The sequence below is a fragment of the Xenopus laevis genome, chromosome 5S (genome assembly GCF_017654675.1).
Source record: "Xenopus laevis strain J_2021 chromosome 5S, Xenopus_laevis_v10.1, whole genome shotgun sequence".
Classification (NCBI taxonomy): domain Eukaryota; kingdom Metazoa; phylum Chordata; class Amphibia; order Anura; family Pipidae; genus Xenopus; species Xenopus laevis.
The window spans coordinates 30,502,267-30,645,000 of NC_054380.1; the positions used below are offsets into that span (position 1 = coordinate 30,502,267).

General features: G+C 40.6%; 3 protein-coding genes across 4 annotated transcripts in view; 1 reads left to right on the top strand and 2 right to left on the bottom strand.

Annotated features, from left to right (window-relative positions):
- Positions 1-6,341: 6,341 nt before the first annotated feature.
- On the top strand, positions 6,342-57,765 carry abhd12.S (abhydrolase domain containing 12 S homeolog). Of its 2 annotated transcripts, XM_018265127.2 has the most exons (13): positions 6,346-6,603; positions 28,077-28,201; positions 30,462-30,567; positions 33,384-33,503; positions 35,853-35,883; positions 36,611-36,656; positions 40,503-40,632; positions 41,798-41,835; positions 44,368-44,447; positions 44,717-44,799; positions 45,284-45,362; positions 47,149-47,276; positions 52,514-57,765. In XM_018265127.2, exons 1-13 carry the CDS (start codon positions 6,440-6,442, stop codon positions 52,542-52,544), a joined length of 1,161 nt encoding a protein of 386 aa, XP_018120616.1. In that variant the 5' UTR covers positions 6,346-6,439; the 3' UTR covers positions 52,545-57,765. The 2 variants fall into 2 exon arrangements, with proteins under 2 accessions (XP_041420294.1, XP_018120616.1); XM_041564360.1 differs by lacking the exon at positions 47,149-47,276 and having other exon boundaries at positions 6,342-6,603; positions 52,514-57,038.
- A 2,610-nt stretch (positions 57,766-60,375) lies between these two features.
- pygm.S (phosphorylase, glycogen, muscle S homeolog) lies at positions 60,376-95,439 on the bottom strand. Its single transcript, NM_001091595.1, is given in 20 exon segments — positions 60,376-63,048; positions 63,588-63,654; positions 65,365-65,499; positions 66,426-66,633; positions 67,837-67,978; positions 68,932-68,990; positions 69,530-69,677; positions 70,599-70,700; positions 72,204-72,318; positions 73,483-73,646; positions 73,811-73,957; positions 75,032-75,124; positions 75,654-75,797; positions 75,995-76,077; positions 79,084-79,195; positions 80,957-81,088; positions 81,874-81,977; positions 82,614-82,692; positions 87,665-87,766; positions 95,068-95,439. Coding segments are annotated over 20 exon segments (2,532 nt in total). The 5' UTR covers positions 95,311-95,439; the 3' UTR covers positions 60,376-62,895.
- Positions 95,440-129,148: 33,709 nt separating this feature from the next.
- acss1.S (acyl-CoA synthetase short chain family member 1 S homeolog) overlaps positions 129,149-142,734 on the bottom strand; it is a 51,656-nt gene continuing 38,070 nt past the window's right edge. The window contains exons 9-14 of the mRNA XM_018265128.2: positions 141,888-142,000; positions 140,964-141,090; positions 139,869-139,996; positions 139,321-139,384; positions 132,419-132,540; positions 129,149-129,808 (exon numbers count right to left, since the gene is read on the bottom strand). Of these exons, the coding sequence (XP_018120617.1) occupies positions 129,650-129,808; positions 132,419-132,540; positions 139,321-139,384; positions 139,869-139,996; positions 140,964-141,090; positions 141,888-142,000 (713 nt within the window). The 3' untranslated portion in view covers positions 129,149-129,649. The remainder of the gene's footprint in view (positions 129,809-132,418; positions 132,541-139,320; positions 139,385-139,868; positions 139,997-140,963; positions 141,091-141,887; positions 142,001-142,734) is intronic.

Here is a 142,734-nt window from a genome sequence, read left to right on the forward strand (position 1 = left end):
AAATTCATTTAAACATTAAATAAACCCAATAGGCTGGTTTTGCTTACAGTAAGGATTCATTATATCTTAGTTGGGATCAAGTACAAGCTACTGTTTTATTATTACAGAGAAAAAGGAAATCATTTTTAAAAATTTGGATTATATGGATAAAATGGAGTCTATGGAAGACAGCCATTCCGTAATTAGGAGCTTTTTGGATATCGGGTTTCCGGATAAGGGATCCCATACCTGTACTGTTTTATTACTATAGAGAAAAAGGAGATGATTTAAAAAAAAAATTGGATTATTTTATTATAATGGAGTCTATGGGAGATGGCCTTTCCGTAATTCGGAACTTTCTGGATAATGGGTTTCCGGGTTAAGGGATCCCATACCTGTACTATTTTATTACTATAGAGAAAAAGGAGATGATTTAAAAAAAAAAATTGGATTATTTTATTATAATGGAGTCTATGGGAGATGGCCTTTCCGTAATTCGGAACTTTCTGGATAATGGATTTCCGAATTACGGATCCCATACCTGTATATAGAAATAAAGTAGCGAGAAAACATTTGTTTTATATTTGTGCCGTAGGAAATAAGCTTGTATTTTTTTGAACTGTCAGATGTCAGTTTACGTTTATCTAGAAAGCACACGACAGTTGGAGTAAGCAACATTTGGGGGCAGATTTTTCAAGGGTCGAATTCAAAGTTCGAATTTGAAATTCCAATTTTTTGAGTTTTTTTAATGTCAAAACTGTCAAATCTGACTAGGGAGTTATTAAAATTCGATTTCAGTTAATTCGATTTTTCAGATTTATCATACTCTGGCCTCAATTTCGACTATTCGCCACCTAAAACCTGCCAAATTGCTAATTAAGTTAATAGGAGACGCCCAGGGATCAATTTGGAGTTGTTTGCAGACTTCCTGACATTTGAGTTTTTTTGGAGAAAAAACTCAAATCGAATGTTAAACTTGATTCGAGTTTTCGGGTCGATTCTATTCATCTGACTTTTAAAAATTCGATTTTATTAATAAATTTCGATTGGTCGAATTTCGAGTTCATGGGAGTTTTAAAAAAAAAATCAACCCTTGATAAATGTGCCTCTTGGTGTTTCAGTGCCCACTAACTGGCAGCTCTGTGTTTGTATGAAATGTGTTTCCAGGGTGTAACTGTGCCTGTGAAATATATACATCCACACTGGCACTTGGTGATATGGGATGTGGGCATTGAGTTACTTCAGGTAATTTCAGACTAGTGAAGGACAAACTCTTGGTGGTTTGATGTTTTCTTTTATTTGGATATCCCTAGGACTATAGCAGGGCATCACCATGTTGTGTGCGAAGGCCTAAGGAGGTAGGTAGGCCTAGAAAAGGTTGCCCCACAGAGGGATGTCTGAACATAAAAGGGGTTATTTACATTTCCTCTTGGCAGAAGTAGGCTGCAAAAAAAAAAACAACTTTCTTGCTCCAAGTTAAAAAATCCATGGTGAGAGTTGCACACTGCAGTACTATAGGGTACAGACCAGTCCTGTCATCCTGCCATGGCACAGCATAAGCCCCCCCCGTGGCCTCTACCACTCTCTAACTATCTGAATAAACCTGTATAGAAAAGGGGAGGACAGGTATAGGTACAACAACATTAAGGGGCAGATTTTTCAAGGGTCGAAGTGAATTCGAGGGAATTTTCGAAGTTAAAAAATTCAAAATTCAAAGTACTTTTTTTTGGATACTTCAACCATCGAGTAGGATACTACGACTTCGAATTTGTTTTGAAGTAAAATCGTTCGAATATTCGACCATTTGATAATCGAAGTACTGTGTCTTTAAAAAAACTTCGACTTCAATACTTCGGCAAATGAAACCTTGCCGAAGTGCTATGTTAGCCTATGGGGACCTTCTAGAGCATTTTTCTATGTTTTTGGAAGTCGAAGTAAAATCGTTTGATCGATCGCTGAAATCCTTCGAAGCGTGGATTTAATTTTACTTTGACCGCAGGATACCCAAATTCGATGAAAAAAACTTCGATTTCAATATTCAAAGTCAAAGTATTTCAATTCAATGGTTGAATTTCGAAGTATGTTTAACTTCGAAATTCGACCCTTCATAAATCTGCCCCCAAGTGCATGCAGACCCAGATATGGAGAGGATCCATCCGTATGTTAGCCGTGCCAATGGAATCATAATTGGGGTTCCCTGATAGCAGCCCTGGTAGGAATATGACTCAATACACCCATAGGCAGGCACGTTTATTATTGCATATCATTTATTTATATGGTAATTGTAGAATATGGAGCACCAGTGGAGGCCAGAAGTAGTTCGTTAAAAAAATAGATATTTATTAGGCATATTTAAAATCCAAATGAAGCGTGCCCAGACATGATAGGGGCCATGCGCTCAACGCGTTTCGTGGCTTCACGCCACTTCCTCAGGAGCTCCTGGCTCCCACTACCTTTTTGTTTATTTATATGGTGCATTGCATGAATGTATACGACAAATTTAACAAGCAGGAGTTACAGAGTAAAATGTGAGGAGAGGGTCACGCTCATGATAGATAACAATATTGCTGTGCTTGTTCATGCAGTAGCAGAGTCATGTGCTGGAGTACCCCTCTGTTCACTTGAATTGCCACTTTCATTCACTAATAGCCACCTGAAGGAAAAAGGGGAAAACACATCCACTTAACATCCAGTGCAAGCACGGGGTGATATTCTACATTGCAAACGTATTGCGCTATGTTTGTTTTTTATTTCTGTTGCCACAGGCGCTGATTGCTCCTTATACGTATTCCCTCTTTTGGGGGTTTATATATTCGATTTTGGATTTGTGTACAGTTGAGAGACTGTGAAGGGGTCGGCAAGAAATAATCTAAGAGACTGACATTTTTTCATTGGGCTGCATTTTGTAAGCTTTATTGTTTTTATGTGCTGGAGTATGATTGCAACTTGCTCCCACTGCAGCATATCTAGCTTCCCTAAAAGACAGTTTTTGTGACATGCTGCTATAGAACTCTAAAGGCAAGGAGTGATTATGTCTAATACAGTAGAACCCCCATTTTACATCCCCTGATTTTAAGTTTCCCCTCATTTTACATTGTTGTTTTGTCCCACCTATATATTATGCATAATACATTTCCCTGATTTTACATTTTCCTGGATTTTACACCATTTTTTTTGGTCCCTTGAAAAACTTAAAATGGGGGTTCTACTGTAGTATATTTAACATTACTTGTGTGTAATGCAGCCTAATTGGAAAATGTTGTCCTGTTTTCATGAAAATTTTAATTTTTGCCAGAGCAATCTCCTCTGATGTACAGACCCAGGACCGGTGCCCTCAGGTTCCTATATTAAAAAATTTATTTTTTTAAAGAAAAAATGTCCCAGCCAGGAGCGTAACTACAGAGGAAGAAGACCCTGTGGCTGCAGGGGGGCCCAGTCAGTATAGGGGCCAGTGAAGCCCTAATCCATATAAAATTTCAATTAATATTTATAAAACAGGTCAACCTCTAGACATTTTGGGGGCCTGAAAAATGACTTGCTGTGGGGCCCAGTAGTATCTAGTTACACCACTGGTCCCAGCTGCTGCCAGAGACCTTACAAGTTACTATCTAAATCTGGTGGCACAGCTGTGGGGGTGCCTGGGGTTTCAGGAGGAAATTATGTGTGCACCTGCGCAGTTTGCAGCATTGGGGGCACTCGTGGGTAGGTTTAACACCTGGTTGGTAAAAATGATGGATGATTCCAATGTTATTAATAGGGAAAAAAGATAAATATAAATTTTCCAGAAAAGGTGGCAATCCTACTTGTAGGTCCTAAATACAGCCCTGCTGCCGGCAGCAGGACCTGCAAAGAATCAGCAGTGCTCAGACGCGTTTTGGATTGCAGGGTAGCATGTGAAACAAACACACATGACTCTTTGAGACCATTTGCAATGGTTTTTTTATTATAATAAATTATTATTTGTGGTTTTTGAGTTGGTTTTTATTTAGCAGTTTTCTAACTTACCGTATATACCCGAGTATTAGCCGATCCGAGTATAAGCCGAGGTACCTAATTTTAACTTATTGACTCTAGTATAAGCTTAGACACAACTACAGCCCTGTCTCCCAGCAGCGCACATTCCGCCAAACAGACCCCCCCAGTGATCAACCGGACTTCTTTGCAAAGTTGATGGTGACCGAGAATTGCCAAACGGATTACTGTGTGCATTGTCCCACTGTCCCACTACCATGTGCAGAGGGTGCTGTTTGATATTGCCATCACTGTTAATCCTTCATACAACCAACAGACGGCGCTGTGTGATATTGCAGTCACTGTTATTCTTTCATATAACCAACAGAGGGCACTGTGTGATATTGCAGTTACTGTTATTCTTTCATATAACCAACAGAGGGTGCTGTGTGATATTGCAGTCACTTTTATTCTTTCATATAACCAACAGAGGGTGCACTGTTATTCTTTGATATAACCAACAGAGGGTGCTGTGTGATATTGCAGTCACTGTTATTCTTTGATTTAACCAACAGAGGGCGCTGTGTGATATTGCAGTCTCTCCCCAAGTGAACTGTTGGTGTAGGAATGATTAAAAGTGACTGCAATCTCAGCTACTGCCCGCTGACCCGAGTATAAGCCCAGGTAGACTTTTTCAGCATATTTTGGATGCTGAAAAACTCGGCTTATACTCGAGTATATACGGTACATTGTCTGCAATCTGGTTGCTAGGGTCCAAATTACCCTAGCAGCCATGCATTTATTTAAGTTAGAGGAACATGAATAGAAGAGGGCCTAAATAAAAAGACAAGTGATTAAAAGTAGCAATAACAATACTACAATATTACTATGAACAGTAGCAGTACATATACAGGGGAACATGCACTGATTTCAGGATTGTACTCAAGTTGAATATGTCACGTGATTATAAAGGAGGAACTCCGCGATGCGACGGGTGCCGACACGTTGACATGCGACGAAACGCATGCGACGTGTCGGATGTTTTGAAGAAACAGGAAGTGAAGGAGAATCGCATGTAAGAACTACATTTACCAATTTGCGTATTGGAAATCCCCTGTGTTTTTTGCCTGCATAAGTTAATTGTATTGTTGAAACCGAATTAAACTTGACTTGAACAAACTGCATTTATGTCGGATAAAAATTCTCCTTCACTTCCTGTTTCTTTAAAACATCCAATACGTCGGCACCTGTCGCATCGTTGAGTTCCTCCCTTAGGGTAAGGCACATGCTAAGATTCGGGTGACTAATCTCCCCGAAAAGCCTTCCTGCCAGCTAGAATCTAAGGGCAGAGACACTCATATTCGGGGAGATTAGTCATCCGGCGACAAATCTCCTCTTCTTCGGGCGACTAATCTCCCTGATAAGCGTTCCTGCTAGCTAGAATCTAAGGGCAGAGACAAACGCTCAGATTCGGGGAGATTAGTCCCTTAGGGTAAGGCACACGCTAAGATTCGGGGAGATTTAGTCACTTGTTGACCTCTTCTTCGGGTGACTAATCTCCCCGAAAAGCCTTCCTGCCAGCTACAATCTAAGGGCAGAGACACGCTCAGATTCGGGGAGATTAATCATCCGGCGACAAATCTCTTCTTCATCGGGCGACTAACCTCCCCGAACTGCCTCCCCGCCGGCTAGAATGTAAATCGCTGGCGGGGTGGCAATTGGAGTGCTTCTTTTTCCCATGAGGAAACTTCGGGCGAATTAGGAAAATGAAGCAATCCGAGTGCAATCCCGCCGTGAAATTGATTCTAGCTGGCGGGGAGGCAGTTCAGGGAGATTAGTCGCCCAAAGAAGAAGCGGTTTGTTGCTGGGTAACTAATCTCCCCCAGTAGCTTCTAGTGCCCCTGCCCTAAAAGGGATTTTTTACATATGCAAATAGAGTGACACATTAAAGTTTGCTACGTGACTACCAACCCATAGCAACCAATGAGCCAATGAGCAGTTGGCAAGTACCATTCAGCTGTTTGAAAACGAATATCTGGTTGCTATGGGGAACTAGATGTGGGAAAACTTCTTTATTAAATTATTATTTTTGTTTTACATAAACGTAATCGTTTATATTTGACATTAGGGCATTATTCCGATTGTGGACTGGCCGCCAAAAAAACAAGGCTGCAGCACTTTTAAGGTTTCCAGGTAGTACTGAACTACAACTCCCTCAATTCCTAGTTGTAGAGGCGGCGAGTCTTTTCCGTGACTATTTATTCAGCGATGAATTCGTCGGGACAGCGGTCCTGGATGGTGCAAGTCTCATAGCGGTAGCCAGTGCTCCAGTTCCTGTGCATCTTTGTTCCCCGCCTCTCTCACGCGATTGGTCGCTGCCGGCGGGAGGTCACAGTGTAGGGGGCGGTCCTTGGTACTCAGCTGTGTTGGGAGGGGGAGCGGTGAAAGAGCAGTTTGGTGCCTGAAGCTGCCGCAGCCTGTCAGCCGTGCCCCCTTTACCTGCCCAGGGATGAGAAAGAGAGCCGAGCCGGGGGCCCCGGAAAATGAGAACTTTGTCAGGGCCCCGCTGGACAGGGAGTGCAGTCTAAAGCAGAAGCTGAGAATCGCTGGCGCAAAGGGCCATTATCCACACGACTCCGACTGCGACAGCAAGGAAATGAAGAGGTTCGGCAGGTACTGAATGACCAAGAGCTGTCACACACTCAGGGCTGGGCTACACGGGCATCTGTAATGGCAAGAGCAGGGGGTTTGTATAGGGGGTATATGGATTCCTAAACAGATACACTGCATCCAGCCTGTGCCCTCCAAACCTTCACCTTCCCCTCTCCTGCCTGGCACTCTGTCACTCTGGCACTCATTGTCTGCTCATTGGCAGCCTAGCAACAGTCTCATAGTCAGGGGCTGATACACAGACTCCAGGCCCTTCACTAGTCCCATGTCTCCCTGTGCTGCTGTGAGGATGCTGCTACAGCTTGTAGTTCCATAGACCCCCAGCTGGTGTAACACTATCATCCTGCTGAGCTGCCCCTGTCATCTGAATGCTCTGCATATGCACCTGTGTATTCCTCTTCATCTTCTTAGGCTCTGTGCCTTCCCTTTCTCATAGTTACTTCGGGTTGAAAAAAGACAAAGTCCATCAAGCTCAACCCCTCCAAATGAAAACCCAGCATCCATAAACACACCCCTCCATACTTTCACATAAATTATATATAGCCATACCTATACTAACTATAGAATTTATTATCACAATAGCTTTTGATATTATGTCTGTCCAAAAAATCATCCAAGCCATTCTTAAAGGCATTAACTGAATCAGCATCACAACATAACCCAGCAGTGCATTCCACAACCTCACTGTCCTGACTGTGAAGAACCCCCTACGTTGCTTCAAATAAAAGTTCTTTTCTTCTAGTCTGAAGGGGTGGCCTCTGGTACGGTGATCCTCTTTATGGGTAAAAAGGTACCCTGCTATTTGTCTATAATGTCCTATAAAGTGTATTTATAAAGTGTAATCATGTCCCCTCGCAAGCACCTTTTTTTCAGAGAAAACAACCCCAACCCTGACAGTCTACCCTCATAATTTAATTCTTCCATCCCTTTAACCAGTTTAGTTGCACTTAGTCTCTGCACTCTCTCCAGCTCATTTATATCCCTCTTAAGGACTGGAGTCCAAAACTGTACTGCATACTCCAGATGAGGCCTCACCAGGGACCTATAAAGAGGCATAATTATGTTCTGTCCCTTGAGTTAATGCCATTTTTTATGCCAGACAGAACTTTATTTGCTTTAGTAGCCACAGCTCAAATAACTGCAAACTTTGCTCTCATAACAGTTCTGCTTAATGTAGAACGGCAACATATGAAAATGGATTGTTCTGTATGTAGTACCTAACAGAACAGCAGTGTGTGCAGTATGCTTTTCTCAGGCCACAGGCGACACCAATATAACGACACCAATATAACAACTGCATTTTCATATTTCCTCCAGGGTGCACACTCTACATGTCGACTGTTTCCACCTGTGTATCAGACATGTCGGCCTTTGGGGGCTTCATCCCCTTCCAGACTGTTGGGGAGTTAATAGGGACAGTAAAACACACAAAAGCATTTTTAAATGCAATTAAAGGGACTGTTCACATTTCAATTAGCTTTTAGTATGATGTAGAGAGTGATATGCTGAGACAATTTGCAATTGGGGTTAATTTTTTTATTAGTTGTGGTTTTTGACTTATGCAGGTTTTTTTATTCAGCAGCTCTCCGGTTTGTAATTTCAGTAGTCAGGTTCCTAAGGTCCAAATTACCTTAGCAACCATGCATTGATTTGAAAAAGAGGCTGAAATATGAATAGGAGAGGGTTTGAATAGAAACACGAGGGCATCTGTTTAAAGATGGGGTCAGTAACCCCAGTTTGAAAGCTAGAATGATTTAGAAGAAGAAGGCAAATAATTCAAAAACTGTAACAAAATACATAATGAAGACCAATTAAAATGTTGATTAATCTTTAACATACTAAAAGATAACTTACAGCTAACCCACCCCTTTAATATATAATGTGCTGTCGATCTGCACTGATAAAATTTGTGTGTTTGCTTTCAAAGCTCTAATATAATGTCATTTTGTTTACATAATGTACAGTTGCTGTTTATCCACCTGGACTTCTATAAATGTTTCGTCTAAATGAAGACAGACAGGTTAGCTGGTATTCCAGGCTATTTAGACTACTATAGGATGAACACTTTTCCATTTAAAAATAGTACTGCCGCTGCCATGCAATATGTTATCTGTGGGTGTTGAACAAACACAGCCATTAAATATAAACCATTTTTTCTTTATGGTGTTTCTGTTTTTTGAAGAGCAATTTCAGGATGAAGCTTAGACTATCTGGTGTGTGTATTTTGTATTATGAGTAGTCAATTGTCAGTTCTGTCCATTACTTGTAAAAGGCAGTGGCAGAAGCTTGTGTGCTTTGCTGATAAGATCCATTGGGAATGTATGCAGTACAATCCGTATCTACACTTGTAGGAATTGCAAGGCAGAGAATCACAGATTCCAATTTTCTTTCAATATCATTACTGTCTAACTTAAAGAGCTGAAATGCAGAAAGTTGGATTCTGGCTATTATATTAGACATCCAGTCACTCCAGCCTTTATACATTACATTTTTGCCTAACTAACTATATTAGAATTTTTTTTATTTTGCACAGCCTATCTATTTATCCAGTTTTTATTTTGACACTGAACTGTTCCTTTAAAGAGGCTGTTCGCCATTCAATTAACTTTTAGTATGATGTAGAGAGTGATATTCTGAGACAATTTGAAATTGGTTTTCATTTTTTATTATATGTCGTTTTTTAAATTATTTAGCTTTTTATTCAGCAGCTCTCCGGTTTGTAGTTTCTGCAGTCTGGTTGCTAGGGTCCAAATTACCTTAGAAACTGTGCGTCGATTTGAATAAGAGACTGGAAGATGATTAGGAGAGGCCTGAATTGAAAGATGAGTAATAAAAAGTAGCAATATCAATACATTTGTAGCCTTACAGAGCATTTGTTTTTAGATGGGGTACAGTGACCCCCTTTTGAAGGGTCAGAAGAAAAAGGCAAGTATTTAAAAAACTACAATAAATATATTATGAAGACCAATTGAAAAGTTGCTTAGAATTTGTTATTCTGTAACATACTAAGGGGCCCATTTACTTAGCTCGAGTGAAGGAATAGAATAAAAAAAACTTTATTATTATTAATTGAATAATTATTAATTATTTTTTTGGCTACTTCGACCATCGAATTGGCTACTTCGACCTTCGACTAGGACTTCGAATTGAACGATTCGAACTAAAAATCATTCCACTATTCGACCATTCGATATTCAAAGTACTGTCTCTTTAAAAAAAAATTCGACCCCCTAGTTCGCCACCTAAAACCTACCGAGGTGCCATGTTAGCCTATGGGGAAGGTCTCCATAGGCTTTGTAACAATTTTTAAGTCAAAGAAAAATCGTTCGATCGATGGCTTAAAATCCTTCGAATCGAACGATTCGAAGGATTTAATCGTTCGATCGAACGATTTTTCGTTTGATCGAACTATTTGCGGTAAATCCTTCAACTTCGATATTCAAAGTCTAAGGATTTACATTCGACAGTTGAATATCGAGGGTAAATTAACCCTCGATATTCGACCCTAGGTAAATCTACCCCTCAGAGTTAACTTAAAGTTGAACACCCCTTTAAACTCACATGAATAGGCCATGGGACCATAGAAGCTAGTGATGCATGGTTAGACCTGAAACCACTATAAACTGCAGGTTCAGGCCAACATCCTAGGTATTGGGGTGATTTACAGCTCTAATCTTTTTCACTGTTCCCCTTCCACCCCAGTCCTCTCTTTTTTTGGTAAAACCACTAGAAATCCGATTTATCTATGATATAAACTGTGATCAGAGGTAGCAGACATGACTTGGGTTCTGAGGCTCATTCTCAACCTCAGGCTGGGTGAGTTCCAGTGTGGGTTGGAAAATACCAAGAATCTGGTCCATAGTACTTAAGTTTGGACAGTCCTGTGCTATTTCATCATGTAGTATCATCTCTAGGAGCCTGTTGTTAAATGCAATGATAGTTTTATACAGTACATAAAAAAAAAAGAATAACACCAATTGCATAGTTACAAATATTGAAACAGCAATGTTTTTTTTTTTATCAAAGTACTCAGGTTTCCATTTCCTGTAAATTCCTGATATAACATTTCCAATTGTCTTGTTTATAAAAGTTTTGTATGTCAAAATAACGTGTGTTTATGATATTGTTCTGCCCATTATAGACATCATAAAGTCTGTTAAAATAAGTGGAACCAATGCCACAGAGAAAAGCATAATACAGGTTTTTAAAAAAAAAAAATATATCAATTTTCAGCCTTTTCTGGAAGTCTTTACTCATGGCATTCTTCGCAGTAGTGTGGCCAAGCTATTACACAGTGGACCACAGTATCAGATGCAGCAAGGTCAACTGTAATTTTGCACCATTTATCGACACAGCTTTATAAATAGGCCCTTTAGAGATACATGGTATCATTTAATACTCTGTGTATTTTATATAGCATGCACTGTTTTTCATTCATTGGCTAGATTTAAAGGGGTTGTTTACCTTTGAGCTGACTTTTAGTATGATGTAGAGAGTGATATTCTGAGACATTTTGTAATAGGTTTTAATTTTTTATTTTGTGTTGTTGTTGATATATTTTGATTCAGCAGCTCTCCAGTTAGCAGTTTCATCAATCTGGTTGCTAGGGTCCAAATCCTCCTAGCAACTATGCATCACTTTGATTGAGAGACTGGAACATGAATAGGGGAGGGTATAAGAGAGAGGGATAGATTTAAAGCCTCTGTCTTATTATGATTAATCTTAAACCCCGATAAGGTCCCAAATATGTCCATTAATCTATACAGGTTAGGAAGAGATGTTAGGGGTTTGGAGAGGATAAGAGTCAAATCATCTGCAAAAAGGCTCACTTTATGATGGGTACCGGCAACAGCTATCCCATAAATATCGGAATTGGATCGAATTGCTAGAGCTAATGGTTCAATTGCCAAATTAAACAAGATAGGGGATAATGGGCACCCCTGTCTGGTGCCCCTATGAATTGAAAATGTGTGAGAGGAGAAACCAAACATACCAACTATCGCAGTGGGATTACGGTAAAGTGAGTGGATCCATTGTAGAAACCCCCTAACAAAACCCACTTACCCAAAGCATAATACAGATAATTCCAGTTTAGGGAGTCAAACGCTTTACAAATGTCCAACTTCAATAACATAGCTTTAAGTTTACAGTTTTTAGAGTGTTCCATTAACAACAAAAGATGTCTAATGGCGTCTGAGGCTTTGAGGGAACAAACCCGACCTGATCTTTGTGTATCAATTGAGGGAAAAAGGAGTTAAAGCGTTGAGCAAGAATTTTCCCCAACAACTTCACATCCGTGTTTAACAGTGATATGGGCCGATAGTTCTTACATTCAGATAGATCAGTGTCAGGTTTAGCGATAGCTGAAATCTTAGCTTTGAGCGTTTCAGGGTGTAATGACTCTCCATTTTTCAATGCGATCAACATAGAGGTGAGGTGGGGGCCCAATTGTTCAGCAAATTTCTTATAATATAAATTCGATGTACACTTGTTTTTTAATGCAAATAAAACTTGCCTCCAAACCAGGAATTCAAAAATAAGCACCTGCTTTGAGGCTACTGGGAGCAACACCCAAGGGGTTGGAGAGCAACATATTGCTCAAGAGCTACTGGTTGGGGATTACTGATATAGAGATACCAACTACTTCCTAAAGCTTTTGTGTTGCTTTAGGAAGTAGTTGATCCCTCTAATTCCTCTATGAGGAGGCTGCCATATTTGTGCTGCAGTAATCTAACGGACAGGCTGCGAAAGTCAGGTTTAGGAACTTCAAGTAACAATTACTTTACAAAAGCCAACCTATCAGTGAAAAATTAACTTATAAGTAACTTTTAATTAATAATTTGAAAAAGTTTTTTGTGTCACTAGCATTTTAAGTTATTTTTTTTTAAATATATTCTTTTTGCTTCACTAGTTTATCCTACTTATTTCTTTTATATATAAGGGCTTTAGCACACTAGCAGATTCGGGGAGATTTAGTCGCCTGGTGACTAATCGTCTCTTCTGCGGGGCGACAATCTCCCTGAACTGTCTTCCGCCTGCTATAATGAGAAAACGGCAGCGCCAATGCACTCGCGGCGCTTCGATTTCCGAAGTCGCCCGAAGTTTCCTCGTGAGGCAACTTCGGGCAACTTTGGAAATCTTGGACTCTCCCCGAATCTGCCCATGTGCTAAAGCCCTAAAGCTGTTTGTTTAGAGGATGTATTTTGCTTCCTGGTTCAAGCAAATTTAATGGGAAATGTTGCAATTTCTTAAAAAAGAACCAAAAACAGTAATTTAGTGTTATTACTTTTTTGTTTTCAAGGGCGCCTGTCACGCTGAAATTGTTGCCTCCAACGGAGATGTGAGCTAATAATTTTTTTTTTTAATGTCCCTGTGAGTGTTATGCAGCCTGTACCAGAAGGGAGCTCCTGGCAAAGGTGGAAATTTGTGGCACTGAGGATTTGGCACAGCTTTCACGGTTGCATTGTGTGTATAACAAGCTTGCTGGGAGAAGAGATCATTATGCAAATGCGTGCCACAAAACTCCTTACTGGTGTGGGCCACATAGCGCTTGTGTGGGAGGAGGACATATTTAAAAAATATATATATATGTAGTCTTTGGGAGTGGCAGGTGTTGTTTAACTATTTGGGAGTTGCTCAGCCTAACCTTTTATTTTTCTGCAGCTGAGGCAGCTGATTTCACCTGCTGTTACAGGCTGATTCCAGCTTTAGGTAGCCAATTGCAATGCACCACTGACATTCTTTATGGTCAAGATATTTGTATTGAGAACAAATTTTATGTTGAGGTTGCAAACTAATAAACACTACTGTGTAAAAAAAAAATGTAAATAGCACTCACGGCACAGAAATTTTCATAAAAACGTGAAAAACGTTTATTCAATCTCCATATCTACGCATTTTCGGTCAACATGGGACAGTCATCAGGATAGTGAACAGGAAGTAAAACACACTTTTTAAATCCCTGACAACCAATCAGTGCATTGTATCCATTATTACATATATGGTGCCAATGTTATTAGCATACTATTACTTAGCATTACTATTAAAGTGCACATATAACCTCTAATATCACAAACATAACTAGTTAAAATAAATATTTTCCAAAGCTGCTAAAAATCTGAATCTGAATAATACTCCAGCTAAAAGTCCTGTCCCTTTACAATTGGAAGCTGGTTTTTGCTTTCATGATTTTCAAGTGTTTTAAAGGGCACCTGTTTTAATATTCTAAAAATTTGTGGTTTCCAGCGACAATTTGTATAAGTAGCATGATTCAAGTTGTTGCACAATTTTGTCACAACGTTTTCTGTGCGTGCAATTTTCGTTCAGATTTTTTAATAAATGAAGCCAACTCGTGGTGGGAGTTAGGTGGAATTTTTATTTTTAAAATAATGAGAAAAAATTGAGTTTTAATTAATACCCACCATGTGTAGAGAAAATTGATCGCCCAGGTTTAAAAATCTTTATTGGTCCCAGTGCAATCTATCTATGTTTGCAGGGCAAAGCAGGCAGCTACTCTTCAGTTTTGCTGGCAATATCACCTGAAATGGTCTTTTTAGTTGATGGACACATCGTACATTTAAATAATCGTGGTCTCACGATAACGATTGGACTGTTTTAAAATCTTTACATCTATGGCCAGCTTAAGGATGCACTGAATCTACAATTTTTGTTTCTTATCGATTTTGGTTTTTGAGTAATCTAGCACTTTATAGTCACACGATAGTGTTTTTAGCTGAGGCTGACTAGCGTTTGCAAAGATAAGCAGGGTAATGGCCCCTTTAAATTATTAATCACTCAATTCTATATCAGAACTAGCTGTTTAGAAGACTGCAGAAATGGGTTTTTTATATATATATCGATATCTATCTATATATAGTTTCTCTTGCCTAGAAATTGAGACCAAATAAATATACTTTTAGGGTGGATCATAAATATGGCTAATTACAAATAAATAAAACAACAGTTCTCTATCCTGCTCCTTGTAGGCCCTTTATGTTTTTTCAGCTGCAGGAGATAAAGGCATGTAGTTATAATGCAGCTCTTGTTATCAGTTATCATAAAAATGAGCAGTATTGTGTTTTTGGCATTTGAACACCGTTTTAAAAAAAGAAAGTTTGCATGTTTTTTTTCCATCCCCCATGTAAGATACAGAAAGGGTAGTATAATTATAATGCAGACTGACAGCATCAAACCTCAGACAGGTTGGAAATTGAATACATGACAGATCTCCAGTAACTGTAACGTGAGCTGCCCACTGTGATAAACCCGCTTGATGTACTGCGCTTGATTTTCACCAGATCTGATGTGTAAGTTTAAGTTTAGGATCAAATTATGAAACGTACAGCACTCTGATGCACAGGGAATGCAAAGTATAGATGTAATTTCCTTGAATGCAAAAGGGAGGTGTTCTTTATCATTTCAGCAAAGTGTCAGTTGTCTTAATTATATAAAGGACCATCATTTTTTAAATTTTCCCATTGTTCTTGTCTAATGGACATATTAACAAGTAAATATATATAAAATTATCTGATTGCTTTCCCTTGATGTCTCTTAAATAGCCATAGGCATAGCTAGTGATTTTAGGGTGATGGCAGACGGTGAGATTAGTTGCCCAGCGACAAATCTTCTCTACTGCAGGCAACTAATCTCCCCAAATGCCTTCCTGCTGGCAAGAATACGAATTGCCTGCGGGATGGCATACGAATGGCTTTGGATTTTTTAAGTCGCCTGAAGTTCCATCGATTCGTGTTCTTGCCGTCTGGAAGGCATTTCGGGGAGATTAGGTGCAGAGGAGAAATAAATAATTTAAAAGTGGACCTGTCACCCAGACACAAAAATCTGTATAATAAAAGTCCTTTTCAAATTAAACATGAAATCCAATTTCTATTTTTTTATTAAAGCATTCATAGCTGTTGTAAGATCATTTAAAAATCTCAGCTGTCAATCAAATATTGTCTGCCCCTCCTCTATGCCTTAGGCATAGAGGCGGGGCAGACAATTACTTTCACTTTCCATTCAGCACTTCCTAGATGTCACCGCTCTCCACCATTTAATTGTGTAACCAGTGCATGGGATGGACATCAGGTCCCCCATTCTGGTGCACAAACAAGATTTTGAGATGATGTAAGGCTTGCCTTAATAACAGTGTCCACAAAATGGCTCCTGCCTGCTTGCTATAATTATGAGTTCCCAGACTGAAGTAAACAAGATTCAAATAATTTATATTGTGTAATTAAAGTTAATTTTGCTTGACTTATGTGATAAATTGGTTTTTGAATATTTTTTTGGGTGAGAGGTCCCCTTTAAGCAAAGAAAACTGGCCCACGGATGTTGCCAGGGGCATGATGTTGGCCAACAACTCCCGAACCGAATCCGAACATATGCAAATTAGGCAAAGGATAAAAGAAAAGAAAATCTGTGCCCATGAAAACAAATTTTTAAATGATTTTATAGGGTTCAGATTTGGTAAAGCCAGGCACTTGAATTTGGCCGAATACTGTTGAAAATGGCTTGGATTTGGCCAAATCCCAAACCAAATCCAGTATCATACCCTAAAATGATCAAGAAGAAAAATGTGTAGGTAAACATTACATTATAATGTTTGTGATTTAAAAACAGATACAAGAATGTTTGCCAAAAAGATGGGGATAACATGAGGGAAATGAATGCAGGGTTTCCTAAACAAACACTCTGCAGTGCAAACTCCAAGGGGCTTGAAATGACCCTGATTGTATTCGCTTTAGTTAATAGCAGCAATAGAAAATCACTTTATGTAGGTGTAACACTAGCCAGTCAAAGGATTTCAAATAAAAAAAAAAAATAGCCATTTAGTGAGAAAAGGAAGAGATGTTTAATAGTGACTATGTAAACTGAACTTACATAAAGCAGGACTACTTTACCTCCAGCTGTTGCTGAACTTACTGACGGGATCTGTCCCAGAAAAGTAAGAATGATTAAACAGAAAAAGAGAAAAATAATTACTTCTACTTATCCCTTTGTTGACCTACTTATAGCAATGCTATTAAAGGGAATGTAAACCCAAATTGCAATTTTGCTTAATGATAGAAAATGTAATTCTAAGCTACTTTGAAAGTCCCTTTCTGCAGTCTTGGTTCTGTCTCTCAATACAATGTAGTAGCAGTCAGCCTTGCATATTGAACTTCTTTCAGATTACAATTTTCTACTCTCCTGCTTTTTAGTACTCTGTGATTGACATCCAGCTTACAAAAGCATATAGCGCAGGGGTGCCCAAAAGGTAGATTGGGATCTACTAGTAGACCTTTAGATGGTGATCAGTAGATCTCAAGACACGTCAACAAACAGCTTGTCTAGATCACCCTCCTATTTCATGCTTTTCATTCAGATATTTATAACCGTATATACCCGAGTATAAGCCGAGTTTTTCAGCATCCAAAATGTGCTGAAAAAGTCTACCTCGGCTTATACTCGGGTCAGCGGTACCCGACCCGAGTAGCTGAGATTGCAGTCACTTTTAATCATTCCTATATCAACAGTTCACTTGGGGAGAGACTGCAATATCCCACAATGCCCTCTGTTGGTTATATGAAAGAATAACAGTGCGCCGTCTGTTGGTTATATGAAAGTGACTGCAATATCACACAGCGCCATCTGTTGGTTATATGAAAGAATAACAGTGACTGCAATATCACACAGCGCCATCTGTTGGTTATATGAAAGAATAACAGTGACTGCAAAATCACACAGCGCCATCTGTTGGTTGTATGAAAGAATAACAGTGCGCCCTCTGTTGGTTATATGAAAGATTAACAGTGACTGCAATATCACACAGCGCCCTCTGTTGGTTATATGAAAGATTAACAGTGACTGCAATATCACACAGCGCCCTCTGTTGGTTATATTAAAGAATAACAGTGACTGCAATATCACACAGCGCCTTCTGTTGGTTATACGAAAGATTAACAGTGATGGCAATATCAAACAGCACCCTCTGCACATGGTAGTGGGACAGTGGGACAATGCACACAGTAATCCGTTTGGCAATTCTCTGTCACCATCAACTTTGCAAAGAAGTCCGGTTGATCGCTGGGGGGGTCGCTTTGGCAGAATGTGCGCTGCTGGGAGACAGGGCTGTAGTTGTGTCTAGGCTTATACTAGAGTCAATAAGTTTTCCCAGTTTTCGTAGGTAAAATTAGGTACCTCGGCTTATACTCGGGTCGGCTTATACTCGAGTATATACGGTATGTTATGGTTACATAGCAATATATAGCCATATACATTTTCTTGCAAATCATTATTTATGCAATATTTACCATGGAACAGAATCCTAACAATGCTTTTATGGATGTAGATCATAATGGGGCAACATCACTGAAAGTAGACCTCGCATTAGTAGAGTATGGTGCTCCTGATATAGTGCATAGCAAGTGGATGAGATCAGGTGCATATCCTAGACCAGTGCAGGTCTCTAGCAGGGATTAGACAACATACGTTGGACAAGCTATAAAAGCTATACATATATATATATATATATATATTTGTGATGAAGCCAAGAGTAGGGATGCTGAGTTTGGTGAAAGCCATACAAGTTAATCTTTAGGGTAGTGGCATACAGGGTGATTTTGAGCATTTTGTGGATAACCTTCGTATAAAACTGCATCGGGCAATTTTAATTTCAGAACTAACTGCAGGGCCATTTGGAGTGTTTGCCCTCCCTCCATGTGTACCATTACTTTAACTTTTGCATGGCTGGGACTCTACATTGCATTGCTAAATGACGCAGCTTAAATGATCAAATAGCATAGCTGTAATGTGGTATATTTTTTTCAGTCCTTTCAATACCTTAACCAGCAGGGCTCTAACATACTCTGTAACTCAATAACATTGATTGTTTATTTCTGGAGGAAAAAAACTGTTCTGTCTTCAGTAAATTCCACTGACTTAAATCATTCAGCAAATCTCCTTATACTTTAAGCAGCAAAATGTGGAACCAGTTTAAAAGGAAGATCATTTTTATGTGTGTAGATGCTACATGCTTACAGTGCAAGAGAAGCTAGCAAGTTGATTGGTACTGCTATTGCAAATTCTGACTAAATATTATGAGACAGGTACATTTTCAAGCTCGAGGACTGTTGATAGTTTTAAAGGAAAACTATACCCCCAAAATGAACACTTAAGCAACAGATAGTTCATATCATATTAAGTGGCATATTAAAGAATCTTACCAAACTGGAATATATATTTAAGTAAATATTGCCCTTTTACATCTCTTGCCTTGAGCCACCATTTCATGATGGTCTGTGTGCTGCCTCAGAGATCACCTGACCAGAAATACTACAACTCTAACTGTAACAGGAAGAAGTGTGGAAGCAAAAGACACAACTCTGTCTGTTAATTGGCTCATGTGACCTAACATGTATGGTTTGTTGGTATATTTGTGAGTACAGTGAATCCTACGATCCCAGGGGGCGGCCCTTATTTTTTAAAGTGGCAATTTTCTATTTATGATTACCCAATGGCACATACTACTAGAAAAGTATATTATTATGAAAATGGTTTATTTAAGTGAAGCAGGATTTTACATATGAGCTGTTTTATGCAATATCTTTTTTATAGAGACCTACATTGTTTGGTGGGTATAATTTTCCTTTAAGATATGTAAACAGAGTATTTGATCCAGAAACTCACCCCGATGTGGGCATATTGGGGAGAGACCCGCTCGTTTGGCGACATCACCAAAGGAGCGGATCTCTCAGTGTATGGCTACCGTAATTTAGGATTAAGTATAAGATACTGTTTTATTATTACAGAGAAATAATAAACATTTTTTAAAAATTTGGATTATTTGATTATAATGAAGTCTATGGGAGACGGCCCTTTATAATGTTCTTGATAATCTTTTTCTTTCAATACGTCTTATTAAAACACATTTCCAGCTGACAGTCAATAGAAGTGGTTGTCTCCGTGCTGCTTAGAGCATGATTCTAAATCAAATTGACTTTGGAAAACTACTGGCAACATTGACTGAAACCTATTAGATAAAAGCTTGACAAAAATCACGTGCTTAAGAAATCAGGCGGACAAACACATCATTTTCTTCCTCTTGTTATAATTGGTATCTAGGTCAGCAGTAAAATTGCTCTGTTTGGCTAATTTGGTAATGTGTCAGCAGAATGGTCTATGGAAGTAATAGTTTCACCCCCCCTGTTTTATTGTGTAGTGTCTATTGACCTGTGTCCTGCACTGATAACATAATTAATGGCAATACATGCAATGGCTGGACATAAATTAAAGGGCCGTAACATCAATTTAAAAAAAAAAAAAAACTGTTAGTATACATCGAAGAAAAACCCACAAAGACAAATTAAACTTTAAAATCGAAAAGTTTTTATTAAAGGAGAAGGAAAGGAAAACTAAGTAAGCCTTATCAGAAAGGTCCATCTAAATATACCAGTAAACCCCCAAAGTAATGCTGCTCTGAGTCCCCTGTCAAAAGAAACACTGCATTTCTTTCCTTCTATTGTGTACACATGGGCTTCTGTATCAGACTTCCTGCCTTCAGCTTAAACCTCATTGCCCTGGGCAAGAGCATGCTCAGTTTGCTCCTCCCCCCCCCTCCCTTCTCTACTGTAATCTGAGCCCAGAGCAGGGAGAGACTCAGGCAGGAAGTGATGTCACACCACATTAATACAGCAGCTCCTATCCTAAACAAACAGAGAGTTTCTAGAGCCGTTTACTCAGGTATGGTAAAACATTCTACAGAATAAATATAGCATTCTAGCTTGCACTATTGCAGCTAATCTATTGGCAATAAAATGCCTCCGTAGCTTTCCTTCTCCTTTAAGAAATAACCGAAACTCAGCTTGCGCTCCTCTTCAGAAAAGGCAACACGGCGATGATCCATTGTCTGGCGCTCGATTTCTCCTCCCTGGCTATCTCCTATAAGGAAGGCAGGGAGGAGAAATTGAGCTCCGCACGATGTAACGCCCGATCGTTTTCTGAAGAGGAGCGTATACTGAGTTTCGGTAAGCTATGTCTTAATAAAGACTTTCCGATTTTAAAGTTTAGTTTGTCGTTGTGGTTTTTTTTTTTTTGATGTATGCTAACAAATTCTTTTTAATTATTTTTGATGTTACTGGTCCTTTAAAGGGGTTATTTATCAAGTTATTTTAAACAAGTCCGACCAAACTAGAATGTGCGATTTGCCCTTATTTATCAATAAAAAAACTCCAAAAAATTTGGATCGGGAAAAATCCGAATTTTTCATGTTTGACGCCGAAAACCAAAAGAACTTTGACTTGTAGCGGTAAACCCCCAAAAATTTTACAGGAATTTGGCAGGTTTTAGATGGCGTATTTTCGGATTCGGACTTGGAACAGCTTCGGGGCATAATAAATTGTGCAATAAATCACGTAATTTTTTTACCGCAACTTTTTTGGGTTTTCTGCGTCAAAACAGACGATGTGAAAAAATCGCACCTTAATAAACAACCCCCTGAATCCCTCAATAATTATTAGTTAGAGTGCATATATACAGTAAGGGAGAAGAAATCCTGGGCATATCTGTGTGTAGCTAAATAATGTTAAAAATAAAAAAAAATTACAAAAAAAAATAAATGGGCCAATTGGCAGTTTCTGGAGCTACAGACAAGTACTTACTTGCTGGGTAGCGTATGGGGCTGCATGGTAAGTGCAGTAATGAACTAGTTTTATAGCCACAGTGTCATAACATGCTGCAGATACTTGTACCCTCGTTGTGCTCCTGTAGGGTTACATTTTAAAAGAACTTTGTATACAGGCATAGAATACTTGGGGTTTTCTGGATAAGGGATGTTCACCTTTGGAAAAGTCATAGGAAATAGAGCTTTGCAAAAAAATGCACTTTTCCAAATCCTTTTATTAAGCAGAAATATGCTGTTTTTATTTTAATTATAAACAAAGGCAGCACTTTTACGAATTTTCGTACAATATTCGGTGCGTGTATGGTTGGAAAAGAGCCAACCGATATCGCCAGAAGACTTAAATATCGGTCGGCTTGTCGATCGGGCTGGAAGGAAAATTTTGATTGGGTGCCTTTGAAGGGACCCAAACATCGGCCATTATAAGTGCTGAACCGTCAGATACAGGTAGATTTCTATTGTTACTACCTGTATATCTACCTGTATATCTGACGATTCAGCTCTACACGTGTGTATTGAAAGAACGATCTTTCTTGGAAAGATCTTTTCCAAGATAGATCATAATTGTTACGTCTATGGCCACCTTTCCTCACACTTCTTTTGGAGAATGGGTTCAATGACCCCCTCTTCCATTATAAAAGCAGAGATTGACAGCAGGGACGACTAGGACCAATATTGATTCATGCAGCTTAGTTACCATCAAGTACTAACTAATGGTTTATTATTACCGAGTTAGAGCAAATCTGTAAAAACAATGGATTATTTGCTTCAAATGGAAAATATCATTATTGTATTTCAGTGCTTTCTGGATAATGGGCTTTCCCATCATAGATGTTGCAGGACCAGTATCAAGCTAATGTACATTTTTTTCTACGAGTAATTATTAGAGTAATTTGTCAATAAAGCACAGGCCCAGCGTGGGGCTAACTAGAATCACTGTATCATATTTTCTAACACCTTTCTTGGCCACTGACTAAAACGTGTCAGTTTTTTTCAAACAATAACTAAACTGATCCAATTTATTTTGATGATACAATTCAAAGAAGTGCAGTGCTCAGCAATTAGATTGTTGTGTTCCTGTTCAGAGCTAGATGATAATAGCGCTACACAGCAAAATGACTGTTACAGTTCTTGTCCTCACTTCCCCATACCCAGTATTTTATAAGATGTCTCGTATTAGTCAGTCGTGACCACATTCCCTGTGTTGAAATCAGAGAATTTCACTGAAAGATTTACTAACCATTCCAGCCCAAATGTTTCAAAATTAGAATGCTGACAGATGCAGGCTGCAGGCCAGGTGCTATTTGACATGTAGAAAAGAGTATAGAAAGAACCAAACCACGTCTGCTCAGCCATTATGTAACATGTAGCAGGAAAATAATCACAGTTAATCAGAGTTAATAGACCTCATTTACAATACAGCCTGCAAAGTGCTTAAAAGGGCCACAAATGGCCATTTTTCTGGCACTTTGTAGGCTGCGTCTCACATTGTGTAACTTGACACAGGTTTCTGTGCCCCTTTTCAGAGTGAAAAGACCTACAACATGACATAGAGGCAGATAATTGCCAATAGATTAGCCACAATATTGCAAGCTAGAACACTATATTTATTCTGTAGGTTGCTTTACCATACCTGAGTAAACAGCTTTAGAAGATCTATCTGGTTGTTTAGGATAGCAGCTGCCATATTAGTTTGGTGTGACTTCACTTCCTGCCTGAGTCTCTCCTTGCTCAATCATAGCTCTGGGCTCAGATTACAGCAGGGAGAGGAGGAGGGAGAGCAGCAAACTGAGCATGCTCATGTCATACCCTAGAGGTTTAAGCTGAAAGAAGGAAGTATAAGACAGAAGCCCATTTGTACACAATAGAAGGAAAGAAATGCAATGTTTCTTTTGACAGAGAACTCAGAGCAACACTACTTTGAGGGTTTATATAGACCTTTCTGATAAAGCTTACTTAGTTTTAACCTATCCTTCTCCTTTAAAGGAGAAGGAAACCCCCAGGGCGCTAAACCCCTCCCCCCCTCCCCTGTGCTGCCCCCCCTCCCTCCTCCCCCCTGGCCTACCTGTCCCCCTGGGCAAATGCCCCTAACTTTTTACTCACCCCTCTGCGCAGGTCCTGTCCACGGAGTACGCAGTCGCCATCTTCTCCCACGCGCGTCTTCTTCCTGCTCTGATCGGCGTTTTCTGGCGCATGCGCAGTAGGAACAGGTACGGTACGGCTCTACTGCGCATGCGCCGAATGTCACGAAGTTTTCCGATTTCACTTCGTGACATTCGGCGCATGCGCAGTAGAGCCGTACCGGTACCTGTTCCTACTGCGCATGCGCCAGAAAACGCCGATCAGAGCAGGAAGAAGACGCGCGTGGGAGAAGATGGCGACTGCGTACTCCGTGGACAGGACCTGCGCAGAGGGGTGAGTAAAAAGTTAGGGGCATTTGCCCAGGGGGACAGGTAGGCCAGGGGGGAGGAGGGAGGGGGGGCAGCACAGGGGAGGGGGGGAGGGGTTTAGCGCCCTGGGGGTTTCCTTCTCCTTTAAGCTTGCCATAGACGTTAAGATTATTCTCTCCTTAACAACCAATTTTAGTGCAATCAGACAAATCCTTCAAATTATCTTGAGGTTAGTGGGCACCATACGATCGCGCTTTTAGCAATTTTTCGTCCGACATCGGTCAGAAAATTGATTGGGCAGGTTAGAAGATTTTCATCAGTCACATAGAATTCAAGCCATTTTCCAATTGTTTGCAAGGCCAAGCAGGCAGCTGCCCACAGTTTTCCTGTCTTCAACTAGAATATATTGCATGCGTTTACGAATGCCTATGAATAAGAACCAGTGGGTATGAAACGCGTAAGGCGGGACATTCATTGGTCTGTATGCCTATTCTTTTAAAATGTTAAATAAAGGTTACTTTTTAACTTAAATGTAGAGTGTTTTGGGATATATATTTTTTGTATTTAACAAATATGCCCTGTGAACTGGGGGCTATATTCCAACAACTTAGGCCCTGTAGACAGGCCTTATAGATTGCAGCAGTTAAGTGCTATTATAACTTTTGAAATCGTACGATTAAACAATCATTTCAGGAAAAGCTTGGTCTTACGATAACGAAAATATCTTTTAAAAATCTTAACATCTATGGCCACCTTTAGTCAGCTTTTGATCTAAGGGGGGTCACTGCCACATGAAGCTGTCGGGTGGCAAAAGCTATCCTTATAGCTCACTGCTGTATGAACTGTCAGCTGGCAAAATCTATTGCCAAATGAGCTATCACCAGGCTTTAACCAGCTAACTGATCATAAAAAACACAGTTTTCCTTCATTATCTTTGTGGCCTGAAGCCTGATTTTTTTCATTTCAGATGGTGTATATTAGTGAACCTCCTTGACATGATTTTTTGGGTAAATATGGACAACATGGCGGCCATCCAAGCTGTTTATGTTATCGACCCAGAGAAAGCTGCAGCATCATCAGGGCATTTCTCTATTCCAGTAGATACCTGGAGCCCAAAGGAGTTTAATGTCTGTTTCCATCCTGTTTATAGATATTAATATTAAACACAATCAGTTTGTATCCTGCTTGCTCTGTGCTTTATGCATTGTGTATGTGAGAACTTAGATCCCCACAGTTTTACTGCTTTAGAGCAACTGTTAGCTTTATGCTGCTGGCACACACACACACTGGGTGCCCCCCCACCACCAAAAAAGTACCCTGCTGCATTCCATTGAGTTAAATAGCAAAGTGTGCCATTTGGATTTACTAGAAATAAGTACTATTGACCTCTGGTTGCACATTCAGAATTGCTGGACACTACAGACAACTTCACTCATGCAATTTAGCACCTATGTTTGTAAATCGACCCCGGAGATGTTTATTACATTGTTCCCTAAGGAGAAGTAGTGACAGTTACCTAAAAGATGCACCTGAGCTTTAGATGGGCTGAGCTCTGACTTGCTTATTGCCATTATTATCATGTTTATTATTGCTGGGCTATTAGTCCACAGGCTGCCCCGCTGTTTATTGCTAGCATTCAGTTCCATGATAATAAAACTCATTTCAGTATTTAAAGCATTGATTCTGGAAAGGATTTCTCTCTGCCTTTCTATGCAAATTGTTTATTTGGGGACAAAAAGTGAGTTCTGTTTCAAATGTGTCTGTAGCTTTCCTTCGGTGTGGAGAAATCCAGAGGTTTGCATATGCACACAGCAATCCCAATCATATTACCCTTAGCAATAATGTGTGACACGAGTCAACAGTTCACATATCTTAAGAGCTGTTGGCTCCTACCTCCCCTGCTACTGCGCCTTATCATGTTTACAAACCTTACAGCATATCTCAATTATGGCATTAGAGCTCAATGAGTGTGCAAATCCAGTTTCCCACAAGTAAATATTGCATCCATGTCCAATGCAAGAAGTGGGAAGGAAGGTTTCTGCTTAAAGGGATACTGTCATGGGAAAACAGTTTTTTTCAAAACGCATCAGTTAATAGTGCTGCTCCAGCAGAATTCTGCACTGAAATTCAATTTCTCTAAAGAGCAAACAGATTTTTATATATATATATATATATATATATATATATATATATATATATATATATATATATATATATTGTAATTTTGAACTCTGACATGGGGCTAGAAATATTGTCAGTTTCCTAGCTGCCCCCAGTCAGGTGACTTGTGCTCTGATAAACTTCAGTCACTCTTTACTGCTGTACTGCAAGTTGGAGTGATATTACCCCCCCAGCAGCCTAGCAACAGAACAATGGGAAAGTAACCAGATAACAGCTCCCTAACACAAGATAACAGCTGCCTGGTAGATATAAGAACAGCACTCAATAGTAAAATCCAGGTCCCGCTGAGACACATTCAGTTATATTGAGTAGGAGAAACAACAGCCTGTCAGAAAGCAGTTCCATCCTAAAATGCTTGCTCTTTCTGAAAGCACATGACCAGGCAAAATGACCCGAGATGGCTGCAAGAGGGTGATTAGTTTGCCTAAAGCCAGTTTTGAAGACTTTTTAGTTTTAGTTGACCCTTAAAGTACATTTTAGAGCTTACAATTTTTAATACGCTAGCAGAGTAGGACGAGGATGTGAAATACTGATGGCTGTAGCAGGCTTCGTTACACAATTGCGCCTTAGGCACTTCTATCCAGGTAGGATATTTATAGCACAGTTCTTTTCCTGTGCAAGCATTATTTTCTGTGTAATAAGGTAGTATAATAAAGAAAGCAAATAGAGGAGGGTTGCTGGAGGCTGCCGAAGGGGGTCCCTGTCTTGATGTTGGCTGATGAGGCTGGTTGGGGGGTGGGTGGTAGGTGGCCCGGTAGGGTTGCCACCTTTTCTGGAAAAAAATACCGGCCTTCCTATATATTTTTCTTTTTACTCTATTAATAAATTGGGATCAGTCATAATTTTTACCGACCGGGCCGTTAAAATACCGCCCAAGTGACAACCCTAGGGTCCGGAGTGGGTGCGTGCGATGTGGCAGCTCCAGTGATCCCTGACCCCCCAGTCTGACACTGACCTCCGACTGAAAGGGTTTTTCTGCCATTAAATTAGCGTTTAGTATGATGTAGAGAGTGGTATTCTGAGACAATTTGCAATTGTTGTTCATTTTTTATTTGTGGTTTTTTAGCTATTTAGCGTTTTTAATTCAGCAGCTCTCCAGCTCGCAATATCAGCAATCCGGTTGCTAGGTCCAAATTACCCTAGCAACTATGCACTAATTTGAGTAAGAGACTGGAATAGAATGAGGCACAAATAGACACATACATAATAAAAAATAGAAATAACAATACAGTTTTACAGCATTTGTTTTTAGATGAGGTCAGTGACCCCCATTTGAAAGCTGGAAAGAGTCAGAAGAAGATGGCAAATAATTAAACACTATAAAAAATAAATTATGAAGACCAATTGAAAAGTTGCTTAGAAATGGCCATTCTATAACACACAGGTTTAAACTTCTCTATCTTAAAATGTGAAATATATTTCTTGCATTATAAAATAAGAGCAGTGATTTTCTTCTTTCCTTCTCTCTCTCAGTTAAAATCTCTATTGGTTATTTGGTTTTAATTTGAGTTTGTATATTTTGGGTCACCTCCCTTTGCTTATGATATTGTGATTGTGATTAGCACAAGGGAGTTCCTTCTGGGCTAAAGTGCAGGAGCTTTGCTCTAGTTCTGTGTTTTTTTCCATTCCTTGTTTTTTTTTACTTCTGTGAACCCTCCCCATTGCCTTTGTTACCATTACAGTCTTATCCTGGACAAAGTGTTTAATTTTGTTGGAGTTTAACAAATTTGATTTTATCGCTACATTTTGAATAGTTGAATTTTGAATTTATGGGAGTTTAGGGGAGTCTAAAAAAACTCACATGAATTCGAAATTCGACCATTGACAAATGTGCCTCTAAGAATCGCACTTCCATTAATATGAATGAGAAGTTTGTGGACCCTGCAGATCACTAACATGCAAACAACTTTTGGGATTACGGGGCTGTTGCACATTTACAGCACAACAGACAATTTCTGCACACATGTGCACTTTGTTTACCATTTTTATAAAAACACTAATCAAAGAGTGTAGCTTTTGTGATTGTTGCTTTTGTTATATTCTTAACGATTCAGTGTTGTATTTATTTGCATAAAAAAGGCATTTTTTATCAATGCTTTGTGTTTGGTATAGAAACATATTTACTCATAGTCACTGAATGGGTTAAAGGAAATGTTAATGTTAGATACAGTTTTCTCAGTGGTATATGTTCCATCATTGCATTTTAAGTCATTTTCTTAATGTTCTGGTTTTTGTTTTTGACTTTATAGGCGTTATGGTTTGTGGTCCCGGCTCCGAATGTTTCTAATCTTTCTAGTCGGACTGTATATAGCAATTCCATTCCTTGTAAAGGTCTGCCCTGCTATTCAAACTCAGCTGGTGTTTTTAAATTTAGGTAAGTGTTGCAGTTGCTTTTATTTTCTTTTCTTTTTGCTTATTAAGAAATAATGCATATCACATAAGCACACAATAAACTTGGAAAAAGCTGTGCGCTGATAAAAACACTATTTCTCTTAGCGTGAATAAGGTACTATTCGTAAGTAAACATAAAGTTGAGGTGTTATTTATTGGAAGCATAATATATATATGTCTTTATATCATATATTTTAGCTAGAGTGATAACAATAAAGTGTTCTGTACATGTGCACTCTTCATACACCCAGAAGTTTATTTTATATATGTATATGCACTTGGGGGCACAGGACTGGGACTGCAGCTTCAGAGACAACTATTTTTTACCCCCAAGATATACATTAAATCCAGCAGTGGAGTCTAAAGGTGGCCATACACGGGCCGATAAAAGCTGCCGACAGACCGTGTCGGCAGCTTAATGGCCCGTGTATGGGGCCCCCCGACGGGCTTCACCGATCGAGATCTGGCCGAAAGTCGGCCAGATCTCGATCGGATGGGACAGAAAATCCCGTCGGATCGCGGCCGCATCTATTCGTTGATGCGGTCCCGCCATTCGACTGCCCATTTGGGCATCGTTAGGATCTGATCGTTGGACCCTAGGGCCCACGATCGGATCAGCCTGATATTGCCCATATCGGAGGGAGATCCGCTTGTTTGGCGACATCGCCAAACGAGCGGATCTCTCCATGTATAGCCACGTTTAGTCTAGAGTTTATATGAATTTTCATTTTTGTTTTTATTTCTGTAGTTTATTTTTCTATTCAGATCCCATGCCATTTATCTCTACTTTTGTCACTCAAACCAGTGCCCATATTGCTAGGGTTAGTTTCTGAGGCTTTTCTTCCACATTTGTGGACTACCTAAATACTGTAAGTGCCAGAAACAGCCTTATGTAACATTACCTATAGTTAATGGAACATGGGATAGTCCCTTTGTAGGCTCATTTCTGCCTCCATTTGACATGAATGGAAAAGGCTGGCACCTCTGGTACTGGAAAACACACATTAGAACAAATTTAAGCCTGTAACTGACTATACTAGATGGCTCCCATGGGAATCAGTGGAAAGTGACAATTGCTATTTTGGGCATTTCTCTGCTGCTTGAAATACACAGGTAAAGAAACTGATGCACATGCCAGTATGTTTAAACTGCTGTGTCCACCATATTCTGAAAAGGAAGCTTTTCTCCAGCTGTACCAAGAAAATATACTGTATTGCTTATAATAATTGTCTTGTGCATTTTATTCATCAAACTGAGCTAAATGCAAGAGTGTATATAGTAATGAACTGTAACTACAAACACAAATTGGAAAAATGCAGCAGGATCTCAAAAACACTGAAATGAGTCATCCACCAAAAACTGGAAGGAAAATTAGCCAACAAAAACTAAAAGCAACATTAATGGTTTCAGAGCCAACAACTGATCAGTATAATATCACCCTTGTGCCTCGATGCAAGAATACTAGGACCAAGAGAACTTTCTATTGCAGATCTCCTACCAATATTGCCACCCTGTCCACACTAGCTAAACAAAATATTGAAGGAGCTGCACACACTCTATATAACACACAGATGAGGAGTTTAGCCCTTTTATTATGATAACCTGTTTGTCGTTGCAATGTATAACGAGTTCCTACCATCATAGAAAACCTTTATGCCTATTGGGTTCATTTCAGCTGTGATTAAGTCTCAATAGTCATAGTTTCTAGCAATTCATTGACTGTACTGATATTCAGTAAGCATAGATGGGCTTGTAAATCTGATTCAGGTGGATTGTTGTTGAAATCAAACAATGGAGGTTTAGATGCTTTAATCAGGAACTTAAGAAGGCCATACACGGGCCAATAAAAGCTGCCGATCGATATCTGGGGAAAGTCAGCCAGTTGTCGATCGGGCAGGATTAAAAATCCCTTCGGATTGTGGCCGCATCTGTGTGTTGATGTGGTCCCACAATTAGGCCTCGATATCGCCCACTTCAAGATGGGCATATCGGGGAGAGATCTGCTCATTTGGCTACATCGCAAAACGAAGCGGATCTCTCAGTGTATGGCCACCTTTAGTGCTGTAATTTATGAGAAACAGATCAATCCACCAATTGAATCCCATTTGCTTCATATGCCCTTCAATAAAATTTTGTTACAATACTCATTGGATCTTTGTTTTTTATACTTACCTATAGACTTCCTTTTAGACTACTAAAAATATATAAATAACCCTGTGTTTGTGTGTTCTTCTGTCTTTCAGTAAGGTTTCCATATTTTATTGACTTGAAGAGGCCTCAGGATCAAGGCTTAAACCACACATGCAATTTTTACTTACAGCCAGAGGAGGATGTGTCCATTGGAGTTTGGTAAGTTACTTGGCCTTTCTGCCATCTTGATGCTCAGGCTGATGCATTACAAGCCAGAAAGGTGTGGTCTGAAGGGCAGCAGAGGCTTTTCGTATGATAATTTTTGTATCATCTAGGAATACAGGATGGCCCAGACTGACCAGAGTGTGGAGTCTGCCAGAGGAGCTTCTGTAATATGCCTTAGACCAGGGGTCTCCAACATTTTTTACTTGTGTAAAGAAATTATGAAAAAGTTCCTGGGGGGTTAGCATATAAGGGTTGTCATTGGCTATTTGGTAGCCCCAATATGGATTGACAGCCTTCAGGAAGCTCTGTGTAGCAGTACATCTGTTTTTATGCAGCCAAAACTTGCCTCCAAGCCAGGAATTGACAAGGTGGCATCTAACTCAGAGGAGTTTAGTTACTTCAATTCTGAGTATGTGCCCCCTGCTTCAGATAGTGACTCTATACCACCGGGTGGTAGTAGTAGCACTGTTACTGCTTTCTAGGAGCCCATGGAGGTGGAAGAGGATGTCCAAAATGAGGAAGAGGGCAATAGGTCTGATGTTGCAGCTGGAGGAGAGCCTGTGTGGGGGCCTCCTAGTAATTTTCCCCTTGAAAGCCCACCCATTTACTGCAGTCTCTGGCATAAAGATGGACACCAGGAATTTTGAACCAATTGATTTTTTTTTTCATTTATTTATGACTGAGGCCATCCTACAGGATATGGTCCTCTATACCAATTTGTATGCCGAGCAATATCTTGGCCAAAATCCCATATCCAGATATGCTCAAGCACATGTGGCATCCCACTGATATTAACGAAATGAAGAGGTTTGTGGGCCTCACTTTAGCTATGGGTCTCATAAAGGCCAATTCTTTGGAGTCCTACTGGGATACCACTACAGTGTTGTCTATCCCTGTTTTTTCTGCCACGATGCCTAGAAACTGGTATCAGCTACTGCTCTGGTTTCTTAATTTTAACAATAATGTCATGGCTGTACCCCCTAATGAGCCCAACCATGACACGTTGCATAAGTTAGATAGCCTGTCATAGTGATTTGGAGAAGTACACACCCCCTCAAAAAACATATGTATAGACCAGCGATCCGAAAACTTTTTTACCCATGAACCACAATCAAATAAAATCAAATGAAGAAAAAGTGGGAAAGCATGCAAAAAGTTCATGGGGTGACAAACAAGTGCTGTGATTGGCTTTTGGTAGCCCCTGTGTGGACAGGCAGCCTACAGGAGACTTTGGTGGGCAGTACACCTGGTTTTTATGCAACCAAAGCTTAACTCCATGCCAGAAATTAAAAAATAAGCACCTACGTTGAGGCCACTAGGAGCAACATCCAATGGGTTGGTGAGCAACATGCCTTAGACCATTACTATATACTGGGCCTGTAGGAGGCTGCTTGGGCCTATTTTGAATTCCAGTCCAGCTTATAATGGGATTGCTTATCTGAAATGCTTGGTTCCTGGAGTTTTCTGCGTAATGGTTCCTTCCATAATGTTGGAGTATCATATCTTAAGCCACTAAAACATGGTGGTTCAGTGGGTAGCACCTCTACCTTGTAGTTCAGGGTTCCTGAGTTCAATTTTTGCATGGGTAATATCAAGAATATTGCAGATTCTTTTCATGGCTGTGTAAATGCTTATAAAGTTGTGTGTGCTAAAGCTGACGCTGCACGGCCAATCTGGTTGTTTGTTAACTTTCTGTGACCCATTGATGGGTCAGATCACACTGATTTGATTATTTAGCCAAGGGTTGAATCAGATATGGGACTGTGAAATTCTTTGGTAGAGGAACATATTTACAGCCTTGCACTGCGTTCATATGATCAATATCTGAGTGAATCCCAATGAGACTTTTTTCAGTTAGGCCACTGTTTTTGACTCTAACCCAACCAGTCGGTTTCAAGACACACCAAGTTAACATTAAGTGTTAATGAATGTTTGACTGTTTTAGTCACTTTTTAGACAGGCCATAACCTGATGCTACCAACAAGGCTAGTAATTGGCACTAGATATTGTGCCTAACATATATTAAACTGCCAGTGGCTTTAACCCAAAATGACTTTCAACCAAAGATAAACAGATTCACTGTCTTATAACATGTGCTGTGTATTGCAGCTTGTAGCATCTTCCTATAGTAGGCATGGCTCTGAGCACTGTTTGTATGGTGCAGAGACCTTGCTGATATTAACCTTGCTAAAGATTTTGGCTATCTGTCTTTAGAGTAGCTTGCTTTGTTACTCCTAAAGGATCCAGAGTTCTCACAGTAATTGCATGTTGTGAGCACATCAAGTCATCATTCATTTAACAACTAATTTATTAAGGCAGTTTCATTTTACCTTCAAAACATGTCAGTTGATATAGAGATCTCTCAGCTGATTAAAACATGATTGCAAAATAGGGTAAAAGAATATTAGTTGCTAATGAGAAATTGCGGAGGAATAATTCTGATCTAAGAGATTACTCCGACTCACTTCATGGTTACATGTTAAACTGATATTCCCTCCCTTCTGATGAAATTGTTAGATTATTTGCTCTCTCTCTTTTCAACTCATTTCTTTCCTAAGGATAAAGTGCAAGTAAAATATGTAAGCAGGTCCTCTTGTTTCGCTTACTGATTTTTGTTGTATGTCATCTGTATGTTCAGTGTATGCACCCATTAATTGTACAGTGCTGCTGGATATGTTGGCACTTTAGAACTGTGTTACTACTACTACTAATAATAATAAGTAATCATTTTGATTTAAAAAAAGCCGAATGCCGCCTTGAAACAAAAGTAAAGTCCCACCTGTCTAAAATATCTACATGATCATTTGTAGGCATACCATTCCTGCAGTTTTATGGAAAGAAGCTCAAGGAAAAGACCTAGAGTGGTACGAGGAGGTTTTATCTACAAATTACCCTGTGATCCTCTATCTGCATGGAAATGCCGGCACACGGTAAGCGGTTATATTGGGAGCCATGGCTGTAACTAAAAACAAATGTGTTTGGGCAATGTATGGTGGTATAGGGGTGGTTTGGATTAAGTGAATTTGATGACTCTCACACACACAAGTAGCACCTATTGTCAGCTGTTTATATAGATGCTTTTAGGGGCTTGTATTTTAGTACTGTCAACAAAGAGGCTGCTACCCAGGCCCAGACTGGCAATCTGTGGGTTCTGGCAAATGCCAGAGGGGCTGCTATAAGGTGCCATAGAAAGTCAGTATTTAGTGGGCTGGTGGGGGCTGTTTGGGCCTCTGTGTGGGCTGATTGGGCCTCTGTGTACCTGAAATGCCAGGGCCTATTTTAATTCTCAGTCCGGACCTGCTGCTACCAATATATCAATGGAATCTCTTACACAGTCTATATCCACCCCCAGAAATCCATGGAACCACTCCAGGGTTGGACTGGTCGATCAAGTGCCCTGAAAACGGCTTGTAGCTTTCCAAAAATGTAATAAATTGGTTTCACTGCCTGTACCAAGGCCATGTCTTTTTCTCTCCAAGAGAAGCATTTAATAGATGGGAATTAGCAGAGAGAGCCAGATGACAGGAAGCAGAGCCATTCTGTGGAGAAGAGAGCATGTAGTGATGGGTATACAGGCTAAGAACGAAGATGAATGGAGAAGGGTATTTTGGAGAGTGGGCCCATTTATAGGTCCTTAACACGTAGTCATACACTAGATATTAGGGATGCACCGAACCCTGGATTCGGTTAAGGATTCGGCCTTTTTCAGCAGGATTAGGATTCGTCCGAATCCTTCTGCCAGGCCAAACCGAATTCAAATCCTAATTTGCATATGCAAATTAGTAGCAGGGAGGTAAATCTCGTAACTTTTTTTCACAAAAAAAGGAAGTAAAAAATGTTTCCCCTTCCCTTCGGATTTGGTTCGGTATTCGGCCGAATATTTCATGAATGATTCTGGGGTTCGGCCAAATCCAAAATAGTGGCTTGAGTGCATCCCTACTAGATATTGGAATCATTTGATGACGTTTGATCCAGTACCCAAAAAAACATGGATCTAAATATGCTCACTAAATTAGTGATTCCTGTACAACTACTTAAAACCAAATATCAGTCTGTTCAAAGAGCAATGCATCATCTAATTCCCATAGTGCAGTGGATTATCTGGATAGCTTGTTCCTGGAGTTTCTGTGGCACATGATCACACAGCACCTCCCTTCAACAGTGCTTTTTATGGTGGGTACGCAGCATGGCAGAATAAGGGGAGAAGAATTGGTGCAGTTTCCAGCAGTTTCAATTTACCAAATTATCTAAACATTTGCCTCCTGACAGTCAGGGAAGAGTTCAGTAAATTGACACATTTATCATTGAAGATCAGTGTGGTTTTTTTTTGCTAGTTTGGGTGATCGAGTTCAGCAGAAGCACTGTGCTTAAAGGGGAACCATCACGAAAATGAAAATTTAATATAAGATTCAGCATACTGAAATAAGAGGTTTTCTAAATATAATCAATTAAGAATTCTGTACTGTTTCTGAAATATTTAAGTTTATCTTCATTCTGTCGTCATGCAGGAGTTGGGTGTCAGATATTCATTGACAGTTAGATTCAATATATCTTATAGGGGGGCTCATTTTGCCTAGAAGATGTATTAGAGCTCACTCTATTAAAATCACCAGAAACCCTGTCTCTCTAAATGCAGGATTTGTGCAAAAGGGAGTTATTTTGTTAGATTTTGTTTGTACTGGATTCAGTTATTTGAGTGAGATCTCAAACATCTGCTAGGAAAGGAAGCCCCCCATAAGATATATTGGATCTAACTTTCAATGATTATCTGACACCCAACTGCTGCAAGAAGACAGAATGAAGAGAAACAGATGCTGAGGGAGGAAAAGTGAACATAAACTTGATTATTTCAGAAATGTACCACATTTTTAATTGATTATATTTAGAAAACTTCTTATTTCAGTATGCTGAAGCTTATATTAAATTTTGATTTTCGCAGTAGTTCCCCTTTAAACACACTATTAAACCGACAGCACTTGCAGTGTTTTACTGAGTGGTAAATAAAAAGTCATGTCTTCTGCCATTCTAGCCACCTCATTCATTATTTACTTATATTTATTTGTAGTTTTTTATGGTATAAGAACAGGTTGACACTTATTTGACATGATTCTGTAATTTGTGGATATTCTAGTGTGTTTAGAACATGTAGATGTAGCTAATTATCATGCATTGCTGATACATAGGAATTCCGCTACTCAGTTTGATTCATTTAATAAGATGCATTTTACAGAATATTCTAAAATAACTTAAAATGCTTTTCACTTATGTTTCCCCCACAGAGGAGGTGATCACAGAGTGCAGCTTTATAAGGTATGGTTTGTCTTGCTTCCCACACTTTCTCTGTGCAATGTTTTACTCATCCCACATACTTGTCACTGGGTAGATTATCTGTACACAATGTGCTGATTCACTCCATGTGGGTGAGTTTGCCAACGGTGGGGGACAGGGGTACTCCAGTCATGGGGTTAAGTGACAGAATGGTCTCCAGGAGACTCAAATGGGATTTCATGGGTCACAAGGAAGCAGTGGTTGCCGTGGAGTAGGGCTGTGTTTTGTGTTTGAGAGCATCATGGCCAGGACTTTGTCATAAAGGGGTGTAGCTTGATGGATCACTGTGTGGGGAGTTTTAATTGAGGCCCCATTCTATTTGTTGGCAGGGCCCACCTAGGGTTGCCATCTGGCTGGTATTTTACAGGCCTGACTGGTAAAAATGATGGTTGATCCCAATGTTATTAATAGGGAAAAAAGATAAATATATAGGAAGGACAATATTTTTTTCCAGAAAAGGTGGCAACCCTATCCTCCGTGCAGGACATGGTGAAAACTGCAAACGTGAAAAATCATATCTGTTTGAGCCCATTGCTTGCACTTTGCAGCAATCCCTGCATTTTGTAAATGAGCCCCCCAGATCTTTTTGTGTATGCCCCACATTAGTTGGGTAGAAGCCAATGGCAGATCTTTCTCAAAGTGCACTCTGCAGTTTCTGTAGATGATGATAAGGAATTTCTGTAATAACAATACTGCATTCTGGTTGTAGGTGCTCAGTTCCATGGGATACCACGTAATTTCCTTTGACTACAGAGGTGAGCCTTTCTAAAGTGTGTTTTGTTGGTTTCAAGAGAACCTGCTGAGTATGTTTATGTACAACTATTAAAAGCATAATACAATGGAAAGGTCTTGTGATCATCTAGAGATCGGCCTTCCTTCCGTCACTCAGTCTTTCTACTCACTGCCCGTATTGTGTTTCCAGTGCACAAAATGAACAGCCTTTAAGAATTGACTAAAATATTAGACCCCCAGAGCATTTTCATTATGTACAAGTGAGCCCAATAGCTACTGAACTGTTGTCTCTATATATAATTATTCATGATGTGCAGTCTTTTCTCCATTTCAGACTTTATTTACAATTCATCCCTGTAGCCATGTAGAGTGAGCTTTCCAGCAGACTGATTGGTTGGATTGGCAGGTAGAAGTACACTCAGGCATCTTACTTATAATAATAATTTACAGGTATTAATAACCTATTATAATTCTACCAGATTGTGACTGCCATATATTTGTTGTGGCTGTGTCATGCCCTTCTTGCCTTGTATAGTCTATTCCTTAGACTAGTGATGTGCGGGCCGGCCCGAAACCGCGGTTCGGGCCGACTCCTGCATATAATCTTTGGGTCACTGGCAGGTCCTGGTCGAGCTCTTCTCATGCTCTTCCCGCCTGCGACTAGGGTTGCCACCTGGCCGGTATTTTACCAGCCTGGCCGGTAAAAATGATACCTGATACCAATGTTATTAATAGAAAAAAACAGCAAAAATATAGAAAGGCCGGTATTTTTTTCCAGAAAAAGTGGCAACCCTACCTGCGACCTAGCACTTCCAACGCCGACATTTTTAGACAATGAAGACAAAGTCATTAGTGGCTTTGCATCGTACATTTATTTTACATTTTCAGTGGTTCAACAGTAATCTTAAATTCAATTTCTATTGAAAACTTTGTGGTATTTGTCTGGCTATTTATATTGTGTGCACTACGGATCTGATTCATGAAACAATGTAACAGAAGCTAGCAGATTAACAGACCAAGGGGAGAACTGACCTGCTATTGTATTCTTTCAAGAGTCCAAGCCAAAAGCGGTAAACAAATACTGCTTTCAGTAGCAATTGCATTTATAGATAACTACAAAACCACTGAAAATTTGCAGTACAGGTATCTGGACGCCTGTTATGCAGAAAGCTCTGAATTACGGAAAGGCTGTCTCCCATAGACTCCATTATAATCAAATAATCATAAATGATTTCCTTTTTTTCCGTAATAATAAAATAGTACCTTGCAATTGATCCAAATTAAGATATAATTAATCCTAATTGGAGGCAAAACCAGCCTATTGTGTTTATTTAATGTTTACTTGATTTTCTATTAAACCTAAGGTATGAAGATCCAAATTAAGGAAGGATCCGTTATCCAGAAAACATCAGGTCCCCGAGCATTCTGGATAACAGGTCCCATACCTGTAATTGTATAATGCATAGTTGCTTAGAATTACTTTTTTTTTCCAATATGCTGAAAAACTGTTTTTGGGGGAAAATTCCCTCATGTGCAGCCCAGCCTGTTCCATGGCTAAACGCCCTCATTCATTGCATGTGTCAGCACTGCCTCATCTAATGGTTGCGTAGAATTCTGCTTTGATCACAGAGCTGATTCAGCAAGGGCTCTTCAGTACAGAACATTTCTGAGTGGATACAAATAACCTGCTGTACGTGATATTTCTCTGCAGTTTTCACAGGAAATTAAAGTAACATTTCAGTCCTAAAATCCAACCTGCTTCCAATGGTGTATTAGCTGAAACCCTTTATCCAAGGTCTTGGAGTAACGTGAAACATATGATATGAGTGTTGTGTAATGACTGATTTGGTGATTGGATCAACTCTCGCTCCAGAATAAGGCGAAAGGTAGACTGGGGAAATCAAACTGCCAGTTTGATGATTTGGTGATAGGATCAACTCTCGCTCCAGGATAAGGCAAAAGATAGACTGGGGTAATCAAAGCGCCAGTTCAAACTGAGCAGGAATTCACCTTATCCCATGATAGATAACACACGGGGGTGTAATAAAAGGTGCACGTTTTACTACTGGCTTGCTAACCAATCAGATTTGTGTTTTGTTATGTATAGAGGATAGAATGAAATAAAAGAAAGGAACCAGCTGGCCAGTGTAACTTGCCCAGTACTATGAATATAGAGATTTTAATGGAGTGTGTTATTTTTGCCTGTGTGTGGGTGTGCAGGATCAGCAGCAACAAGGCTTGGAAACTATCTGATGAGCTTTTAATCTGTTATATTCAATGAGAAACATATTCTCTTATTAGCTCTGTGAGGCTGTCCCTGCTGGATTCAGTACCGCTGGGCTCAATTAGCCTGTGCTGGAACACATCCTCCGCTGCTATTTATTTTAATCCCCATAATCTTTCCTAAACTTTTATTTATTTTTCACTCTATTTTTTATGTGGAGGCAGTATTATAATAATCTGTATGGCAGAGGGGATGTTTTGTCACCAACGACTGTTGTAAGAGTTTAAACACGGCAACAAAATGTCTCATCTTCCATTGCCCTAAATTATTCTTAGTTAGCATTCTAGCTGAGCTGCAACAACTTTTTCCTTTGCATTTGGTAAGCTGAAAAAATATATTCTCAGGCAGACAAATATAGTATAAAGTTATAATGTGGCCAGGTCTGACAACTGATTTCCAGGTACATTTGGAAGGATCACACTAAAGATGCTCATCCAAAATAGCAAATCAGGTCACAAATGACCCCGGTTGGGACGTGTATGGATTAATGGCCATCCCAGAATAGCATAGGGCCACATCTGCACAGTGATACCATTAACTGACCCAGTACCATGCACATGGCCAAATTGCACAATTTGTGATAAATTAGTCCCTGGGCCAGTTGGTCTGAAACCATGGCTATGTGCACCATGGAAACAATATCTGTGTTAATTATTGACGAAAAAGGGCATCTGCTGAGTAAATCTTGAAAGTGATTCATGTTTGTATGAGGCAGAATAGAATCAATCAATATAACTATCAAGCACTAAGTCACAAAGCATTTGCTTACATAGAAAACTAGTTTATTAGAGCAGTTTAGTTTGTGTTTGTGCTTAAAGGAACAGTAACAACAAAAAAAGTGTTTTAAAGTAATGGCAATATAATGTAGTGTAGCCCTGCACTGGTAAAACGGGTGTGTTTGCTACAGAAACACAACTATAGTTTAGGTAAACAAGCTGCTGTGTAGCTATGAGGGCAGCCATTCAAGCACAGGATACACAGTAGATAACAGAGAAGCTCTGAAGAATCCCATTGTATACTACAGAGCTTATCCTGCGCTTTTTCTCCTTTTTCCAGCTACCCCCATGGCTATATAACAGCTTGTTTATATAAACTATTGTAAAGTTTCTGTAGCAAACCCATCAGTTGTACCAGTGCAGTTCAATCGGTATATTATAATTTTTTGATATTACTGTTCCTTAGATTGGGCTTTGCAAAGAACTTTCCTGCCTGTTTGAGTTTATACGCCAGTGCCAACTGCTGGATTATTAAACGGCCCCAAATCTTCCTTCCTGTAGAAATAGATAGGAAATTATTTGCCCATGGCAGTCTTTGCAGCAATAAGTGGACCATCACTCAAATGTTAAATGTCTTCATAGACAGGGTGTTTCCTATACAACTGTACAGGAAGTGGTTACAGGCAGTTACCAGTATTTTGACCACCACTGTTCTGTGCTTGAACGAAGCAGTATGGTATTATTTTTTTTTTTAAACAAGATTATTGATATCATGTTTACCTTCTCTCAGTTTAACATCTGTTTGAACTATGTAACCTGACAGAGTGAAATACCGTAAGACCAAATCTAACCGAAAATCTTTATGTTAGGATGGGGCGATTCTGCAGGTTCTCCGTCAGAGAGCGGAATGACCTATGATGCTCTGCACGCTTTTGATTGGATAAAGGCACGGAGCGGAGACAATCCAGTTTACATATGGGGGCACTCATTAGGCACAGGGTAAGCCACCAACAATGAACCCAAAAGGTATACTAATGTTTGAATGAGGAGGAAAAATAACATACATCTCAGAAGCTCCAGTACACATGACCCAAAGTCCAAACTTCGTGCAGATATCACACTAAAGTGCATATTTCTGGCCCTATATATTACTAGTATGTATACATTTTAGGCACAACATTTCCTTCATGCAAGTGTGGTGGCTTAGCAAAAATGTCCAAAGTTTTTCAGCCCCCTTCAGTGCTGTAAGCTTCCTCCTTAGGTTCTGCAATTCAGACTACAAGGGGAAAACGTAACTGCATCTCTCCAAAGAGAGAGAACGGCTGCTCCAAGATTAGCATTGGGTGACACCTTCAAACCCACTAAATCTCATCCTTAAAATTAATATAAATTCAACCCACCAACTAATAACCCTTAAGCCCCTCACTGGGCTGATGTTTTGCCTGCATCAAACCTTTTTATATGTCTGCACCTGGACTCACTGTGTCGGCCTAGGTGCAGGCACACAAAGCAGATTTTGGCAACAAAATTCATACTTCACATTTTAGCACCAACATTCTCTGCACTGCACTGCAGGGATCAACTGTCTTCCCCAGCTCCATTTATCTATAGTGAAAAGTACTGCTTTCATTCTAGTACAGGTACACAGAATGGAGATTGGTTAGACCGACGCTCTGTGTACTTGCAGTAAAGCAAATCTGTACTTTTTAGTGTAGATCAATGGAGCTGAAGATTGGAGCGGATCTACTTCTCTCAGCCTTCAAAAAAGAGCCAGTGCTTTGTGTGCCCTCAGCCTTAGCCTAACAGACAAGTTAAGTTAAACTTCTGTCAGACAAGAGAGGAATAATAGGCCGAACTGAATGTTACCGAGATGTTGTTTGTAGCCCATCACCAGTGGATACATAAAATCCCACTCCCCAATTTAGGGTGACAGCACACATAAAGCTTCCTCCCCTTCTGTAAACTAGAACTAATCTCCTGCAAATGCTTTCTCCACTGGCAATAATCAAGAGATAACTTAAGGCTACTTCACAACGTGGGAGCGGTGTGTACTTTTTCCCACCAGTGATTATGGTCAGTAAAGCATTTGCAGGTGCCATATTTGCCTGAATGGTGTAACTCATTGCAACTCCATGATGATCTGACTGACTGTTTGCTCTTCCAGGGTTGCAACCAATCTAGTAAGAAGACTTTGTGAAAGAGGTAAAGCTCCAATATTGTCTCCATTTGTTACTGACAGATGTATAGCATACTGGTGCTCGATTACAGTGGCTGCTAGAGTCTAAACTTTTTGTGTTTGTAGTTTTATTTTGGATACATGGATGTCAAACTTGTGGACGTAACCACAGCACTTGCTATCCAAAGTCTTTGCAATGCGTCCATGTGCACCCTTCTTGTGGGGCGACTTCGGAAAAACCGAAGCAATACGTATGCCATCCCGCCAGCGATGCACATTCTTGCCAGGAGGAAGGCAGTTTGGGGGAGATTGGTCACCCACAGTAGAGAAGATTTGTTGCCACCACTCTTAGAAAACCATGGCATTCTAAGCTCTACTCATATCTACACAGGCAGAATAGTTAACTTATCCATTTGCGGAATAGAATGTGTAGCTATGTCTGTAAAACTTTAAAACTAAACCAATCTTTGAGCTGCTAAGCTGATTACCAGAATTAGTGTAAATTAAGTGCAGTGTGTTAAAGGTTACAAACCATTGCACATGTCAGCAGGTGGAGAATGATAATGCCTCCCGAACTTGATGAATAATAAAGGAAATGTCACCTCTGAGTAGATTCAAGATAAAAAAAAATAATAAAAGATTGAATCTCTTCATTGTGCATAATTTGTTCATTTCTAAGGGCAACACCTTGACTCCATGTTATTTTTTGTCCAAGAAGTTGGCCACCAATAAGCTTGTTCATATTTCTCTTCTCAGGAGTCAGACATGTGCATTGTTTTTAAATATCTCCCTACCACTGAATAGTTGGTTTCTCAGTAGGCAAAGTTCTTCTGCCGGAATGCATGAACCACTCCCAGATTTAACTGAACTCGGACTGGAATCTTTAAAAACACATTCTGAGTACCAAAGGTGCGACTGGCTGGTGTGAATCAATTCTCCTGATACAAATATGTAACCTTCTGCACCCTCTGATAAACAGTAAAGATAATTACACAATATTTATTTTCTTTATTGATTCACTTTTAGGATGGTGGCAGCTGGGGGAGATTAGTTGCCCAGTGACAAATGTTCTCTACTTCTCCCCGAAATGCCTTCCTGCCGGCAAAGATACGAATTGCCGGCGGGATGGCATACAAATCGATTCGGATGTCCGAAGTGGCTTTGATAAGGCTCTACAAGGCAATTCTCAGTATTGTCTGTGGCAGGGCATTTGGTAGCCACAAAAAGTAGCTGCTATTAGTAACTCTGTGTGTCTTCACCATAAAGGAGAACTAAAGCTTAACTAAAGAAGTAGGTAGAAATGTTGTACATTATGTTTTGGGTTTCTGTACCAGCCCAAGACAACCACAGCCCTTTAGCAGGGAAGATCTGTGTCTCCAAATTTGCCCCAGTAGCTCCCCATCTTGTCACTGCACATGCTCTGTGCTGCTGTCACTTACTGAGCTTAGGGACCCACTCACAATATACAGTACACATAGAATAGAAATGTCACAAAATAAGGCTGATTAATAAATAATTCAGATTATTGGTACATGACGGCACAGAAACCAGCACAGTTAACATTAGAATGTAAACATCAGCCTTGTAACATCAACTTATATGACAGGCTTGATGATTTGCAATGACCCCTAAGCTTAGCTTCTCAGCTGCTCAGAGCCCACTGATCATGTGTGTGTTGCAGACACTCCTCCAAAATCCAAGAAGAGAAACTCCTGTGATAACTTTGAAGACCTGCATCATTACTAATATAGAAATGCTGAACCCTTAGGTTCACAATATAAAATATGGCATTTTTTAGCAGGTTCACAATATAAAATATGGCATTTTTTAGCCATATTTATTTTTAGTGATTAGTTCTCCTTTAAGCATTAAACATACATGCCTCTTTAAAAAGCCCCCTGTATCCCCCACATATTATTTTTCTTACCTGAGCTTAGGAATCACCTTATAAAATATACTGTATATATATAGCCTATAAAGTTCAGAATCAAAATCAGCCTTTCAACGTATATCTAAACTTAGATCCTCAACAGCTTCCCTCTGAGCATGTGCAGTGCCACTGGCACACTTTATATTCATGGATCATTACTGCTATAGGGCTGCTGAACCTCTGGGCTGGGAAAGTTAGTTATGTATCTAAAATACAGAATTTTTAGGCATAATCTTCTCTATGCTTACCTTAATCTTAGCATTTTTTACTCACAAATGTAACATAACATAAAGTCATTCAGTATTGCTGCAGAGGATCGGACTGGAGCCTTCGAGGCCCACTGGGCTGCACAACGAAGCTCCAACCACTAAATTTCCGACGTGCACAAAAAAACGTACCGACAAGCATGTGTGAAAAACCACAGTCACGCGCATGAAACCGCATGCACAAAAAATGCCAATGCGCGGAAAATCACAAATGCAGGCCAGGGCCCATCGGGTTTTTTCCCGGTGTCCAGCCGGCCCAGTTCAAATCTTTTGCTGCATCACAAATAATAGGCTTGTATACCTATATTTGTAGGTACTTTGTCTATAATAGATAAGCTGGTAATGTGTTTTTATATTTGCAGAAACTCCTCCTGATGCCCTGATGCTTGAATCTCCATTTACCAATATTCGGGAGGAGGCCAAGAGCCATCCATTTTCTGTGGCAAGTATAACTTGTGCTGATACAACTACAGGTATTATAAGACCCTGCCCACCAAAGAAACCTACATAATAGTCTTTATGGGGCAGAGTTCATCAAGTTTAGCATTAAATTGTCCATACCCTTTCATAAGCAGCAGTAAAAGGTGTGTGTTGAGTAGTTTATAATAATTAGCCTTTGAATAGAGCATGCGGAGAGGTCTTGTGTCATTACAATAGTAATGAAGTGTCTGTCTGATGGGATCTATAATGTTACTTTTTTGTCTCTTTCAGATATATAGATATTTCCCAGGCTTTGACTGGTTTTTCTTAGACACCATCACAGCAAGTGGCATTAAGTTTGCTAACGATGATAAGTAAGTGACAGCGATGCTTCCACCTGAGAAGGTCCTTCTGCCTCTGTTACCTGACACTGTACTGAGTGCTTGCCATGGATAGTCAGTAGAGAACTGAATATGATGACTTACCAGTAACAGAGAACAGTGTTCCTCTGGAAGCAAGCTTTCTTTTAATTCTAGATAACAAGGGCATCAAACTTTCAGCACATTAGCAGTAATTGAGCTACAGCCCTCAGCGTTTTTGCAGCTGTCTTGTGTTTTTGGCAGTTGTTGTAGTTCATCAGCTGCAATTTGAAATAAAAACTCTACAAGTTGTACAGGTAAAAAACAGGCCACCCTCTACTGTACGGCAGCACTGCTGAGGAAGTAATGTTTCTCTCCCCTGTTTTAAACTCTTTGATTTAAATAATTAAAATGTGCTCTGGCTTTCTCTGTCTGCTTTATAGATTCCAGACTTTTATTGCAGAGTAACAAATGCCTCTTGTCTCTTTTTTTTTTTTAGTGTGAAATATATTTCCTGTCCCCTGCTCATATTACACGCAGAAGACGACCCTGTTATTCCATTCCATCTTGGAAAAAAGGTAATTCATAGAAATGTTTTGGTTAATAAGATGTTACGGTTTACAAAATAGTACTGTATTTTAGGGATGCACCGAATCCACTATTTTGGATTCGGCCGAACTCCCGAATCCTTTGCGAAAGATTCGGCTGAATAGCGAACCGAATTCAAATCCTAATTTGCATATGCATATGGGGTGGGAAAGGGAAAACATTTTTTACTTCCTTGGTTTGTGACAAAAAGTCCCAATATTTTCCTCCCGTCCCTAATTTGCATATGCTGAAAAAGGCCGAACCCAAACCGAATCCTGGATTCGGTGCATCCCTACTGTATTTAAAGCATAATTAAAGAACACACCTTTCGCTGATGCTTTCCCTTATGCAGACACAGTTTTTTTATATTTTTACCTTTACATTTTTGCAGTTTTGTTGTCCAAAAAAGATTCCTAGTATATTGTAGTAGTTCTGGCCTCATTGCTGCCTAAGAATTAATTTTTCAGCATTTTTTACTTTTTGTCATTTATATTCCTTTATTCACTGTTCCATCTTATAAATCTTCCCCCATATAGTTTCTACTATTTTTTGGTCTGTGTTAAAGGACACCTTATCTGAATTTCTTTCCCCCATCAGAGGTGCGGGCTGATAGAGACTGCACTCTGTATGGGGGAAAACAATAGTTTTTTCTTTTAATAATAGCCCTGCCAGAACTATGTTGTTTGTAGAGCAGACACTGAAAGATCAGTCCTTCCAGCAGTTACAGTGAAAAAGTACAAACATAGATTACAGCCATACGCATTTTGTGTTCTCACAACACATAGGGGTTTATTTATCAAAGAGTTAATAGTGAATTTCCGCCACTAGAGTGAAATTCTGCCACTCTCCATTCATTTCTATGGGATTTTTATAGGCGTATTTATCAAAGGGTGAACTTTCACTTCACCCATTGATAAATATGCCTTTCAAAATCCCATAGAAATGATTTGAGAGCTGCGGAATTTCACTCTAGTGGGGGAACTTCACTCTTTGATAAATTTACCCCTTAATCATAGGCCCACCAGAACTAGGCTGTCTGCACCAGGAGGGAACTACCAGTTCAGGCAACCATGTTGTATAGTACGCATGCACATAAAGAGCGAATCTCGCTCTTTGCTTATTATCGTGTGTTTGATGTAGCCTCAGAAGCTTACATCACACGTATGCAGATAATGAGCTAATTGTGGTACTCACTGATTATGCTCATATACATGTAGTCGTGTCATCAGCTGAACCTTTGAAATGATTGGGTGAGCGCATATAAATATTAAGGAGACACGAAAACTGACCGCATGAATGTGAATTATAGCAATTATGGTGTATGGTGGGAAAAGAGCCGACTGATATCTGCAGAAGACTTGGATATCGGTCGGCTCGTCGATCAGGCTGGACGGAAAATTTTGTTCGAAGGCACCTGAACATCGGCCATTGTTAGTGCTGAATCTTCAGATACAGGTAGATTTCTATTGTTTCTATCTGTATATCTGACAGTTCAGCTCTACACATGTGTATTGAAGCGAACAATCTTTCTTGGAAAGATCTTTCCCAAGAAAGATTGTAATTGTTTACGTCTATGGCCACCTTTAATGATTTGTAATTATTACAGCATATGGCACTTGTTTATGTCCTGGTTATCAGGGAATAGTGAGAATGATAACAAGGTTTGAGCAGTACTCCTGATGAGTGAATATGTCCCTCAAAGGGCATCTATCTTCCTAAATGTATCCCACAGTGGGTGTATGTCTCACTCATGGCTGTGTTCTTAAACCTTTGCAGCTTTACAACATCGCAGCTCCGGCACGAAGTCTACGTGACTACAAAGTTCAGTTTGTTCCATTCCACAAAGATCTGGGATACAGGCACAAGTACATATACCGAAGCCCAGAGTTGCACCAGATACTGAGGTAAAGCAGTTTTGCTGGTCTTGGGGAGAAAAAAGTCTGTAAACTGCTCTGGTTTCTCCAACGTAGAATGTGACCCCCAGCGCATGGGCACCAGAAAAGTTTGAATTTTGTGAAGTGAACTACAGCAGCTGTTGCCTTTATTTTTGACTTCTTAGCATACAAAGGGATTAGGGTGAGGGGGGCCAAAAGAGCTCCAAAAGCCTTTTCCATTATGCAATAAATATAATGCAAGCTTTCTTATAACAGAAAATATCCACATGGCCCATGTGATACATGTAGCATTCCATTATAGGAGAATTCAACCCTAAAGTTAAAAACCCCTACCCTACATAGACCTCCTCCTGCCCAGCCTAAGTGTTACCCTGGGCAAATGCCCCAACGTTTGACTTACTCCTCGGTGCAGATTCAGGCATCGGAGTTCACACCGCCATCTTCAACTGCTTCAGTAGTCTTCATAACGAGACCGGCGATTTGGCAATTTCCGCGAGTTTCGGCAGTTCAAGGAATTTTCTGTTTCGACAACTTTGCATGCGGCAAAACACACGAAAATTGCCGAAGCGCCGGTCTCATTACGAAGATTTCCAAATAGAAGAAGATGGCGCCCGTTCAATCCGAGGCCTTCATCTGCACCGAGGAGTAAGTAAAACGTTAGGGTCATTTGCCTGGGGTAACACTTAGGCTGGGGGGTGGGGAGTGGGGGCCTATGTCGGGTAGGAGGTAGGAGTTTTTTAACTTTAGGGTTGAATTCTCCTTTAACAACCACATAGAGGGACCAGTTGTTTTTAAGGAAATGCACTTTATGTAGCATGGGGGATGTGAATGCCTTTATGCAGGCTTTAATTATGTATAATACTTCTCAGCAAAGCACAGTGGAACTAAAAAAAAAAAAATAAGTCTCCAAACCTGCCCTTCAAGGGCTGTACTGTAGCCAGTAAGTATCAGCTAAGAAACATAATGGGGATGTGGCAAGAAGAATTGCCAGATCATCACTTTCTTTAGCCTTAATGAAAAACTATACCCCCAGAACAATGTAGGTCTCTATTGCATAAAACAGCTCTGTAAAACCCTGCATCATATAAAGAAACCATTTTCATAATAATATACTTTTTTAGTAGTATGGGACACTCGGTAATCCTAACTAGAAAATTGCCATTTTAAAAAATAAGAGCCATCCCCTGGGATCATAGGATTTACGGTGCACCAAACATGTTAGGTCATATGAGCCAACTAAGAGAGTTGTGTCTTTTGCTTCCACACTTCTTCCTGTTACAGTTAGAGTTCTAGTATTTCTGGTCAGGTGATCTCTGAGGCAGCACACAGACCATCAAAAATGATGGGTCAAGGCAAGAGATGTAAGAGGGCAATATTTACGTAAATATAATTTCCAGTTTGGCGACAGTCTTTAATATCCCACTTAATTTGATATAAATCTATTGCACATCAGTTAATAGTGCTGCTCCTTCAGAATTCTGCACTGAAATCCATTTCTCAAAAGAACAAACAGATTTTTTTATATTCTATTTTGAAATTTGACATGGGGCTAGACAGTTGTCAGTGCTGTTCTTAGATCTTCCAGGGAGCTGTTATCTTGTGTTAGGGAGCTGCTATCTGGTTCCTTCCCATTGTTCTGTTGTTAGGCTTCTGGGCAGGGGGGGGGTGATATCACTCCAACTTGCAGTACAGCAGTAACGAATGATTGAAGTTTATCAGCGCACAAGTCACAGAACTGGGGGCAGCTGGGAAACTGACAATATGTCTAGCCCCATGTCAGATTTCATAATTGAATAAAACAAAATCTGTTTGCTCTTTTGAAAAAATGGATTTCAGTGCAGAATTCTGCTGGAGTAGCACTATTAATTGATGCGTTTTGAAAAAAACATGTTTTCCCATGACAGTATCCCTTTAAGTATTCATATTGGGGGGTATAGTTTTCCTTTAGGGCAGAGACACACGGTCAGATTCAGAGATATTAGTCACACGATGACAAATCTCCTCTTCTTCGGGGCTACTAATCTCCCCGAATTGCCTTCCCGTCGGCTAGAATGAAAATCCCCCGGGGTGATGGCACTCGGATCGATTCGTTTTCTGAAGTCGCTCGAAGTTTCCTCGTGAGGCAACTTCAACGACTTCGGAAAACGAAGCGCTCCGAATGCCATCCCGCCAGCGATTTTATTATTGAGATTTATAGCTGGGAAAAGGTGCCAGTGGTCCTTGTGCATTGTGTAACAATCAGACCTTGCACAGAAGCTTGCACTCACTCATAACAGGCAAGAATGGAAGGAAATTGCAGGTCTGTAACAGATCAAGAAAAACAGGAATAGACTCACAAGCATTATGCAAAGCAAGACTCATTTACAATACTATAGTGGACACAAAGTTAGAGAGCATCTGTGCTCTGTTTGCCCTTTGCCAGTTTTGCTTTTAATGGCATATCTGTTTCAGATAGCAGAGATAATTACAGACAATGGAGAGATTTTTTCATCCCTGGTGCATGGTGTGCTATGAGTGATACACAAGGAGCCTGGGCTCCTATGCACCTATTTTTTGCACCTTACCTGTGCCTTATTATAACTGAATGCTTATATTCTAGAAATCATTGGTTTTTAGTGTGCACCCTTGTAATGTTGTGAACTACATGCAACACCTCCCCACAACATTTTTTGTTTCCTGCCTCTTAAATGGAAAAATAAATGGCTAGGGGTACATAATGGTGCCATAAATATTACTGCAGGCACATGTGCAGAGAGAGAGTCTGGGACTTTGAGTCCCTCTGCTTTCTATTACGGCAGTACTAGCATTTTCTTTCCCCCTATACTAGACTGTCCAACCAAATACTATTAGTGTCTGCAGTCCAGCTAGATCTATCAGGTTGGTGGGGCAAGGACTGCTTTAGGTCATGGGTGTGGACCTCTCTAATATGGTCTGCATAGGCCCCAATTGCTATCCTTAGGGTGGCCACATGATTTTTGGGTTTCCCACAAGTTTTATATAGCTCTCAGTAGTTTTTCTGTAGACCAGATATAGGTAGTGGTGGATGTCCTTTTGGCTCTATACATTCTGAATAAGCTGCAGAGTTGCTCATATGTGGCAGACATTAATGGTCTTTGAATGGGCAGTTTAGCACAATCCAGTAGTATCGTCCATTCTACCCCCACTCACGTCTCTATTCGGTGGGTTACTTACATAGGCTAGTTTATTACTTCCTCTTCTGCAAAAATCTTTGTACAACAGCACAAACAACCACTGGACGACCAAAATCCTAATAAACTAATACAATGCACACTACTCCACATGTATATTACATTTCAGCACAAAAGTCTCTTTGTGCCACGGCTACTTGTTATCTTTCAGCTGTAACACAAAGGCTGCTATTGATTTAGAGACACTTGTAGAAATAACAAGAAGTGCTGTGTACATAAGCTGGCTGTGGAGAGCCCAGGAAAGGTCAGAGCCGTGCTTAGTAGAAGTACTATAAACTGGACCTGTGCAGAGATTAGAGATTTGGCTGTATTGTTCATTGTTGTATAACCTAGAAATAAAATACAACCCTCCAATGTGGGGGACATTCAAGCTTGAGGGCCGTCCCTACGGTCTCCCTTTAACTTAAATGGGACATGCCCATAGCACCAATACTTCACTTCTCAGCTCCAAAATCTTCTACTTAATGTTTCCGGAATGTCAGGCATCAGGCCCGGACTGGAAATCTGTGGGTTCTGGCAAATGCCAGAGGGGCTGCTATAAGGTGCCATAGGGCTGTTTGGGCCTCTTTGTGGGCTGATTGGGCCTCTGTGTACCTGAAATGCCAGGGCCTATTTTAATTTGCAGTCTGGACCTGTCAGGCATTTCCAATTTCAGCAAAATGGTAAGTGCAGGTGCCTAGTCGGAGTCAAAACTGGCCCTGTCATCTCACATACACACAGATTCAAATTGTTCACCAGAAATAAAGACTTTTTCCAATTGCTTTCTGTTTTGTGACTGTTTTTCTAGTTTCAAAATTTCATTTTCCCCTTCTTTTGTCTTTCTAAAGGTGCTCAGGAGGGGGGTCACCAACTATGTATACTGCTCTAAACTGGTACATTTAGTTGATACGTTTCTAAAGGCAGCTATTAAGGCAGACACACGCTGCAATTCAGGGAGATTAATGGCCCGGAGACAAATTACCTCTTCTTCAGTACGACTAATCTCTCCGAACTGCCTCCCATGCCTTTCCGCCGGCTACAATGATAATTGCCAGCGGGATGGCACTCGGAACGCTTCGTTTTCCGAAGTCACCTGAAGTTTCCTCGTTAGGCAACTTTGGAAACAAATCGCTCTGAGTGCCATCCAGCCGGCGATTTTCATTCTAGCCGGCGGGAAGGCAGGGGAGGTAGTTCGGGGAGATTAGTTGCCCCAAAGAAGAGGAGATTTGTCACTGGGCGACTAATCTCCCCGAATTACAGCGTGTCTCTGCCCTTAGAATTGACAAAGTAGCTGCTAATAATCACAGGTGGCGCTTTAATTTCCGAAGTCGCCCGAAGTTTCCTCATGAGGCAACTTCAGTAACAAAGCGTTCTGAGTCCCATCCCGCCGTCGATTTTCTTTCTAGCCGGCGGGAAGGCAGTTTAGGGAGATTAGTTGCCCCAAAGAAGAGGAGATTTGTCACGGGGCGACTAATCTCCCCGAGTTACAGCGTGTCTTTGCCCTTAGAATTGACAAAGTAGCTGCTAATAATCTCAGATGGCGCTTCAATTTCCGAAGTCACCCGAAGTTTCCTCGTGAGGCAACTTCGGAAATCGAAGAGCTGCGAGTGCATTGGTGCTGGCGTTTTCTCATTATAGCAGGCGGAAGGCAGTTCAAGGAGATTGTTCACCCGCAGAAGAGGCGATTAGTCGCCAGGCGACTAAATCTCCCCAAAGTCTTTCAACTTTAAACTTAGATTTTGGAAAAATGGTAAAGATGGAAAACAATTGAATTCAGATTTATTTCTGGTGAACAATCTGAAAACTACTGAACTGAAAAAAAGTGTTTGGAAAAGGAAAGGAAAAAAGCAGGAGAAATTAGTCAACTGGGAGGAGTTACAATGTGGGTTTATTAGACTGGGGATACATACATTGCAGAAAGGAAGCGGGTTACTGAGGGATATGTTCTAAAATTCATAGCATTAAAGCCATTTTGATTTTTGTTTATGGTGACACATAGCAATGCCATGATGAGCCTGTAATATGTCAGTTATTCACCCACTACACCCTTTTTTTCAGGGATTTCCTGGGAAACAATGAGCAACAATAAACCCACCAAATCCAGACAACCCAGCTGTCCCTTAGCATGAAGACTTGTGGACCGGCAGCCAATGAAACTTCTGCCGTCAGCGAACAAACCCCAGAGCTTTGGAGTCACCACTGCTGCTGTACGTTCCCCATCTACACATTAGGCTATGGGGTAAAAACTATTTCACTGGGGCCACTGCAGGATGAGTGTGTCTTTCTTATTATTTAGCCCAAAACCTTTCAACATACATGGCCACACTGTGATGGAACAACGCTCTATGGGACATCTGAGTTTGTGTCTTTCTTATTGTTTATCCATAAGCCTTGCAACATACATGGCTGGACTCTAATGGAACCAAGCTCTATGGGACATCTGCTGTCATTGGGGCATCTGTTGTCATTGAGAATTGGTCACTATGTCATGGAATTATCCTTGGATACTTTGGATACACATTTGTGGTGTCCCTTTGTCAGGGCTTGGATAGGTGCAGTGTGACATCATAAGTAAAGTACAGGTACATGGGATATTACATTTTAGGAGGCTGTGCAAGATTTTTACCCAGAATACAACAGCCATGTTCTGCTGGTCAAATAGCACACTTATTTCAACGTTTCCATCCCCAAGGCACCCAAAATGTCAAGAATATATACACATATTTTTAGGGATGATCCGAATCCAGTATTTTGGATTCGACCGAACCCCCAAACCCTTAGCGAAAGATTCGGCCGAATACTGAACCGAATCTTAATCCTAATTTGCATCTGCAAATTAGGGGTGGGAAGGGGAAAACATTTTTTACTTCCTTGTTTTGTGACAAAAGGTCATGTGATTTCCCTCCCTGCCCATAATTTGCATATGCAAATTAGGATTCGGATTCGGTTCGGCCGAAATCAAATCCTGCTGAAAATGGCCGAATCCCAAACGGAATCCTGGATTCTGTGACTCCCTAATATTTTTTTCATAATGACACTTAAGTTGAAACCTCCCTCCGTTGCAACTTATTGGTGTACATTTGAACCTCAATTTTACATCCCCTGGTTTTCAGTTTTCCCTCATTTTACATTGTTGTTTTGTGGTCCCATCTATATATTATACATAATACATTTCCCTTATTTTACGTTATCCTGGATTTTCACCATTTTTTTCTGGTCCCCTGGAAAACGTAAAATGGGGGTTCAACTGGATACCAAACGTTATTTTGACCACCAAGTTTTTATTTTGTAAAAGATCCTCTAATCTAATAATACATGTGCAATAAGGCTGGAATATGAGCTTGTATTTGCATTAAAGTCATACTATGAAGCTTTAGTGCCTGGGACATTATCCCAGCTGCTTATAACAGCACATCTAGTGGTAAACGCATGCCCTGCATTTTGACTTTAGTGAATTTACCAGGTTAAAATCCAAGAGTACCTGGAGTGGATTCTCAGTAGAGTTGGTGGGAGGCCCTGCTGTGGTGGTGCTCTACTTGCAGGTCTGGACTGGGAGTCTAAATAGGCCCTGGCATTCCAAGTACACAGAGGCCCAAATGGTCCTTCACCAGCCCACTAAATAATGACTGTCTATGGGACTTTACAGCAGCCCCTCTGGTATTTGCCAGAACTCACAGATTGCTAGTCCAGGCTTGGACCAGTTTCTACTGACTGTACTTGGAAGCTACTTCCCTATGTTAACAACTGTATTGGGTGCAAATTCACCATTTTGGATGTTGAATTGGCTTGTGCTTTTGGTGTCAGTACAGACTGGGTGTCAGTCTATAGCTCTGTGCAGAGGACTTTACCGTCTCGATACAGACAGTATGGCTTCTTGTCTGGGTGCCTAGAGACTCCCCACAGCCCTGGCTCTTTGCTGTGACTAACACTGAGCTTTTTCATGTACAGATATTTTTTGTTTGAATCCTGCATTTTAGTCTTGCATTGCGTTCCTTAGGTTTGTGTTGTGTTCCGGTGAAGCATATCTCTTCCCTTGTGCCTCTGTAACTGGACTTATATATATATATATATAGAGGTATATTTGTGTTTCTCAGCAATGATACTAAAGTAAAATTACAGGGACAGGGAACAATGTGGACAAAGGACATAGAGGTGATTTCAGGGTGTGTTAAACTGGAGAAGGAAAGGTATAGAATAAGTGCCCTGACTATTGACTATTGCTTTTCTCACCCACTGGATATTTTCCCTTAATCTGTCTCTAACTTTGGCACATACAATAATCCCCATTCTTACTACTTAGCGGCTTCCATTTTAAATCGTGATGATGTCATATGTTTGTGAAGATTCTCATCCATCCAAGTCATGGTATATCTGTAGAAGTAAGTCTGGATGATTTGACTTATTTCTACAAATATATGTGATGATGTCACTTCCACGCTTGAGCTGGTTTGACATGGTTAGCCATGACACCTGGCCTGGTCATGTGACCCACGTGTCATCATTCTGTCCAAGAAAAGGAAGGAAATTGCTGAGGCAAAGGGTTTAGTGTTCCCGTGCTCCAGCCCATGACGGTTGAAGGGTTCTAGAAGACTTCAGGTGGCATCATCTAAGTCAAAGAGATTGAGTAGCGTTGGGAAAAGATTACAAAGTAGGATCAAACCATTAATCTACTCAGTAAGTCTTTAATGTTCCATTAATATAGCCCATGATGCTAAGCTCAGGATGATTGATACCGTTTCTTAATAATATTAATATCACCCAGCATTGCCAGCCCCATGCAGGGTCCTCACCTAAAGCTGCTGCTTGTGTTTGTTAAGAGTTTGGGAATGTTACATTTTAGAAGATCCAGGAATGAAATGTTGAACTATTACACTGAGTTTCTTGTAGTGCACTTTGTAGTGAATGTGCTGATCCAGCAGAGACAATGCATTGGTGGTTTGTGTATGTCTCCCAGTATTCGTTGCATCTCACAGACAGGGGGAACAAAGTGTTGGAGGTCCCTGGTGCAAAGCAGAGAAGGAGGCCCCCTCATACTATGTCTGGAAACCAGTTATCCGCAAAAGCAGCTGTGTCCAGTTGACTCCACATAGAGCAGTTCCAAAAATTTCACACATGAGTCAATTCCCTTGCAACACAACCACACACTTTCTGTCCAACAGCCGTGGAGTGAATGGCCAAATTCCACATCTGTGTCAGCTGGTGGCCTCATGCACTCCTCCGTGGCCAACACCAGCCAAGCAGATCCAAATTCCTCAATCAAAGCCGATCGTACTGGATTATAGCTAGGGTTGCCACCTGGCCGGTATTTTACCGGCCTGGCCGGTAAAAATAATGGCTGATCTCAATGTTATTAATAGGGAAAAAAGATAAATCTATAGGAAGGCCGGTATTTTTTTTCAGAAAATGTGGCAACCCTGATTATAACCCAACTGCAATGTTTCAGTTGTATAGAAGGTCTCTATATATATTAGGCAACCTGCGGCATGTGCCATGTTCATTTAGCCACATACAAGCCAATAATTGGCTACCCAACTTTTGGCCTAGTTGGCAGCTTATTGGCTTGTGTATGGGGACAAATGATGGCTTCTTGCAGTGATATCTGACTGGGTGGGAGGAAGCAAGTAGGGGACGGTGAAATAACTGCCTGCCAGAGAACCTCAGGAAACTTCCGAGTTTTAATATCTGAGCGCTAGATTTGGCTGTCACAAGGGGTTTCGTCATATCATCAGAAATAATGTTTTGTATCTTTTGGGTGGATTTTGTGGGCATTTAGTACAATGGGAAAACAATCCAGCATTAGAATTTTGTCATTGCCACTTTTCCTAAGAAAATCTGCAGCAACAGAACCACACACACACGTACAAGTGTCCAGGTTGCATCTGATTGGCTCAATTTGCGCAGAGCTTCGAATTTGTATGTTCTCCCTGTGCTTGTGGTGGTTTCTTCCTATACTACAAAAAATATACAGGCAGGTTATATGGCTCCTTATCAGTACCATGGTGTCTGTGCATAGGATAAGGATCTTAGATTGTAAGCTCCACTGGGGCAGGGATTTAGTGATGTACAGTGTTTGTTTGAGTAGAGACAGATCTGCTTTCTGCCTGTTACTACATACACTGACTATATTATGGTTTCTATGCAGGCGAAGAAAACACCTTATTCTTTACTTTGCAACAGTTGCTGATAGGGATGCACCACTATTTTGGATTCGGCTGAACTCCGGAATCCGTCGTGAAAGATTCCGAATTCAGAAAACCCGAATCCTGCATATTTGCATATGCAAATTAGGAATGGGAAGGGGAAAACATTTTTCACTTCCTTGTTTTTGACAACAAGTCACGTGATTTCCTTCCCTGCCCCTAATTTGCATATGCAAATTAGAATTCGTCGAATCCAAATCCTGCTAAAAAAGGCAGAATCCTTGCCGAATCCCAAACCGAATCGTGGATTCGGTGCATCTCTAGTAGCTGACCCCTATACATCATGTCAGAAGAAGGGATAGCCCCAAGTAAATTGATGTTTTTCAGCCTTACTGGCATTTTATTATAATTATCATACTTTCCTATCTTAGCGGAACTTGCAATCTATTCTAAGTAGGGATGCACCGAATCCAGGATTCGGTTTGGGATTCTGCCAGGATTCGGCCTTTTTCAGCAGGATTCGGATCCTTCTACCTGGCCGAACCAAATCCGAATCCTAATTTGCATATGTAAATTAGGGATGGGGAGGGAAATTGCGTGACTTTTTGACAGAAAACAAGGAAGTAAAAATGTTTTCCCCTTCCCATATGCAAATTAGGGTTCGGATTCGGTTCGGCCGAATCTTTCACGAAGGACTTGGGGGTTCGGGCGAATCCAAAAAAGTGGATTTGGTGCATCCCTAATTCTAAGGTATCACAAGAACTGATTTGTGACTGGTGATCACGGTATAATACCTACCCCCCCAACTACTGTCTGATCACCTGCTTTTCCCCTCTGTTGAAAGGTTCAGAACTATTAGTTTGCAATCCTACAGTAAATACACACAAGCAATTCCTACAGAATCCTAAACGCTCTGCAGAACTATATTCTGTGCTTATTTTGTATATATTTTTTGTACAAACTGTTCTATTCCTGACATTCCATGTCTCGCTGCTGCTGCTGATAACCCTACTAACGGTACAGATCAAATTGCCATTATTATTTGTTTGGTTATGAAACGCATGGACACATTCTGTTATTTATTCTCACTTAGTTGGGCAGGGGTGCAGAGAAGTCGGCCATGTCGTATGCTCAAATGTAGTTCCAAATAAAAGACCAACATCTGCCCAATCCACGTTGCATTTCTTTTTCTTTAAATTTTCAATGTAGAGAGTGGTGAGTTTTGGTTGTACATTGGGATGGAGGCCAAACTAGGCTGGACCCAGCATTAAACTATAGGGCCAACAATCAAGTCAGTGTCGCTGGTAGTTAAATTCATTCTCAGCCCAATGCCGTCATAGGTCACATCATTGGTCACAGAAGGCAATGGGTTTCTGCTTATTCAGCAACCAATGGAATGTTGGCTCAGTTAAAAACGTTAGTAACTGTGCACCTTACAGTATTTACATCCCGGATCTCTGTTCTTCCTGCTTCCAGGATTCTTTAAAACGGTCGTGTAGTCGTGGAAATCAATTGATTTTTAATGGTCAAATTGTAAACCTGCTACAATCAATATGGAAGATGATAATGTAAGACACTAGCGTTAAAGGGGGTTGTTCACCTTAGTTTACTTTTATTATGACATTGATATTCTGAGACAATATGCAATTGTTTTTTATTATTTGTTGATTTTGTTATTTAGCAGCTCTTCAGTTGCATTTTCAGCAATCTGGTTGCTAGGGTCCAAATTCCCCTAGCAACCATTCATTGATTTGGATAAGAGACTGGAATATGAATAGGAGAGTGTCTGCATAGAAAGATGATTAATAAAAAAGTAACAATAAGGGGCAGATTTATCAAGGGTCGAATTTCGAAGTTAAATTCGCAAGTTAAACCATCGAATTAAAATACTTCGAATATCGAATTCGAACTTCTTTTCATCTAAGTTGGGTATTCTGCGGTCGAAGTAAAATCGAACAATTGAACGATTAAATCCTTTGAATCGAATGATTTTATCGTACAACGATCGAACGATTTTTACTTCGACTTCAAAAACGTAGAAAAATGCTCTAGAAGGTCCCCATAGGCTAACAATAAGTATTGAAGTCGAAGTTTTTTTTAAAGAGACAGTACTTCAATTTTCGAATAGTCGAACGATTTTTACTTTGAATCGAAGTCGAAGTAAATTAAAAGTCGTAGTATCCTTTTCGATGGTCGAAGTATCCAAAAAATTACTTTGAATTTCACATTTTTTTACTTCGAAAATTCCCTCAAATTCACTTCGACCCTTGATAAAGCTGCCCCTAAATGTGTAGCTTTACAGAACATCTATTTTTAGACGGGGTCAGTGACCCCCATTTAAAAGCTGGAAAGAATCTGAAGTTGAAGGCAAATTAGAAAAAAAAACTATACATAAAAAAAAAACGATAAAAAATGAAGACCAATTGTAAATTTGCTGAGAATTGGCCTTACTAAAGGACAACTTAAATGTGAACCACTCTTTTAAAGGGGTTGTTCACATTCCAAAACACTTTTTTCAGTTTAGTTGTTTCCAGATTGTCTGCCAGAAATAAAGACTTTTTTCAATTACTTTCCATTATTTATTTTTTTACCGTTTATCCAAAATTAGAGTTTAACGTTTGTGTCTCTAGTGTTTGAGTCTGGCAGCTCAGTGATCCAGGAGCAGATTCTCAACTGTTACAATTTGCTCCATTTAGTTGATACATTTCTCAGCAGCATCTGTGGAGTATTAGCAACTATTGTATCAATTCTAACAGCTGCTTTTAATGAAACTCAGGGATTCTGCTCAAATCAGAGACAAAGATAAGAAATGTATCAAGTAATGTATCAGCGACCCCCCCTCCCAGAGCTGTTTTAGATGGTGAAAATGTAACTTTACACTTCAATATTGCAGAAAAGGTCACAAATAGAAAGTCATTGGAACAAAAAGTCTTTATTCTGGTGAACCATAAAATGTTTTGATGGTGAATAACCCATTTAATATACAATTACCCCACACAAATATGCAAGAGCGATAAGGGTGGTGCATAAGGCTCCATTGTGCAGTGCAAATACTTGGCTATGAGTGCAACCCACAGGGCAGGGTGCAAAGTACAAAAACATGGCACCTTGTTCACATTCATTTGCACTTTTTACCCTGTCCTGTGCCTCTTAAGGGTAAGGGCACACGCTAAGATTCGGGGAAATTTAGTCGCCCGGCGACAAATCGCCTCTTCGTCCGATGACATCTTCCATAAAAGCCTTCCCGCTGGCTGGAATCTAAATCACTGACGGGATGGCACTCGGTTTTCCGAAGTTGCCTCACTGTGCGATTTCAATTGTAGCCGTCGGGAAGGCTTTTCATGGAGATCAGTCACCCAGAAGAAGAGGCGATTTGTCGCAGGGTGACTAAATCTCCCCGAATCTTAGCGTGTGCCCTTACCCTAAACGAGACCTCTGTCTTTAGGTGTAAGACCATTGCTATGTCTCTGTAGGTAAGTATTATATAGCAGATACAGTTCAGTGGAAATGCCCTCACATATTGACTGACCCTATTGGCATCAGCCTGTCAGTGGGCAGCTAAAGCTTTATCTTCCGTTATCTTTTGCTAAGAAATCGAGGAGCTTTGCCTTGCAGGAAATTAACCTTTCATTTAAAGGATGTAAAATTCATGTTTTTTGGTAAGAGGCAAATTAAGAAATAAGAGCCATTTAGAATGTAAATGAGTCAGTCGGTATCCATACACCTTTAAGTGGCCCCGGCAATCACATGTACTGAACCCAAAGAAGCGAGACGGAAGGATTTCATTGGATGAATGTTTATTACACGTCGGAAGCTCAGGACAATGCGTGACACACTGTGGATCTGCTGTGCATACATTACACTTCCATTATACATTCTTATTTACAAGTAGTCTGTATCCATCAGACTCAATACACTCGCTCAGCAGTATGGCCACTCCACCGTTATGGTTAAGTCATTGCTCACAAATATTTCATTTCTTCTTTTAATGCCCAGAATAAGAATCAGTTTTCATAAATATTACTTACTAATATTATAGCTTCTCTTCTCATTCATACCTGCCACGTGGGAGCAATGACCTCTCCCCGCTGCAATGATCTATATGGACAAAGCTTTGTGCTCAGGCCACTCAGCGATTACATTACACACTCCTTTGTTATAGAAGAAAGAATGTACTGATTGGTCAAATGGGGGGAAGGGGCGATTGGGTATCGGTAGTACAGAAAGACACGCACAGGTTCAGTTCTGAATGGCTAATGGAGCATCATACAACGTGGTCCATTGCTGCCCTACTCATTATATTTTCTTAAAATGATCCATTAATAAAACCATAGGTTAAAAGGGATACTGTCATGCTTTTTTCAAAATGAATCAGTTAATAGTGCTGCTCCAGCAGAATTCTGCACTGAAATCCATTTCTCAAAAGAGCAAACTGATTTTTTTATGTTTAATATTGAAATCTGACATGGGGCTAGACATATTGTCTGTTTCCCAGCTGCCCCCAATCATGTGACTTGTGTTCTGATAAACTTCAGTCACTCTTTACTGCTGTACTGCAAGTTGGAGTGATATCACCAGCAGGCTAACAACAGAACAATGGGAAGGTAACCAGCTAGCAGCTCCCTAACACAAGATAACAGCTACCGATCTAAGAACAGCACTCAATAGTAAAATCCAGGTCCCACTGAGACACATTCAGTTACATTGAGTAGGAGAAACAACATCTTGCCAGAAAGCAGTTCCATCCTAAAGTGCTGGCTCTTTCTGAAAGCACATGACCAGGCAAAATCACCTGACGCCTACACACCAATATTACAACTAAAAAAATACACTTGCTGGTTCAGGAATTAAAATGTATATTGTAGAGTGAATTATCTGCAGTGTAAACAGTGTAATTTAGAAATAATCATAAAAAGCATGACAGAATCCCCTTAAATATATATATATAATGTTCCTCAAATATAAAATGCAGTGAAACAGGAGAAGCGAGTACTAGAGCTGTCCTATGCCCTATCTAGAGAGATGCCAAGCAGAACAGTATCAGTTTCCCAGGGTAAGTCTCAGTGGGGCATATAATGCATCTCATACAGACAATAAAACAGCAGCTCCTCCCATCCCCCCGTGTGCCTGGGTCCCATGCAAATAATAACTCGCTGTTTACAACCGGCAGTATTGGGTTTATTGCCCACAAATGTGAAGGTTATGGTGCAAAGCCCTGAGTGGTTGAGAGCAGTAAAGATGTCACTCGTGTTTGTTATTCCCACATGGGACACTTTCCCTTGTTATTTTTAGTACCAGAAATTAGAATTTGCCCCACAGTAAAGTATAATGGTTAGAACTTTTATTCTCAATATATTTGCTTAATTCTCTACTGCTTCCATATGAGCAAAATACAGGGACTCCCCCTCCTATAAATGGGGATTATTGCCACTAATCTACAGACACTTCCCGCTGCTTATCATCAACTAGTAGCCTCCTATGTCCAAAATGGTTAACGGTATGAAATAACAGAAGTGAATTCAGCAGCTTCTGTGCAAGACACACATTAAAATAATGGTCAACTAAAAGCAGGGATAGCTGAACTGCGTCTCTCTCAACTCCCAGCATCCAGGGATGTAGCCCAGCCAGAGAGACGCGGCTCTGTTATCAATGCTGAGAGCACATGCAAATGTTCCATAAGGAATACAGTACTTTAAATAAATCCCCCACACTAAAGTGTCACAAAGCCATGAAAACTACAGACACAGACGCTTGTTCTCTTTCTTCCTCAGGACAGAAGTGGTACAGAGCTGTATGGGTAGAAAACACAACATTCTGGGAAATTCTTACTCCGGATTAGTAAGTCTCGGTTCCTCAGCACCTTGTAGTAGACTGTATCTACAGCACCATGTTCCCTGCTAAACCTTCCCCTCCGTTACAGTATTCAGGATTCTGATTGGGTAGCACTGCCCTATCCTTACAATAACCAATCAAGGGAACTCATTGCTAAGACATTCAGCACTGCTGAACTACAACAACCAGCTCATAGACGTTGAGAGTTGTAGGTCAACAAGCGCAGAAGAACAAGATATATAAAAGCAAGCTTATAGGGGGAGAATTTATAATACGCTTCAGTTGAGCAGTGAGCTATGTGAGGCTTTCTACCTGCGGAGAGCCCTAATAAAAACAACACAAGTGTTTCCCAGAGGCTTAAGCTTTGATAGGGAAAATGGTGCTAAGTCACAAGTGGTGGACAATATACTAATCCTGTAGCAACACAACTGTCAGCAGAGGACAGCGAGAACATGCACCCTCTGGGCTTTACTCCCTTGGTATGTTGGGTGGTGGGATCTTCACTGTCGATGGCTCCACTCCCCAGATTTCTGTTGCATATTCACTGATGGTCCTGTCGCTGGAGAACTTCCCGGAGCAGGCAATGTTTCTGATCACCGTCTTTGTCCATTCTCTGGGGTTCTGAAGAGAAGAAGAAGGGAGTTTATATGCAGTGTTTCATCAGTTCCACAAAGCCACTCAATTGCCTGTTGTACTAAATAAACATTTGCCTATAAACTGTTTTAGTGTCTAATTTTGGCACATTTTTACGTTTGCTTGCTTTAATAGGTAAGATGTTTAAACTGGCAAAAATGTCTTCCAAAAAATGTGGAAAATAGCTGAGTGAAGGTCAGTTATGGGCTGAGGGGAGTATTAAGGTGGCAATCGCGTTCTCTAAACTAGCGACGTGGACCACCCCCGACCCCTCCGGTGCAACGTGGACCAACCCCCTCAGGCACTGAAGAGGTGAGTGCCATGGAGAGGGGTGGGGGCAGCAAAAGGAAGGAAGATTACCAGGATCGCCCCTGACTACAGGAAATAGATATAGATTGGTCGATCAATAAATGATAGATAATTGGATAGATAAGATTGATAGAGACTGTTTGTTGACCTTCCTAACCACATGGTACATAGAAAGTAATTCTGGGAATCCCCAAATGTTGGACAGGGTCAGCGCTTACCATGTATAACTGGTCCACTTTCTTTTGGCATTTGATATAATCTTCATAGTCAGCAAAAACCTTAAACCTGCAAAAAAAAAACACGACACTGTTTGAACACAGACATTTCCTTAGCATTATGGCACACTGGTAAAAACCTGTAACCACTGCTAGTGGTGATGAATATGAAGAGATTTATCAGTTAGATTCTGCTAACAATGCTCCAATAAAGTGCAACATGCATGGTGCATCACGGAAAAAGAAGCGTGAACTTGAATGTCGCTTTAGAAGTTCATATTTTATTCATTCATTAAAACAGGCACTCCATCACATAAAGGAACCATAGCTTAACGCGTTTAGTGGCTATTCAGCCACATTCTCAAAAGCAAATCCTGCTACCTTGATAAAGGGTATCGAACCAAAACATGTTGTGGAATAAAAGTTTTGCAGAGAGTCTGCTGGAGTTACTATTTTGATTTACAGACATCCTGCTACCTGGCTTCCACCAACAGCTGAACTAAATGTATAGTTATCAGATTCAAATGCAATTTACAATCCAAGCTGAATGTCATGGGAACTAGTTATGTGTAAACAATGGGTATCAGCATTAGAACAAGACAATTAAGGGGCCCTACTGCTTTTTTTTTTTCTTTAAAAGGTTTTTATTTAAAGGGGAACTATTGCGAAAATGAAAATTTAATATGTCTTATTGCAGGAGTTGGGTGTCAGATATTCATTGACAGTTAGAGCCAATATATCTTATAGGGGGGCTAGAAGATGTATTAGAGCTCAGGGCCGGACTGGCAATCTGTGGGTTCTGGCAAATGCCAGAGGGGCTGCTATAAGATCCAATAGAAAGTCACTATTTAGTGGGCTGGTGGGGGCTGTTTGGGCCTCTGTGTACCTGGAATGCCAGGGCCTATTTTAATTATCAGTCCAGACCCGTATAGAGTTCACTCTATTAAAATAACCAGACATCATGTCTCTCTACATGCAGAATTTGTGTAAAGGGCAGTTATTTTGTTCGATTTTGTTTGTACTGGAATCAGTTATTTGAGTGAGCTCTGCTATTTCTGCTAGGAAAAGTATATATTGGATCTAACTGTCAATGAATATCTGACACCCAACTGCTGCATGAAGACAGAATGAAGAGAAACAGATGCTGAGAGAGGGATAGTGAAGAGAAACTTGATTATTTCAGAAATGATGCAGAATATTTAATGGATTGTATTTAGAAAATGTCCTATTTCAGTATGCTAAAGCTTATATTAAATGTTCATTTTCACAATAGTTCATCTTTAACATTTTCAATTAAACATTACATGAAAAACAAAATAATCAAGAAAGAGAAAGGAAGAAAAACAAAGAGAGGGAAAGAGCCCAGTTAGCTTTTTTAAGCCCCATCTCTAGAGGTCTAGCTAGGTGTGGGTATTTGAAGTATTGTTGCTTTTTTGCTTTTTTGCAGGAAGAGCTGCAGGTAACAGAGTTTGGTATAGTTATTCATAGGTAGCGTGTCTATGACTCACAGGAGACACAAGCTGGGGGAAAGGATATTGGGGAGATCAAGTGTATGTTCTATGTATGCCAATGCTTCCCTCCAACATTCCCTGAAGGAATCGGTCCTACTGCTTTTTAATAGGCTTAGCAGCACCTAGTGAAAAATGCACCCAGTATTTATATTTACAGCAACGAATGATTGTGAGGCCCAGTCCTGCAGAACCAGCACCAATGGTGACTCCCATGTGACTGCCATGTTTTCACCAGAGAGAGGAGTCATTCTTGAGAGATGGAAACCTACCTGTCATGGTTCATTAGCATATTGACAACATCCTTGAACAGATCGGTTTCTCTGGGGGAGAAATGTCCATCTCTGATCTGATCCATCGCCTGCCGCAGCTCTGGGATTCTATCATAGTAGTCTCTAGCATTGTACCTGAAAGAGACAAGATGGGAAAGGTCAGTATTTTGTTGTTGGGCTGACTGTGCCTTTGCTAATTTTGCACCTCCTTAGTCTTCAGGTCATGACCTTGCTGGCTTTGTTTTTATAAAAATGACAAAGACCTTACAGGTATTTTATTGATGTTCATTTTGCTATTTTTCACACACACTGTCGGTGCCTGTGGGACATTCTGGAGTGCAAGGAACTGCATACGGCCCTATGAATACAGTGATATGTCATTTTGCAGCAGTTATAATTGAGGGTTGGGCTGGGGGAGGCATGTATACCCCTTCTGCTCTCTGCCTGACCCCTAATTCGTGCCATTTTCTCATTCATTGAGACAATGGATGCTTAAAAGAACGGTAACATCAAAAAAAGTGTTAAAATAATACAAATATAATGTAGTGTTGCCCTGCACTGGTAAAACAGCCGTGTTTGCTTCAGAAACACTACTATTGTTTATATAAATAAGCTACTGTGTAGCAATAGAGGCAGACATTCAAAAGAGAAAAGGCTCAGTTTGCACAGCAGATAAAAGATAAACTCTGTAGAACACAATGGTGTTATCTGTGATCCACTATTAAGCTTAGTCTTTTTTCAATTTCCGCCATTGCTACACAGCAGCTTGTTTATATGAACTATAGTAGTGTTTCTGAAGCAAACACATCAGTTTTACCAGTGCAGGGCAACACTACATGATATGTTCATTACTTTAAAACACTTTAATTTTTTTTTTTGGAGTTACTGTTCCTTTAAGGCAAGGTTGAAACTGCAGGCTGAGCCAGTCGTGTCTTCTCACAATCTTTAGCGAAATAAAGCAAATGGAAACTATATATTCAGCTTTTAATATTTCCATTAGGCAACCCCATAGGAGAAATCAAATTTGAAACTATATTGGTCATTTAAAATGTAGTACACACCCCTTCCTGTCCAGAGCATCAACGTCATCCACTCTCATGCCAAAGATGAACAAGTTTTCTTCTCCCGCCTCTTCTGCCATCTCCACATTGGCTCCGTCCATGGTTCCTATAGTCAAGGCTCCATTCAACATAAACTTCATGTTTCCTGTTCCAGAAGCCTCGGTGCCGGCAGTAGAGATCTGCTGAGACAAGTCGGCTGCGGGAATCACTGAGAACAGAAGAAAAGTTTTGCAGTGAGTCATACAAATGATGGAACGCTTTTTATAATAAATGAGTGTATTGTGTCTGTGACACCGACGATTTTATTATCTTTATTATTATCTCTAAACCTTTAGGGAAGAGACACACACTTAGATTCGGGGAGATTAGTCACCCAGCGACAAATCTCCTTTTCTTCGGGGCGACTAATCTCCTGCCGGCTAGAATCGAAATCACTGCGGGATGGCGATTGGTGCACTTCGTTTTCCGAAGTCTCCTCACGAGTAAACTTCAGATGACTTCAGAAAACAAAGCACTCCAAGTGCCATCCGGCCGGAGATTTCGATTCTAGCAGGCGGGAAGCAGTTTGGGGATATTAGAGGCGATTTATAGCAGGGCGACTAAATCTCCACGAATCTTAGGGGCAAATTTACATAAGGTCGAATATCGAGGGTTAATTAACCCTCGATATTCGACTGTCAAAGTTAAATCCTTCGACTTCGAATATCGAAGTTGAAGGATTTAGCGCTATTCGTTCGATCGATTCGAAAGGATTTTAACCCATCGATCGAACGATTTTTGTTCGACAAAAAAAAGATTGCTAAGCCTATGGGGACCTTCCCCATAGGCTAACATTGACTTCGGTAGGTTTTAGGTGGCGAACTAGGGGGTCAAAGTTTTTTCTTAAAGAGGCAGTACTTCGACTATCGAATGGTCGAATAGTCGAATGATTTTTAGTTTGAATCGTTCGATTCAAAGTCGTAGTCGAAGGTCGAAGTAGCCCATTCAATGGTCGAAGTAGCCAAAAAAACCATTTGAAAATTCCACGTTTTTTGCCCTCTATTCCTCCACTCGAGCTAAGTAAATGGGCCCCTTAGTGTGCGTCTCTGCCCTTAAATGACATTCCCACCATGGACTGCAATTTGTATCATGTAATGGCTGGCTCCTCCTCTCCAATCAATCATAAAAGCATCAGTGAATGGTAAACTATGTGTAGTGTAAGAATAACAGATTGGCTGGTAAGTACATACTGCACTGCACTGTGGTGGCTGTAGGGTTGTAAGGTAAGTCAATAAACAAGGCAACCTGATTTATGTTAGTTATCATCCATTATCAGTAACACTGCAAAGCCCCTAACTGACATTTGTACATGATACACAATGTGTTGCTTGTATTTATATAAATAATAAAACTGTCCTATTGGTTCTCCAACCTTTTTCTGCCATTGACACTCGATAGTTTTCCAAGAAAATGACCTTCAGTCTGTCACCGATAACTGGATCGTTATTTACAATACTTGCAATGGCGTTGATTAACTTGATGATCATTTTAGCCATATGGTAACCAGGAGCCGCCTGCAGAGCAACAGAGATAAAGGAAGTTACATAGAAAGTGTACAGTAGTTCTAAGGGAAACTACACTGCAGATAAATTGAGTTCATTTTCCCCTTTATTGTATTTCCTTTATAATAAATATTAAAATGGAAGAGTAAAGCTCACAGAAAATGACTGTCTGCTTTCATATATATTAGTGGGAGCTGCTGCGTTGTTCCTCTAATGAAACATTGTTTGATTTACCAAAACAGACACAAGCAATAGGGCTCCTCCCACTCATGTGTATAAATACATATATATAGGAGTGTTCTGTCTATTTAAGATATATTAAAGATATACACAAACTATACGCAGTATATATTTGGCTTTAAAAGAGAAGGAAATGTGTAACAACTTGGCACCTCCATGATATAGGGGGTTATTTACTAAACTCCGAAAGCAAAAATCACGAAAGATTTGTCATTTTTTTTAAAATAAAATCGGACTTTTTGGAATTTATTAAACCTCGTGGATGGAAAAGTCAGAATCAGAAAATTTGGCATCTCAGACCTGTCGAGGTTGCACATAAGTCAATGGGAGAAGTCCCAGTGATTTTTTGATGTGTGCTGGGTTTCATGCAATACCCTGAAGTTTTCTGAGGTTTCGGGCAAAAATCTGAGATTTCAGGTGAAAAATCCGAAATAAACGGATGAAAAATCTTTAAAAAAATCGTGAAAATTGGACGAAAAATCAGAAAAAATCCTGAAAATCAGATTTTTTCTTTTCCCGCAAAGCAAATTTTCGGGAAAATGCAATAATAAATAAGCGTAAAAAACCAGAGCGGATTTGATCGGAGTTTGAAGCAGAAAATATTGAGATAAATTCAAACTTTGATAAATAACCCCCGTAAATGTTTCATTCCTTCTGTTAATAAGCTCTTTGATGACTGAATTGATATAAATGCACAAACAATGTAATAGTTGTTAATACAATACCTTTCCTCCAATCATAACAGTCCTTGGAACAAAAACCTTGGATGGGTCTTTCTTGATTCCTAAAAAAATGAATTAACCTGGTTTTAAACAAAACATGATAATAATTGTAAATTCTAAGACACTCATTTTTCCCATGTTCCTGTCCCATGCGTGACATAAATCTACATGGGATTATTTCTTATTCTTTAAATTGTAAACCTTAGGATGTGGGCTGGCAGGAGTCATCACAAGAATGTTGCTATAAATGCTTTTAGCTCCCTTATGGGTGTTTGCAGCCATAACAGCCAGTGCACCAGAGCTGGTAGGTGTAAGGGCAGCACTTTCCCAGTGATTTTTGCTTGATGACTAGGGCCATGTTTAGGGGGTATTAGGAAGAAATGATGCCACTTTAAGCTGCATTACTTTTTCTTAATTCACACTTCTTTAAAAATAACTATTAGGGCTCAAGATGGCATATTTGACTGCATTTCTGGCCTTTGCTTATATTGGGGGACACTTTTGGTGGTGTCTATGAGGAGTCAGTATCCCATAAACTAGCCTACAAAAGCGAAAGCGTGTTTGGAATGACTTTTATTACGGCCAACTGTAGGATACTTACTATTGTACAGAGTAATAATGTGTAAACAATTGAGCAGCTGCCTCTTGTATTCATGGATTCTCTTGACTTGCACATCAAACACAGAGGAAGGGTTTATCTTGACTTTGTATTCCTGCTCCAAGTAAGCTGCGAACTTTAGTTTGTTCTCCTGAAATTCAGATGGAACTGGATTATTATTTTCAATCAATACAAGATTTTTATTTCTGGAATATTCTTATAGACTCCTACCTATATGTCTCAAGTGTCAAGTGAGCTCTTGTTGAACAAATCCCTTCAACCCTGTACCTCAATGGTCCTTGCCAAATTCTGCAGTCGGGGTTGCAATGTGGCCCCTCGTGATATAATGCCTGTGCTGCAAGCTGAAGCAGCACAATAAGCAATACTGGGATGCAACAATGTCCTTACTAATTTGCTTTGAAAACATGGGAGAGCTCGACAGAACTCCTTGTCTGATTTGTGGATTGTTGCAGAAAAACTGTCACTTGCAGGGACATAATCCAGGCTAGAAACCTTGTGGCATTACTAAAGGGTGAAAGTTACAACTTGGTGTACTCTTGGCAAAAAGTACATTTCATAAATTGCAAGTTTTGACATTAAACTTGTACTGGAGCATTGGTACTGGTGCACATTCACACCTTTTAGCCAGATAACATTTTGCCAATGTAGAACTTGAAATATTACAAATTAAAATATTATAACAAATTTATCACGAACACAAGGACTAATTTTCTCCAAGAGTAATTTTGCCAAGTTTTGGCTGGAACTACCATTATAAAGACAGAGCAGCCTCTTTTGCATCTCATTATCTATTCTACATTATCCTCCACGTTAATATCCCACATACATGTTTTCTTTATTGTGTATATTCTCCAGCAAATTTTCCCCATGACAACTTCATTGTAAAAATATGCTGTTTAATTTTTACAGAGAATTTCACAAATTATGCTTGCTTACAGTTTATTTCTGATAGTAATTAAATATGTTAAGTTGTGAAAATACACCCGACGTGTTGAGGCAAACATTGTTTAGCAGTCTAGGAGTGTCTCACACACAAAGCCTCTTCCCTTACCTGCTTGACCTTCGCTACATCATGCACAAAACTTTCATCATCAACAAACTCCAGTAACTTGCGTAACTGGCTCAAGTCTGTCACAAAATCCTCTCCAATTTTCTGCAAATGAAAAACAAATGTGTGTTTCACAGTTATCCAGTGGAAGTGGGTTACATTTCAATATTGACTGAATATGAACTTAAGCCCACCTCATAATTGATGAAATCACATTTACTCTCTATGTATTACAGGCAGCAAGTAAAACAAGGCATATAAAAAGGACACTTCCTTAAGTGCTTCATTTACTCCAAAAGGGGGAGCTCTTGCTCTGTGACTGAGCAGGTTATTTATCAAGCAATGTAAAATGAGAAGTTGAGAACAATAGGGTAAAGAGCCGTGTATTTATAATGTTGTGCATTTCTCCCTATAGGAGAATTCAACTCTAAAGTTAAAAAAACCCTACCCTACATAGACCCCCCCCTTCACCCCCAGCCTAAAGTTGGCCATAGACGCAAAGATCCTATCGAGGATTTGTACGATTTTCGGTCCGTGTGTGGAGAGTCCTGACATTTTTTCGTCCAGAGGAGATCGGTCATTTGGTCGATCAGACAGGTTTGATTTTGTCCGCCGGAGCCCATTGCACTCTCATCGTAATCTGAACATTCGGCCATAGGGCCGAACGTTCAGATTACCCCCGATATAGCCATGCCTGTTAGTGGCATATCGGGGAAAGATCGGCTCATTTGCCGATGTCGCCAAATGAGTGGATCTTTTTGTCTATGGCCACCTTAAGTGTTACCCCGGGCAAATGCCCCTAACATTTTACTTACCCCTCTGTGCAGATTCAGGCATTGGACTTCACGGGTGCCATCTTAAACTGCTTCGGAATGAGACCGGTGTAGCAGCGCATGCGTAGTTGGAGCAATTTTCTGTCTCGCATCAACTGCACATGCGCCGAAACTGACAAAAATTGCCAAAGTCCCCGTCTCATTCTGAAGATTACCGAAGCGGCTGAACATGGCGCCAATGAAGTCGGATGCCTGAAGCTGCACCGAGGGGTAATTAAAACGTTTTGGGGCATTTACCCGGGGTAACACTTAGGCTGGGGGGGAGGAGGGAGGGGGTCTATGTACGGTAGGGTTTTTTTAACTTTAGGGTTTAGTTCTCCTTTAAGTGTGCTTTGGCACTGTCCATCATGATCATGGAAATCTTCCACAAATTTTACAGAGCTGACTAAATAGAGATTGTATTAATATAGAAATGCTGGGAGGGAATCAGCCCTGAGCATGAGGCCTTGCATTGGATCGTTGGTCTGTTTACTGAAGAATAGCACAGACACTCCAAGGGAACAAAATATATTTGAGAAACACTACACATTAGGGTTGTTTCTCATGATCTGTCTGCTTCATATTTACAGTGGGTCATTATACAATTATAATTATAAAAAATGTGCTATTCTCTACAACTTCTGTGTGGTCTTTATGATTTGCCCTGTTATTTTTCCTTATTCTAACTTTCAAACAGTGGTCACAATATCACAAGCTACATCATACTAAAAGCTTTTCTAAAAGTGAATTAAAGGAGATGGTATATCCCGGCACGCTTAAATCCCATTGGCATTACCTCAGAAATGATATCAGACAGGCCTGGGTTGCACAGCATAAGCCAGCGTCTTGGGGTGATGCCATTGGTCTTGTTCTGGAACTTGTTTGGTTCCAGGTCATAGAAATCTTTGAAACTGCAATGCAAGAGTGAGATGTAACAGTCTGTTAAGGCAGTAGGCTACAAGGTAAAAATCAATGACCTAATAAAGTACCGCAGAGAAAGAGAATACAAAATCAGAATCAGATCAGGAGTCAGATAAAGCATATCCATCTACTGAGGTTGGCTTTGGGGTGCTTTGCCTTAAACAGAAAAGGGCATACACAGTTTGACCCCCTAGTGCTGCCTGTATGTATGTTTAATAAAGTGAAAAGGAAAGGTCCATAAAACCACAGACACCTCCCCCCCCCCTTTCCGTTCCAAAAGGCAGGTTACCTGAAGCCTGGAGATGGTTTCAAGATTGTAGAGATCAAAATAAAGTCACAGATTGTTTGTATTGCTAAAAGTGCTGCAATTACAGGTAGCTATGAGAATGGAACCCAAGCAGGAGAAGTAGTCAAGATGTGACATGGGAAAGAACACTGAGGGGCACATTTACTAAGCTCGAATGAAGGATTCGAAGTAAAAAGACGTTGAATTTCAAAGTTTTTTTTGGCTACTTCGACCATCAAATAGGCTACTATGACCTTCGACTACGACTTCGACTCGAACGATTCGAACTAAAAATCGTTCGACTATTTGACCATTCAATAGTCGAAGTACTGTCTCTTTAAAAAAAACGTAGACTACATACTTCAGCAGTTTAAACCTACCGAGGTCAATGTTAGCCTATGGGGACCATCCCCATCAGTTTTCTAAGGTTTTTTTGATCGATTAAAATCCTTCGATATTCGAATTCGTAGGGTCAAATTTGAGGGTCAATTAACCCTCGATATTCGACCCTTAGTAAATGTGCCCTTGAGTAGGAGAAACAATAACTTTTCTGAAAGAAATTCTATTTTGCAGTGTTGGCCCATCAGTGTAATATTTATTTAATCAACTTCATTGGCTGGGACACCGAATCCTCAGTCCGCTTGACAGATCTAACCATTTGACATTTAACGTGATCCCTGTATGTTGTTAATTAGAGGAAACTGGAATATGGAACCAAATTCCCCAGTCCAACATCAGCCATAACTCAGATGATATCTTCCTTCAACAGTGCGACCTATGTTTCAACGTATCATTTGACAAAGTGCCATTGTATTCCTCGTCACTACAGGAGACTGTGCCAGAGAATGCTCGCCCTATGGGTACTCACACAGAATTCTTCACTATTTCAGAGTGAATCCTGGCCACTCCATTCACAGCATGAGAGCCAATCACACACAAGTTAGCCATATTGATCCTTTTGCAATCTCCTTCTTCAATAATAGACATTCTCCTCAGTCGGTCCATATCCCCTGGATACATGGCAGCCACTTCCTAAAAAAGGAGAGGTAAACCTGTAGCACCATTTAAAACACTGGGATCATACAAATTTGAGCTGCGTACTTATTATTCACATGCAAGACATTATTACCGAGCCCTAATGTTGGGCAGATGTTGGCAGAATGATTCCTTTATATGTAATGGAGAAAGAATCTTACATCTAGGTGTCGTTGATTGATTGCATAGATAATCTCCAGGTGACGGGGCAGCAATTTCTCAAACAAGTGCACAGGCCATCGTTCCAGAGCCTCGGGCAGCACTGTGTGGTTTGTATAAGCACAGGTCTTCTTGGTGACATCCCAGGCCTAAACAACAAAAAAGCAGAGTATATTTACCATGCACTGCCATATATCTCTATATATGCAAATGTAATGGCAAATTGTTTTCATTGTATTATCCACAGGTACTACTTGTTCCCGCAGAACAAGGTGTCTCTTTAGCCATGTGGTTACTGTCATTCAGCAGCCCATGACATTTGTCTCACTATTTGGGATCTTCTGCTCACTTTAAAGGAGAACTAAAGCTTACCTAAAGAAGTAACTAGAAATGTTGTACATTATGTTTTGGGTTTCTGTACCAGCCCAAGGCAACCAGAGCCCTTTAGCAGGGAAGATCTGTGCCTCCAAAAATGCTCTAGTAGCTCCCCATCTTCTTTTCTGCTGATTCACTGCACATGCTCTGTGCTGCTGTCACTTACTGAGCTTATGGACCCACTCACAATATAGAATAAAAATGTCAAAATATAAGGCTGATTAGTAATTAATATTGCCTCCCCTGCCGGCTAGAATGTAAATCAATGGCGGGATGCCACACGGATCGCTTCATTTTCCCGAAGTCGTCCGAAGTTGCCTCACAAGGAAACTTCAGACAACTTCGGAAAACGAATCGCTCTGAGTGCCATCCCATCATTGATTTACATTCTAGCCGTGGGAAGGCAGTGGAAGGAAAGTGGAAGGCAATTCGGGGAGATTAGTCGCCCGAAGAAGAGATGTGTCGCTGGGCGACTAATCTCCCCAAATCTGAGCATGTCTCTGCTCTTAGGGTACAATGTAACAGTAATTATAGGTAATTACCCCACAAAGTAAAAAAAAAAACATAAAGTTTGAAGTCCTGGATCATTGCTGCTATTGACAAGCTGAAACTTTAGGCTGGTGCAATAAATTCAGTATATAAATTATGCCATTTTTAGCCATATTCATTTTTAGGGTTTAGTTCTCCTTTAATATGCAAACTTTCCAGAGTAACAATTAATTTGAGAGGTTGTACCAATTCAAAAGAAACCATACAAGTATCTGAAATGACTTGCAGTGTATTCACAATACAGAAGCCCAGTAATGTTAAATAGGTACTGTATGTATTTTAATCTCTAAATGCCTTACCCTATCCCAGTCCATTTTCTCCACATCTACTAGAATCCTCATAAGCTCTGGGATGGCGAGTGCAGGATGAGTGTCATTCAGCTGTATTGCAACCTGTTGGAAAAACAGAAAAGCACAAATTCAAGCTGTTCTACAAGCTTTCACACTCTACCTTCGACTTCGAATATCGAATTTTACTTTTTTCAGCGAATTTGGGTATGCTGTGGTCGAAGTAAACTCGTTAGATCGATAAGGATTTCCGCGTTCGATCGAACGATTTTTCTTCTACTTAAAAAAACTTAGAAAATTGCTCTAGAAGGTCCCCATAGCCTAACATAGCACTTCGACAGGTTTAATTTGGCGAAGTATTGAATTCGAAGTTTTTTTTAAAGAGACAGTACTTATTATCGAATGGTCGAATATTCAAACTATTTTACTTCGAATTGAATTCGAAGTCGTAGTATCCTATTCGATGGTCGAAGTATCCAAAGAATTGCTTTGAATTTAGATTTTTTTTTACTTCTAATTCACTTCGACACTTTATAAATCTGCCCCTAGTAGTGTAGACTGAATCAAGCTGATTCCATCTCAGGTTTGATAGACATAAAAACATTGAAATCGTCTTTCTATACGGTGCACATACCTTGTCTGGGAATGTATCAAAGCAGGTTCTAACGGGGTCCCGACATCCAAACTTAGAAGACTTGAATCGCCTGATTATATCCTGTAGCGTCGCAGCCACAACGAAGTACTCCTGCTTCAGTCGCAGCTCTTTGCCTTCAAAGAACTAAGCAAAAAATATTGGAGTGACTATCCTTAAAAAGTCTCAAAGGCAATATGTTATCCAATGATATGAGAGACTTTTCTTTATAGCACTTACAAACCATTTTGCAGTAAGAACAATACCTGGCTTCTGTTATATGCTACAATTAGTTATGAGTATTGTCCACTAATATTAAATTTAACAGTAAAGGTCAAACTTACATTGTCATTAGGGTACAAGACTCGAGAGATGTTTTCCGCCAGATTTCTGTCCAGCACGGCCTCTATGTAGTCCCCAACATTAACTGCAGACACAGTAACACATGGAGTTACTTATTTAAAGTTACAACAACGTAGTTTATTAATTAGATACATTTCACATATGGACAACAACAACAGACCTTTGTTTGTAGTTTATTAATTAGATACATTTCACATACGGACAAGCTACGAGTAGGGATGCACCGAATCCAGGATTCTGCCTTTTTCAACAGGATTCAGGCCGAATCCTTGTGCCTGGCCGAACCAAATCCTAATTTGCATATGTAAATTACGGGCGGTAGGGAAATCTCGTGACTTTTTGTCACAAAAAAAGCATTTTTCCACTTTTTCCTTTCCTGCCCCTAATTTGCATATGCAAATTAGGATACGGCCGAATCTTTTGTAAAGGATTCGACCGAATTCCAAATAGAGGATTCGGTGCATCCCTATACATGAGTGATAAAGATGTTGTTTTATGTCAACACATGTGATTTGCTGTAAATATTAAAACATTATAACAATATATTTAAGAATAAAATCGCTCAAGAAAAGTATGTATTTATTTGTGGTGAGTTTCTGGAATTTTAGTAGACGTGACAACCATGGCAGAGTTCAAACTAAAATAGCAATTGTCTGAGGCTTATTCCCCTTATATGGTTATCCTGCCAGAGTCCCTACAGCTGCGGTGATAATCACAAGTGCCAGACAATGTTCTACAACTGTCATTCCACAATGAGAAAACCTGCTGGAAGGAGCCAACTAATTGGCACTAATCAGGTAGTGATGCAAACAGAACACGACCAACTGATTAGAAACAACTCCAGGCATACCAAACACACTTGGGGGCCCATTTACATTGCTCGAGTGAAGGAATAGAAGAAAAAATACTTTGAATTTCAAATGGTCGAATATGGCTACTTCGACCTTCGACTACGACTCGAACGATTCAGGAAGGAATATCCTTTGATCGATGGATTAAAATCCTTCGAATCATTCGATTTGAAGGATTTAATCGTTTGTTTGATCGTAGGAATATCGCTAAATCCTTCGACTTCGATATTCGAAGTCGAAGGATTTACATTCGGCAGTCGAATATCGAGGGTTAATTAACCCTCGATATTCGACCCTATGTAAATCTGCCCCATAGAGAAAGGGCAGAGACACACCGTCAGATTCGGGGAGATTAGTTGCTCGGCGGCAAATCTCTTCTTCGGGGCAACTAATCTCCCTGAACTGTCTCCCTTGCCTTCCCGTTGGCTAGATTGGAAATCACCGACGGGATGGCACTTGGAGCGCTTTGTTTTCCGAAATCACCCAAAGTGGCCTCACGAGGAAACTTTGGGCGACTTCGGGAAAACAAAGTGCTCCAATTGCCATCCCGCCGGCGATTTACATTCTAGTCTGCGAGAAGGCAGTTCGTGGAGATTAGTTACCCCAAAGAAGATACGTTTTGTCGCCAGGCAGGTAATTTCCCCGAATGTGACCGCGCGTCTCTGCCCTAAATGCAGAGTGCACAATACACTTGTGTGGACCCAGCAAACACAGCCTGTTATTAATAAAACTACCCTCTTGAAGAAAAACCCTGTGTGACTAGAGATGCTACGTTATGATTTCATTGCCAAAGAAGGTTAAACACTAACAATATTGAGACAAATCAACATCTGCAACAGTTTATTGGGTAAATGGAAAAAAAGATTCTGACATAACTTTCCAAACAGTCAGCCAGCCTTTTATTGCTCATCTCCAGAGCGTCAAAGGGGGGGTTTAATGGCACCACTATCACCAACTTCAAGTCTGAAAATCACCTTTAAATTAACTTGTAGTATGTGTAGCGAGTGATATTCTGAGACAATTTGCAATTGGTTTCCATTTTTTATTATTTGTGTTTTTTTTAAATTATTTAGCTTTTTATCCAATAGCTCTCCGGTTTGAAATTTCAGCAATGCGGCTGCTAGGGTCCAAATTACCTTAGCAACCATGCACTGATTTGAATGAGAGACTGGAATATGAATATAGGAGAGACCTGAATAGAATGAGGAGTAATAAAAAGTAGCAATTACAATACATTTGAAGCCTTAAAGCACATTTGTTTTTAGTTGGGGTGACCACCGTTTGAAAGCTGGAAAGAGTTAGAAGAAGAAGGCAAATACATATAAAACTAATAAAAATAAATAAATAATGAAGACCAATTGAAAGGTTGCTTAGATTTGGCCATTCTATGATATACTAAAAGTTAACTCAAAGGTGAACCACACCTTTAAAGACAAAGGTGGTAAACAGATACTCAGATACTAGTTCATTGGTAGGTATAATTAATTTATTGGTGTTACTATCTCACACTTTTTTATGCCGTCACCCACACATAATTTAGTAGCAAAAAGTCCCTCATAAGCCTTTATAGTAAATGAGGATTACGGCACCTCTCCTTACACTGGAGGATTTTTATTATTCAGACCTGTGCCAGTTGTTATTATTTATATTTAAAAGGTTCAATTAAAAAAGACACCCCCAATGATTCATTTTAATACATATGTTATGTTATTTATAGCCAGCTTTCACAAATTTCCATGCAATCCTTTCAACAACTTAGAATGCAAAGAATGCTATGATTGTATGAAGGGCAATGCTATATACACGTCAAACTTTTTCTCTGTATATTGAAGGACACAGCAGAAAGCTATTTTGTGACTAAACAGTTAAAACAAGATGAAATGCACTCGGCTATAAAGCAAGCATTCAACCTTTCTTGGGCCCTTCCAGGACATACCAGAACATATCTCCATAATATAAAAATATGTCATAAATAACCTGTAAATATGACCGTTTAAAATAGAAATTGGTGAGAAACGAGAGACCCAAAAAGCTGTATTTGACAGTGCTGGTGTTATTGGTATTAGCAAGCAACAGACCTCTAGATGTTGTTGTACTTCAGCTCACACAATCCCACTGACTACTCAAGGCTTTGGGGAGTTCTGAGGATTAAAGTCCAACAATTTCTGGAGAGCCAAAGGTTGCTTATACCTGATATATAATGTTAAAGGTATCCTTACACTCTTTTAGGTTGAACTCATTAGGGGCCTTGGCTGACCACAGCCTCATGGTGTTCACGGTGTTATTTTTGTATCCAGGGACTGGTGTATCGTAAGGCATTGCCAGAACAATCTGAGGAGAGAAAAGAAAAATATATTGATTTTTGCTACAAATAGCAATTGTGTATTAAGGGCAGAGACACACGCTCAGATTCAGGGAGATTAGTCGCCCAGGGGACAAATCTCCTCTTCTTTGGGGCGACTAATCTCCACGAACTGCCTCCCCTGCCAGCTAGAATGTAAATCGCTGGCGGGATGCCACTCGGGTTGCTTCATTTTCCGAAGTCGTCCGAAGTTGCCTCACAAGGAAACTTCAGGCAACTCCGGAAAACGAATCGCTCTGAGTGCCATCCCGCCATTGATTTACATTCTAGCTGGCAGGGAGGCAGTTCGGGGAGATTAGTCGCCCCGAAGAAGAGGAGATGTGTCGCTGGGCAACTAATCTCCCCAAATCTGAGCTTGTCTCTGATTTTAGGGTACAATGTAACAGTAATTATAGGTAATTACCTCACAAAGCAAAAACATAGTGGCTATACTTAAAATTTTCAATTAGTTGTCAGTTTTTATTTTTTATCGTTTTTTAATTATTTGTCTTTTTTTCTGACTCTTTCCAGCTTTCAAATGGGGGAGTCACTGACCCGACCAAAAAACAAATGCTTCATAAGGCTACAAATTTAATTATTTATTGCTACTTTTTATTACTTTTTTTCTATTCAAGTCATCTCCTATTCATTTTCCAGTATATTATTCAAATCAGTGCATGGTTGCTAGGATAATTTGTAACCTAGCAACCAGATTGCTGAAAATGCATTCTGGAGAGCTGCTGGATAAAAAGCTAAATAGCTAAAAAACTACAAATAATAAAAACATGAAAGCCAAATGCAAATTGTCTCAGAATATCACTCTCTACATCATACTAAGGGCTCTTATTGACGAGCGGTTGTAGCTGCGCTTAAACATTACCATTCAACTTTGGAATTATTCTTAGAAATATAGAAACCTCTGAATCTACTCTAGAATATTCTTCACTTTCCTATACAGGTATCCAGAATGCTTGGGACCTGGGGTTTTCCAGATAACAGATCTTTCTGTAATTTGGATCTTCATATCTTAAGTCTAATAGAAAATCATATAAACATTAAATAATCCCAATAGGCTGGTTTTGCATCCAGTAAGGCTTTATTTATAACTTAGTTTGGATGAAGTACAAGCTCCTGTTTTATTATTACAGAGAAAAAGGAAATCATTTTAAAAAATTTGGATTATTTTATAATAATGGAGTCTATGGGAGACAGCCTTTAAGAAATTCTGAGCTTTCTGGATAACGGGTTTCTGGATAACGGATCACATACCTGTACATAAAACTTATTGGGTCAAAAGTACAATTTTACCCATGTAATATTAGTCATGCACGTTGTATCCCACATATATATATTTATGTATATATATATATATATATATATATATATATATATATATATATATATATATATATATATACAGTTATAGGATCAGTTATCCGGAAACCCGTTATCCAGAAAGTTCAGAATTACGGAAAGGCCGTCTCCCATAGACTCCATTATAATCAAATAATAAATTTTTTTAAAAACGATTTCCTTTTTCTCTGTAATAATGAAACAGTACTTTGTACTTGATCCAAACTAAGATATAATTAATCCTTATTAGAAGCAAAACCAGCCTATTGGGTTTATTTAATGTTTACATGATTTTCTAGTAGACTTAAGGTATGCAGTTCTAAATTATGGAAAGCCCCAGGTCCCGAGCATTCTGGATAATAGGTCCCATATCTCTATATGTATAATCTGTAACAAACCTGCGTGTCAACCCACTGGGAACCTTCAGCTGTGTGCTCTACTCTGCCATAGAAATGGACCGGAAGCATGAACTCAGGGCGAGCTTTTTCCCAGGGATTTCCATACCGCAACCAATCATCTGCTTCTTCAACCTGAAATGGATGAAAGAAAGTTGTAACTCCTGTAATATCTGCTTTACTAGTTGTGCAAAATGCTTCATCCACCATCTGTCATTCTTATTTTCCATTTCATAGGAAATGTGATAGTGAACATGGGTATAACTATGTCATGGCATCCTCCTACCTATGCATAACTGTAGCCTAGAATATCATTTTTTTGTGAAATTTGTACTAAAGCTAATATCATATCATTCTATCAGTATAAGTACAGGCAGCCTAATGGGCCACAGGCACTACATGACAGCTTCTATAATACATGTGTGTGAACATCAGGATATCCGTAACAATCATATAGTCCTCACCAAAGTTTCAGCACAGGAGACGCTACTTCCTGTTCACAGAATAAGCAAGTGCATTCATTATCTGCACTGGACTCTAATTACAATGTTAATTACCAAGGAAGAAGTTGTGGTGTGCTTGCTTCACACAATGGGTTTATTTGTGGTTAAACATAGATGACAAACTGAAGTCTGTTCTGTGTTACTTGTCATAAAGCAACATATTTAATTTTATCTAATTTAAGGATTTAGTAATAATAAGATCATTGTCAGTCTGTCCTGAGATGTAAAACCCCACTTTCCTTTTCACGTCACTGTATACTTATGCTTTAATGCCTGGGACAGGAAAAAAAAACTCTATAAATAGGCCATCAGGATTAGATACAAATCTCTAATTTTTATGCATTTTTATTAAAGATTCCACTAATTATTTAAAGCACGAGCAATGACAGTGTGTATAATAACATGCTTTGTATTTACCTGCCAGCCATTCATAATCCTTTGGTTGAATATTCCAAATTCATATCGAATTCCATATCCATAAGCTGCAAGTCCAAGTGTTGCCATAGAGTCCAGGAAGCAAGCTTAAACATGGACAGAAACAATAAGTTGCAATTCAATCATACTTACAAAAAAACGAAAAGGACAGTGAACTGCTCATGTGCCCTCCATAATTGTTTGGGTGTGCTGAGAAAAACTTAAAATACTAAAACCTTAGATTTTCACCTTTTCTGGAAAAATACATATAAATTATCTTATACAGGTATGGGACCTGTTATCCAGAATGCTCAGGACCTGGGGTTTTCCATATAATGGAGCTTCATACCTTAAGTCTACTAGAAAATCATGTAAACATTAAATAATAGGTTGGTTTTGCTTCCAATAAGGAATATCTTAGTTTGGATCAAGTACAAGCTACTGTTTACAGAAAAAGGAAATCATTTTTTTAAAATTGGCATTATTTGGATAAAATGAAGTATATGGGAGAAGGCCTTTCCATAACTCAGAGCTTTCTGGATAACGAGTTTCCGGATAACAGATCCCATACCGGTGCTTTTTTTTACCTTAATAAAGGTCCTTGCTGAGGGGCCAAGGGCCATATATATCTAGAAAACAGTCTAACTGAAATAGATGCTGTACTGCTGAGAAAAAAAACTATAATGTATTTGATTCCTTTTGCCTGATCTGTTGAAAAGTAGAATATTCTGTGAGCTCCTTACCTGCCAGACGCCCCAATCCACCATTCCCGAGACCTGCATCCTCTTCTATCTCCTCAAGCTCTTCCATATCCAGGCCCAGCTGCAGAGACAAGAGAAGAAAACCTGAGACATGAAGCCTTGCTAGTCACTTGGAAAGAGATGCTACTTTTATTTATAGCATTACAGATTTTTTGCACTTTATTCACACAAATGTTTAAAATGCTCAAAAAGTAAGAGGAAACCTAGTGCATATTTAGTATGGATGCACCGAACCAAGGGTTCCACTCAGGATTCAACAGAATTTGGCCAAATCCTACGTGCGCAGACACACCAAACCCAAACCATTAAACTCACATTACTTAAAAGTTATAAATGACTTTAAAGATGTTATTTTCTGTTATATCATGTTTTATTTTCATATAAATATGTAAATTAGGGTAATCTTCTCCTGTTATTATTTACATAGTTCCCATGACTGTTCTTGGGCTGACCTTGTTTGAGAGGAAAGGATCAAGAGAAGGGCCGTTTACCCTGCAGCTGTGCCATTTTAAACTCAGCTTGGCTTCTGATTTTTATTAAAAATCAAAATAAGCACCAAAACTGTGGAGTTAAGGCTACAGCCACACTGGGTTAATTCTCAGTCTGAGGATAAACGCGAGTGGATTATTGGAGGGTCAGTATGTACCATTTTTTTAATCATGTTTATTTAATAAAGCTTTTTGACTTTTATATTTAGTAGTTTTTGGATATATTTTTGAGTAATTATTCTAGAGAGCCTTGGGAGCTGTGGCGAAGTCCTGGAGCAGACTGGCAGATTGGACAACCCCTTTATTTTTAGGATAAACGTAGGCTATGAATCAGCCACTACATTGAAATCACTGCTCCTCATTGTCTTTACCTGGGGCTACTGTGTTGGCCCTGGGGCAAGCACATGAGGCGGATTTTGGCATTGAACCACTCTGTGTGCCTGCACAATGGATCTGGATAAAGACACAGAAGATTGCTGATTCAAACATAAGAGGAGATTTTTGGCTTGTGGATAAATGCAGGCCAAGAATCAGCCTAGTGTGGCCATAGCCTAATGTTTAATGTGCCAGAATCACAAGATAATTAGGCTACTGGGGGCGCCGTTTCACTGGAGTCATGCAATTTAAGATTGATTAATCAGAGATTACAGTGTGGTAGCTTCTATGCATATTAAGGAAAATTAATTTGTAGATAAATTAGGTTGCTCAGGTCACCCATACTATATATCTATAATAAACCCTATATATTTATTATACTGAGTCATAAATGAGCACGTTTATCCACAGTAGATCTATATTGCTAATGCCCAAAGCAGAGCTCATTAAATGGAAATATTATGCGTCAGGTACTGAGTGGCAAGCATACTACATTGTTGCTAGAACAAAGGAGTGATTGAATGAGCAGAGAACAGCCTACAGGTAATTTGATCATTGGGTGGCACAGTGGCTGCCTGCGCCGGCTCTCACTGGCATTGTGCAGACACTGCTGGCCAATCACAGCTGGCAGGGAGACACAGGCTAAAGGCACGGTTGCTACCTACCTGGTATGTTTTTCAAAATAAGGATTATTACACTTATAAATAGGAAGAAAATATAAAAGAAATAGGAGGGGCAGTATTTTCCAAACAAAATGTAGTGAACATAGCTTGAGGGAGCTGCAGTAACGAAGCCTGCATGATTTATTCAAAGGTGCACGAATAGTATAGTAATGTTTTACCAGAACTTAATTCGGCTACTGTAAATCATCAGAATGAGTTTATTAAGATCTTCTAGCATAAGAATTTGTGTCAAGTGTTCAGTATGAGATTGTCACCTTTTCGACAGAGAGATGTAATAAGCCAAATTGTAGAGATAAGCCTTCAAGCAGGGGAGGGGACTAGAGAAGGGGTCACCAACCATTCTTTTACCCATGAGCCACATTCAAATATAAATAGAGTTGGGGAGCAACACAAAAAAAGCTCCTGGGGATGCCCATTAAGGGCTGTGATTGGGTATTTGGTAGTCATTATGTGGACTGGCAGCATTCAGGAGGCTCTGTTTGGCAGTACATCTGGTTTTTATGCAACCAAAACTTGCCTCCAAGCCAGGAATTTAAAAATAAGCACCTGCTTTGAGGCCACTTGGAGCAGCATCCAAATGGTTGATGAGCAACATGCTACCCATGAGCCACTGGTTTGGAATCACTGGTGTAGAGCATCCAACAAATGGCATTCCATACGAGAACTTATTACTGGATGGGCTATGGGCACACAGGCTGAGCTGAAGCTAAGGTCAGCCCAAATACACAAAAGGAGCCACCTCCGGACTGACCTCAGCTTCATCTCCACTGTGTGTGAGCACAGATTGAAATCAATGGAGCAGGGGCAGGGAGCACATCTGCTTTTTTCAGGCTGCAAAAATACACATGCTGACAACAGCCGGAGCCTTCAGCCTGTGTGACCATAGCCTTATGTATGATAGTTGGGTCTTTTTTGGGGAGGCTAAATCTCCCCAAACCTTCATTTTTCTCTGTCTATACCACCAAGGGGTGGACACATGCTTCCATAGGTATTACAGTAATAATATTAGGATGACTAACATCAGCCAAATGTGTTTGCTCTGGAGCCAAAACAACAGTTCCGGATGCTAATACTTTGGGCACACAAGCATATAGAACGCTTCTCTCCACCTAATGAATATTAACGAGAAGGACAGAAGCCTATGGATTGAAATCAGAGCTTCCTGTATCTGAACGATGTTGATAATAAGATTTTAATGTGGCTGCCCTATCTGTACAATGGTAGTTTGTAAAGTTTGTGGGACTTTGGAACTGTCTTTTTAACTTTCCTAGAAGAATGTGTTGCTGCTGTCTTATAATTTTGTCTTCGCAAAATAAAGTGAAAAATGACACTTTTTTCTCTTCAGTGCTTCTGTTATTTTCATGACTTTAAAAAAAGACTATAGTTAGTTTTAAATGCATAAAAAAGGCAGTTTGCTGCTTTTCTGAGTAAAAGAATCCCGTCATGGTTTCCCGGGGCTCAATCTCCCACTAATTTCCTGGAATTCGTACAGTTTGTTGCGAGTACATAGGGACAAAAGCAAAGCACAGAGGGAGAGAGCAGAGGTTGCTTCCCTCCTGTGCACTGATGTGGGGCTGAGCTTGTTAATCTTTATTCACTTCCCTGGAAAGCAATATTTACTCACTTATCTCTACACTGGCATTTCTGTAAAGCAACTCCATTAATATAGCGCACACAGTATAAAGCTGGCCATAGACGCAAAGATACAGTCGTATAAAACAAAGATATGTACGATTTTTTTGGACCGTGTGTGGCGTGTCCCAGCATTTTTCTTACCATGGCAGTTGTCTAGTCGATCAAACAGGTGAAAAGATTTGTATCAGCTACCGATAATATCTCTGCATGTATTGCCTATCTAACAATATCAATGGGTGTCTGTCACTACTATTTTTCGGACATAACTTTTGCACAACTGCTGTCTGTCAATTAATGGTTACAATATTGTCTGATTTGTTCTTTTTCCCACTTATTTTAATCTTAATGGATAATGGTAGGTGTCAGAAGGAAAAGAACAGTGTTTGTTGCCCAAAGAATAAAATCTGCACGTCTATGGGAAGCTTAGGGTACAAGAAAATTGTGTGACCACTCGTTTTAGAAATCCAACTGTCTTTTCATCAAACTTACCCATGGGGATGGCAATGGAAGACCATGCCCTTTCTAAAGAAGGTATGGACACTGGGCTTAGTCGTCCTTTAAAGGGATGTGCATGTTACTACATCTTTACATCTAAAGCTGGCCATAGACTCATAGATTCATCGCCAAACGAGCGGATCTTTCACCGATATGTCACTAACGGCATGGCTATATCGGGGGGTAAATCGAACGTTCGGCCGAATGGCCGAACGATCGAATTACAATACGCCAAGGGGCTCCGACGGGTCGGTCTGTTAAAAATCAAACCTTCCCGATCTATATCGTGGACACATATCGATCAGGAAGACCCGTCGGAAGCCCCCATACACGGGCAGATAATCTGTCAAATTGGTCCAAACTACCGATACCGCCAGCTTTATATACACGATATCCGTGTATGGCCACCTTAACTCTCTTTATCTTACATAAATGGCAGATACTGATATACAAATAAATGGATGGATGTGGCCAGACAATATTAAAATAATGGCATCTTGTGAAAGCCTGAAACTGCAAGCAGGGCCAGTAATAATTATTAGAAGCTATGAGCAAAAAGAAAGAAAATGTTGTGATGTGGGGAGTTGCAGTTCCACAGTGGTCGGACAGCAATCCCCCACCCACCAGCAAACCAGTTCAGGCTCCAACTCACTAGTACACACTAAGAGTCAATTATGGAAAGACAATTCAAAGGAAAATAATTATACATTTAGACCTGTTGAAGGGCAAGGGTTAATCTATGAGTGGCTTTAGGACAAGTGGGTTGTGCTGGTTAGTTGGAAAAATGCTGTCAAACAACAACTCTTTCTGGCAACAATGCTTGACAGTTTTGGCCAGAGCGAAATAGTACAGAGCTTGGCAGCAAGAACATATTTCCTTTCAGACAGAGAAAAATTATTACAAAGAAGAAATTAACAAAGCAAGATTGAGCTTGCGTGACTGGTTACCTGCACTTAAAGGAGCTCACTGGTTACCCATAGCAACCAATCAGTTATTGTCTTTTATTTTCATTCAACATGTAGTAGTTTGCTTAAAGCTTATTGATATATTTATATTGATATCGTTCATGTTCATAACTGTATTACATCTAGGGTTGCCACCTTTTTTGGAAAAAAAATACCGGCCTTTCTATATATTTATCTTTTTTCTCTATTAATAACATTGAGATCAGCCATCATTTTTACCGGGCCAGGCCGGTAAAATACCGGCCAGGTGGCAACCCTAATTACATCACATTTTTGTACATTTATTTGTGAATGCCATTGTTTATGAGTTTCTGCACTGTTGGTTCTGTCTCTTGAAACAATTCTGCAGAAGTCGATATCCTATATGGATTGGTGTGAAGGAATAGCCGTACCTGATAAATGGCTTCATCGCAGGCATGTTGCAGTCCCAGATTAAGCATTGTGTTCTGCAGGGTACGACCCATGTAGAATTCCAGGGAGAGATAATAGATTCGCTGTTGAACAAAACAGAAATAGAATTACAAACACAGGTAATAGCAGTACATACAACTTCCATTACTCATTTAAATGACAGTGTTGTACTGGCCAGAATAATGTTTTGTAATGCATGGCAGCTTATGTCAGGGTACTTGAAAGAACATGATATTTTTTTATAACGGGGGCACACGGGGAGATTTAGTTGCCAATTGACTAATCGCCTCTTCTTCTGGGCGACAATCTCCCCGATCTGCCTTCCCCTACCTCCACGTCGGCTATAATGAGAAATCGCCAGCAGGATGGCGGTCGCAGTACTTCGTTTTCCGAAGTCTCCCGAAGTTTCCTTGTGAGGCAACTTCGGAAAACAAATCGCCGCGAGTGCCATACCGCTGGCGATTTTTCATTATAGCGCGCGGGAAGGCAGATCGGGGAGATTGTTTCCCTGAAGAAGAGGCGATTTGTCAATGGGGCGACTAATCTCCCTGTGTGCCCTTACCCTAAATGTGATGAAGCCCAACAGTTGCCCAAGAGGGCAAGCTACATGAAGATTATGGCAGGAAAAATAATGACTAAGGCCACAAACACACATGCAGAAGTGATAACACCCTGTCACTGGGGCTGTCAGCTAATTGGTTTGAGGGATCAATAGCCAATCTTATCTAATCAGATGTGACCACTCAAAGTAGTTACTCTGGTTGACAACCAATTGTATGTTATCTAGATGCATTGCCCAAAAGTAAGGCTATGGGCACACAGGCTGTTGTCTGCAGCTGTTGTCAGCCTGTGTATTTTTGCAGGCTAAGAGAAGCAGATCTGCTATGTGCCCCTGCTTCATTCATTTGAATTCATACCCGTAACACAAAGATGGCCCCATAACACAGAGATCTTTTATATACAATGTTTTCTAGCAAACAACTATTTTTTCCCAGCCAATATGCTTGAACTGGATACAGCCTTCCAGGCAAACAGAAATGGCACGGCCAAAAACCTGATTCACAAGTCTTTCTTTCAATTTGCATCTGAAAGAAACCAATTACATTTCCTTATATTCCCAGCAAACAGTCAGGCTCCAGGAGCTTTATTTGCCATGTAGAAGATGTCTGCGCCTTGGCTTTAGGACTGCTGGTTACACTGAAAGAACTCAAGCTGGACGTACCCCATTCAAGTCATATGTACAGTATAATTATAAGCCAGGGCTCCATCATTGTGGCCCAGGAAAACGGCATACTCTCATGAGCAACTTTATTTCTAATCAGGCAGTCCAAAGTCTGTCCATTCAGTTGTTAAACTGGCCATAGATGCAAAGATCCGATCGTTCGAATCCTCGAACGATCGGATTTCCCCATCTCCCGAATCGTACGAATCCTCGATTCGTACGATCAGATCTTTGTGTCTATGGCCAGCTTAACTTGCAACTCTAAGCTACCCCTGACAGTTTTAGTCTAATACTTTAAGGGCAGAGACACACGGGCAGATTCGGGGAGATTAGTCGCCCGGCGACAAATCTCTTCTTCTTCGGATTGACTAATCTCCCCGAACGGCCTTCCCCTGCCTTCCGCCGGCTAGAATGAAAATCGGCGACGGGAAGGCACTCAGAGTACTTTATTTTCCGAAGACGCCCAAAGTTTCCCTGTGAGGCAACTTTAGGCGACTTATAAAAATGATTTCCCCCGAGAAGATGAGATTTGTTATCTGGCGACTAATCTCCCCGAATCTGCCAGGGTGTATCTCTGCCCTACAAGTCCTAGGAAATGCATTTTTTGTTAATATATTCCAAACATTAGTTATTTTCCTGAAAGAAAAACTCAATACTCTGTCTGATGACACAATACTTCACCCGATGACACAATACTTCACCTGATAACACAATACTTCTCCTGATGAAAAGGTACTATGGCCACATGGCACACTGACTAGAAATTATTTTGCTTATGAAGGTATTTCTAGTCAGCTACAAGTAGCAATTAGGGTTGCCACCTGGCCAATATTTTACCAGCCTGGCTGGTAAAAATGATGTTTGATCCCAATGTGTTTAATAGGGAAAAAAGATAAATATATAGGAATGCCTAGCTGGTAAGAATTATGGTTGATCCCAATGTTTTTAATAGGGAAAAAAGATAAATATATAGGAAGGTCAGTATTCTTTATCCAGAAAAAGTGGCAATCCTACTAGCAGCTATTAGAGAGATGGGTACAGAAAAATGTACAGAGATTTAATAGCATAATCAATTTTTTTTTCTATTTATGGTTGGCAAAACCGTGGCTTTTAGGTTAGTGATGAAGCAGTCATATTGATTCTAATGTGCCCAGGATGCCAATAATTCCCATTTAGCTGTGTGAACAAGAGCTGCATAATGAAAGATAGATGAGTGAGGCATAATGCCCAGCCAATGACTTCCCTGCGGTCAATCCATCAAGGACATTTTGTAGCTCTGTATAGGCAACCACAGTGAAACACATAAGAACCTTAATCCAATTAGGATCTTAATGCAAGACAATCTCCATGCCCTCAGACCCTATTAATATGGATATGTGCTTCTACTCTTAAACCAAAAAATTTAAATGTTTTAAAGTAATGAAAATATCATGTATTGTCACCCTTCACTGGTAAATGTTCTGTGTTTGCTTCAAAAACACTACTATAGTTCATATAAACAAGATGCTGTGTAGCAATGACAGCAATTGAAAAAAGGCTATATGGTACAGGTTAAATAGTGGATAACAGATAACACCATTATGTTCTACAGAGCTTATCTGCTATCTGCTGTGTAACCTGAGCCTTTTCTTCTTTGAATGGCTGACAAATAATGCTATGTATGCAGAGGTACAAGACTTTTTATACTCTTTATAGGGACCACCAAGTGGGGTTTACCTTGACGTGGTATGGTGGCTTATCAACTTTATTATCATAACTTTGTAACTAAAAACCCATTTTTGTAAACACATGCACTTGCACTTATACTGAATTACTTATGAGACAGGGGACCAGGGACTGTGAATTGATTAATTGGACAAATCAGTAGCAATTCCATTAACTTAGCCTTTTGAGTGCTCCCACAACCCCCCTTTTTGTAGCTTATTTATATAAACAATAGTAATGTTTCTGAGGCAAAAAAAACTCTACATTATATTTTTATTACTTTAAAGCATTAATTTTTTGATGCTACTGTTCCTTTAAATAAATGCTGCGAATTTCAGCCTGAAGCAGAGACATTCGTTGAGCTTGGGCTGCATTTACTCAATTAACATCTGCTTTTGGGGCATTTCAGGTGAACAGCTGGTTATGCCTGTCCTGTGTTCCAAGCAGAAGAAGGAACAGCAATAGAAAACAGTGACATTAAAAGTCTATCTTTCACCTTTCCTCTCCCTTTCTACTGAATGAATAAATATATGAAAAATACATAAATGAATGAACGAATACATAAATGAACGAAAGTATTTCTTAGTTGGAGGACAACATGGCCAGATGTGTTCCACTGCTGTTTATTCTGCTCTACTACATCAGCATACAGTGAATGATAAAACACGAGTACAACTGGACAGATTCATGGAATCGCCCTCCTGATCTCATTTTTAGGGTTCTGTGTTGGCCAGTATAGCTACCAGTGTCTGTATCTGAATTTGCTAATGATCTTCCCATATGTGGGTAAAAATACTGTACAGGTATTTCGCATTATTTATTTTGTTTTAATTCCAAGACACTAAGGGACACATGCACTGTCAACATGAATGAATTCCGCCACTGCGTATCTTGACAGCGCTATATAAATAAATGATGATTATGATGAGGTACGGGACCTGTTATCCAGAATGCTCGGGACCAGGGGTTTTCCAGATAACAAATATTTCAGTAATTTGGATCTTAATGCCTAAAGTCTACTAGAAAATCATGTAAACATTTAATAACTAAATAGGTTGTTTTGCTTCCAATAAGGATTAATTATCTTCGCTTGGATAAAGTACAAGGTATTGTTTAATTACTACAGATAAAAGCAAATAATTTTTAAACATTTGCATAAAATGGAGCCTATGGAAGACAGCCTTTCCGTAATTTGGAGCTTTCTGGATAATAGGTTTCCGGATAAGGGATCAAAAAGCAGCAAAATCATCTGCACATGGTATAGCTATTATACTGCATCAGGCTGCATGTATCCACCCCTAGCAAGACCACCAGTGATCCCTCTTATTATTGGAGATCCTTTTACCCTGAGGGGGCAACAAATATATATTTAGCAAGGATTAGTTACAATCCTCAATTTTTTTCACATCATGAAATGTTTTTCCTGTTTTTTTTGCCAGGTAAAATATTTTTCATGTGTTTATTGGTGACAATTTTTTTCTCTGAACGTAAGAATCTTTTCTTATCTGTCATAGGTGTTCCTTCCGAAGAATTTACCCAGAATGAGTCAAGATTCTTTTTCATGTTTTTTTGGCCTGGATCCACAGGTTATAAAATGAGGATCACAACTGGCAAAAGTCAACACACACTCAGTGATTATAATCACTTACCCAATACCCCGGCTGATTGATGATCCTGTTAGCAAAAGACTGCACCGGCATGGGCTACTTCTGAGCAATCTCATTTATCAATATGCATGTAGGGTCTTCGACTAACACCTACGTGCCTACAGGCTTTTCTTTTGTACAACCAATAGATAGAACATATAGATATAATAGATATATAGAAAAATAACAGCCTGAATTTTATATTTAAAGGCCTTAAAGGGGTTGTTCACCTTCAAACAATTAGTTGTTTTCAGATAGATCACCAGAAATAACTTTTCTCTGGGTTTCGTTACAGGCAGCTGTTAGAATTGATACAATAGATGCTAATACTCCAGAGATGCTGCTGAGAAATGTATCAACTAAATGTTGCAAAATTGTAACAGTTTAGAGTCATCACCTGAATTACTGAGCTGCCAGACTCAAACACCACAGACACGAACATTCGACTTTAAACTTAGAATTTGGAAAAAACTGTAAAAAATGAATAATGGAAAAAAAAAGTTTTGGGGAACAATCTAAAAACAACTGAATTGAAAAAAAAGTGTTTTAAGGTGAACAACCCCTTAAACTTTTTAAAATCAGATTTTTTAAAATGTGGAACAAGATTACAGATACAATCTATGGATATATCTAGTTTTATGTCTATACAGGTATGGGATATGTTATGTGGAAAACCATTATCCAGAAAGCTCCAAATTACAGAAAGGTTGTCTCCCATAGACTCCATTTTATGTAGTAATAAAACAGTACAGTGATCCAAACTAAGATATAATTAATAGGTATTGCAAGCAAAACCAGCCTATTGGGTTTATTTAACATTTAAATGATTTCCAAATTACAGAAACATCCATTATCCGGAAAACCCCAGGTCCTGAGTATTCTGGATAACAGGATACATACCTGTATCAGTCCTATATTCCCTTAGCCTGTTGGCACCAAATTGTCTATTAATGAGAGGAGTCTGTGCATGTTTCTCATATTAAACATAACTTACAAACTCAGGCATCTGACTTTCTAAGAGATCACAATCTGTTTATGCTGATTATAATATAGGCTCAAGAAAAATATGTAGCTTGTATATATATAGTCTGTGGTTCTGTAGAAACACTGCATTGCCTCTAGTTGTACACTTCAGTGTATAGGTGTCTAATTATGGTAACGGATGTACAGGACAGAAGCCACGGTGACTTCCTCAAGGTCAAAAGAGGAGAAAGATAAAGTGAATGCATCCCTTCTTCCATCACAGGCCACTTATAGAAATGAGCAAAGGTTGCAAATAATGCAATTTGAGTATATTTAAGCAATTCCATATTAATAAATGTATTGACTGCACTTACAAATAGTAGGTACTAGGGGCAGGCAGAGTAGGCGCCCACCTAGGGTGCAATCATGGGGGGGAACAATTTTAAGGGGATTTTTTTTCTATTTTAAACCTGGTTTGCTTGGCCTTTAATAGTTTTTCAATTTTATAAACCGCCTGTTCCAACCCCCTCTTGCCTGTGATTCTAAACTGCAGGCAGAAGCACTACCCACCTCCCTCTTGGCAGCTGCTGGTACATATTTGTGGGCAATATCTGGGCTGCTGCTGGCACAGGTAAACAGATGATATGGGGCAATATGATGGATTTTTGGCTGCTGCTGGCACAGGTACATATTTGGGGCAATATGACGGTTTTTTGGCTGGTGCTGGCACAGGTACAAATTTGGGGCAATATGATGGATTTTTTTTGGCTGCCGCTGGCATAGGTGGAAATTGGGGGTAAAAATATGAAGGATGTTTTGGCTTATGCTGGCACAGGTACAGATTATTGGCAATCTGAGGGATTGGCTGCCTTTGGCACAGGTACAAATGGGGGCAATATGATAGATGCTGGCACAGGTATTTAGGGAAATATGAATGGTAAAGTAGGAAATGGTAATGCAGGACCGGGTGGATGGGGCACTGATTGAAGCCCTTGTCTAGGATGCCAAAATACCTTGGCCTGGCCATGCATGCCTGGGATAAACTGCATAGCATCCCTGGATCATTTAACATAGAAACAAATCAACTTCCCAGCGCTTTCCAGCACCACAGCCCTGTATGTACTACCTGTATGCATCAAACATGCACCAAATGGTACCCCTATGCACTAAATGGCACCCCCATATGCCAAATGACACCTCTGTGCACCACTAAATGACACCCCTATGAACTAAATGGCACCCCTATGAACCAAATGGCACCCCTGTGCACTAAATGGCACCCCTATGAACCAAATGGCACCCCTATGAACTAAATGGCACCCCTATGAACCAAATGGCACCCCTATGAACCAAATGGCACCCCTATGAACTAAATGGCACCCCTATGAACCAAATGGCACCCCTGTGCACTAAATGGCACCCCTCTGAACCAAATGGCACCCCTCTGAACCAAATGGCACCCCTATGAACCTAATGGCACCCCTGTGCACTAAATGGCACCCCTGTGAACCAAATGGCACCCCTGTGCACTAATTGGCACCCCTGTGCACTAAATGGTACCCCCGTATGCCAAATGGTCCCCCTATGAACCAAATGGCACCCCATGCATCAGGCGCATCTCCTGCATCAGTGTTTATGTATCCCTATGTCAGTAAACAACAAGGAGTAAAGAAGCAGAGGCAGTGCGAGGTGACGCATAAAGCGCTGCCAGTCGCACAGCAGGGAGATGCTGCACCGATTGAGCAAAACAAGACGCAAGATGGATGGCAGCAGCAGCAGCAGCAGTGACAGAGCAGGGATTGTGTTCCCCTGTGACACTGTATGAAGGACATGTTGCTTATGTATTTACCTTGGGATCCTTCTCGTAGTAATACTGCTGCGTCCTGATCCATCGTCCCACCAGGTGATCACGGACCGTGTGCGCCAGGGCAAAGTAATAGTCCCTCGGAGTGGACACGTTCCGGTCTTTCACTAGGGTGAAGTGCAGGTGCCGATTGAAGCTCTTCCTGACCTCGGACACATCCCCAAGGCCGGCGATGCCCCTCACGCTGATCTGCTTCTTTTTGTCCGAGTCTGACAGCGGGGTGGCCATGTCGGTGCCAACAGAGAGGGGTTACCAGGGAGATGTGAGTGCAGCTCTGGCTGTGTCCAAACCTTATTAACTGCAGAGGGAGGGATGTTCATGCGCACAGCTCACTACACCGGCTTCCTACTCGCACACACGCACTGTACTGAGGGACACTGACCGCTTTTACTTATTAATACAGCCCATGACAAGATAGCTCCTCCTCCTGCGGGGTAATGATATGCAGGGGAGGCGGGACACAAGCCTAATCTCTAGTAGTGCTACTGAGAGAATTAGAACCTCTGGGCAATGATATGCAAAGGCAGAGCCAGGCCCCGCCCACAAAAGCACACGAGGCACCAGCCTACTACAGTCACGTAGGCGTGGCTAAATGCACACTAAACCCCTCCTATTCATAAATGACAGGGACTTTCTTCTTCCAGCCCTGGACTAGAAGTCAGTCACAAGCAACAGAGCAGTTGCTGGTCACGTCGTGGCCGCATTTCGTTTGGGACACAGCGGGCATTTACCTGGTGCCCTCAGTATCACAATGTCACATTATGAAGAAGCGTGTAAATAAAGTGCAAATAACATGAGTTTGCGCAAAGATGTTTATAGATTCCCTCGGCTTTTACAGATTTTCAGCTTTTCCTCATCGTGAATATAACTGCTGGTTATGGTTTGGTATCTGTTCCACTAGACCACTACATTTCCCAGCAGCCTCCAGCAGCCTCCAGCAGCCCACAATGTAAATAACTGCTGGTGGCTCAGACCCAATCATTCTTTTGCACCCCTCAGTTTTCCAGACAAATTGGGCTACTCATTTAAAGCCCAGGCGGGTTTTGAAAGTACAAGCTAGCCAAGGTACAGATTTGGGCTACTTTTTGGGCTTTTGTCTGGTTTGTACTTTGAAAAACAGCCGCCGTTTTTTCTTGCCCTAATGTGCCAAGCCTGAGTCTCCCAATGCATGTTGGGTAATGTTGTCTTTGTTTAATTGTTTTGTATTTGCCAACTGCCAAGTTTAAGACTACCATACCCAGCATGCAATGGGACTGACTTGTGTAGAATTAGGGAGTTACCAGATTTTGAGCTCTGTACCCCCGTCCATCTCCCGTCACACATTCTCGCGTTTTCCACTGACTTTTCTCAACTTCAGCTAATTTTGGGGCAAAAATCTGCTCCAAATGTCTAAAAATGTCTAGAAGTTGACCTGTTTTACCAATATTTATTAAAATTGTATATGTATCAGGGCCTTATGGGGCCCCTATATCCAGCAATTGTGCTCTCTCGCAATAGTACAGCTGAATTTCCAGTTTAAAAAACTGAAATTCGGCTCTTAAAGGTGCAGTAGCGGCTTTTTGCCGCCCCTGGAATCCTCTCTGGCCTCATTGGCGGAGCGCCCCTGCCTATACCTCCTGGGCCCTCTGTATTTTCACCCCTGGTGAGGGCCGAATCCATCCCATTTTGCTTCATGGAAAAATTTGCGATACTGTGAAAATTTGAAAAAGGCGTATTTTCACATATATTCATTTATTTTTTACGGTTTTTTTTCACTGCATATTGTGCTATCTTTGGGGCTGGTTTTGTAAATTAGACCTGGCAACCCTGCCCTCAGCATTCGGCACGTCAGACGTAGCACTGTCAGTTCCTCATTGAAAGTGCTAATGGTTCCTTTGTGCATCATTTCTTTTGCATTTTCTTGCTGATAAAAAGGAAATAATGACCATTGCATTGTACACACACACACACACACGCTGTATAACTTATAGTGATCACTTCTAGAACGTTTTTCCCTTGCACACTGCCTGTACATAATTGCTAGAAAATCGCACTCAATGCCACATTTGTACCAGTCCTTTTTCTGTAGCAAAGAGAAGAAGCTCTTGACTAACATATACAGAACATTTAACTGTAGATTATATTCAATAATGTAGCCCCTGCTAAAATTTATAAAGGTATTAAAGTCACCTCAGAGGCCTGTGGCCTTGTGCTTTAATATGACCCCGTAATGCCTCAGTGACTTATAATATCGTTATAAATTAAAGTAGAGGGTACATTATTCACTATATATTTTTTGCAAACAGCCGGTGATGCGGAAACTGATTGTCATTTGTTACCCAGGAGTTGTTTTCTCTCCTTTTTTCTTTAGAGTTGTACAGGGTCCATTTCCTATTTCATTTTTATAGTATTTTATTTATGAATAAACATACTTGTATTGCTTAGTTTCACTACATGCTACACAGAGATACTCACAACAGACAACCCAGCAAAATGAACTACATGTGTTATTTACTACTGGTAGTAAATAAAAAAAAGACAGGTTCACTAAAAACATTGTAGATAAAATACAGTACAAGCAGCTAAACCATCATCACCAAATATAGAGAGACTGGGGCAGCACGTATCTACCCTTAGTAAGGTCACCCCTAGCAAGGTGACCAGCCGTCTTCTGTGATTTACTAGTACCATGCTATCAATGGGAGCCATTTGTTAAATATACAGCTGTCACCATCTATTTTCTGAAATCTTAGTTTAGCCTTTATTGGCCTAAGCCAAGCACTGGCTCCTGAGGTTATTTACAGTGCCTAAGAAGGAATCATGATAAACTTAGCTAAGAAAAATATTTGTTCCTTTGCAATATACTGTAAATAGACAGAAAGCACACTTGGTTTTTAATACAACACTCATGTTTATACATATGTTTGGGAGCCTCCATATTGTTTGAATCAGTGTCAGACTGGCCCACTGGAATACCAGAAAAACTCTCGGTGGGCCTTGGTGTTTCCGTGCGCCCTCCTGCTCCTACTCCTGCTCCTGCTCCCAACCATTTGGCCTATATCATGATCATTCCCTATTTCTGTATATAATTATTTTTGATGGCATGTGTCTGCTGTGACCTTGGCGAGGTCACCAAATAATTGGATCTTAACCCGATATGCCCACTAACAGCAGGGCGATATCGGATTAATCCGAACGTTTGGCCCTGGGGCCAAATGATCAGATTACAATGATGCAAATGGGCGCCGGCGGGTATCAGAATTGCATCAACTAGCCGATGCAGTACTGGATCGAAGAAAAAAATCAAACTTGCCTGATCGATATCTTTAGCCTGATATCGATCGTGGGGACCTGTCAGAAGCCCCCACAAACAGTCAGGTAAACGGACAAATCTGTCTAAAGGACCGATATCGGCAGCTTTAATCTGCCCGTGTATGGCCATCTTTAGTCTCAGACTGAAAATCCTACAGTCAGTATTTTACAGTGTGTATTTGTACATTTCATTCAATCTGCTTCCTGGCTGAGCATTTAAACTAAGGCTGAAGACAACCCCTATGGGGCAATAGTCTCCTCTATTCACATAAGGAACCATTGTGTCGGCTCCAACACAAACACACTTGGCATGATTTTTGCAAAGAAGCACAACACTTTGCATTTCCACGCCGAAATCAGACCAGTGTAATTTGCACCAGAGCCAACACAATGGTTTCCGGATGTGGAAATATGTGGAAAGAAGGTGGAGGGGCGATAGACATATACATGATCATCTGCTGTATTCTACTCCTAGCCCTGGCCAGTTTTCCCCCAACTGCCTGCACATTTTTTCAACCCTGCTCCCCCCTTGGGCAATACACTCATTACTAGAACGGGTGTGTGTAAGTGGAGCATGGTGGCCATCCAGATTGTCTAGGGCGCCTGACCGGCCAAAGGTCATACTTTACACAATTATTTCACAGAATATCAGACCTCTCATAAGGTCTTGAAGTGAATGGGAAAAATTCAGATGGCAGGTACATTATAGCAGGAGTCTCAGCGTAAAAAAAACACACGAAATGCAGCTTTATGGTAAATGCTTTTTCTAAACAGTATTTTTTATGTAGACTCTGCTTTTAGAGAGCTATGTGTTTGCTTCAAGACAATTCCCAGCTGGATTTTACCCAGTGATGCCCATTCAGATGCCAATGCGTGGTGTATTTGATTGCTGTTTATTTAAACAGTTTATAAATAGCCCAGCCCACAGTGGCAAACCATAAATGTACAAGCAAAAAATCTTTAGGGGGACCCAGCATAGGCCTCCCCCTACTCTTCCTGCCCTCAGCAAACTAGCAAGTGGGGGACAAAGTTTACATTTTAGAAGTGGCTGGGGAGAAGGAACTACTCTACAGACCCTGACCACCTCCCCCAGGGTCTGCTGTATAGTAATCATGTCACTGGCCCCCGAGATTTTCCTGTACTGAGTGCAATGATAAATGAATACATGAAAAGAGCTGTTGTGTATGTGCACCAGGGCTGCCATCAGGGCCCAATGGCTTTTATATGTTAAGGGAGGTCCAGCCGTGCTGCGCTTCCTGGATTTTCCGGGCCCCCTTGAACTGCTAAAGTAGGAGTCGAATTTGCTGAAGTAGGAGCTGAGTTGCGCCGAAGTAGGAACCGAGTTTCACTGAAGTAAGGGCTGAGATGCGCCGAAGTAGAAGCCGAGCCAAGCTTTTAACTTAGGGGGCCCTGGCCTCTGATGTTTTTTTTTTAACTTGGGGGTACCCTGGTCATTGATGTTTTTTTTTAACTTGGTGGGGCCCTGGCTGCTGATGTTTTTTTTATCTTGGGGGGCACTGGGCACAAATGGGGTTTTTTAACTTGTAGGAGGGGTACGCCACCAATGTTTTTTTTTTTACTAGTAGGGGGGCCCAGAAACCTTTGTTGTATGGGACCCCGCAAATTCTGATGGTGGCCCTGATGTGCACAGAGTGGTGACAGTGTCCTCAGTATTTTCACAGGAAATGAGAGAATGGCCATGTACACAGCTCAGCAGGATATGGGGCTGGAATCCTACAGACACTTACACACTGTGTAGAACAATAATAACCTCTTTTTTTCATATTATGTGGTCAAGTGACAAGTTCCTCTCAGAGATGTAGCTCGGCTGCCATACAATAATATGCAAAGTCTTACTGTCTGGCTCATTAGCACCACAAAACACTCACTGGTTCCTCATCACATTTTTGCACCTTTACAGAGAACTCTCACCAGTTGCTATTCTATGAAGGAAGCTTTCAAGCAGTAAAAGAGGTGAAATTGATAGATTGTTTTTGTTGTGCTAATTTCCCTTTAGCAGCTGCAGCTTTCATCTTAAATACATACATCCCTACAAGATAAACAGCGAGTAGTCACCCATACCTCCGAACATTTTGGAAATTAAAAGAGGGACAAAAAAAAGTTGCGGCACGTATCGCAGTGATTTCTTTGACCACGCCCATTTTTTGTGGCCACACCCCTTAATTACCATGTTCATTTTACAAAATTTGGCAGGTTATCAAAGTTTGAACATATTTCTGTGTTTTTTTTCCCAGTTATTACAGTTTTGCTAATGAATGCAAATTGCCTGTGAGTCTAACTTCTTCCAAGAGACCTGTTTTTCTAAATTGTTACAATTACTTATTTGCTTATCTCAAAATTGTTACAAAAGTATCTTAGTTGTTCTGGGCTCTCTGACAAAAGCCAATTAAGTTAGAAATTTTGTATCTTTTTCTGGCTGTTCAGTTTTCAGTACAAATGCGGGACTGCGGGTTGAGCTGTCAAAAGTGGGACTGTCCCGCTAAAAACGGGACAGTTGGAAGGTTTGGTCACCACCCTCAAGTCAGACACCCCTGGCAGCCCCTGCATTAGATTATTGGGCATTTGGGCAGGGAGGAAGTCTTTGCAATAAACGGAAGGGCATATACATTGAGGCTGCTGGTCATGACTTCCAGCCCTGTGCCTCCAGTGTTCTATGCTAACAGTGGCACTATCCACAGTAAGCAACATTATACATAATTCTATTATTTACCCTGTCCCTTAGGACTGCCATATACCCTGTTAAGATCTGTATGTAAAGCTGCTTGCATATAAAACACATGCAGCTGTTCACAACGGTTCTTAAAAATAACATCAGTTGTTTTTCATGTAATAGGCAAGGACCTGAATAGAAAGAGGAGTATTAAAAAGTAACAATATTAAAATTGTAGCCTCACAGAATAATATTTTTTTGGCTTGTGGGATCAGTGACCCACATCTGACAGCTGGAAAGAGGTGGAAAAAAAGACAATTAAAAAACTAAACTAAAAAAATACTAAAAAATGAAGACCAATTGAAAAGTTGCTAAGAAACGTTATCTGAGGTTTCTGATATCTTTCTTAAAGAAAGAGCAACAAATGTACAGTTCGGACAGGGCCAGAAAACTGAGCAGTAGGCACTGTTGTTACAAAATTCATTAAAGTAGCATAGCACTCTGTTCAATTTTACATTCATTTATTTTAAAGGTTTACATTTCCTTTAACATTAATAGAGGATATTTTTTTCACACAGAGACACTATCTACAGTAGCGATACAATAATGATACCATCTGAAGACCACACACAAATAAACATATAAAGAATAACAATGAATTTACCATAATTGGGCAGATAAAACGTGGCAGCTGAATAACTGAGCTTATACCACCCCAAAGAGTGTAAACAGCAGCAGGAGTAAGACTTATAACCAAGTACACGTAAGAGCAGCTGAGTAAAAGACAGGGGTGGTTTGTTAAAAAAAAAGTTTCCAAGGTATAGAGATGTGGCAACCAGTTGGCCAAAGTAAATTCCTTTTCTAGCTAGCATTTCAATTAGACTTTAATTCTGTATATTAGCCTTAGCCTCACTTCTCTATGATGCTGTTAAAGGGGTGAGTTAACTTTTAGTATGTTATATTATGGAATAGCTAATTCTAAGAATAATTTAAATTATTGTCCTTCATTTTTTTTTCTTTTTTATAGTTTTTGAATTATTTGCCTACTTCTGATTCTTTCCAGCTTTCAAATGGGGGTCACTGCTCCTATTTGAAAAACGAATGCTCTGTAAGGCTACACATGTATTGTTATTGCTACTTTTTATTATTCATCTTTCTGTCCTCTTCTATTCATATTCCAGTCTCACATTCAAATTAATGCATGGTCGCTAGGGTAAATTCAACCCAGCAACCATATTTCTGAAACCACAAACTTGAGAGCTGCTGAATAAAAAGCTAAATAACTGAAAAAAAACACAAACAATAAAAAATGAAAACCAGTTGTAATTTACTACTCTACTACATCATACTAGAAATTATTTTAATGATGAACAAAGCCCTTTAACTGAATTTCTGGGTCTAAACAATTGAACTAATTAAGTTTTTTTTTCATGTATTTCACAATAAACCACCAACCAGATTGTCAATAGCTGTGTGTGTAAATATATACACACACACACACACAAACATTTTACAAAACGTGTAACTGTGATTATGAATATTAACAGTGCCACCCACTGGTCATTTTGACCATGGCATAAAATAAAACACACCTTTATAAATTTGCCATTTATTTTGCACAGGTTTTTACACAGTTTTTTTTCTGCTAATTTTATTTTACACAATAAAATAAATAGGCCCCAAAAAGTTCTGCTCAGGAAAAAGTTCAGCAGCTTCAGATGCCCTTTCCCATCTCATTCCTGAGCAAAACAACATCAGAATACTTCTCTGTTTTCCTTCTGCTTTCCTTCGGTCTCTTTGACTGTACTATTACAAAAAAAGACAAACAGGTGGCACTGTTTTCAAAATTCATTATATTGGCAGTTAATAAAAACTTGCATAGCTGTGAAACTGAAAAAAATAAATAACTCATGCAAATTGCAAAGGTGCTTAGAAAAGCACCCTGAGCAATTTTACATTCATTGTCATCTCATCTTTCACTAATCAGTATTACGCAGAGTAACATCACAATATCCACATCAGACAGCAGGCGGTGATGTTGACACCACAAAATTCATTATATTCACAGCAGGGCCGGGCTAGTCTGAACGGGCACCCGAGGCAACCCGACTGGCAACCTTCACCTCCACGCCAGCCCCCCCAGTGCAAGCACCTGAGCACACATGTGAACACACATGATGACATTGGGGTGGGGCAAAGAGATGAGGGAGCATCAGGACAGGGAGTGGGAAATACTGGAGGGACTCAAGAGCCTGGACTAGGGGTTTACAGGCAAGAGATACAGGGTAGGGTTGCCACCTGTCCGGTTTTGACCCAGACAGCATAGCTTCCTCTATAGCTCACATGGCAGTAATACGTAACACAATTCTCATACAGAGAAAAGGCACCATTAGCAAATGTTGACAATTATAGAAAAACTAACATTTACTAGATATAAATTTTTTTGTTCAATTCTCATTTTTATATCTTAGATTTTGAACAGAAAAAACATAACTGTCTGGCATTGGGTTACTGCACTTTCCATTTTGTTGCCTAATTTACTGCATAGGCCTGCATCACCATGAGAACTTTTAATATGCAATATCTTTGACATTTAATAGTAGTTTATGACATACACAGTGGTGTCCCCCCCAAACATTCAATAACAGACACAGTAGTGGTCCCCCCAGGTATTTCATGACAGACACAGTGGTGGGCATCCCTCTGTTACCCCCAACCGGAGTATGGGCTCCCAACAGGTGCCCTTTAATATTAGATTAATTCAATACTCACAGCTGCCTTACACTCCGCTCCCAGTATGTTATTTTTTTTCTGTCCCCTTCTCTCTTAGCAGGCCCAGCCCTCACATCACCACACTTCATTTGCTGCAGTTCTAGAACTTTTTAAGCCTCCAAAATAACCCCTCCAACTAAAATATACCCCCATAAATCCAAGTAAAATTCATATTCATGTCACCCCACAATGCCTTCCTAACAAGATTAACTCAAAAGACTCATCGTCTCAACCTTAGACTTGTGTCTTTATTAGTAGTTGGTTTTCTAGAAATCTGCAAACAATCCATTCAGCCCCCATATACAACAAAATCCTATATGTAGACATGCAGCCACATTTAATGCATGAATAGCAGGGTGATTATTATTAAAGGGGTGGTTCACCTTCAAATTAACTTTTAGTTATTATAGAATGGCTAATTTTAAGCAACTTTTCAATTGGTCTTCATTATTTATTTTTCATAGTTTTTGCATTATTTGCCTTCTACTTCTGATGCTATTTATTTGATAAAATATATTTTTATTGCTGCTTTTTATTAGTCATCTTTTTATACAGGCCTCTCCTGTTCGTATTCCAGTCTCTTATTCAAATCAATGCATGGTTGCTAGGGAAATTTAGGCCTAACCATATTGCTGAAATTGCAAACTGGAGAGCTGCTGAATAAAAAGCCAAATAGCTCAAAAAACACACAATAAAAAATGAAATCTTATTGCAAATTGTCTTGGGATATCAATCTCTACATAATAACTAACAGTTAACTCAAAGTTGAACCTTTAATAGGTTATATTGCACACCTTCTGCTGCTCTCAGCTCCAGTTTCCCTGCACTGTAAATTTAGCTCCGTGTAGCACCTCACCCCGCTGGCCGGGCAATTGCAGGGATGCAGGGCAGGGAAGAGAAATAGATTCTGAGCCTAGGAATCAAGGAAGACTTGAACTCCTGAGACAGCAAGGTGGAGTTTATCAGGCTGGATTTTTACTGTCTTACTCGTACATATCGTTTCTCTATCACACCCTTCCCTCAGAACTTTGCCAGTGCCCGTGTTACATTATTCACTTTTGATTTTTAGTTACAACCTTCTCCAGACAAGGTAGGGTACATTTACAATGGACTAAAGATTAGCCTCCCCAAGCCTTTATTAAAATCCGTCTATGCTTATTGGGCCAACCCAGGGATGCAGCAACCATGTGGCAGAGAGGCATCATGGCCATGTCCCCATACAATTACAAAATTCTCCTTTGTTGATATATTTTATTGCATGCCTATGCACTGGAGAACTGACATTTCTGGGAATTCACTGACAGCATTGCAAATGATCACGGGCTGATTTTCATTAAGGCTAGGGAAGGCTTAGCTGATGATAAAGAATCAAGAGAAAAGAGAGTTTTACTTCCTCCCCCTTTATTACTTTGCTTTAGTTCCCTTCTGCCCCTTTCCCCACCAACCTGGAAACCGTAAAAGCAGTGTCAGACTGGCCCACTGGGTTACCAGGAAAAGTCCCGGTGGGCCCAGGGGTCAATGGGCCCTCTTGCTTCTAACCATTTAGCCTATTTCATGGTCATTCCCTATTTCTTTCTGAGAACAGAGGCTTAATAATGGAAGAATATAGTATAGTATGTAGAGAAAAGAGACTAGGAGAATAAAGAGGTTGACTGAGGAGAGGAGGTATAGTAGTTTTGAAAGTGGGCCCTCAGCCTAAGGTTTTCTGGTGGGCCCCTGGCATCCCAGTCCGACACTGAGTAAAAGAAATCTAGATCATGCATATCAAGTTAGGGGAACATGAAGTCACCCCACAGAAATATGGAGGGAGGGGAACCAAAATGCAGGGTTACTAGTAAAAAACTGATAGAAGAGAAGAAAGTTATAGAAGAGAAGATGGATTGGGTAAAAGAGAAGAAACAAGAGAAAAGGGGTTAATAAATAGAATATATAGGTGATGGTGGAAAACAGTATAAAGTGAGAGAGAATTAAAAATGAGGAATACAGTAGTGGCACCTGCAAATAAGAAACTAGTAAGTAGCAAAAGGATAAATAGGAGGTTACGTGGCACAGCAAAATGGGAGGGGGGGGGCATCCTGGAAAAATGGAGTGTCAAATGCACCGTCTCTATTAATTTAACACTGTCTCTTATTGTGTATAATGTGCCTGGAGTGTGAGTACCCACAGTCACTCACTGTTTATTATGTGCCGCTCACTGTTTATTATGTGCCGCTCACTGTTTATTATGTGCTTGTGGTGCCTCAACCCACTGGCTCTCAGGAGTATCAGTATCCCCTATGCTTGGGGTGCCTATACCCAGTTCTTTTTGCTGAACAGTGTGCTACAGAAGCTAACTGATGTCATATTGTTAAGTGCTGGGGGATGATGGGCCTTTAGCCATTTAGCCACCTGTCCAGGGCCGGATTTACTTAGGGGGCGCCCCTAGGCCCACTACCGTTCGTCACCCCTGTCGCCTCCAGGGGGACAGGAGCAATGGGCATTGGCGCACGGGAAATTAAAAAAATTATTGTCTCTCCAGCGCATCCCCAGTGTTTTTGAACAAATGTGGGTGTGGTTGGGCAGCATGCCGTCCCCTAAAATCCTGCCGCCCTAGGCCCGGGCCTAGGTGGCCTTTCCACAAATCCGGGCCTGCACCTGTCCAGTTTTGACCTGGACAGCCCGGTAATTTGAAGGGCTGCCTGGGTCAAAACTGCCTGCCCGGTTTTCCAAATTAGGAAAACCGGGCAGGATTCCCAATGATTGACACGGCGATTGTCCCACAACGTCACCGCCCCCTCCGTGTCTCAGCCGCACCACTTCTGCATCACAGCCCGCCCCTATGCATCACAGCCCCGCCCCTGCCCTACTCTCAGTGTGCACTAGATCCTAACCAAACCCTGAACTTCAGCTACTTCCAGGGTTCATCCTGCAGCCCCAAGCTGGTGTTGAACATCTCAAATCCTTAGATAGGCAAAGGCATTAAGAGGGTGTTGTCTGAGCATAATAGAAGTTTAAAATGGGAAATTGAAGCCACTCCATGTCTGGTCTTTGCACTGCAGATGGTTAGATTCACAGTTTCCCCTTTGTTTTAACTGCTCTCAAAACAGCAGTAGGATTGAGCACTACACATACCCATCTTGCATTAGTAAGAGGCAAAGAAACTTCTTGGCATTTTGTTTATTAATTACTAGGATACGAACAGAGGGTCATTATAAAAACTAGAACAGCTTCTTTTACTCCCCTACCTTCCAGAGATATTACATTGTAGAGAGTTAGCTATTATAGACAGTACAACACAGTAATTTCGCTTTCTTCTATCACATGCCCTGTGTTTACAGAACATAAGCAAAGAAATTCTACTATTCACAAATTCGAATTTGGATATACATAGGCCTCAAAATTTTCAAATGTTTTACCATTTTTCTTCCCTAAGGGGCAAATTTACTAAGCTCGAGTGAATAGTTTGAATAAAAAAATATTCGAATTTCGAAGTAATTTTTTGGGTACTTCGAAATGATTCAAACGATTCTAAGTAAAAATCGTTCGACCATTCGATAATCGAAGTACTTAAGTCTCTTTAAAAAAAACTTCGACTTCATACTTCACCAAACTAAAGCTACCGAAGTCCAATGTTAGCCTATGGGGACCTTCCCCAACAGTTTTTTTGGTTGAATAAAAATCCTTCGATCAATCGCTTAAAATCGTTTCATTTCATCATTCAATCGAACGATTTTTATTAGATCGTTCAATCGAAGTTTTTGCGCTAAAATCCTTTGAATTCAATATTCAAATTCGAAGGATTTTACTTTGAGGGTCGAATTCGAGGGTTTTTTAACCCTCGAAATTCGACCCTTGATAAATCTGCCCCTATGTGTAGGAAAAATACAGAGCTAACTTTTTTCGTTTTTATGGCGTTGTCTTTATGCAGGCAAGATGTCTAATAATTCTCAGAAGCACAGAGACTTTGTGTCTGAGCCTATGGGCGATAAAACAATTACAGCCCTGGCCGGCATTGGGGAAGTACTTGGCAGTAAACTAGAAGAGCAAGGCTTTGATAAGGTACTGTTTTTTTTATTGCTTAAAATTGACCATTGACTATCAAGGTTTTTAAATTTATGGGACATATAACAATAACGAAAAAACTGTTTCCTGTATATAAAAAAATATTTAGCATACATATGAAAAATAAATTGATACATTAAAAAGAGACTAAAACTACAATCTAAAGGCTAAATATAAAACATTTAAAATAAGATAAAGGATAAGATAACGCAATAAAAATGCCCTTCATTTCCAAGTAAAATTTCAGAACACCCAAATACTGTTGCAACTTTGAAACATAGAGTTAGACACATTTGTAAGAAAGTATAACAATTTTATTGAAACAATTTTATTGAAACAAGTATGCATCGAAATATTGAAACACTATATACAATGTTGGTAGAGTTGAGAAATGTGTATTTTGTTTAAAGAAAGTAATTTGTATGAATCTTTTTTTAAGGAACAACAAATCTTTAAGACACAACAAAAAGTATGGAAATAGTTAATAATTCTTAAGAAGGAAGTACGTCTCTGATGACGAAAACTTCCAATGCTTTTTAACCCAAGTATATGTAATTGTTATATGATGATTACGTGTGTTAGCACACGAAACGCGTTAGGACGATATATGTTTGTGTAATAAAGTAAAGTGAATTTTACCACGGCCTGGAGTCCTGCTGAGTGCGTGCCAAACTGCCGATTTCAAGTTCCAACCGAAACGTCAGTTTTTATGCCCATATTTAACTTTTTTGTTTATTCATAAGACCTGTGAGTGCTCCTTCTTGAGGACTATATATATATAATAAACATATTCTTTATACAGGTGTATGGGACCTGTTATCCAGAATGCTTGGGGCTTTTCAGATAACAGATCTTTCCATAATTTGGATCTTCATACCTTGTCTATCATGAAAGCATTAAATAAACCCAATAGGCTGGTTTTGCTTCCAATAAGGTTTAATTATATCTTCATTTTGAACAAGATACTGTTTTATTATTACAGGGGAAATGGAAATACTTTTTAAAGATTTTAATTATTTAGATAAAATGGAGAATATAATGGATCCCATACTTGTATTTATATTAATGAGTGGAGCATGAAAATATTTTTTTGTTTTTAGACTTTAGATCTTCTCTTTAAGTGTATCTGTATTTTTCTCAGAGTGAGTCAGGAAGGTTGTCTACCAACCCACAATACTGTTACAATTACATCATATTATGACAAATATATTGCTACAAATTATTTTAACACCAGTCTCAGGCATGTGTTTTGTTATACATTTTCCTTCAGTTGCATTTAATAAATGCCTCATTATTTGAGGGTGTAATTATTTTTACCCTCTTTACCAGGGTATTGTTTTTATCCTTACTATCATAATTTTCTGAGACGTGTATTACTTAAAAAAGCAGAAAATGATCCCCAGGTCACTGAAAAATCAATTATGTTGAGAAAGTAATGGCGATTCCATGGTGCGAAATCTCTATTGTGTGTTGATAAAGGATTCTCCTGATTTAATTCAGGAATAAGCAGCCAAAGTATAGGGTTTCCCCTTGAGTATGTGTTATATTTACTCTCACAATGTGGCACAATTACACCAAATGGCTAATTCAAAACATTTTGTTCAAAATTTGATTGAGTAAAACAGCTGGACAACCTGACAGGAACACTACATACAACTGACAGATGGTACAGCAACTTTATTGTAGCTATTGTTACAGCACTGGACCAAAATCCAGTTTTAGAGGATTTCTACTACTACTCCTTGGGTGCTACGTCCTCTTGAGTTAAATTGTGCCAATAACATTTAATTAGGATCCATGTTAGATGCAATTATGAACATAATACATACCTCCCAACATTTTGTAAGTAGAAAGAGGGACAAAAAGATTTGCCATGCGGAGCACCCATTTTTGTGGGTCAGGTTACGAAAGTTTGAACACATTTCTGCGGTTTTCCTGTGTTATTACAGTTTTGCTAATGAAGATGAATTGCCCTTTAAGCTGCAAGTCACAGTTTCCCCAAAAGACCTGCTTATCTTACATTGTAACAAGTGTATCTATTCTGGGCTCTCTGCCAAAAGCCAATTAAGTTAAAAACTTTGTATCTTTTTCTAGCTGTTGAGACAAAAGACAAAGTTGGGACATTTCAGTAAGGGTGGTGGCAGACGAGGCTACTGGGGGAGATTAGTCACCTTGCGACAAATCGCCTCTTTTTCGGGAGACTAATCTCTCCTAAATGCCTCCCCGCAGGCTAGAATGTAAATCGCCAGCGGGGTCACCCGAAGTTGTCTCACGAAGGAAACTTCGGGCGACTGCGGAAAGCTGAAGTGATCTGAGTGCCATCCCGCCAGCTAGATTTACATTCTAACCGGCGTTAAGGCATTTAGGGGAGATTAGTCGCCCAAAGAAGAGATGATTTGTCGCTGGGTGACTAATCTCCCCCAGTAGACTCGTCTGCCACCACCCTAACAGTCCGGGACTGCGGGCTGAGCTGTCAAAATCGGGTCTGTCCCTCTCAAAACGGGACAGTTGGGAGCTTTAGTAATACTAAAACACATGGTAGACATATAGATTGTATCTCTAGGTTCATAGACTAGGGGGCACATTTACTAAGGGTCGAATATCGAGGGTTAATAAACCCTCGAATTCGACCCTCTAAGTAAAATCCTGCAAATTAGAATATCGAATTCGAAGGATTTACCGCAAATCCTACGATCGAAGGAAAAATCGTTCGATTGATGGGGAAGGTCCCCATAGGCTAACATTGTACCTCAGTAGGTTTAAACTACATAAGTATGTAGTAAAAGTTTTTTTTAAAGAGACAGTACTTCAACTATCTAATGGTCGAATAGTCTAACGATTTTTACTTCGAATCGTTCGAATCAAAGTCGTAGTCAAAGGTCGTAGTAGCCTATTCGATGGTCGAAGTACCCAAAAAAATACTTCGAAATTCGACGTTTTTTAACTTCAAAACCTTCACTCGAGCTTAGTAAATGTGCCCCTAACTGTGCTTAATTCAAACTGGTACCTTTAGCTTTACATCACAGTATAACCAATAGGTGTGATTGAAGTGTGGAACTGTTTGGTCAGATATCTAAGCTTTGCTATCATAGCATGTCACAATGCACTTGTCTGAACATCACTACAATTGTTTTTATTATACAAAGAGATGAGCACAGGCCCTACATTTAAAAGCCTGCATTCTGACTATACATTTATAATCTGCCATTCCTTCTGACCAATTAGATTTCAGAATTCTACAGAGTACAACCAAGTGCAGCAAATCACCACTAAATATGGTCAGATGGGCTTCAGTCTACTGTTCATTTACCCAGCGCCGATCCGCGCCTTTATGCCGTCTGAGGCGGCCTTCCGTTGCCGCCCCAAACCCTCCTCACGGCGCTCACATTTTCTGCGCAGGAGGGGGTCGGGGCGCTGCACGACGCTAGTGCAGAGAGCACAATTGCGCTCTCTGCACTAGAAGAGCCGAATTTCCAAGTTGAAAACCGGAAATTCGGCTCTTAATTACCAGGAGTGGCATTTTTGCCGCCCCTGGTAACCAGGGGGCGCTGCCGCCTGAGGCTAGTGTCTCAACTCGCCTCATTGGTGGAGCGCCCCTGCATTTGACTAATCAGGTTGCACCATTCCATTGTACTATAATCTGCAGCTCATTATGAGAAAGAACAAAATATTCTCCTAGAGGTTTTTAGAGGTATCTACTTAAAGACAAAATGTGTTCCTAGAGGTGTTCTGAGGTGCTTTAAGCTACCATTTGTTAAGCCCAAAACCACAGGCCTACCAGAGCTTGAATATGCAGTCTATTTACCTTCAAGCCTTATTGGTTTATCAGATACAGGCCTGGCTAACTATATGACTAGTGACACTTAAGCATTCTATAGCATTCGAAAACTTCTCAGCAGCACTAATGTTTTACAAGCCACCTTTGAATGAGAGTATAATGTAGAGAGTGCTATTCTGGGTCAATTTGCAATTGGTTTTCATTTTTTATTATTTGTGTTTTTTGAATTATTTATTTTTTCAGTTCAGCAGCTCTCCAGTATGCAATTTCAGCCATCTGGTTGCTGGGGTCCAACCCTAGCAACCACACTGAATTGAATGAGAGACTATGAATAGGAGAGAGAGGAATTATAAAAAATAGCAGTAACAATAATTTGGTAGCATTACAGAGCTTTTGTTTTTAGATGGAAAAACCATAAAAAATTAATAAAGAAGACCAATTGAAAAGTTGTTTAGAATAGGCCATTCTACAACATACTAAAAGTTAGCTTTAAGGTGAACCACCCCTTTAATCAACAGTGAAGCAGATAGTAATGGGAACTATGAAACAAAATATGGAGGAGTGTGTGGACAGTTATAACAAGAAGGTCACATTATAGAGAAACTGTTTGGCAATTTCCTCCAAACATAGATCACGTAGGACCTATTTATAAAATTCTGTAAGTTTTTAACACAAAAAAAGGTAAAATATAAGTGCTATTTATTAAGCTGTTTTTCTGTTGAGAATGTTTTTATTGTTTTCCACATTAAACAAGCAGGAATTTCAACAAAAGATCAGAGCAGAACAATGAGGCACACCAATACAAATAGGAAAATTAAGAGTAAAGGTGGCCATAGACGCACAGATAATATCGTAGAAACGAATTTTCGTCCGATATTTGTTGCGTGTATGGTGGAAAAAGAGCCGACTGATATCGGCAGAAGACTTCGATATCGGTCGGCTCGTTGATCGGGCTGGATGGAAAATTTTGATCGGGTGCCTTTGAAGGGATCCAAACATCGGCCATTGTTAGTGCTGAATCGTCAGATACAGGTAGATTTCTATTGTTTCTCCCTGTATATCTGACGATTCAGCTCTACACGTGTGTATTGAAACAAACGATCTTTCTTGGAAAGATCTTTTCCAAGAAAGATCGTAATTGTTACGTCTATGGCCACCTTAAATATGATTGGTGAAGCCATCTAAATTGTTCCACAGATTAAAATAAGTAAATTAAAATCTAATCATATAACCAAGCAACCAAACCACCAAACAACGCTCAGCAAATGTTACTAAATTTTAAAATTGTGCCAACATAAAGCAACGGCTGTAAACAAAGAAAATATATAAACATATCCATTGAACCAGCAAAGATTAGCTTATAAATGTAATGTGCGTGTTTTGAAACTACAGTCAATTTGGTCCCAGAATAATGACCAAGTTTCAGTAAATGACTGAGATGTGGTTCTGCTGATTTAATCGTTATTGCTTCTTGCCAGCAGAGTTGGTTTAGGAAGCTGTGTTTCTTTCCTTTTATGATTAACAGCATTACTAAAATCACCAGGCAGAAGAACTTTTTGGGCAAATGCTTCCTCTTCTGATCCAAAGAAACTGTCTTAAAGTGGACCTGTAACCCGGACACAAAAATCTGTATTATAAAAGTCCTTTTCAGATTAAACATGAAATCCAATTTCTATTTTTTACTAAACATTCATAGCTGTTGTGAGCTCATTTAAAAATCTCAGCTGTCAATCAAATATTGTCTGTCCCTCCTCTATGCCAGATAATACTTTCACTTTCCATTCAGCACTTCCTAGATGTCTCTGCTCTCCCAATGTCTCCTCTCGTTCTTTTAACCATTTAATTGTGTAACCAGGGCATGGGGATGGACATAGGGTCCCCCATTCTGGTGCACAAACAAGATTCTGAGATGATGCAAGGCTTGCCTTAAAGGGATACTGTCATGGGAAATTTTTTTTTTTCAAAATGAATCAGTTAATAGTGCTGCTCCAGCAGAATTCTGCACTGAAATACATTTCTCAAAAGAGCAAACAGATTTTTTCATATTCAATTTTGAAATCTGACAAAAAATTGAGTACTTCTCAACCATTAAGGGATCTTCTTCCTGCTTCTTCTTGTGTAAAAGTCCCCTGGGTCAGTGCAGTTTCTGCTAACAGCAGCACCAACACCAATAGCTGTGTCTCTTTTACAAAGGAGGAACTCTCACTTTGGGCATGCTATTGCCCACAGGGAGCATAATATCCCATGGGCAACAAAACACCTAATGTACCATTGCCTTAGGTCTCTTACAAACTGACATTTTTGTATGAGTTTGAGATGCAGGTTTGATTGCACCAGTGCATCAGCTAATTGATTATATTCTACCTGTTGTTTTTTTGCATTCAGTTATGTTGTGTTTTTTTAAAGGTTACATGATGCATTTTTGTGTGCTGTATCTGTTTTCAAACGACAAAATAGAGAGTTGTGTTTGCAATTCACAAACTGCACTTAGTTGCATCTAAAACCCCCCCACATATAACGCTATATGTATGTGTGTATAATTGTATTTGTAAAGTGCTACATGAATATGCAGACCCATACAATAAAAAAAATACACACAGGGAGGACAATCATAATAATAAATACTAAATAAATAACCAGCATAGATATAAATATACATGTGACTAAAGATACAATTTATGCATTTTTCCATGCTCAGAATAAAAATGCTGTGAGTATGTGTGCGAGAGTGTTAAAAGCATTATGTGTACAGGACATAGCATGATTGTGTTTTAATGGGAGGACTGATTAATAGTTTATTTTGCAAAATAGCTAATAGAAATTGATGTTATTGCAATCTAGTTTCCATCCGCTAGGTGTCACTAGATTACGCCTTATGTTAAAATCTAAGGGAGCAAAAATAATGACAGCTAAGAGACTCTGCATGTAGTATGCATGTATATTTATATTTGTATAGCGCTCCTTGAGGGTAAAGCACTGTACAGCAGCAATAAATTAGAAGAAGTAATAGGGGGTCATTGTAATAATAAGTACAAAAATACAATACTCATTTATTAAAGTCAAAATACCCAAAACTTGAGTTTTTATTTACTATAAAATCCAAATACATTTTTAGTGGAATTTTTTCCCCCCGAGATTTATTATACCAAGAGACTGGAAAAATTTTAATCCGAAAATCCACCATTTCAGATCTGCCATGGTTGTATACGGTATATGTCAATGGGAGAGGTCCCTATCCTATTTGGAAATTTCGGTGGTCTGCGCTGGATTTAGCCCAAAAATCCTACTACTTCGGGGCTTTTAGGACAAAATCTGAAAAATTCCAGCTTTTCGGGAAAAAACCTGGAAAACATCAAGTGAATCTGGAAAAAAATACGAAAAAATAGCATGATCTGATGAAATTGAGCATTTTAAATAATAAATAAATGTTTTAAATAAAATAATCAGAAAAATTCTGATTTTGATAAACCCCTAAATGTAAAGTCTAGTTTCAATACATATTATGGTAAGTGCTTATTGTCAAGGAGACAAACAGCTCTTTTAAATTGTATAAGATATTTAGGGGTATATTCATATATTATATTATAATGATATATTAATATTCTATTAAGAGTTAAAAACAGCAATGTTTAGTCTTTTAAAAATATGTCCCTTAAAATTGTGTACTTTGGTACATTTTCTCTATATCAATACAGAAGATATGCGATCAGTTATCCAGAAAACCAGTTATCCTATAATTAAAAAGAAGAGATTTTAACTAGGAATGCACCGAATCCACTATTTGGGATTCTGTCGAATCCCCGAATCCTTGGAGAAAGATTCGGCTGAATACCGAACCAAATCTTAATTTGCATATGCAAATTAGAGTCAGAAAAGGAGAAAGTGGAATAAATTCTTCTTTTGTGACGAAAAGTTACGTGATTTCCCTATCCGCCCCTATTTTATATATGCAAATTAGGATTCGGATTCGGTTCGGCCAGGCACAAGGATTCAGCCGAATCAGAATCCTGCTGAAAAAGGCCGAATCCTGGCCGAATCCCGAACCGAATCCTGGATTCGGTGCATCCCTAATTTTAACCTGTCATTTCACCTGGACTGTCATAAACTTCCTTTGGTCTTGGAGTAGAGGCTTAAACCTTGCTGTGCATTGCTGTAACTGCACATACCCCCAAACACACACATACTGAAAACTGAATGTGAATTAGATAATTGGTTACGGAATTTGTTTTGTCCTTGGGAAAGAATTTATTGACAGCTTACCAAGGTCACTTAGAATTTGTCCGTGGCACGTGGCTGTCTGTCTTGCTGCCAAAGATAATATTTCAGCCCAACATTCCTGTACATATTAAAGGGACTCTCCCACCTTTACAGCTGTGATTCTGTCTCGTGCATTTTGTTAGCCATGCTAATGTCAGAATAATGGGCACCTCACACCTTACTTTTTTTAAAGGGCACCTGCCACCTGATTTTTTATTTTTCCCACCAGAAGTGCAGGCTAATAAAGCTCGCCCTCCAGTTGGGGTAGACTATAGTACTTTTTTTTAAATTGCCCTTGCAAGTGCTAGTTCACAACAACTTGCTTATTGGGCATATGCATGTGATATCAGCTTATGAGGCGCCTATGTCAGATGCATGAGCATAAGGAGCAAGTGGGGAGACTCGCTCATTATGTGCATGCACTTTATATTCCCTCTCAGTGCGAGTGGCATAGCGCTGGTGGGGGCAATTTTGTTTGAAAAACTAGAATGCCAATTATTATTATTTGTGCCATGCGCATTGATGCACTAGTTAAGTAACATCATCCCTATACTTAAAATACACGGGAGGTATACAAATGCACCTGAGTAATTAGGGTGCATTTTGGTGCACCATGCACATTTGCATGAGACATAACTCAGCATGTGGCTGCAGTGATACTGGAATTCTGGGGGAAAATATTGCATTCTGGCAAAAAAAACCCATTGATTTTGGGTTCAAATCGGACACATGATACTGCGCTTGGCCACAACAGTGCGTTGTTAGTTGAGACATGGTGGAATTGCAATTTACGCACTGCATTTGCAGATAGAGAGCAAAACCCCTGGCCTGTAGTTTTCTTGTTATTACCGTGCATGCTCCTAGCCAGCAACTGCCAGAATCAGGATGTAACATGGCAGACGATGACAGCCAATAAAAAGGGCTAGGTGACCTTTGGTTACAGGCACAGGTGTGGTTTGGAAGGAGGGTCTCCTATATGATGTTATGTATGTGATGTAGTTTGCACCTTATTGTTAATATATGAGTTTCCCCTCAAAATCAGCACTTGGGGGTTCTTCTCCTTTATTTGGATCGCACTGTCCACCTCCCCCAATAAAGTATTTCAATGTCATACTACACCACACATTTGACTGAAACCAAATCAGCTTTAAACATTGCTGAGCGATGAGATGTATGTATATAAATATATCCAGAGGCTGAAGTCTATCCCATCACTTATGCGCTGATACATATTTTCCATTTTGCGTCCCATGAATATTTTGGCCACTGTTACCATGGCTGCAGCCTAAAAATAGGGATACAGATCTGTGTACACCAAAGATGTTTTGTTTATCTGTAACCCTTGTTTGTGGCTCCTGCACAATACACACATTTTGTTGAGCTTAGAAGAGTTTGTGTGGGAACAAATACCATAAAAACATTTACAGCATGCAGATTTATACTCAAAATACTCCAAGCCACCCAGCACACATGTTAAAGGTGTTTCACATTGTTCCTAGAAGCTCAACAAAACATATCCAACTACATCCCTCCCAACTGATTCAGATTACCAATAATATATATGCGAAATGGCTGTGGGCTTTCCAAAAGTTGGTGGAGTTTTGGTCAGGTCAAGGATGTGTTTTAGCCTAACTGGTCATAGCCAGAGCAGACCAGGGCTGTGGTTTAAACTCTTACAAATATGGGAAGGTACAATCCTATGGTGATAAAAACCAAGGGAACCAAACTATAGCATATTGCCAGCAATGGAGCAGGGCAAATGTCAACTTATCGATACAAGTTGCCTGCAAACCCCACAGTCCAGATCTTTTAATTAATAATCATGTATGATTTCTACAAACTGACCAGAACAATGTGGTCATCTCTACCTAAACCCACCAAGTATTACTAGAAACGTTCCCCGCACTGCCTCAGCTGTATAGTAGAATGCATCCAATCCTCCACGGGTACACCGCTATCCCGATATATACTTAAAGATTTCCAAGAATGAGGAGAGCACTCATAAATAGCAATTTATGCTGTGATTGTGTTTATTCAGGCTACTACACGACATGTTTCGGATCCATGTTGATCCTTTATCAAGTGTACCCACCCAATCATTAACTAAACCCACCAAGGTTTGTACAGGCAATTAGAAAACTGTGTCAGTTATCTTTGGTATAAAGAATATAATTTAAGGCCCAGTTCAACTGGTTAGGGCACCAATTATGTCTTACCACCCTTTTTGGCTAGACACCCACATATATCATACCAGGCTTCTTGGTTTTGTACCTGGATTAACAGGATAAAAAATACATGACAGAGTGGCACAAAAGTGGACCACAGTGAATGATGATGCAGTGTTTTTTTTTTACAATTTTGAAAGTGTACCATTTTCATTTGTTTTCTAAGGGTGTTATTTTGCACCTAGATATGTAATACCATTCTTCTTGGCTAGGCACACAGTGATGTCATACAATATGAAGCTGGCTCTCGCACACCCTTAACAATAATATGAACAGTGCCGTCTGGTGCACAATGGTAGAGGTCCAGCAACCCCAAATCCAGTGTATAGAAACAAAATATCCAAAGGCACTCAGAACTGATGCAAGCAAGGAACACCTTGCACGTTTAATGTGGAAGTGCAGTGCAACGTTTCGGGGTCACGCCCCTTTGTCAAGACTGCACTTCTGCATTAAACGTGCAAGGTGTTCCTTGCTTGCATCAGTTCTGAGTGCCTTTGGATATTTTGTTTCTATACATAGTGATGTCATACCTCACTTCTTGCTAGGCAACCAGTTATGTCATACCACTCTTCTTGCTAGGCACCCAGTTAAGTCATGCCATGCTTTTTGGCTAGGCACCCAGTTATGTCATACCATGCTTCTTGTCTAGGCACCTAATTATATCATACCACTGTCCACACTTCTTGTCTAGACACCCAGTTATGTCATACTGCACTTCTTGGCTGGGCACCCAGTTATGTTATACCAAACACTTCTTGTCTAGGCACCCAGTTATGTCATAGCACACTTCTTGGCTAGACACCCAATAATGTCATCCTGCATGTCTTGGCTGGGCAACCAATTATGTCATACCACACACTTATTGTCTAGGCACCTAGGTATGTCATACCACACTTCTTGGCTAGATACCCAGCTATAAACACTCTATATGTGTGAAATAACATTCAGACAAAATAATTTAAGAAAAAAATAATCTTTAATCACAGAAATGTAGTAAATGTAGTGTGTCTGCTCTGTACAACTTATTTCATAGTTAATTTTAAAATTAATCTTTTACTTTTTGCACTATATATATGGTATGGTATAATTAGAACAAATAGCACTTGGTGATGAGTGACACAATTTGACAACCTGTGAAGCTAACCCTTAGGGCAGGACTCCACGGATGATGGTAAACATGTACAGGTATAGGATCCCTTATCCGGAAACCCGATATCCAGAAAGCTCCGAATTACAGAATGGCTGTCTCCCATAGACTCCAAATTTTTAAAAATGATTTCCTTTTTTTCTGTAATAATAAAGCAATAGCTTGTACTTGATCCCAACTAAGATATAATTAATCCTTTTTGGAAGCAAAACTAGCCTATTGGGTTTATTTAATGTTTAAATGAATTTCTAGTAGACTTAAGACATGAAGACCCGAATTACGGAAAGATCTGTTATCCGGAAAACTCCAGGTCCCGAGCATTCTGGATAACAGGTCCCATACCTGTAGTATTCATAGTTTGAGAGTAAGGGCAGGACTCCGCGAACGATTCCGGCACGATCCGACGGTCTGCGCAAAAACGCAGGCGGCACGTCGGATGCAATGGAAGTAAGGCAAGTAATGCTATTGTCGGATCGTGTCGCATTGTTGACGCGACACTACTGTCGGATGCAGACACAGCGTGCAGCGTCTGCATCCGACAGTTGTGACACATCAAAAATTGGACTTTACAGTAGATACCCCTTTAAGAGCAGACTGTTTTTCATTGACTTTCTTGTAATTGGAGCTGCCATAATGCTTGTTAAATTTAGCTTTATAGTATGTGATAGTATGTAAAACCCATGTTCTTCCAAAGTACTCTCTACTAATATGAATATTCAGAAGCCCAAATAGCGAGCCTGGGACAGGTGGAGCGGAAGGGGCACATGACTAAGGGGAGAGTAGAGGAAATTAAGGGGTAGTGGTGAGAGGTATTGTGGGAGTTGTAGTATGGAAAGGCAATGGAAAAGGGGGGCAGGGCTTAACCTTTAAATAAGGGCTGAAAGCGCGGGGGATCTCATTACCTGTAGATGGCACAGCAGTACAACGTCATGGCGCAGGACACGGGATCCATGGTGCTGGAGGGCCTCAGGTTGGCGCTGGCGGGCCACGACGGTGAGCGGATTCGCAGGGAGTTGCTGTCCCTCCTGGGGCCGTCGCAGGGCACGGCAGCTCCGGTGGCGGATGAGGCGGCTGAGAGGCAGAGGCCGCAGCGCCGGGCCCGTGCGCCCGATCGCCTTAGTCCGGAGGGGATGTCGGGGCGGCGACGTCGGAGCACCTCCCCAGTTGCAGGGCCGTCGGGTCTGAGGTCGGCTGGGAGTGGATCGGGGCAGCGCGCTCCTGTGAGCGCTTCCAGGCAAGTGGGGAGCAGTGTGTCTGGGCCCCAGGCAGGGGCGGTGCGGAGTGGCAGAGGGAGGCGCACGTCCGTGCGCCTTGGGAGTCGGGTGGCGTCTGCGGCTCCGGCCTCCGGTGCCTCTGGACTGGCAGCGGCAGGCTCCGGGGGTGGGGCTGGGAGCCGGCGCGGGAGCCGCGGGGTTGTGGCGGCCTCAGGACGCCGGACGGTGTTCGGGCGGCATCTGTGGCTCTGCCCTCCGGTGCCTCAGGGATGGCTGCGGCAGGCACTGGGGGCGGGGCTCGGGGCGGGAGCCAGGCAGGGGCGGCTTCTCGGCAGGGGGACAGGGTGCGCAGGCTGGCGCAGCTGGCCCCTGTTGGCACCTCGTTGGGAGAGGTTGGTGGCGGTGAACAGGTGGATGCTGGGGCCCCTGCAGGGGGGGATGTGGCTCAGGCGGGTGCAGCAGCCACGGCACCTGTGCGGCGGCTGGATTCGGATGGGGAGGTGGCTGGAGCTGCTGGGTCCCAGGTGGAGGCGGTTGGCGGGAGAGAGCGGTCTGTCGGGGGGACCTTTGGCGGGAGTCCCCTGCTGGAGGGGACCGGGGTAGGAGCAGGTCTGCTTCGGTGCAGGGATCGTGGAGGAGTGCATCCTTCGGCCGCGGGGGTCGGGTGAGCGGTTGGAGGGAGTCGAGGAAGCGGACTGGGTGGGCGCCCCAGATCCAGGAGTCGGGTGCGCAGCAGGTCGAGGGATTGCAGGAGCAGGGATGCTGGCGGGCGACGGTGGGGGCATAGGCGGGAGTTTGAGAGGGCCGGGCTTTCTCCCCGGAATATGCGTGCTATGTCTCCCTGTCGCTTTTCTCCTCCTAGGTCTTCAGATCGGCGTGCCGCGGTCACGATGGAAGGCATTCGGCTCGGGAGTCGCGGTCCAGGAGTCATTTGTACGGACCTGCACGGGAGCGTGAGTCGAGGGAGGTCGGTGCGAGTGGACAGACGGCCCAGCAGGGTGCTCCCGGGATTGGGCCAGGTGGTGAGTGCTCCGGTGGTGCCCCGGGTGCTAGCGCCACGCAGGGTTTATTGTTGGGGTTGAAGGATCTCTTAGCTAGGTGGGAGTCGGGGACGCCCCAGGCGGGGGTTTCCAGGGTGTGGGCGCCTGTGGGGGCTCAGGAGCCACTGGCAGGGCCCTCCACTACTGCGATCGGCGCGGGGGCGACGGGCACGGCGGCGTGGTGTGTCGGACAAGGAGGGCGTCGGGCTTCCGAAGGAGACGGTGGGGGGCGACCTGCCCTCACCAGGGACTGTGCCGGAGGCGGCCCGGCAGGGAGCTTACGTTTCCTTTACGGGTCCTTTAGGGGCGCATGTGAAGAAGGAGGTGAAGGAGAAGATCTGAAGGGGGAGTTTGTGGAGATTTTCTCCTTCTTCCCCTGGAGGAGGCGGTTGAGCTGAAGGATGATGATAAAAAGATGGGAAAAAGGAGGAGGAGGAGAGGAGCAAGAGATATAGGAAGATTCCGAAGGTTTTCGGGAACTGGCTCCGGCCTTTTGCATTTTGGCCAGTATCATTGGGGAAAAGCCATTCGGATCGATGCTCATCCCTGTTTAGTACGTGGACGGAATCTGGGAGGCTTACCGGGTTTATGGCGCGTTTGGCGTGGTGGCGGTATGATGAGCAGTTCCGTCAGAAGTTAGCGGCCAACCCGGGGATGGGATGGGACCAACTGGATATCCTCTTTGGTTGCGGTTGATGACCGCGCAAAAGGCTTACCCCTTTCAGAGAAGCGCCGGGGGGACGCAGTCGGGGGCCTCGCCGGCGGGATTCAAGCCTGGCTTCTGTTGGCAGTTTAACGAGGGACAGTGCAAGTGGGGGGATCGTGTAAATTTAAGCACGAATGCACAAGGCTGTGGGGGTGTACACCCTTACGCCAAATGTTTCAAGAAAGGGAGAACGGGATCCAAGCCTGGGGAGACTAGCAAAGGGGAGGACACCGGTGAACCTCGCCGCGATGCGCCCGTGGTTAGATCGGTACGGTAGGAAAGGGGATGCGGAGTTACTTAGGGTGGGTTCAGTGAGGGGTTTCGGATTCCGTTTCAACCTAGGGCACAAGGGGAGGTCCACGGGAATCTCAAATCGGTGGCAGGGAATTTGGAGGGTGGTGCGTCAAAAATTACGTAAGGAGGTTGAGCTCGGCCGGATGGCCGCCCCTTTTGCAGCCTCCCCTTTGCGCGGACCTGAGAGTGTCGCCCTTGGGGGTGGTTCCGAAAAAGGATCCGGGGAAGTTCCGATTGATTCATCATTTATCGTACCCTAAAGGCATGTCGGTAAATGATGATATTGACCCGGATCTTTGCTCGGTTTCGTACACGTCCTTTGACCAGGCTGTGGCGGTGGTCAAGAAGGCGGGGTCGGGGCGTGGTTGGCGAAGGCGGATATAGAATCGGCGTTTCGATTGTTGCCCATTCACCCTGATTGCCATCACTTGCTGGGATGTGCGTTTGGAGGTTGTTTTTACGTTGATCTATGCCTGCCTATGGGTTGCTCGATTTCGTGCGCGTATTTTGAGAAATTTAGTTCGTTCTTGGAGTGGGTGGTGCGGCCCGGGCGAATTCCGCGGGCTTGGTGCACTATTTGGACGATTTCCTGTGTGTCGGACCGGCCTCTTCTGACGAGTGTTTCCATATTTTGGAGACTCTTCAGGAGGTGGCGGGGGATTTTGGGGTGCCATTAGCGCCCGAGAAAACGGTGGGACCGGTGACCTGCCTTTGTTTCCTAGGTTTTGGAGATCGACACGGTGGCGGGGCGAATGTCGGCTGCCTCTGGATAAGTTGAATGATTTGAAGGACTGGGTGAGCCGTTTGGCACAGAAGCGCAAGGCGACGGTGCGGGAGGTGCAGTCCTTGCTGGGCAGGCTCAACTTTGCCTGTCGAGTGATTGTGATGGGCAGAGTTTTCTGCCGGCGCCTGGGCCTGCTGTTGGCAGGCGCGAAGGGGCCCATCACCATTTACGGTTGCCTCAGGAGGTGAGGGCGGATTTGGAGATTTGGCGGCGGTTTCTGGACACGTTTAATGGAAGTTGATTTTCCCAGAGGCAGAGGTCTCCAATTCTGAATTGCAGCTGTTCACTGATGCGGCGGGTGGCGGTGGTTTTGGCGCTTACTTAGGCGGACGTTGGTGTGCTGAAATGTGGCCTCAGGAGTGGACTTTGCTGGGTTTCACTAAGAATTTGTGTTTTTTGGAGATGTTCCCGATTGTGATCGCTTTATTTCTTTGGGGGGACGTGCTGGCCAACCAGGCGGGTGGTATTCACCACGGACAATATGGGAGTGGTGCAGGCCATAAACAGGCAGTCGGCTTCCTCGTTGGAGGTTGTGCGACTTTTGAGGATTTTGGGTGCTGCGCTGCTTGCAATTAAATGTGGGTTTCCGGGCGGTTCATCTGGAGGGGGTGAGGAATGAGATTGCCGATGCTTTGTCTCGATTCCAGTGGGAGCGATTTCGACGCCTGGCACCAGGAGCAGACAGGGAGGGCCATCCTTTCCCAGCGGGTCTTTGGAAAATCGGGACGGCCGGATTGGAGGGCTGGTGAGATCCTCAGTGGCTGAGTCAACTTGGGCCTCATATGGTAAGGTCTGGGAGGAGTGGCCAGCAATTACTCTCTTGGGTTGGGAGATCGGAATACCCGCAGGGTGGTCAGGAGGTTATGCTGTGGTGGGTATTCTGGATGGCGGAACGGGGACGGTCGGTTGCCCAGATTGAGAAGAGCATGTCGGCACTGGCCTTTATGTTCAAGCTTCAGGGGGGGGACGATTTGACGAAAGGTTTTGTCATCAGACAGGCCGTGAAGGGGCTGAAGAAAGGGCGGATGAGGCCGGACTCCCGGAGGCCGGTGACGGTAGGGTTGCTGGGAAGTTTGATGCGGGTTTTGGGGGACATTTGTTTTTCCTGTTACGAGGAGACCCTGTTCGGGGCGGCTTTTGCCCTGGCGTTTTTTGGAGCCTTTCGAGTGGGTGAGCTGGTGAGCCATAGCAAAAGGGTCCCTGGGGGGCTTCAATTGGAGGACATTGAACTGGGAACGGACAGGGTTGACATATGGCTCAGGCGGTCTAAAACGGATCAAGCGGGTAAAGGTAGGAAGGTGGTGTTGTATGCATTGCATGGGGGGTCGATTTGCCCATGGGAGAACGTGCAGCGGTTTTTGGCATCCCGTCCGGGGTTGGTGGGTACGTTCCTGATTCATGAGGACGGCACGCCATTGACCAGGTACCAATTCATAAGGATTTTCCGGTTGGGTTTGGGGCAGTTTAAATAGGCCTCCTCTTGAGTATTGTTCTCATTCTTTCCGGATCGGGGCAGCCACGGAGGCCGCACGGCTCGGTTTGAGTGATGCAGTCGTGAAAAGGATTGGCCGGTGGGAGTCTAAACGGTTCCAGAGCTATGTGAGGCCGGCTTTGGTTTGAACGGGGGTGCATGCGGGAGGGTGTACAATCTGCTTGATGCGTTTTTTTTGGTTGGTGTTGTTTGTTTGTTCATTGGTGTGGTTGTAATTTGTTATTTATTAAGGTGGATGTCTACAAGTCTTGGATCCTGGGACATTCTTTTGTGCGCTGGGCGGAAAAGAGAGCCGCAGTTCGTGCGGGGTCGGCAGCTGGGCTTTCCGGACCGTTGGTTGAAGTGAAGTGGTTTGGCTTCCCTGGATTGTTGTGGCCCGGTGTGTTTGATAAAGGTGGTAAGTTTGTCGTTGAGTTTGAACCGCACCCCCACGTATTGGTTCTGCATGCTGTGGGCGGTAATGATATGGGGGATAAATGTCTTCAGAGGGACTTGGTTCGACAAATGAAAATTGATATCGACAAGCTTCGGTCATTGTTTGTGGGGGTGGTTCTTGTTGTGGTCGGAAATGATACCCAGGTTGGTGTGGAGGTGGGCCAGAGATCATTCGGCAATGGAAAGGAGCAGAAGGAAGCTTAACCAGTTGCTTAGTGTTTTTATTCGGAGGTCCCGGTGGGGTGGTGGTACGGCACAAAGATTTGGAGGCGGGCAGTGCCGGGACATTATAGGCGTGATGGAGTGCATTGTCAAATGTTGGGCTTGATTTGTTTAACCTTGGTTTGGGTGATGGGGTGGAAAGGGCTGCTTTTCTGGTGTCTGGGGTAGCACGGCCTGCCTAAGGGGTTATGCAGGCGGCGCAGTGGCATAGTGGGGCTGCCCTAATGGGTAGCCAAAAAGGGGGCTGGAAGGTAAAGTGAGGTCGGTTGGATAGGCCTGGGGCGAGGCTAAGGGGGCAAGGAGGCACCGTAAGTGAGGAAACGGGTGACGGAGTCTTAGCCTTAGGCTAGTTAATGGGTTTTGACTAAGAAGGGTTTGGGAAGTTATTGTAAACATTGTTAAATGTTATGTGCAGCCTTCAGCGGCTATTATTTTATGCAAAGTGTGATGTGTTATTATTTTATGCTGGTATGTTTGTTATAAGTTAAATAAGAACAATTGAAGGAAAATGTTACTTAATAAAACAAGCTGCGGCCTTTTTCACCAAATGATCTGTGTTGGAATGTATTTATGGGGTGTGGGAGTATTGTATCGGAATCGAAGCATACTATAGTCAAGAAGCCCAAATAGCGAGCCTGGGACAGGTGGAGCGGAAGGGGCACATGACTAAGGGGAGAGTAGAGGAAATTAAGGGGTAGTGGTGAGAGGTATTGTGGGAGTTGTAGTATGGAAAGGCAATGGAAAAGGGGGGCAGGGCTTAACCTTTAAATAAGGGCTGAAAAGCGCGGGGGATCTCATTACCTGTAGATGGCACAGCAGTACAACGTCCCTCCCCTCCCGCCCTTTTGGAAGTGGGGGGGGGTGGATGGTTATGTCGCAGCAGGGCATAGTGGGGGCTGCCCTAATGGGTAGCCAAAAAGGGGGCTGGAAGGTAAAGTGAGGTCGGTTGGATAGGCCTGGGGCGAGGCTAAGGGGGCAAGGAGGCACCGTAAGTGAGGAAACGGGTGACGGAGTCTTAGCCTTAGGCTAGTTAATGGGTTTTGACTAAGAAGGGTTTGGGAAGTTATTGTAAACATTGTTAAATGTTATGTGCAGCCTTCAGCGGCTATTATTTTATGCAAAGTGTGATGTGTTATTATTTTATGCTGGTATGTTTGTTATAAGTTAAATAAGAACAATTGAAGGAAAATGTTACTTAATAAAACAAGCTGCGGCCTTTTTCACCAAATGATCTGTGTTGGAATGTATTTATGGGGTGTGGGAGTATTGTATCGGAATCGAAGCATACTATAGTCACGGAAATGACAAGAAACTTGTTGATGATTTCCCAACCCATTGGGTAAACTAGGCATGGAACCAGGGAGTAGAGTAAGAAAGCAGCTAAATACACAAACCATCCAGCAGATATTTACAGATAAGGCTCCTCGTCTGTTTATATAGCACCAGCAAGTTATGTAGCCCTTTAAATTAATTTATAATGAGCAGTTTACGGAGTAAACAATAGGATCAGAGGGCTCTACTCACTAAAAACCTAAAGGAACTATTTAGATGACTCACCAGAGAAACAAAAATTCACCGTCCCTTTAACAGAAAGAAATCAGATTATTATTGGTGCTAACCATTTTTTAATGCACTAATGTTTCGATTTAGTTTTTACTATTTCCATTGTATATAATATTCAAATCACTCTGTTTCTGCATTGGTGCAGTCAACTGTTGTTGAGCTACAGCCCCCACAGCTTTAAGCCTGAGAAGTAGTTCATCATCAGCCACAAAATCATTGACTCTACACGTGTGTCTAAAGTGCATTTATGTTCAGTATTCATGTTCATAGGTGCCCCTGCTTTCAAATGAATAATTTACAAAAGCTGGTGAAACACAGGCCAGTTACTAGCAAATTCAACTGATCAGTGGGCCAACTGCAGTGGCATAACTAGACTTGTATGGGCATACAGTACAAGCAACAACATTTTGTGCACCCTCCCAGTCTAAGCTTTGCCCCGAATATTCCCACCCACAATTTATCTTTCCCTACTCTCTTCATGGACCCTATACTCCCATCACTCATGTTGTGTCAATCATACTACTAACACCTCTACTCTAAGTCTCTCACCCGAATATTTGTCTGCCCTTCTGTATCTTATGTGTCAGTTTTTCTCACTCTCATTTTCCTGCAGTGTCTCTCGGTTAACAGTAGTCTCTCTTTGCACTCAGCATTTCTTTTATGTTCTATATCAGGAGTGCCCATACTTTATTAATGTGGGGTCTACTTTTAGTGATGTTGTTTCATTATGATCTACATCCATAAAAGCATTGTTAGCATTCGGTTCCAAGAAAAACATTACATAAATATTGATTTATGAGAAAATGTATATTGGTATATTTAACAAACAACTATTTCTTATGTAACCTTAAGATAAAAAATGTCTGAATGAAAAGCATGAAACAGGAGGGTGATATAGACAAGATGTTTGTTGACAGTGTATAAAAATCTACTTGTCAAGGATTGGGTAGGGGGCACTGTGGAGGCAGAGGATGTAGGTTGAGTCCTTAAGGCAGGGGCTGTAAGGCTGGACATGGAAGGGAGGGACAGGATCAGGATGAAAAGGGCAATGAGTCAGGACAGGACAGAGCAGGCAGAGAACAGGAGTAGACTGGACAGGTTGGAACAGGCGTAGAGCAGGAACAGACTGAACAGGACTGGAGCAGGAACAGGACTGGAGGGCAGGGCTGGACTGAGAGTCAAAATAGGCCCTGGCATTTCAGGTACAAAGAGGCCCAATCTGCCTACACAGAGGCCCAAACAGACCCCACCAGCCCACTAAATACTGACTTTCTATGGCAGTTTATAGCAGCCCCTCTGGCATTTGCCAGAACCCACAGATTGCCAGTCCAGGCCTGCTGGAGGGCAAGACAGAGCAAGATACAGCAGGAAGAACAAGACAACAATCAAGGGAAAAGGCTAGAGCAGAAACCTAGCTAGGGGCAATGCCATAGTGCTTGGGAAGACCAATGCTCCGTTTGTGAGGAGGACTGGCCTTATATAGGGCAGGGTCAGCCCTGATTGGTTAACACCAACTCACCAATTAGGATGCTGGGGTGAGACTACCAATCCTGATACCCAGCACAGGAATAAATGTGAACTTTCTGGCTGAGCCAGTAACCAGGAGGTCCGAGGATAAAACCCCAGCAGAGCCTGACACTACTGATCACACACTAAATGTCTATTGGTATATCCCGATCTACCTTTTGGACACCCCTGTTCATGAATCAAGGCAGTCACTCAATTCCCAACAGTTTCTCTTGTTCCTTGTCTGACATCACCTAGGGTCTGCTCAGTGGCCACCAAACTGCAATTACACACACCCCATTTCCTGCATATAAATCAGAGAGCCCTAATTTTACAGGTTTTAGCTTTTTTTGGTTCCTGTTAATATTTCTCCTTCAAACTACCTGCTGGGGACACTGTACACCAAGCCCAGAGCCTTTATTCATGTGTAAGCCCCTGTGGGGTTTTGAATTCTTACCAGACTCACCTCCTTGTGTTCCCCCTATAGTTACAATACTGACCAGTGAAATATAATCACAAAGGAAGCATGGTATATAGCTGGTATATGCTACAGATTGCATTCACTAGCCAAACAAGTTTACATTTGCTAAATTATCTCTTATTAAATAAACATACCAGAGCAACAATGATCTTTTGGCAGATTTTTGTGAGACTGGGACATTTACCTGAGTTACATTATACATTACATTCAATGAAAATCTGTGTGTGTGATTGGAACAAGCCACATTGCCCTTGTTTGTATATCTGATGTGTAGTTGGCCATTTTATTTTATTAGTAATTGTATATGGAATGAGTGTAGGCACACACACACACTGCCCACAACAATTAACAGATGAAGTTATAATCATTCAACACTTTTGTTTGGGGCTCCATGGACTTATATTCAATAATATCAAATAAAAGGGGAACTTTATTGGCCCATGTGTTGCCAGCAGATGATCAGTAATTAATAAGTAATTTAATGTAACATATTATGTCTCTCCAATAAGTTAATAAAACAAACATTACAAAATGCAGCCTATAAAGGCTTTTCTAAATCAAAAAATGTTGACGAGAACCCTTCCTACTCCTTCAGTTGCAATGTGCTAAAAAAAACAGATGTGACCGATTTACTGGGCAATTTTGGCATCATTGAATTTTTTTATAGGCTTTCAGTATTTCATCGACAACACTAGGATCCTCCAGTGTGGTTATGTCCCCCAGATCCTCTGTTTGACCAGTGGCGATTTTCCTCAGCACTCGTCTCATGATTTTTCCAGAGCGGGTTTTAGGAAGACGTTTAACCATCTAAGGAAAACAAACACATGTGATGCAATAATTTATTATGTCATAACTAGGTGTAATGATTTTAGGGATGCACCGAATCCAGGATTCGGTTTGGGATTTAGCCTGGATTCTGCCTTATTCAAAAGGATTCGGCAGAATTCTTGTACCTGACCGAACCAAATCATAATTTGCATATGTAAATTGGGACGGGAAATCATGTGACTTTAGGATTAGGGGATTTGGCCGAATCCCAAATAGTGGGTTTGGTGCATCCCTAAATGATTTGCCTTATATGATCAATATCTGTTAACTCTAAGGCCCATTCAGACCTTGAGGGGACATACTTGCCACAGTTCAAGGCAACTTGGAACTCTGTAGTCATGTATTGCACAATAAATTAAGCGGTGCTAAAACAGCATACCTTTTATCTAATAATTCAGTTTAATCTCCCATTAGCAGTATTGTATTGATTGTTTCTTATGAAGAATGGTTGTGAATGGGGTCATATAATAAATCAATGAGCCATAATAACCAATTAGATGTTTGCTTTGAAACAGGTGACTGGTCAATGTTACCTGGGTTACTGTTTGCAACTTTTATTACATAACCCGGCTAATATCAAATTAAAAGCTTGAGTCATAACAAACCCTGTCAGATAGAGTTGTTCAGAACTGGTTCTGCATCTTATTTCTTCACACACAGAACTGTCCAAATGAGCTTGTTAAACTCCTAATGGTTGGTCTATTTGGTTATTTTTGCTTTCAGATCTTTGCTTGTCTCGTTGATTTTTTTATGGTCAGCCAAATCCAAGTAAAATCAAACTGATTTAGATATGTGCTCTCCATCGCTGAGCCAAGCTTAAAGGGCATGACAAGCCAAAAAAATAGAATCCCATTTTTACTTTCTTTGATGAAAAAGAAAACTTCCTCCAATATACTTTAATTAAAAAATGTGTACCGTTTTTATAAGAAACCTGACTGTATGCAGTGAAATTCTCCCTTCATTTACTGCTGTGGATAGGAATTGTCAGACAGTCCCTAACTGCTGAGCAGGGAAACAATCATACTTTTGAACAGCAGGGGGAGCCCCCGCCTTACTTCCCAGCCATGCAGAACTCAAGCAGCTTTGTTTATGACGATCCCTAAGCAGCCCAGACTACACTGAGCAGGTGCACAGTCTTAGTCTTGCAAAGATGTTTAACAAAGTTACAAGATGATGACCCCCTGTAGCCAACTTTGAAAGCATAAATTATATGTTTGATTAGGCTTGTGGTGCAGTAAGTTCATGTTTATATTTAGTATACAAAATACAGCATTTCTAGCCTTATTCTATTTTAGACTTTACATGCCCTTTAAATGTGACAGCTTTAGATTTGTGATTTAAGTTGCCAAACACTAATGCTTAAATTTGCTCTTTAGTCTCTTGCTGATTGCAAGTGATCAACTCTTACCCTCTATGGCTTCCTACATCTTCTTTCTTCCACACTTTTAGAAAGAAGCCTTTATAAGTATGCGCATGAGCGATGCGGCGCGTACGCACACAATGTTTTTCAATTAACTTTTCCATCCAAAGAGCAACTGTAAGAAGAAGCCTCTGAATAACGGGTCTGGGCTGGCAGGGCCTGCAAGAGACGGGGACCAAATTGATTTTTTCCCCGGTGCCCCGCTGGCCCAGTCTGACCCTGGACCCAACTGCATTAAATGAATTAAAGTGGTTTTAAGTAATGAAATTATAACCTTGTGTTGCCCTGCACTGGTAAAACTGGCATGTTTGCTTCTGAAACCCTATTATAGTTTATATAAAAATTTTGCTTTGTAGCCATGGGGGCAGCCATTCAAGTCTCAGGTTACATAGCAGATAACAGATGCACTCTGAAGAATATACAGAATTACAGAGTTGATCTGTTATTTGCTAAGTAGCCTGTGCCTTTTCTCCTTTTTCATCTTAAATGGCTGCCCCCATGGCTACACAGCAGTTTATTTCTATAAACTATAATAGTCTTTCTAAAGCAAACACATGACTTTTACCAATGTAGGGCAAAAGTACATTATATTTTAATTACTTTAAACTATGTTTGTTTTATTGGTGCTAATGTTCATTTAAATCTGAGTTTGATACAATGACATTTGTTTCAGATTTCCAAGAAAGGGTGGAAACAGAAATAAGTAGACATTAACATAATCTAGACAGACATTTTAGTAGAATTTGAAGAACTACATTAGGGATATGTTTCAAATGTTACTTATTAGGGGGTTTGATTTCCTATGTTTTTGAATATATGTGTTAATATTTTTTTAAGCTGTCAGGTAAATCTATCCTAATCCAACGAGTCTTCAAATGCAATTCTAGACCTCTCTTGCATTTTTGAAACCATGGACAAACCTGTAAATTGAAAGTTATTATACCCAGTTCTGCAGCTCCAATATTTGGCAGGTTTAAAAATTAATGGTATTACTATTTATGAGCAACTTGTGAGTTTCTATTTACTTGGTCCTCTCATCTGAGGATTTGTATCATGTATATGAAAGGCCTTGGAGTTTACAGTGCTTACTGTTTATCCTTATGATTATTTACATAGATTATTTATGTTAATCAGCAGAGTGTTTCCAGTACATATCCACGACTACTCACCAGAATATGGTCAGGAACAGCATATTTTGCTATTTTTGTGGCCACAATGGCTTGGAGCTCTTTTTTAATAGCTTCTTCTGCTATCTTGAGATCTTCCTTTAATACCACAAATGCGAATGCACCTAGCAGACAATCAAAAAACATCCCATCAGGTAATATCAAAAGTTTCATGGAAAAACCCCTGGATGAAAAAGTAGTTAATTTTCAGCTCCATGACAGACAAAGCAGGACAGTTAGAAACTTGATACTGATTTTAGGATGGGAAACATCAACATTAACCATTAATTTAAAAGAGTAACAAGGATGACAAGCTAAAGAAAGAAAAGTGAGACACTGAGAATAGTGATGGGTGCCCCGTTTTCCCTTGGGCGAAAAATTTGTGAAACAGCAAAGATTTGCCAAAATGCATTGAGGTCTATAGGCGACAATGTTTTTTGACACACAACAAATTGCTTCACCCATTAGAGTCTATGGGCGTCATTTTCGTAGTGAAACTTGCCAAAAAATTTCGCTCATCGCTAACTGAGAATACTATTTGTAGCTGTGTTTTCTACTGTAGGAAATAAAAAAAAATCGCTCATCGCTAACTGAGAATACTATTTGTAGCTGTGTTTTCTACTGTAAGAAATAAATGCTTAACAGTCAAATCCTACAGCAGGACTTGTCAGACTTTAAACCTCCCCAATATATTCTCAACTAGATATCTTTGGGCAAAGCAGTCAGATTCATGGGCCAATAAGTTGCCAACTCGGTCTGAAGTGAGTAATTTGCTTTTATTTGTCCATCTATGGTAACAATAAAAAGGTATAAACAGCATAAGTTAGTACTACATAGCACCTGCTACTATCAGACTGTGGTCTTATCAACTTGCTGACTACTGCAGGCAATAGGATGATCATTATTATAATCATCATTATCTTCCTCAGTCTAAAGCAGTGATCCCCAACCAATGGCTCGCGAGCAACCTGTTGCTCACCAACCCATTGGATGTTGCTCTCAGTGGCCTCAAAAGCAGGTGCTTATTTTTGCATTCCTGGCTTGAAGGCAAACTTCAGTTGCATAAAAACAATTTTTACCACCAAACAGAACCTCCTGTAGGCTCTCAGTCCACAAAGAGGTTTCCAATAACCAATGACAGCCCATATTTGGCACTTACTTGTTGATATATGCTGATCTGTTTCCCAACCTCCTAGACGCCTCTTGTGCTGACTCTAGAGGGCACATGCACAGTACAGAAGTGTATGAAACTGTTCTCTACTGAACACATGCTTTATGGCCAGGGGTTGCCAGGCAGACCAGAAAAAAAAGTTTCTGGGCTACAGACCCCTGGGGTAGGAGGTAAGCTACTAGAATGAATATGGGTGCCTAACAGTTTGACACTTTCAGAATGAGCAAAACGTATGTGAACCTTCACCTTTCCTGTGAAGTGTCCTGGATGATTTCATATGTATAAATGTATACTACAGCTATGGGATCTGTTATCCGGAAACCTGTTATCCAGAAAGCTCAGAATTACAGAAAGGCCCTCTCCCTTAGACTCCATTTTATCCAAATAATCCAAATTTGTAAAATTATTTCCTTCTTCTCTGTAATAATAAAACGGTACCTTTTACTTGCTCCAAACTAGGATAGAATTAATCCTTATTGGAAGCAAAACCAGCATATTTGGTTTTATGTTTACATAATTTTCTAGTAGATTTAAGACATAGAGATCCAATTTACGGAATGATTCATTATCCGAAGTGCCCCAGGTCCTGAGCATTTTTGATAATAGATCCCATACCTGTATGTCGAAAGATACGTATATAATGAATACAGTATATGATTTTGTCTCTGTCTGTAACTGACCCTACTGGTTTTGGAACCGTAGACTCTATACAAATCATTCCAAATTGTTTTCTTATCAGTCATTTAATTACAACTATGAGGCAATTAATATCAAATTTAATGAACGTCAAGTGGATTCAGATTACAGTGTGGCTAGAATCCAAGGCTCAGTAATATTTAAAAAGAACTTTGATTTATTGATAAGTGGCTTATGATTAATTTGTATCCAGAATCTAATTTACAGTAAAAGTGGACATTAAATCGTTAGTTAGTCAAAGTCTAATATCAGGGAAGGAACGTAATAAGCAGCATCTAGTTAAGGGCCTGGGGACACGGAGCATTGGCGCCACTGATCTCAGACTGCTTTTTTTGTTGACCTACACTCTGGGGGGTTATTTACTAAAGTCCGATTCAAATTAAAATTTTACGAGATTTATTAAACCCAGAGGCTGCTAAAAGTCTGAATAAAAAAGTACTTACTACATCTCAAACCTGCCAAGGTCATGCAGAAGTCAATGGCATATGTCCATTTTACATTTGGACCCGCGCTGGGTTTGAAACCATAATCTGAAAAAATCTGAAAAATCTGAGTTTTCGAGGGTCAAATCCGAAAAAAGTAAGATTAGGATTTTTTCACAATTTTAGCGAGTCTTTTCCCACACCAGATATTTTGAGTTAATTTATTGATAAATAAGGTTAACATTTAGATAGGAGTTTGGTTGAAGTGTTTTTACTAAAATAACGAGACATTTTAAGATTTTAGTAAATCCCCTCCTGTGTTTCTGCAGAAGATGACGAATGTACTGTTGTACCTTATTAGCCTTCCATTGCAAAGACCTGTGTTGAACTTGCTTGACTTTTTATAAAAAAAAATAAAAAAAAATATTTATACAGGTATGGGACATGTTCTCCAGAATGCTCAGGACCTGGGGTTTTCCAGATAACTGATCTTTCTGTAATTAGGATCTTCATACTTTAAATTTGATAGAAAATCATATAACATTAAATAAATCCAATAGGCTGGTTTTGCTTCCAATAAGAATGTTATCTTAGTTTGGATCAAGTACAAGGTACTATTCTATTATTATAGAGAAAAAGGAAATCGTTTTTCAAAATTTGGATTATTTGATTATAATGGTGTCTATGAGAGACAGCCTTTCCGTAATTCGAAGCTTTCTGGATAATGGGTTTTCGGATAATGGATCCCATACCTGTATAACGTTCTTTCTGTCATTGAAACCGGAGCCCTTTACAACAATAAATACGGACATAATAAACACACAAGAACACCAGAAGATAATATAGCTTGTGCAGGGGTAATGGGTCACAAAGCAAGGTCTATAGCTTGAGATCCAGTGACAGAAGTAGTGAACTTACTATTTAGGGTAAGGGCTCATGAAGCCTATGGATCACTTCTCTATGACTGCGGATTTTAATGAGGCGGAGAGAAGAGGCTCAAATCAGTAACTTCCTCTTTCTGCACTAGAAGTTGTTGATTTGAGCAGATATTTACAGTAAGGGGCAGATTTATTAAGGGTCGAATTGAAAATTCGAATTCTCAAATTGTTTTATGTTCAAAACTGTCAAATTCGACTAGGGAATTATCCAGACTCGATTCGAGTTTTTTTTAAAAATTTGATTTTCGAGATTTTTCATATTCTGGCACTTTTATGAATTTGACTATTCGCCACCTAAAACCTGGCGAAATTGCTGTATTCGTCAATGGGAGAGGTCCATTGAGCAATTTGGAGATGTTTGCAGCCGGAGGAAAAACTTGAATCGCGTTTGATCAAATTGAATTAGAATTCAATTTGAGTTTTTGGCTTGGTGAAATCCATCAGAGTTTAAGATATTCGATTTTTATAATACATAATCAAATATTCGAATTTCTAATAAAATCGAATTCATGTGAGTTAAAAAAATCTCACATGAATTTGAAATTTGAATATTGATAAATGTGCCTCTAGATTATCCAAACTGTGAGGTCGGTACTTCATTAGCTTAGTAAAACTGTAGCATTCTGTATTCCAGCAAATATCTTTACAACCATGATACTGGCTGTTTAAATGCTATCTCTCCTACTTAACCAATAATGTTTTATTCATAATGTCCAGGTTACACTTTTAATATATTTTAGTTTTATAGGAAATCACAACAGACTGAAACATTGAAGCTACTCTGAGACATGGCCACGGTGTTTAGCTGAAGATTTGCTCACAGTAGTCAGATGGAATTCTTCCAGTTCTGGGTTCATTAAGATGGAAATGAGGCAAGTGAGGCATGAGAGTGTCTAACACTAAAGAGACAAAGGCTGCTCCAGAAATTATAAAAGTTATATATTATTTATCTGATACTTCTCCTATCGTGCTGTTTCTAGAGCAGGGGTCCCCAATCCTTTTTCACCCATGAGCAACATTCAGCTGTAAAAAGAGTCGGGGAGCAACACAAGCATGAAAAAATGTTCCTGGGTGGTGCCAAATAAGGGCTGTTATTGGCTATTGGGAGCTCCTATGTGGACTGGTAGCCTACAGGAGGCTTTGGTTGGCAGTACATCTGGTTTTTATGCAACCAAAACTTGTGTCCAAGCCTGGAATTCAATAATAAGCTCCTGCTTAGAGGCCACTGAGAGCAACATCCAAGGGGTTGGGGAGCAACATGTTGCTCACGAGCTACTGGTTGGGGATCACTGTTCTAGAGTATGTAGAAAACATAAATAGAACAGTGCATGATAATGTATTGAATGTTAAAAGAAGAAAAACCATCAGTTGATTTCAGTGGTTTGGAATGTTACGATTCAAGTATACCAATAACAAGGATGCAAAGGATAGCTATTCCAGACCTAAAATGCAGCTAAATCTTCAAACATGTATGGCTGCTAAAATAGGAGTGTCTCCTACATTAATAAATTCAGATGAAAGCTCTTCTCGCACTCCCTGGCCTACGTGTTGATTGCCCGGTGCACGGTGACGAAGGGGTCGGCACCCTCCAACAGCAAATAGGTAAGAAATCACTGGCACTCAAAGGGCAGGTGCAAGCAGGGACAATCCCTTGCGTTTATTAGCAGAAAATGCTCATGCTTGACAAAGGGGCCTGACCCGGAAACGTTGCATTTTCTGCTAATAAACGCAAGGGATTGTCCCTTCTTGAACCTGCCCTTTGAGTGCCAGTGTATGAAATTGCCATCTTGATTTTGTTATTTAATATGAAAGCTGTTGTTCAGGGAACTTACATGAAGCCCTGATTATCATAACAAAGGTTTTCCTGTGATTACTAAGGCCTATGTCTGCTGTGGGGACCATAAAACTGATTGTGTATGTGAGAAAACTTGTTCAACAGGATGTAGGCAAGTTAGGGGTTTATCACAACATCTTGGCAGTTGGGAGGGTTTCTGTGGGGGCAGGTGAAAACCCAGGATAAAAGAACACTAGACAACATGTGAAGGGAGCTGGGCAGCAGAGAAGGAGCTGGGCAGCAGAGAAGGAGCTGGGCAGCTGAGAGGAGGCAGCTAGAGAGCTGGAGAAGCCAGAGGAGCCTGGGACAAGACATGTGAGGAATGAAGACCAGAGGGGAAGGCAGAGATGAAGCCGAACTCTATTCCCCTGCCTTTTTGGTAACAACAATGTAGACTTGTGTAATGTGTAACTGTAAATATTGTAATTTTTGTTTAGTCTTAGTGTAATCATTTATGTAGAACAATCAATTGATTTATTTTACAATACATCACTTTATTATACGCTCATTGGTGTGGATTCATTGTCTGCTTGCTCAAAAGAACCAGAAACCCTAGTAAGTGGGTTGAGGTATATTATTAATATTGATATAATATTATTAATATTGATATTGATATAATATATATAGAAACTTATACCAGTGATTTCTTACCTACCTTCCTACATTAATAAAAGCACACAAAATGCTCTCTGCACTCACCCCAGTCCAGCATCATTCCCAGTCTCTGTCAGCCCAACAACGCAAACTGTGCATTTCCTTGATTGTTGAACTGGGGGTTGCAAAACCTTGAGTACAGATCTGTACGTCAGGCTATAAGAGTACTGAGCATCCCTCTGACAGCTTCACTGACGGATTTTGGATTCCTGAACCGATAGGTACATAGTGCAGCGCTGGCAGGCACAAAGCAATGATGTCCTTAGCATCTACTACTGTGCAAGTGGTAAGTACAAGACTCTGTTGTGGCCTGCTCCCACCAGCTCCCTAATGTGCATGTCTGAATGATGGCACAAGTGAATGGACAGGGGGCATGATGCCTACATGCCTCCATCTCATGAACGCAGTCAGAGCCATATTCATGGGGCATACGCAGGTCTCTATGCCTCATTTTAGAGCCAGTTAACTGCTGTAAGTCCACTGAAGTCAAGCTTTCCAACACAGGGCCAGATTCAATTAAATGAGAAAAAGTTATCTCACGGTTTATCACATGAAAACTCATGGATGAGATTCAATTCAAGAAGAATTTTTTTTTTTTTATCAAATTCAGATTTTTCCCATAGACTTCAATAGAGTTTTCATGTGATAAACAGTGAGATTTTACTGGAAGGTTTTACTGAATTGAATTACATCTCAGAATCATGTGCATGACTTTTCACAAGATGAACTGTTTTCTCACTGAATTGAATCCAACCCATTATGTGAAATAGTCTAAAAATATCTCTGAAACACCAGCAAGGTTTGTTTATGGGGTACTGTCACCATTAAGGGCAGAGACACACGGACAGATTCGGGGAGATTAGTCGCCCGGAACAAATCTCCTCTTCTTCAGGGCGACTAATCTCCCCGAACTGCCTTCCCCTGCCTTCTTCACAAGGAAACTTCGGACGACCTCGTAAAACAAAGTGCTCCGAGTGCCATGCCGCTGGCTATTTTCATCCTAGCCGGCAGTAAGGCAGGGGAAGGCAGTTCAGGGAGATTAGTCGCCCTGAAGAAGAGAAGATTTGTCGCCGGGTGACTAATCCCCCCGAATCTGACCGTGTGTCTCTGCCCTAAAGGCACAGTAAAACGAATACATTATTACAGTAAGTTACAGTGCATTTCTGCCTTGTGTAAATAATAAATCTTACCTTCTCCTTTAATTTCATGTGGATACCCTATTACGGCCGTTTCTGGCACATCTGGATGTTCATCCTGTAGTGAAAATGAAACAGATTATCAGGGAATCTACTGAACTCACTTGTAAAGAATAAATAAATTAGAAGTCATAAGGGCTCATTAAAGTCAGAGGCTGAGGATACTGTAGATGTATTGACTAAAAAAAAAAAAATATGAAAACCAGGCTCTATAAAGCTACTAGTGTAGATTTTACTGTGTAAGGCAAAGTGTTAGACATCATTCTCCCAGAAATGTATTGTGTGAATCTAATTCCTCAGCAAATAGCATTAAAAAAGAGAAGGAAACAAAATATGGCTACCTGGAAAATGACTTTTCCTTCATTCAGCACAGAGATATACACGTTTCTTCAACACACACTTCCCATATTTATTTATATTGCAATTTAAAAGGGCAATATCCTCTCTGGAACGCTACCATAAAAGACTAATGAAATACTTATCTCTATAAAAAATAATTATACATTTTTTTCACAATTTGTGAAATAGTTGTAGATAATTACCATGGCATCTTCAATTTCTGCTGTGCCCAGCCGATGCCCACTAATATTTATGACATCATCCATTCGACCTGTTATTTGGTAATAACCGTCATTTGACCTGTAGGCTCCATCTCCAGTGAAATAATGGCCTGAAAGGTATGGTAATATAGCTTTATATCTGGTCTAAACATACAGAAAGCAGATTCTCTATATGAACGTATTCAGAATAATGTTCATTTCTATTGCTGAATACAGTATATATACATAAAAATATAATTACACCCTTGATCTACATTACTAAAATAAATATGGCATATATTGTCTTCTAATTTAAAAAAACCCCACCATTTTCTGTTATAAAGCAATGAATCAGTTTTTGCCTTTCTACCTTTCCTACCTTTGCCTTTTCTACCTGTTTCCCCTTGAAATCTGAACAGTTTGTGAATCTGCTCACATATGTAATTGCACTGAAAGGTATGTAGAAAACAGGTATGTGTTGCCCCTTTAAAGGAGAAGGAAAGGTTAAAACTAAGTAAGCCTTATCAGAAAGGTCCACCTAAATACACCAGTAAACCCTCAAAGTAATGCTGATCTGAGTCCTCTGTCAAAAGAAACACAGCATTTCTTTCAATCTATTGTGTACACATGGGCTTCTGTATCAGACTTCCTGCCTTCAGCTTAAACCTTCTTCCCCCGGGTGAGCATGCTCAATTTGCTCCTCTTCCCCCCCTTCTCTGTTGTAATCTGAACCCTGAGCTATAAGTGAGCAAGGAGAGACTGAGGCAGGAAGTGATGTCACACCAAGCTAATACTGCAGCTGCTATCCTAAACAAACAGAAAGCTTCAAGAGCTTTTTACTCAGGTATGGTAAAACATGCCGCCCCTAAAATGTTGCCGCCCTAGGCCTGGGCCTTTGTGGCCTCGCTGCAAATCCAGGCCTGATAACCATCTCTGAAAAAATACTGAACTCAAAATAAGGTTTGTAACTATTAAGATCAGAGAGGTGTCAGTGATCTTTCACTTTCCCAGCAGCACAGACAGTGATATATGGTAGATAGCACAGGGTGACCGCTCTGAAGCTTTTACAGTTACCAACCTTAGTGTAATAATCCTTACCTGGATATGCTTTGAAGTAAGCATCAACAAATCTTTGATGGTCTCCATAAATGGTTCTGGCCATTCCAGGCCAAGGCTGTGGAATACACAAGGCCCCAGACACATCACCTCCTTCTATAACTTTTCCCTGCAAAGCCAAATGCAGTAACAATAAGATTCTATGATTGTATTGCATATGAATTGCTTTTATGTTTCATTTACATTTACGAGAGTGTAGTTGAAATCTAAACACACCGTGAAATCGTTTACCGACATCCCGACGTTGCATCTAGGGCATTTGTGCACTCTGCACCTTGCACTGGATTGAAAATTTGGTGCAAGGCAACCCTGTCCTTACCCCATGCTGGTCCGGTGCTCTTTAATTTGTGCATTTGAATGATGAGCATGTTAGGGGTTTGGGGTGGGCTACCTGCCCTCACAACTAGATTCTTACAAGTACAGCACTATTGAATACACACAACACTGTACTCATGGGGAGTACAGGCCCTTGAACTCTATTTTGGAGCACAAAGGCCTGTGTGTGGCCACAGGAGCACAATGCTGTTGTAACGTGCAAAAAACATGGCAGCGTGATGTTGATCCAAGTGGTCTCAAAGCAGGTGTTTATTTTTGATCCTGGTTTGGAGGCAAGGTATACTGCCAAAGAGAGCCTCCTGTAGGCTGCCAGTCCACATAGGGGCTACCAAATGGCCAATTATAGCCCTTATTTTGTGCCACCCAGGAATTAAGTAGAAAGTGGGTTTTAGAGACATTTGTAAACGCCAAGGAAAGTTATTGGTTCAAATATTCAGTTACTGGATCCAGTGGTCAGTGATCCAATAAATGGATATTTGCAGTCTCTACAAGCTTGTCTGTGAATGCTGGCAATGAAGATTATTACACTTTATTGCAAATTACTGCCACACTACTTTCTGTTGTACTCACTTTCTCATTTAGCAGAGTAGGTTGAATCCCAAAGAAGGGTCTCATAGCCATTGCTGGTATAACTTCAGCATCTTGTTCAGATGGGCGGGGGGCAATGCAGATTCCACCAGTTTCTATAAAATGATAGAAATGCTTGTGGTAAGGGATGTAAAAATGGCATTTCAGATTAAAAATCCAGTGTTATGATTTTTTTGTCAATTTTTAAAAATCAGTTTCCTTTTTGTTCTGCTTCTTTCTAACTTAAACACCATCACAATACATATGACAAGGCCATATCCCATAGACTCCATTTTAATTAAATAATTCAAATTCAATTATTTCCTTTTTCTCTGTCATAATAAAACATTGCCTTGTTCTTGTATTCCCAACTAAGATATAACTAAAGGGATGGATCACTGTCAAGTTAATTTTTAGTATTCTTAGCCTAAGTAACTTTTCAATAGGCCTTCATTTTTTCTTCTTTTATTGTTTTTGAATTATTTGCTTTCTTCTTCTTAAGCTTTTCTGTTTTTTAATGGGGGTGGGGTCACTGACCCCATTTCAAAACAAATGCTCTGTAAGGCTACAAATGTATTGTTATTGCTACTTTTTAAATTACTCATCTTTCTTTTTAGGCTCTCGCCTATTCATATTCCATATTCATGGTAAATTGGACCCTAGCAACGAGATTGCCAAAATTGCAAACTGCAGAACTGCTGAATAAAAAGATAAATGACCCAAAAAAACACAAATAATAAAAAATTACAACCAATTGCAAATTGTTTCAGAATAGAACGCTCTACTTCATTCTAAAATTTAATTAAAAGATGAACAACTCCTTTAATCCTTACTGGAGGTAAAACATTCT

Coding starts and splice junctions, on each gene's coding strand:
- abhd12.S (XM_018265127.2), top strand. CDS start 6,440: ATGAGAAAGAGAGCCGAGCCGGGGGCCCCGGAAAATGAGAACTTTGTC. Junction 30,568..33,383: donor GATGTGTCCATTGGAGTTTG/GTAAGTTACTTG, acceptor GATCATTTGTAG/GCATACCATTCCTGCAGTTT. Junction 47,277..52,513: donor GAGTTGCACCAGATACTGAG/GTAAAGCAGTTT, acceptor CCTTTTTTTCAG/GGATTTCCTGGGAAACAATG.